This window comes from Notolepis coatsorum (assembly GCF_963971535.1).
Source record: "Notolepis coatsorum genome assembly, chromosome: 7".
Classification (NCBI taxonomy): Eukaryota; Metazoa; Chordata; class Actinopteri; order Aulopiformes; family Paralepididae; genus Notolepis; species Notolepis coatsorum.
In genome coordinates, this window is record NC_140171.1 from 161266572 (window position 1) to 161410750 (window position 144179).

Below are 144179 nucleotides of genomic sequence, written 5' to 3' on the forward strand. Positions count from 1 at the left end.
ATGTAATAGAAGAAAAGCTAAACTTGGACAACTCACAAGCAAAAGAAATGTGTTACAAGCACTTATGGTCGATTACAATAATGTGGAATTGGTTAAACAAGAATACAATGAATTTAATTCTAAAACAAATTACTTCAAATCACTTCACAAATCAGTACAGCAGCTGTTATCAGAAGAGGAAGCGTCAGAAGAACAAGATCAGTGGTACATGCCGAAGTTCAAAATCATATGTGAATTTCATGATAAGGTTATAGAATGGATAAATAATGCCCCTGCAGCTATGGCACAAAAGCCACCAGAAGTGACACCAGCAGTGACACCAGCACAAAGTGTGAAATCATTTGGTAATAATTCAGTTGGCATGAAATCCACTTCAAGCACCGCAGCATTAAGACAGGTAGAGGCCGAAAGAGCCGATCTAGCCACACGTTCTGCTTATCTCAAACAAAGACAAGCATTTGAATTTCAGGAGGCACAGCTCAAAGCAAGAAAGGAAGCATTTGAATTGGAAGTGGAAATTGCAGCTGCTGATGCCAGGTTAAAAGTTCTGGATGTTACTAAACATGTAGACACCAGGCTTGATGTTAACCCCTTAATCCACATCAATGAATATTTTGACTCAATGCAATCCTTACCAGTGGACAGCCATAAGGTTAATTATAGATTGGATGATGAAGAGGAAGATGATGACTATGAAGAGAATAATGATGATGATGATGATGATGATGATGATGATGATGATGATGATGATGATGAAAATTATGAATTTGAAGGAGCAGCTTCCCATCCACCACTGAGACGAAGGTCTCAACATGCCCCTAGTGGCCAATTACAGCAGCCACAGAAACAAATGGCTCAGCAGCCTACAAGGTCACGAATGCCTGTTGCTCACCAACAACCCCAACAGCCTAACCCAAACTTTGGCTTACAAGATGGTGCTCAGGTTAATGTTCAACCAGGCGGAGCCATGATGGACATTTTGAGAAAACAAAATGAAATCACAGAAATGTTAATTCAAGAACATAGGTTCTCACTCTTGCCTTCTAGAGAGATTCCTGTTTTTAAAGGTGATCCATTAAGTTATGTCTCTTTCATTAGTACATTTGAACATTGTATAGAAAGCAAGACAAGTAACAACAGAGATCGACTGCTCTTTCTTGAACAGTTTACAGATGGAGAACCAAAGGCAATTGTGAGAAGCTGCCTTCACATGGATTCCCAAAAAGGCTATGTGAAAGCAAAGCGGCTGCTACGCAAACATTTTGGAAATGAGGTTCTCATTGCTGCTGCCTATCAGGAACAAATTCTGAATTGGGATGCAATCCGATCAGAAGATGGTAAAGCCTTACACAAATACTCACTCTTCTTGAGAACATGCTGCAATGCTATGAGCAATAATGAAATTCTGCAAGACATGAACAATCCTACACACTTGAAATCTGTCTTATCAAAACTGCCATTCAAGCACAGAGAGAGGTGGAGGACAGTAGCATATGGTTACTATGAGCGTACACATAGAAGAGCTAAGTTCCCACAACTTGTAAATTTCATAGAAAGGCAAGCAAACATTGCCATTGATCCCCTCTTTGGAAAAATACAAGACACAAAACCGAAAGACAAGAGGACAATCCCTCCTCCCCGAAACAGTATTTTGAAATCTGTAGCAGTTTCATCATACACTAAAGGCAATTATAAGAGCAGTTTTGCGACAGTAACAGAATCCTCAGAACCAAAGTCACAGTCGAGCACAAGCAGCTCTGCAGCCGTGCAACAGAAAACATGTTTCTTTTGCAAAGAAAACCACAGCACAGACCTGTGCAAGACATTGGATAAGAAAATACACAAAGACAAAGTTGAGTTCTTTAAAGTAAATGGTTTATGTTTTGGTTGTGTGACTCAGGGTCACATGAGTAAGGACTGTGAAAGACGTGTGACTTGTAAAATATGTACAAAGAAGCATCCTACTGTGTTGCACATTGAATTTAAAAAAGATACAAGTCAAACTAGTCCAAGCACCGATAGCATGTCAGTGGGCAGTGCATTATTCACCATGAAAAGGCCTATCCATACTGGGGCCGGTGACCAACAGAAACTGTCAATTGTTCCTGTGCAAGTCAAGTTGTCGAATTCTAACCAGGTACTTCAAACGTACGCTTTCCTTGATCCAGGAAGCACTGGAACCTTCTGTACTGAGGCTTTAAGGAAGCAACTGAATGCTAAGGCGACACCAACTCGAATCCTACTTCGTACTCTAGAACAAGAAAAGGTCATAAGTATTAACCGAATCAATGGGCTGGAAGTGTCAAGTCTTGAAGGAGATGATTTCCTAAAACTGCCACCACTCTATACTCAAACAGAAATTCCGGTAACCCAGCAGCAAATTCCCACTCAGGATGATGTGCAAGAATGGAACTACCTAAAAGAGGTTAAGTTGCCATATATTGATGCAGATATTGGACTCCTGATTAATGATGCAGCTAAGTTTATGGAACCGTGGGCAGTAATTAATAGCAAGGGTAATGGGCCCTATGCTGTAAAGACAAGACTTGGATGAGTGGTTAGTGGGCTTCTACACAAACCCACAATAAGCCATAAGCAGCCAACCCATATTTTCGGCAATCGCATATCAATAATACATTTGAATGACCTCATGATCCAAAAAAGGAAATTCAAGAAAGATGTGGAGTTTCACAAAGAGTACACTGACTTTCTTGAAAGTGTCATTCAAAAGGGACACGCTGAAGCTGTGCCACAAGAGCAGTTAAATCTAGAGGAAAGAAGGACTCACCATGGAGTACGCCACCCAAAGAAACGCAGACTGCGTGTAATCATGGCAAAGGCAAGAGACGCCCCCTTGAAACGGGTTACAATACCCAGAATGGAACTTACTGCTGCAGTACTAGCAGTGAAAGTGAACAGGAATGTGGATGAAGATACATTCAGAACCCAAGTGAACACCAAGATCAACCCTGCAGACCATGTGTCCCGAGGTCTTACAGCTGATGCATTTTTAAAGTGTGAAAACTGGAAGAAGGGACCGGACTTCCTACAAGAAAAGGAAGAAACATGGCCTAACTTACCTGCTGATCTCACCCCCATACCAGCCGACGATCCGGAAGTCAAAAGAGAGAAGGTTACAGTCAATACCATTCAGATGATGGATCAAGATCCTACTAGCACTCTCATACACCACTACTCAAGTTTCTACAAATTGAAAAGAGCTGTAGCATGGATGCTGTATTTGAGAACTCACCTTTTGCAGTTGAGTAAAAAAAGGAAAGATCTGATGCAAATTCAAGAACCAGACGCAGACAAACAAAGACAGACAATTGAAGTGGAGATGAAAAAATTTAAAAACACTGTAAAGGCACACAACCTCTCTCTGGATGAACTGGACATTTCAGAGATAGCCGTTGTAAAATTCTGTCTCAACCAAGGATTTCAAGAGGAAATCAAAACATTGCAGAAAGGAAGTTTGAACGTGCAGAAACACAGTTCAACCTACAAGCTTGATCCCAAACTTGAAAACGAAGCCATAAGAGTGGGTGGGAGATTAAACAGAGCAGCCATGCCAGAAGATGCAAAGCACCCTGCTATCCTCCCAAAAGACCATGTGTATGCAAAGTGCCATTGGAAACAAGTACAATACCTGTCAGATCTATTTTGGACTAGATGGATAAAAGAATACCTACCTCTTATGAATGTACGTCAAAAATGGAACCGCATCCGCAGGAACTTTGAAAAGGAAGACATTGTGATCATAGCTGACACAAATGCACCAAGAGGATCCTGGATGTTGGCTAGAGTCCTGGAAACAATGCCAGACTCAAGAGGACTTGTGAGAAGTGTGCGTCTTCAGACAAAAACCAGTGTACTTGAAAGGCCCATCAGCAAGATTTGCCTGCTGGTGCCAAACTCAAATTAGGTACTGAAGATTCAAACAGGCCTATACACCATGCCTGTTTCCCACCTCACAAGTATTTATTTTGTTTTGAACATTTTGTATGACTCCAGCAGTTTTTTGATTTTGTATTGTTATTAGAGCCTGCCCATAACAATAGGGGCCGGTTATGTAGGAGCCATTTCATTTGATTTAATAGTTTTTGACTAAATAGCGCCGCCACTGGTCGCCTCGAAAAATGGCACCATGGTCCTCTTAATTATGGCCCAGCTGTGTGTAAGCGCACACGCCAGACGAGAAACAGATTTTCAACCGCTCGCTTGCTACACACACACACAGCGCAGATTGAATGAATGAAAGACTGAAAGAAAGACTTTGTTTAGAATCATTTTGAGTTTATTTGAAACCCTTTTGCTGTGCCTGTTTGTTTTGAAACCCTTTTAGTACAAGTCTGGAGCCTGTTTTGTTTCATTGTTTTCCCCGTTATTATTTGGAACTTTTACACAACTCCTTCCATAAAACTCAACCGGTTCGAACCCATCAGATGCAACTATCAACAAACATCAAACAGTGAGTAACAAAACAGCCCAAGTCAATGTGGTGTGAGCGCGTTGAAGACGTATCCTGGCTTAGATAGGCAAATTGAGCCTACAAAGGATCTTATCTTCATCAGATACTTTCGGGAGGCCAACTTCATCATGATGGTCAGTGGACTTGAGCAGCTCATTCTTCTTTACTTTGCACTTGATCATACACACTATGCCAGATGGACATCAGTGTTTCTTCAGGATCTCAAAGAGCTCAAATGGAGACACCCAGAGTTGTTCAAGGAATTTCTATCAGGCTCTTTCGCAGTAAACACCAGAGGTAACCAATTTTCGAAGATTGTATGTGATCAAAAGCAGGAGCATAATATAAAGGTCATCAAGTCTGACACTGGATATGTCGATATGATCAATCGGGAAGATCAGGAATTTTTCAGGAAACTCGAATTTGCCCTACCCGAAATCCAGTGCTACCTAGCTGAGGTCGAAGGTCAAGATCTAGCACACGGACACAAAGAAATGCTGGACTCCTTCAAGGAAACATTTTCAAGCCACACTCTCAAGGTGTATCAGGGGATCCTTACCAACCCCTTCAACCAAGCTCAGTTCATGAGGTTGAACTCATCCATTCCCTTCTCAGATGTGGTAACTAAAGATGCCAGCCTTGTTTTTACAGTTGGCAAAACACAGCATGACCAGTTTGTGCAGGAGCGATTTGTATATGCTCAGAAGGATGTTAGTGCAAAAATGTCCCAAAATGCCCTGAAACTCCCAAGTTCAGGTGCAAAAGTCCAGCTTGCTAGCCCTGCAATCAAGCCACCTAAAGGAACCTTTGCAAAGCTGAAGGAGGCCTGCAGATCAAGAGAAGAAGAGACAAGGAGGCTCTTTGGTGGTGAATTCACAGGTAAATCTAGTTGATATAATTTCAAAGTTATTCAATGTTTTAGACGCAGGCAACTTTCATCTTACCAGATTCTCGATACAGTGACGTTCAATTATTCATTTTATAAGTGAATTGATTTGACAGTGCTAATTTAGTTTTGGTAAAACTATTCATTTCAATCACAGGTTTACCAGAAGCCCTGTCAAGAAAGGATGGAGACATTTATCACAGCCAAAAGTCTCAAATCCTGAAGGACATCGGAGTACAAGTTCAATCTATTCTACAGCCTCAGAGGGACTTGTGATAGATCTATCTGTGCAAGTACGAATCCTGGCGAAGTCTCTCACCAAAGGCATGACATTCCGGGACTTTGTCTTCAAGGTGTTGAACAGCGTTGCCAAGATTGGTCATGAGAAGGGAGCAAATCGTATTGACATTGTGGCTGACCTCTACCAGACTATGAACATTAAGACTGCGACTAGGAATAATCGGGGGTCAGCAGGTAGTTCACAGATGGCCTTCAGCGAGAATGACACCGTGCCGGAATCTAAGCAATTCTTTGAAGGTTTTCTGTCTAATCAAGACAACAAGGTATCCCTGAATTTAATGTTTGCCAGGATTGCTAAGGAACATGCATGGAACTGGAGCAAGGAGTTCAGCATCACCTACGGCAGGAAGATCCTTGCAAACGTTGGCGAAAATGTTGAGATCCAGCTTTATGACCGCATAGAGATGCTTGAGGAGGCTAACAACTGCATCATTTGCCATGAGATGGACATGCTAAACAAGGGGATCAAGTCAGTTACGGTTAGAACAGTCGACTCCGATGTAGTTGTCATCCTACTAGGGTTCACTACAAAGTTCCTGTCAGTATGTTGTGATTTGCAACTTTGTCGACTTTGCTGTTCCGGACAAATGCCAGTTCTACTCAATCACAAGCACACAAGAAGCTTGGTGGAGATGTGGCTGATGCCATGCCTGTGTTCCATTATTTCAGTGGCTGTGATTCTGTGAGCGCCTTGTTTGGCCACTCAAAGAATGCTCAATTCAAAGCCTGGATGAACCACAGTAAGTTGACAGAGCTCACTGCTGCATTGAGAGGACTAAGTTGCTGCCCTAGTATTGAGACTGTTAGGAACAGCATGGAAGTTATTGAACCCTGGGTAATGAGCTGGTACAACAAGGCTGGACTGTACGACTGTGCAAGTATAGATGAACAGATTCCAGCTGTTCAAGCAGTCAGTTAAAGATGAGCTGCGAGACCTGCCCCCAAGACAGGATGCACTTCTACAGCATCTGTTGAGAGATACAGTCCAGGCAGGATGGCTGTGGGGGAACAGCCTTCTACAACTCCCTTGTCCCCCGGTTGTTGAATGGGGATGGACTACCGATGGGGAGAAACTCTTCGTCAAGTGGAGCACAGTTTCCGCAGGAGACACATTGTCTCAGGTAACAGGGGTGTGTAGCTGCAGATCTAATAAATGCACCTCATGTTCTTGTGCTGGCAGGGGGATGAAATGTCTCATTTATTGCAAGTGCCTCAGCAAGTGTTTGAATCCTGTGTGATGGGATGTGTGATGTGTTCAAATAAACGGCTGGGTGGTGCAGCGGACATTGCGCTCGTCACCAACGCAAGAGACACCGGGTTCGACTCCGGCTGTCGGCGTTGCCTCCGGCTTGGGCCAGCCGTCATACTAACTCAATTGGCAGAGTTAGCGGGTGGAAGTCGATGGGTGGTAATCTGGACATTGTGGACAGCGACTACTACAGGTCGGTTGGGGACGCCTGCACAGCAGAGACAGGAAATGGCGGGGTAGTGTGAGCCTCCCACACGTTACACCTCGCCAATGAGAGTCCGCGCTGGCAGGTGAAAAGATGTGACAGGCTGCCTCCTCGTGTATCGGAGGGGACACGTGATGCAAGGCTTCTATCCTCCCTACAACCGGCCAGTGGGGGGCATATGCGAGCAACGTTCAAGACAGGGGAGGGAAGAATTGGCACAGTGGAATTGGGATGGAAAATAGAAAAATAGGAGAAAAAGTGGATACAAAAAATAAATAAAATTTGGACTTCAAGTGGTTTGGTTTGTTTCTTGGGTGGTTGTTGGGGTCCTCATCTTATAACAAAGCCTCAACCTAAACACTAGTATGCCCCATGAGTAGATTTAGAACTTTGGCCCAAACTAACTGCATGGCCTTCATGAGCAGATTTGGCTGAAGTGGCTTGGGCGCTGATCAATTCAGAGATAAAAAAAAGGTTTTTCATGAATATCTCAAAAAGTTAAGGTTTTAGGGCTTATGTTTGTTCATAACACTAATATAAATGTGGTGTTTCCGCAACTTCTGAGCCCAAAATCAACTCTCTGCGACCTCCAGGAGCTTTTTTTTCTTTATTGGACCCTAAATAATGTTAATCATGATTTGCAGCCTTGACCCCTATTTGCCCCAAACTGACCAGACTATACAGAAACTGCAGCTCAAAGTGCTTCAGAACAGAAAAAAGACAGGCATAAAATGAGCACATAAAGTGCAGACATATATAAAATCACAGTATTTTACATTAGGATCTAACATCCCAACAGGCCACCTTGTTTATGGTTTAATTCAGTTTTAAATAGACAATAATAAAAAGAGTAAGATAAAATAGACAGAGTAAAATAGTGCAGTGCAATAAAATTGTAGAATAGAATAGATTAAAAATATATATAATTTACAGTGCAATAAAATAGTTCAGCATTACTGTTCAACAGTTCAAAGTCGTCTTTACCTTTTATGTTTGGTATCCACAGTTTAAAACTTGACAAGTTTAAGTTTCAAGTTTCTTTAATAGTTGTCATACAGAAGTACAGAATACTTTTATACAAAATGCTTCTTACTCTTACGCTCCAGAGACTGTGCAAGACAAGATAAGTATGAAATAAAATAACATAGTATAGCATGTAAATTAGAAGTAAAGAAATGAGGTCACAGTGTTCAGTATAGACATATGTACAATGTTCGATGCAGAATAGATGTAAATGAGTTACCATATAATATACAATACTATGCAGTGTACTAATATACAATACTATATAGTGCAAGGCAGAAATGGGATATAAGACAGTCTTGCCTCCTGTTTTATACCCACCTTGACCCTTGAATATCTAGCCTGTCTGCTGGCCACTTTTTCATGTTTGTGTTCCTGGCCCTCTTAGAAGACGAAGACCATTTGGCTGCTACATGGCTCGGGTTGACTTGCTCCAGCCTTCCTGATACGGATCAAGTCTTCAGCAGTGGAGGCTGCTGCTGTTCTTAATACCATTCTGGGCTGAAAATCCACACTCTCACTGAGCGGAGGAGATCGGCATCACAAGCAGTATTTCAGCCAAGTGCAGGAAGTTCTGACATAAAAGTAACTAGGAGTAAAACTCAATTAATTTATTCTGTAGAGTACACATGACTTTGTAAATTCTGAAGAATATTAAATGTTTCCCACAAACCTCTGAGCGATATGGCTCCTTGGTGAGCAGTGTCTGCCTCAGCCCTAGGTATGACTTGTCTGTGAAAGTGGTCCTGATGAGGGTCTTCAGCTGCTGCTATTCCTGAAGGACCTGCTCCGACTGGCATCCACCACTAGATGTCAATAGAGATACAGGGTGATTGATTGAAAACTTTATTAACAGATTGCAGAATGGGTACAATACAGTACAGCTCAATACACACAATTGTTAAGCTACAGCTTCAAGAGAAGCGTCAGGAAGTGGCTCATGGACAGAATAGAAGAATAGCCCCCTATAGTTTGAATGGGTTTCCAATCAGTTTTTAGTTATTGTGGGGTATACAATTTTAGCAATAGGTTAGTCTTTTAATGTTTTAAATGTATGAGTTTTGTGTTATTGTCAGTTTTTAGTTATTGTGGGGTATACAATTTTAGCGTTAGGTTAGTCTTATAATGTTTTAAATGTATGAGTGTTGTGTTATTGTCGTGTTTTTTTGTTGTGGCCTAACAGCCCTGGGACCATGACGGAAATAAGGGTTTTACTCTTTCTCATGTTATCCTTTGGATCCTTGTTGTGTGTTTTTAATCCATCAATAAAATAAAATAAAATCAAATCAAGGGGATGCAGACCAGAGAAAGACTTTCGTCTTGTTTACATCAGGGTCCCCCATTTTCAATTCATCAGGACATATATGACATACATGACATACAGATAGACAGTACTGCTACATCTATACATTTATGACATACCAGATTTGCAAATACAGTACTGTTTGTGATATAAAAAAGAGTCCAGAAAAGGGAGTATATACATTTGACGTAGAAACTGTACATTGGAGGAGGTTGGGTGGGGTTGAGTGGGGGGGGGGGTTGGGTAGGGAGGGGTTGGGGGGGGGGGGGAAACACTGTACACCTGTACAAGCAAAACTGTACATTGGGATATTGACAATCATACTAGGTAATTTACATTGGAGGGGGTTGGGGGGGGGGGGGGGACATTGTACAAACAAGCAAAACTGTACATTGGAATATTGACAACCATACTAGGTAAATTACTGTACATTGGAGGGGGTTGGGTTATGACATTTACAGGGGCCAGTTTCGAATTGCAGTCTCCCGTAGGTGTTCCTTGAGAGTGGTTTTGAAAGTGGGTAGTGATTCACATTCCTTTACAGCTTTGGGTAGGGCGTTCCACATTGATGTGGCATAATTGCGAAACGTGTTTAGTCCCTTGTTTGAGCCGAATCTGGGTTTAACATGATTTGTGGAGCTCCCTCTGGTGTTGTGATCGTGGTATTCACTAACCTTTGGGAAGTATTTTGACATGTACATGGGTACCTTGGTCGTGTAGTGTATCTTGTAGACCAGGCCCATTGCAAGTTGCTGTACTCTGTCGTCTACTCTAAGCCATCCTAGGTTGTTAAAGTGGGCAGGGGTGAGGTGGGTTCTAGGAGTAAGGTCAAGCAGTAGTCTGACCAGTTTGTTTTGAGATGTTTGTAATTTTGTTTTTAGCGCCTTTGAGGTGCTTTGGTACCATAAGGTGCAAGCATAGTCGTAGTACCCTTGAATGAGTCCTCCTGCCAGAGTCTTCAGGGTATTCTTGTTTACCAGAGAGGATATCCGGTACAAGAAACAAGTTCGTTGGTTGACTTTTTTTTATTACATTGGATGCCATTTTGTCACAGGAGAGATTAGCTTCTAGGATGGAACCCAGGTAGGTAATTTCTTCTTTCCTTGTGACAATATTGTCACCCACTGTAACTGAGAAGCCGTCGGTCTTGCTGAGTTTGTTATTTGAACCGAAGAGAATGGACTCTGTTTTGCCCATGTGTAATGATAGTTTGTTATCAGCGAGCCATATGCAGATTCTGCCTAGTTTCGAGCTGAGGGTTTTTTCAACCTGTAACTTGTTCTTGTCAGAGACCAGCAGGGCTGAGTCGTCCGCAAACAGGAACAAGTTGCAGTCACAAGCTGACGACATGTCATTTGCATAAATTAGGAACAGTAGCGGTCCTAGTATGCTTCCTTGTGGAACACCACAGCTCACTGTGAGGGGGGGGGGGGATAGTGTACCGTTTACCTCCACCATCTGTTCCCTCCCCTCAAGAGAGAGATTAGGGGAGATAATAAAGTATGGGAACATTTAGACGTAAGAAATGTGTGAAACTTAAAAGATTGAACATGTTACAGATTCATAAAAATTAGTGCTGTCAATAGATTAAAAAAAATTAACTAATTAATCTCACAATTTTCTGTAATTAATCTACATTAGAAATTGCATTTTTCATGACCGAAGCTTGTAACAGATATTTACTTGAGTAAAATCATGCAAATAATGTAGAATCAACACAAATAAAGTATATTTAGATTCAAATACTATTTTAATAGCTTTCTTTGAATACAGTGTCTCTCCTGTGAAATACAAATGTTCAACAAAACCATCAACATTGACTCAGCTTTAACACTTTCAGTGCCGGCCGTGTTTTCCTTTTTACCCTGTTGAATGCCACCATCCACGGCCAATGTTAACGTTAATATCGCCTAATCTATGTTTTAAATTATGGCTATGTGTCTAATCTGCTTATCAAAGACAAATTTTCCAGTCTACATTGGCAAGGCAGATTGTATTTTTATCGCTTCATTTCCGTTTGATAGCATTTTGAAAATCACCCGTTTTCCGGGGAAAAACAACCCATGCCTATGATAATCGCCTTTTACTCGAATATTCCAGAACGTTGTCATTTGTCTGCCTATTAATGAATCGTTTTCAAATAAACGCTAGATGATCGATAGTATGTGTGCGCACGCACGTTCTTGCCGTGCGCTGATAATCGCTGCTCTTATTTCCTCATGGCTTTTACAGTCAAAACAGCCATATCACATATCACATAAACGCTTATATATCCGTGAAAACGAGTCTGATTATCCTAACACTGATAACATAGATTCCTTACCTGAGGTCAGATGGTATCCAAATGGTTTATTCCAATTTCCGATCGCCATTCTAAAAAAATCGATAAATGTATTGATCCATCGTGTGTACAGTATAACCCATGATCGCTGCGGCTCAGAGGCTCCAGAATGAACTCTGGTAGACCCCGGCTGCATCAGTGAGAAGTAAAATGTGGAGTCAGAAATCCGTTCTCCCATTCACTTTCATTGAGTCCATTCCAAAAGGGTGATTTACCATCTGGGAGACGATAGGGGGCGCTTTTTTCACATCTGAGCGCCGGCGGTCCCTGGATCTCCAACGGTAGGCTCGCGTGATGCAATATGATTTCAGATCGCTAATAAAAAAAATAAAAAAAAAACACACGAGAATACTCGGGCGTGGCATTCAACGGTCGGGGCGTAAACCCGAGAAAAGCTGTGAGTGGCATACAAAGTGTTAAAGACCTCTTTCTTATATCTGCAGCCTAACAGAAGAAAAAAAAGGCCTATGTTAAAATGCAGATTGGCTTAGAGGACGATAATATCTTGTATGAACTACCAGTAATATAAATCATAATAACAACAAAAATGTGTTCCATCTTCATGTCAGATGATTTTCAAAAAGGTGCATGAGTCAATGCAAAAAAAGAACAAGCAAAGATACTGCTGAAAGTTCAGAACGTTGAACATTTTTCACTCCATAGATTAATCTAGATAAAGAAAATGTAACGCTTAATAATTTTAATTAATCTCCAAAGTTAAAGCATTAACTTTCACAGCCCTAATTAAAATACATAACATCTAATCTTGGTCATACCTCTATACTAAAATGAGAATTTTCAATATTGCCCTATCACTTTCCGAGAAGTTCTCAAAATGTTGGAGAAGAGACTGAACCTCTGCCCTGCCGTAGTCCAGTAGTGCAGCCTGACTCTCTGGCCATGCGTCATGGTTGACTATTCTGAAGCTGTCGACTACACCTTCCCCTGACTGACTCATCAAGCAGCTGAAGCGTGATCTCATCTCTTCTACTGCAACAGCTGCTGCCACATGCAGATCACTGAAACACCATCAGTCAAGGGAACACATGCAGATCACTGAAACACCATCAGTCAAGGAAACACATGCAGATCACTGAAACACCATCAGTCAAGGAAACACATGCAGATCACTGAAACACCATCAGTCAAGGGAACACATGCAGATCACTGAAACACCATCAGTCAAGGAAACACATGCAGATCACTGAAACACCATCAGTCAAGGAAACACATGCAGATCACTGAAACACCATCAGTCAAGGAAACACATGCAGATCACTGAAACACCATCAGTCAAGGAAACACATGCAGATCACTGAAACACCATCAGTCAAGGGAACACATGCAGATCACTGAAACACCATCAGTCAAGGAAACACATGCAGATCACTGAAACACCATCAGTCAAGGGAACACATACAGATCACTGAAACACCATCAGTCAAGGAAACACATGCAGATCACTGAAACACCATCAGTCAAGGAAACACATGCAGATCACTGAAACACCATCAGTCAAGGAAACACATGCAGATCACTGAAACACCATCAGTCAATGGAACACATGCAGATCACTGAAACACCATCAGTCAAGGAAACACATGCAGATCACTGAAACACCATCAGTCAAGGAAACACATGCAGATCACTGAAACACCATCAGTCAAGGGAACACATGCAGATCACTGAAACACCATCAGTCAAGGGAACATGTAAATGTAGCTATGGCCAACTGCCACACACCGGAGTTACATGCTCACTGAACATGCATTTACTGTTTTTCAGGATGGGGTGTTTAATAACAAATACGCCTTGAGATGATTATATCAGGCTTTTCTTATTTATTTATTTATTTATAGACTCATCTCTAACGACCTGCATTATAGACTGATCTCTAACGACCTGCATTATAGACTGATCTCTAACGACCTGCATTATAGACTCATCTCTAACGACCTGCATTATAGATGGTTTCACTGGGATGCTGTTGCTAGGGAACAGTTATTGCATTAGTGTAACTGAGGGGTTACAAAACCCTGACTGTATTAAAGATTGTGATAGATTAAACCACTGCTAGTTATGTACTTTAATTACTGGCCAGACAGTACATCAAATATAGATGGTGAACACCCACAAGAACACGGCATTGACACAGAAATACTATTGGAGGGTAATTTATTATTATTAGGCAACGTTAGGTTACAGAATGAGAATTAGGGTCGCGCTTGTATGGCGAAGAATATACGTAAAGTCAGTCAAGAGCATAAGTCACTAAGAATAGCAGGAATCCTACGATGGGTCTAAGCTGACGCCACCTGTTGTATAGTAGCAATTATATAGGGCAACACCGGTACCAACTGGAGACAATGGGTTCCCTCCGGGGTGTAAGGCCTGGAGGGTAGAGGAATGTTCGGGTACTCCGTCTGATTCAATGGGGAATAAAGAGACTCCAGGTACAGGAGTCGGTGCTTGTACTCCCTTGATCAGCAGCAAAAGCAATAGTTGTAATCCAAGATGCTCGACAGCATTGACGACAGCTAGCCAGCCCCGTCCACGAAGCAGGCCCGAGTGGTAATCCTCACGAGGTTAAATCCCAAACGATAGTGGAAATCAACGGTGCTCTTCTCCGGTAGTCACGTCCCAAATCAATATAATCCAACCAGGAATGGTTCTGCAATCGCCGGCGCCGATTCTCCTGTGTACATGTCCAACGGTTCTCGCCTAGGACTCCTCGGGTGTGGCCACACAGCCTGGATAAGTGCACTAGCTAAAGACACAACGAACCGATGGGTAATGCTACACACGGAAGAACTGTGGCCGCACGATATACAATAAATGATCGACTATTGACTTCACATTAGATTAAGTCGAACTCAACGTTACTTCATTAAACTCTGACACTTTAACATTCTATTCGCACGCGGTTCTCAATGCTCTATTTAGACGCAAGGTTGCTCACTTCACTGCACGTTGACTCGTGGTGAAGGTGGGTAAGGTTTAGGTAAGGTACTGCTGTTTACACCTGCGCCGTATTTATACTTAAGTGAATATCTAGTCCCAACCTCAGTCCTTGTCTCGTATTACTACGCTGACTCTGGGCATGTTCTGACATGCCTGCAGTTGTCTTTGAACTTGCCGTTGGGGGCTTGCGCGTTGGCACCTGGGGGCGCTGTCCAATAGGAGAGCGAATATTACTCTGGTCTGTACGCAGGTAAAGGGATATTCCGTGTATATATATAAATAATATACAAAGTATATCAAACGATACATATATATATTCAGTTTAATCTGGCCCTTCACAACAGCCGCCTCCTAATTAGTCCGCACCTAATTAGTTAAAAGGAAGACAGATTAATAGTCCACTCAACTGCTCAATGTCTGTTGTGGGGAGTAGGGCAATCTACACAGTCAGTGGGTCATGATCGTCATCAGGGGAGTCAGGGAGCCTCGGCAATTCTATCAGCCTCGCCACGGGTCGGGTGTAGGTCCGTCCCTGGACAATAACTTCTGCCGCTCTGACCTTTCCGTCGGCACCAGTGATCACTTTGCTTACGCGGCCGGCCGGCCACATAGCTCGGGGTAGTGACTGGTCTATGATGGCCCACTTGTAAGTTGTCTCTATCTTTTACCCATTTCTGGCGGGTTTGGAGAGACGGTAGGTAGTGGAGGAGGAAACTGTTCCAAAACTTGTCAGCCAATACTTGACTGTACCTCCACATTCTTCGGCCGTTCGCTTCTTCGGGTCTGTACACCGTCTGTGGAAGCGCGGGGTCCAGCCGCCCCATCAAGAGTGTGTTGGGGTGACTGGGTCGACATCTGCTACATCACTTGAGACGTAACCGAGGGCTTTGAGTTCAATACTCCCTCGATCTCCGTGAGGACTGTCGCGAGGACTTCTTCAGCCACGGTCTGGGCCCCAAGCACGGCGTACAGAGCTGTCTTTATGGAACGTACTTCTCTTTCCCATGTTCCCCCGAAGTGAGGGGCGTTCGGGGGGTTAAACTGGAAGTCGATCTGAGAAGGAGCGAGGTGGGTCTTAAGTTCTGGACCCATGGCTTGGAAGCTCTCTCTCAGCTCTCTTTCTCCGCCTTTGAAGTTTGTCCCGTGATCAGACAACAACGTAGACGGTTTTCCTCTTCGCGCTGTGAATCTCCGGAAGGCCATGAGGAATGAGTTCGTACTCATGGTCGGAAGGAGTTCTATGTGTATTGCTCGGGTGGTCATGCACTTGAATACAATGCCCCACCTCTTCTCCGTCCCTCTTCCTTTCTTCACGTAGAGCGGGCCGAAGCAGTCCACGCCAGTGGAGTGAAAGGGCTTATCGCCGAGTCGGAAGCGACAGGGAGGCACGTCTGCCATCATGGGTATACTGGGCTGTTCTCGCCACTTGCGACAGTCTAGACAGGTCCGCTGGAAGCGTCGTACTGCTTCTCTTCCTTGCAGTATCCAATAGCGACGTCGGATCTCAGCGAAGACTCTCTCTGCCCCAGCGTGGTGCACATCCTCGTCGTATTTCTTTATGATGAGCTCAGTGACCTTGTGTCGGCTGTTGAGGACTATAGGAAACTTGACGTCATCCGTTAAGTCCGGGGCCCGTCTCAGACGACCACCCACCCTGATGAGGCCATGGGTGTCGCGCTCGGGGGCCAAGTGGAGCAGTCTGCTGTCTGACGGGACTGGCTTTGTTCCCTGCAGGCAGTCTAGCTCGTCGGGGAACGAGTCTCTTTGGGCTCGCTGTAGCAGAAGGAGTTCTGCCTCTTCGTAGTTAGCTGCGTTAATGTCGGTAGTGGGGGGAACCTCAGGGTGGTGCCACAGGAATGTCTTTAGCTGCGCACTCTCAAAGGTGAGGCAGTCGTCTATGTTAGGGTCAGTGGGGACTGGGGTGTGCGTCAACCCACAGAACATAGATTTCTTGATCTCTGCCTCCTCTTGACTAGCCTCCCGAGGGGTGGGGTTAGGCCACTCTTCTTCCGGGAGCTTGAGGAATTCAGGACCGTCACCGTAGATATTGTGACGTGTGAGGTCATCTAGGGACATCCCCCGTGTGATGACATCTGCTGGGTTCTGTTTCGTGTCCACGTACCTCCAGCACGTTGATCCTACTAGGTCTTGGATCTCTGTGATTCTGACTCCCACGAAGACCTTGTATCTACAAGAATCGGACTGGATCCATGTGAGTACGGTCATGGAGTCTGACCACAAGATTGTTCTTTGCACCGGGATGGTGAGTTCACGTTGGATTAACGTGGCGAGTTGCACGCCTACCAGAGCTGCGCAGAGCTCTAGACGCGGGATCGATTGTTGCTTGCGGGGGGCTATCCTTGAGCGAGCCAGGATGAAGGCTGTGTGTATTTCTCCTCCCTCCTCTCGGGCCCGCAAGTAAGCCACCGAGCCGTAGGCCACTTCTGAGGCGTCGCTGAAGACGTGCAGGTCCATCTGGCACGTCTCCAGCCGCACTGTGGGTGGGAAGTAGCTTCGGCGTATGTTCACATTTTGGAGCGAGTTGAGTTCTCTCTCCCACTCTCTCCAGGTGGAAGCGAGGTGGTCGGGTATGGGGTCGCCCCAGCCCTGTTCCTTGTCCCACAGCTCTCGTACAATCATTTTAGCCCGGGTGGTGTAAGGTAGGATACACCCCAGCGGGTCGTATTGCCTTGCAAGTGTTCTGTATACGCTCCTTCTGGTGGTCGGTAGAGGGGTCGACCTTCCCTGCTCCGTGGTCAGGGGTGTGTATTTGTAATGGAGCAAGTCTGTTTTGAAGCGCCAGACTAGGCCCAATGTAATTTCCTGTGCTTCACCTGGGATGGTCGCCATCCAGGTCTCGCTGCTTGCTGCCTTTGTCTCTGGGGAGAGGCTGCGAAGTACTTGAGGGTCACTGCTGGCCCACTGCCGGAGATCAAAGCCGCCTTTGATCAGTGAGGCGCGGAGCTTGAGTAGGAGGGCTTCGGCTTCTTCTGGCGTCGAGACGCTTTGCAGACAGTTGTCCACGTAGAAACTCCTCTCTACACTTTGTCTGACCTCCTCGTCAGCTTCAGGGTCTTCTGTCACATGTTTTTGCAGTGCGAACGTAGCACAGCATGGGCTGCATGTGGTTCCGAAGGGGAGGACCTCCCATTGGTAGATGGATGGTTGCTCATCTTTGATCCTCTCTCTCCATAGGAACCGCAGCAAGGGCTTGTCCTCCTCCACTAGTCGCACCTGCAGGAACATCCCTTTGATGTCGCCGCTGATGGCCACCTTGTCTTGGCGGAAACGTAGTAGTACGCCGAGTAGAGAGGGGCCGAGTGTTGGGCCGGGCAAGAGTTCTTTATTCAGATTCTGTAGTCCGATCTGGTAGCTGCAGTTGAATACAATGCGATCCTTGCCGTTGTGGTGGACCTTGTGGTGGGGCACATACCATGATTAGATCGTCTGGTCGGCCTCTTGAATGTAAATTTTCTTTATGTGTCCCGCTGTGATCAGCTTGTCGATCTCAGCGCGGTACACAGTGGCTTGAGTGGGGTCTTTGGCTAGACGCCGCTCGGTGTTCAGTAGATATCGCTCTGTCGCTTCTTTTGAGGCGTGGAGGGTGGGCATACCCTCTCGCCTCAAGAGTGGAGTTGCGTATCTCATCACTCCATTGACCTCGACTCTCTTTGTCCTCTGCTCGAGGATGGTTATGGCATAAGTGTCTTCCTTTGAGCGAACAAGTTTCTTTTCATTCTTAAAGGGCATCGCGTCTAATGTCCATAGCCTCTCGACGTGCTGTAAGAGGGTGGTGTCTTCTTCGTTTATCCTTGAGTGGAGGCAGCGAGTGGCTGTTGGTCGGTTGGAGGACCCGGAGAGGGGGCCTTGTAGTGTCCAACCCAGGCGGGTCTCGACCGCTGCTGGACAGCCTCTGGGCCCGATGTGGACCCGGTCCGTTGGGACGATGAGGTGTGCGTGGTCGGATCCTATGAGCAGGGTCGGGGTGGCATCGTCGATGAGCGGTATAGGTAGTTGACGTAGGTGCACGTATTTTTCCATCAGCTTTGGGATGGGGTAGGTGTACTGTGACAGGCCTATGTCGTGGCTGGTGAAGGCGTTAGTAATGCTATACTGCTTCTCGGGCTGCCCGACCGCTGCTATTGTGAAGGAGACATTTTCACCCTTTATGGTCTTCAGGTCTCTTCTAATGGTACGGATTGTCATTGTTTCTTCGCTCCCCCGCAGACCCAGCCGGGCTGCGGCGGATGCGAGGAGGAGAGTCTTTTCTGACCCATCGTCTAGGACGGCGTAAGTGTCCATGACCTTGTCCTCGTAGCTTAATATCACTCGGACCACCTTCAAGAGCACTCGGGAGCTCCCGCTCTTCGCAGGGTCTATGTACATGACGTTCACTCTCGAGCTGCTTGGGGGTACGGGTTTCTTCTTGTTGCTGTCGTGTAGGACCTCCAAGTGGGCGCCGTCGCACTTGCTGCATTTCTTCTTTAAACGGCACTCAGCTGCCATATGGCTGCGCGCGCAGCGGAAGCAGCGGCGGTTGGCTTTGATCCACTGACTCACCTCGTCAGCGGTCAGCTTCTTGAAAGTGTCACATTGAGACAGCCAATGTTCCTTTTCACAGTACTGGCATACAATCTTCCACTTCCCCTTGGTCGGGGGGGTGCTGTGGTTCTTGTGCTGCGGCACTGACTCGGCCTGGTGCATAACGGTCACTGACCGGCGGTTATCGTTGGACCTCCGAGGTCCATCTCTTGGGCTAGATCCACTCCACACGAATGTGTCCAGTCGTAGGCTGCTAACTTCCCTTGCGAGGAAAGCGGCCAGGTCTAGGAGGGATGGCTCGGGGCCGTCGGGATCACGGTGGTCTCTCTGCCGCCGAAAACGCTCTTGGCGGGCTGGAGGGAGCTTCTCCAGTATTCGCTCCACATTAGAATTTGCATACAGTTCATATCTCCCCTTCTCCTTTTGGGACCCCAGCATCCCTACTAGGGATTGTACCTTGATAGAGAGGTCATCCAGTGCTCTATTGTCTTTGGCTGGGGGGAGGCGGTCGATATCCCGTATTTCTTGGATCACGTAATCCCATATGCGTCCATAACGCTGGTCGAGGGCCACTAGAGCCGCGGAGTATGGGGTGCTTGAGTTGGAATATCCCAGCGCTATGTTATGCGCTCTGGGCACCTTGAGATGCTTGAGGAGGATGGCATATTTGTACGACTCGTCCGGGACGTCGGACATCATAGTCTCCAAACACATGCGTAATTCCGTGTACTGTGCCGTGTACTGTGCTGTCCTCGCGCGTAAAGTCTGGGAACGTCGGTGTGCCAAGGTACGATGCCATGGATGGCTGGCACATTGGTGAGCGTAGGGGAAGAGGCCTCCTGGGCGAGTCTCCCCGTACGTGTGGTCGTGGGTTAGTACTTGGTGGGTACCAGAGGCCGGGTCCCCAGGTGCTGTTCCTCGGTGCTGACTGTACGTCAAACTCACCCGTGAGTTGAGTCGGGGGTTTGTAGTGCAGTGACTCAGGGCTGAAGTCGGGGCTGTACTGGGCCTCCTGGTCCAGAGTACGTTGCTGCTGGTGGGCTTGACATTCCTCCTCTTCCTCTTCCTCTTCTAGGTCCTGGAGTCTTCTAGTCAGTCTCTCGGCGACGTAGGCCGGTTCTTCCCGTTGGCTGGGTCTCGTATGGACCGGTCGGGGAGGGGGGTCGGAGACGTAGACAGGTTCCTCCTGTTGGCCGGGTCCCGGGTCGCTTTGTCGGGTAGGGGAAGGTGCCCTAGACCCTTGTCGTGATGATCTCCGGGAGCTCCGTGCGGAGAGAGGGGGTGTCGCCCTGGCAATCAATTGTTCTATCATCTGCGCCTGCAGCCGGTCGCGCTCTGCTCCGGGGTCTATCCCGGTGATGCTGTCTGGAGGTATAGTCATGTCATGTCCCACCTGGTCCCCCCCGTGAGCTGAGTCAGTTTCGTTTGAACCCACTGGGGTCTCTACTGGCAGGGTCGCCAAGTCGATAGGATTGGACATGCTTAGACTATCCGCTTTATCCGTATTTAACGTCTGTTTAGATAAGCTAGGGGGTAGAACGAAAGCGAATTCCTCCAGATATGGAGGTGGCTGACGTTTGCGCTGCGGGCGTTCTAGCTTAGGAGAGCCGCTTGGGGAGTGTTCACCGCTGGCCATGGTTAATATTAATATTATATTAAATATTACACTGATACCCTCCGGCTCAAAGGACCAATTGTAACTGAAGGGTTACAAAACCCTGACTGTATTAAAGATTGTGATAGATTAAACCACTGCTAGTTATGTACTTTAATTACTGGCCAGACAGTACATCAAATATAGATGGTGAACACCCACAAGAACACGGCATTGACACAGAAATACTATTGGAGGGTAATTTATTATTATTAGGCAACGTTAGGTTACAGAATGAGAATTAGGGTCGCGCTTGTATGGCGAAGAATATACGGAAAGTCAGTCAAGAGCATAAGTCACTAAGAATAGCAGGAATCCTACGATGGGTCTAAGCTGACGCCACCTGTTGTATAGTAGCAATTATATAGGGCAACACCGGTACCAACTGGAGACAATGGGTTCCCTCCGGGGTGTAAGGCCTGGAGGGTAGAGGAATGTTCGGGTACTCCGTCTGATTCAATGGGGAATAAAGAGACTCCAGGTACAGGAGTCGGTGATGGTACTCCCTTGATCAGCAGCAAAAGCAATAGTTGTAATCCAAGATGCTCGACAGCATTGACGACAGCTAGCCAGCCCCGTCCACGAAGCAGGCCCGAGTGGTAATCCTCACGAGGTTAAATCCCAAACGATAGTGGAAATCAACGGTGCTCTTCTCCGGTAGTCACGTCCCAAATCAATATAATCCAACCAGGAATGGTTCTGCAATCGCCGGCGCCGATTCTCCTGTGTACATGTCCAACGGTTCTCGCCTAGGACTCCTCGGGTGTGGGCGACGTATTTAGGCCACACAGCCTGGATAAGTGCACTAGCTAAAGACACGATGAACCGATGGGTAATGCTACACACGGAAGAACTGTGGCCGCACGATATACAATAAATGATCGACTATTGACTTCACATTAGATTAAGTCGAACTCAACGTTACTTCATTAAACTCTGACACTTTAACATTCTATTCGCACGCGGTTCTCAATGCTCTATTTAGACGCAAGGTTGCTCACTTCACTGCACGTTGACTCGTGGTGAAGGTGGGTAAGGTTTAGGTAAGGTACTGCTGTTTACACCTGCGCCGTATTTATACTTAAGTGAATATCTAGTCCCAACCTCAGTCCTTGTCTCGTATTACTACGCTGACTCTGGGCATGTTCTGACATGCCTGCAGTTGTCTTTGAACTTGCCGTTGGGGGCTTGCGCGTTGGCGCCTGGGGGCGCTGTCCAATAGGAGAGCGAATATTACTCTGGTCTGTACGCAGGTAAAGGGATATTCCGTGTATATATATAAATAATATACAAAGTATATCAAACGATACATATATATATATTCAGTTTAATCTGGCCCTTCACAACAATTAGCAAACCCACAAATAAAAGTGGGTCTTTTTAGAACGCTATTGTTGTCACTTGTCATTTTGTCATGTAAACATGCATGTAATTAATAACATTAATTATGGTTCCATTCCATCTAGCTGTGCCTGTGCCTTGCTATGGTGTTGCTGCCTCACTGATCCAGTCAGGCTTCAGGGGGGGCTGTAGGGGCGGGGCCTTGCTGTCTCACTGATCCAGTCAGGCTTCAGGGGGGGCTGTAGGGGCGGGGCCTTGCTGTCTCACTGATCCAGTCAGGCTTCAGGGGGGCTGTATGGGCGGGGCCTTGCTGTCTCACTGATCCAGTCAGGCTTCAGGGGGGGCTGTAGGGGCGGGGCCTTGCTGTCTCACTGATCCAGTCAGGCTTCAGGGGGGGGCTGTAGGGGCGGGGCCTTGCTGCCTCACTGATCCAGTCAGGCTTCAGGGGGGGGCTGTAGGGGCGGGGCTCCCCGGGCAGAGGCAGCAGGCTCCGCCCCCGAGATATTCCCCGGCGGGCCCTGCTGCCTCGCGCCATATTAGCTATAAAGCATTGTAGCCTATAATATGAGTTGTGCTGCTATTGCTATTGTTGTGCTGTGAAGAGTCTCCTCTCTCTCTCTCTCTCTCTCTCTCTCTCTCTCTCTCTCTCTCTCGAAACGCAGTGCGCGCTTACTTGCGTTGCGCGTAATGAAAGTCTTTCTCTCTCTCTCTCCCTCGCTCTCTCTCTCTTTTCCTCTCTCCCTCTCTCTCTCTCCCTCCCTTTCTCTCTATCCCTCTCTCCCTCCCTCTCTCTCGAAACGCAGTGTGCCTTACTTGCGTCACGTGTAATGACAGTCTCTCTCTCTGTCTCAAGTAGCCAAACTTAACTTGAGACAGAGAGACTACACTATAAAAACGTTGTGTGTGTGTGTGTGGTTTTTGGCTGGTGAAAATGCTGAGTGGCTAGTGATTTTGGAAAACCACTAGCCACAGTGGCTGGTGAGCTAAAAAGTTAATGTCAAGCCCTGCTTACCAGTGACAAAAAGGATGAGGGCAATGAAGCAAGTGCACTCAAGAATGCCATAAGCAAATTTCCCTTTCTATTTTTGGTCAACATGCAGACCAAGATTTTGGAAAGCATAAATGCTGGTTCACAGTTACTGCAAGCAAAAGACGCTTCAGTCTTAGTCTAAAATGTGTCATTTTATTAGACTATGTTTTTGTTGTTCTTGTGGTGTGTTGGACTTTATGTCATGTTATATCATTATCTGATATATATATTTCGTTTCTATACCCTTTGTAGAAACAACATCTTAAATATTACACCTTTTCTTTGGTTACTTTTCTTTCAAATAAAAAAACTAAATTGTAATCTTACTGACTGAGGTCAAAAAACAGTTTGCTCCTGCAGAGACAAAAGATCCACACACCTGAGTCATAGGGGCGGAGTCGGACATTAATATGTTACCCTGCTGCAAGTAAACATTATTATTCTAAGACATTTCTTTTTAACCACTTTTTCTCCTTGTTTTTCTATTTTTTCTCCCATCCCAATTTTGCGTTTCCAATTCTCCCCTCCCCTGTCTTGAACGTTGCTAGACTATGCCACCCACTGGTCGGCTGTAGCGAGGATAGAAGCCTTGCATCACGTGTTCCCTCCGGTACACGAGGAGGCAGCCTGTCGCATCTTTTCACCAGACAGCGCCAGACTCTCAGTGGCGAGGTGTAACGCATGGGAGGCTCACACTACCCCCGCTACGTCCTGTATTTTGCTGTGCAGGCATCGCCAAACCGACCTGTAGGGGTCGCTGTCCACAACGTCCAAATCCCCACCGATTGACTTCCACCCGCTACCTCTGCCAATTGAGATAGTATGACGACTGGCCCAAGCCGCAGGCAATGCCGACTCCGGGATTCGATACCGGAGTCTCTCGCATTGGTGACGAGCGCAATCTCCGCTACGCCACCCAGCCGCCCCATGTTTACTCATTTTGATGTATTCAGGTAAGTCATTCCACAACTTCACTCCACAAACAGATATGCACATGCTTTTCAGCGTAGTGTGTACCATTGGTTGTTTAAGATTCCCTCTCCCTCTTAAGTTATATTCTCCTTCCCTGTCTCTGAACCATCTTTGAATGTTGCCTGGGATTAATTTAGATTTGTATACAATGAGAGCTGTTTTGAAATCAACTAGGTCCATACATTTCAATGTTTGTAGCTTTATAAATAAGTTATTTGTGTGTTCATAATAACCAACATTGTTGACTATTCTTATTGCTTTTTTTTTTTTTGCATGGTGCATATTGGCTGTAGAGTGCTTTTGTAGGTATTACCCCACACCTCTGCATAGTACTTCATATATGGAAGGAAGAGTGTACAGTACAGTGTATATGTTACAGGTACCAGGATATGGCACCTGATAGCAGAGATATGTTCAACCTATGAAACAGGTTGTAGTTAGTCATCTGACAAAGGAAGGTGCAGACACGATGTTACTGATTCTGGGTCCTCCCGGTTGTGATTTCAACAACGTTTATTTATTCCACAGAATAATCAATCAATCAATTATCATCATTGTATCATCATTGTATCATCATTCAGTTCAATTAGTTACATTACTTTAATACATTCAATTATAATCCCATTCTTGTTATTAGGGATGTCCGATATTATCGGCCGACCGATATTATCGGCCGATATCGGCAGTAAAATGTGATATCGGAAAATATCGGTATCGGTTTAAAAACAAAGAAAAACAATAACAATATTTGTTATATATATATCCAGTGAAATTATTAGTTACCTGCAATTATTCAGTTTTTTGGACGGGGAAACCCTGCATATATCGGTATCGGTTGATATTGGTATCGGAAATTAAGAGTTGGACAATATCGGAATATCGGTATCGGTAAAAAAGCCAATATCGAGCATCCCTACTTGTTATTAATTCAAAAGCATATTCATCATTGCAACACACATTCTACCCTTTTAGGATACCCTGGTTCACTTCAATAGCATTTTCCTTTTAAATGTAGTTATCCAGTATTATATACTGTACATTGTAATTACTTATGTCTTTATACATATTTGGCGTCTTAAGTATAAGCACGTGAGAAGAGAAACATTCTCCTGTTAACCTCTGTCTAGGCATGTCTAGGCATGTTGGAAGAGACCATCGTATGTCTTCTTTTAAACAACACTGTCATTCTCATTGTCTGTCAAACAATTCCTTAAATCACCAATAACTGTTACCTTTATCATCAGTCATTTATCATCAGTCATATCCACTATTCTCTAGTGTACAGAAATACCTCAACACCTCAGTGTTACTCATATTTGTGTTCCAGCTCAAGTTCTATTGAAACTCAAATGTGCAATGAAAGTGCATTTATATATATATATGTATCTGGCCGTTCTCAACCCTACTAGGAATTTGCTAAACCGTGACCATGGTATAACTCAAGGGAATAGATTTATATTTACATTTAACGGAGAGCGCAATAGTGATAGAGAGAGAGAGAGAGAGAGAGAGAGAGAGAGAGAGAGAGAGAGAGAGAGAGAGAGAGAGAGAGAGAGAGAGAGAGAGAGAGAGAGAGCACGTGGTACCGCTCCAGTGCTTAGCCACCTCCCAGGTAGTGTAAGCTAAAGTAATTTCCCTCTAACCGTCTTATACACAATATACACATTTACTACACAGCAATTCAACCCAAACAGTATTCAACAATTCAACCCAAACATAAACCTTTATAATCCCCTTGGAGATACTTAACTCTGACACGTTAGTGATTAAATGGACAATTGTATTTCAACACTCTATTTAAATGTACCACGAGACATGGCGCCATCAATAGACGGTCTGCTTCTCAACCACATTACCTGTCGTCTTAAACTTCTTAAACTTGACTCAAACATCGACAATAGTTACTTCATTTGGACCCTCGACATTGCATGTATCCTTGTTAACCTTTATGTGTGTTTTGTAGTATATTACCCACCTATGAAACAGGTTGTAGTTAGTCATTTGACAAAGGAAGGTGCAGACACGATGTTACTGATTCTGGGTCCTCCCGGTTGTAAGACTGAGGTCGCCTCGTGCGTCCCTAAACACAAGGTACGGTTCCCTGGAAGGCGAAGCCACTAAACACCAGTCCTATACTGCCACCTATTGACCAAATTATGTTAATGTCTCCCATTACATATAACTGACTGTTCTACCTTGTTTCTGATGGAGGTAATCCTGTACCAATATGTTCACACTGTTTTGACACATAATCTAAAGATATTAACGTGATACCACTTCTAGTGGGCATCACATATACAGTGTTTTTTGGTTTAGAATGTGTCTTATCTTACATAAAACACCAACACTCTGTGCCAATTTTGTCCTGACATATTTGACTTGAGGTTTCCAGTTGAATGTCAAGCTTTATTGGGTTTAAAGGGCCCGGTCATGTGGCCCCGCCCCCCGGCCCGGGTCTGATATGTTCCGCTACTGGATACAGTTCTCACCTAAATGGAATGGAACCCTAATTAATAACATTAACTCATTGACTGCCAGGGATTAGCCCTATTCTGTAGGGTAGTAGCTACCGCCACCGCTGTAAACGATGGGAGTCGCTCACCTTGTTTGCAGGGCTATAACTATATAAATATTATAGCTATGGATGCAATACTATGGCCCATTTGACATCGAGTATCTATCGTTTAAGATGTGAAAAAGGAATATCTTTTCCATCCATACATTCCCGTTTTATACCGTGGTCATCGTGGTGAATATAAGTATAGTTTTAGAGCGGTCTGGGGTAATTCCTGGGAGGCTAGTAATAGGCCGCGACGCATATTATACTTAATCCATTGGCATTTCGTCCCAAAACACGCTACAATTAAAAATTTAAATGCATATGATCGGTATATTATGTTCCATCATGAATGCATGAAAGGGGGGGGGGGGGTCGTTTCTGATTAATTGATTGTCAATAACGGCATTCGTTAGTACACCAGCCCAACTCTAGACTTTTAACCCTTTCACTGCCACACGACAGCAGGTTAACCCTTTACTATCACACAACCGACGGCAATGCTCCATCATTAGCATCATTAGCTCTGCATCGCTGCTGGCGGGACAAAACCTCGTAACTCCAAAAACCCAACTTTTCAGCAAATGAAAAAAACAAACACAGATTTGAGGGCGAATATAGTTACGAGGTTTAGACAGATGATTGGTTTAATGCTTTCCCATTGTGTGTAGACTTTGTAAAACCACACACACATGGAGGATGATCTACTGAGTTACAAGGTTTTGTCCCGCGGAGCTAATGATGCTAATGATGGAGCATCGCCGTCGGTTGTGTGATAGTAAAGGGCTAACCTTCTGTATTGTCACAGTGAAGGGGTTAACCGGCTGTCGTGTGGCAGTGAAAGGGTTAAGACCCAAGGAGTCGAGTCTTCTGGGGTCAAGTCTCCACCTATAGCAAGAGCCTAGAAAGTACAGCCCCCCACCCCACAAAGATTTCCATATCTATTTTCTTTGTTGTTGGTGTCAAGCAGCTCTTTTCCTTGTATCTTTTTAGTGGCATTTGCCTTTGTGAGATGATGATCAACAAGATGCTGCCCATTGTTCTGCTGTGTTTTCTCCAAGCCGGATTCTACCTGCAGACTCAAAGACTGAGTGGTTCATACTTAAGGTGTAGAAAGTATGCAAACATCTATGAATCAATGCACAATTTTCAGATGATTAAACCCTGCCAGATGAAATGTGTGTGTGTGTGTGGGGGGGGGGGGTCCTCAGCTCAGAGATGACACAAGGTTTTTAAATCGGGAATCATCTTTTCTTTCAAACAACTAAACAAATCTGTTGTTTTACTAATAGAAGAAAAAGTCACATGTTGTTAAGCCACACCACAAGCTGCTGTTTCACTCAGTTGTTGCTATTGCCCTGTTCAACTAAGCCAATGGTTGTAAAATGTATATATTAATAATCCACTATTCTTTTGTATTTTACTAGAGACTTAATGACATCATACATTCACATTTAAATAATAACATTTAGGGGTGAATCTCGGATAACTATGTTTATGTATACAAATAATATTTTCCTATTAAGAATTACATTTAATTCTAAATGTGATTACAATATAGATTAGTAAAATAAATAAATTACTGTCAATTACAAAAATATTGTAGGTTATTCCAAAAAGCATGAACTAATTCATATTCATGAACAATATGTATAACAGATTCCACATCTTTTCCACAAAAGTACATTTATCTTCCAAATATATGATTTTTTGTTACAATTTGGATATATTCTATGTAGTATTTTATCTAGTATTTCATGTAGTGTACATCTTTGAATTTATTAGGGAAAACATGTATTTGGTAATAACTGATTTTCTCCATTTTATGTCAATAATCCAATCATTCCAAAAGAACTTCCCTCTGGAAGATATCCTAAATTTATTACATGGCGTTTTCACATTCGCCGAAATGCTTGCTTGTGATTGGTCAATAGCGCGCGTCAGAGGTCCGATATTACACAATAATGACCGCTGTGGGACAATAATGACCGCTGTGCGCAGCTGTTCGCAATCAAGCCCACAATAATGACCGCTGTGCGCAGCTGTTCGCAATCAAGCCCACTGACATCAGTGCTGCCGGGGAAGCTGCCGGCGATGACAGGGGGCGGAGCGACGAGCGGAGCCAGAACCAGTGTTGCGATCGATGTAAAATTAATTAGGTATATTGTTAGTAAGTTAGCCATGTAATAAGCGGGATAATGTATAGCTATACTCGATCATTGTCGCAAAATAATTGACCTTCACTGACGTTTAAAACACCTCGCCGAGGCGGCTTGGTATTTTAAACTCTGTGTCGGCAGGGACGCAGGAAGGGGGGGTGCGGGGGGGGGCTGCAGCACCCCCTCTCAATTATTGCAAAAAAAATATATATATATATATATATATATATAATTTTATTTTTATTTTTTTTATGGCAGTATTTATATATTTGTATATACTGTAACTGTATAACTGTAACACTGTATAAAGTTTATCCTGCTCAAAGCACATCACCATTTTAATATTGTGTGTATTGAGCCGTACTGTATTGTAGCCATTCTCCAATCTGTTAAATAAAGTTTTCATTCATTCATTACACTACTGTAATATTGTATGTACACAATCATACGTGTAAAACCGAGTAGATTTTCGAGTGATGACAGACTGTCACAGACTGATTGAATGACAGGTGAAACAACTAATTGTATTCACCTCCCGTCTCCCGCCCTTCCCACGCGCCACGAACCACTGAGCTACTGTGATACAGTGCTTGCGCAGTCAGTCGATTTGAGCTAGTAGTCAGACTTTGCTAGCACAGAATGTCTCACTCGCAGAAAAGAAAAATATCAGATTTATTTTCGAAACGTCCCGCCGGTCCCAGTGACAGTCCCACTAAATCTGATAAACGTCAGAGAGAGACAGAGACGACAGGTTCAGCCTCAGCATCAGGTATTGAAGAGTTAACTGAGTCTGTTCCCCTATACCCCCCCTCGGGCGCCAGGGGCTTCCACTGAGGGGTGATGCAAATAGGGATGGGGTGTTATGGCAGCTCATGATGGAAAGAGTGCGCACCGAGTCTGATCCCGAGTTGAAGAATTGGCTCCAAAAGAGAGACAACTGGATGTCCAACAACATCCAAAACGAAATCTTACAGCTGCTTGCCCATGATATTCAGCGACAAATTAGAGGCAAAGCATCCAAAAGCCCAATCTTTGGCTTGAGCACTGACGGAACCACTGATGTCACTCACTGGAAAAGAACAATTCTCGTGTAATATAGAGTTCGCCGATGACAACTTGGAAGCTCAGAACTTCTTTTGGGGTTTTTACAATGCCCGGCCCAGACACAACAGCCGAGACGCTGTTTTTGTGTATAAAATACTTTTACGCCTCAACCTGCCCATGGAGAGGCTGATAGGATACTGTTTTGACGGGGCCAGCAACATGTCTGGGGGGTACAGGCTAGACCAGGGGTTCCCAAACTTTTCAGGCCGCGACCCAAAAAAAACGGTGTCAGAGAGCCTCCACTATTATAGGAGGTAAAAAAAAATATTTTAAATGGAAATGTATGGTTGAAACATGCAAACGTTCAAACGCACACACACTAATAAGCATTGGAGGCTTTTAACCAGGGCCGGACTGGGGAAATCATTCAGGCCAGGAAATATAGCCCCAGTCAGGCCACTTTTTAAGCAAGGGGTCTGGGGGTCCCCCACCAGGATTTTTTTTGTTACAAAGACTTAATTTCCTGCATTCTGGTGCAGGCATTTTTTTATTTGTACTCTTTAAATGCCAGTGTTTGTGATGGCATCACAACTTATTGTTAAAAAACAGGCTAGCATATGTATGATTAGCAACAACACAGATTTTTATGGATTTTCAGTTTTTTGTAATTGATAAATACAATATTTTATTCAACTTCAGCCCTGATCATAACACCACATATTCATTTTATAATTCTAACCCTTTAAATGCCAGTGTGTGTGATGGCATATATTTGCAATATATCAAATGCAAAGTAAATTTTTCTGGGGGGGATTATTACAAGTTAGCTAGTGATCTCCTGGTTGTTCCATCAGATTATGATGACCTTGATGATGGCCAACTAGAGGACTTAGAATTGCAGGATTGCAATGCTCTGAATGCAACAGATTTTGTGTTGACAAAGTTTGCAACAAAGAAAACCAATGCAATGTATGTAGGGCAGGTCCAAAGCCGCATTGTGGATGCTGATGAAACCACATTTGAAGTGAAGTTTATGCGACGTGAGAAACCAAAGTCATTCACGTTCATTTTCCCAAATATCGAAGACATATCAGAAGTTTTGTTTGAAGATGTTGTAGCAAAGCTGCCCAACCCCATTCAACATGGTGGCACAGCACGTGTTGCACGCCATATGATATTTTCAGTCAATTTCTCCTTGTATTCAAATATGCTGCACTAGGTATTGTAAAACAATTCAGCATCTGCAACTGAGGGTTTTCAATATTGAATAATATGTTGAAGCAATGTTGTGTGTTTAGTTTGCGATGCATTTTATTCATTATAACCATGAAAATAATACAATGTTAGGTGTTGCCGTGATTATCTTGTTTACAGATAGGAATGTAGCCAGGAGGGGTCCTTTGTACATCAGTAAACCTGGACAGACTTGTGAAGTCAGAGACCATGATGTATCATTCACATTCATTTTCCCAAATGTACAGGATGTGTCAGATGCGTGTGCGAAAGTTCCCAGCACTACGCTGGGTTTTACATAGGCTACTAGTATAGCAAAACATTTCATATTGTTTCAGTATTTTCAACTGTTGGTCTGGTTGATATGTCTATTGTTGACATGTCTTATTTGTACATGAAAGTTTTGCTTCATTCACACAATAAAGATGCTGTTTGTGAAAAAATTATGTATAATATCTGGACTGATTCACAGTGCCCCCAGGTAGCGATCCACTGTACCCCGTTACTGGGGCACAGTGGATCAAATATATTTTTACATTCAACCCCATCTCAGCATCTCATATTTGGCAGTTGGCAGGATATGATAGACATGTTTTATAGAGAACATATTCTGCTATCAATTCCACAATAGACCAGAACCATGCTGTCATCAAGCCAGGGAAAATGCTGAAATATAAGATTTCTGATCCACTGTGCCCCGGTCTCCCGTCGAGGGCCTGTTTACGGACACTTTGGTTAACCTTAATTTACAGGGGGAAAATAAAATAAAAATGTATTTCAAAACTGTAGATAACTTTTGAAATAGCACCAAAATAACATTCTAGAGTTAAAATTGTGAATTTTAAGGTATTTCAAAAAGTGACCGGTAAAGGGTTAACACAACATTATGCATACTTTTGACAATAAATAAAATAAGAATTTGTTCTTACTTGCTTGCCTGGGTAAATAAAGGTTAAATAAATGTAAAAAAAAAAAAAATTAATACCGATCATTTCCGATATTACATATTAATGCCAATATCGGCCGATAATATCGGACATCCCTCTCTATCCCTCCTCATCATAACTATATGGCTGAACACAGCTCTTCTGCTCAACGTTGACACCCTGACCCTCCAGATGTGTTCTGCACATTTACCACTAGAGGGCAGAATGTCCCCATGTATCACCTGAACGTCACTCCTTACAGCAGTGTTTCTCAAAGTGGGGGGCGCGCCCCCCAGGGGGGGTGCAGAGGCATGACAGGGGGGGGGGCTTGAGATTTATATTAAATTTTTTTTTTTTTTTTTTTTTTTTTTTATTATTACAGAAAATTATCACTAAAGAGCTATCTGTTGCAGCTGCACTGTTCTCCATGAAAATACCATATTTGTATAAGTTTGACCATTTCTCAAAATCTGAAAATCATTATTTAATAAAACACAGAAAAGGATCACCAAGTTACTCTGGATAAAAAATTACTTTACAGACAACATTGAGACAAAGCTTCCTGACACACTCCATCCAAACTCTTGGAAGAACTCATTGAAATCTCATCTGATACCACCTGGAGAGCTAGTTTCAGAGTGTGGTGCTGAGTACCAAGTATCTCATGATGCAGCAGTTAAGGTGTTGATACAATTCAGCACCACATATCTGTGTGAAGCTGGCTTTTCATCCATGACAGCTCTGAAAACAAAATATAGGGCCAAGTTGAGCCTTGAGGATGACATGCGTGTTGCCTTGTCAAAGACTGACAGCAATAAAGACTGTTTGCTTATTTCCTATGTTCGCTTTGTAAATTCCCAGTCACTGAGTGAAGATCTGCTGTTTTGCAAATATGTCAAAAACAGAGCGACAGCTGATGAGCTCTTCAAAATTATTGACAGTTACCTGACAGAACATGGACTGAAATTGGAGAACCGTGTGGGCTTTTGCTCTGACGGTGCGCAGGCCATGGCAGGGAAAAGGAGGGGGCTACAGGCGCTCATCAAGGGGGTCTTGCCAAACGTGCAATGGACGCACTGTAAATTCACAGAGAGGCGCCAGCGTCAAGACAGCTTAGCCCTGAGCTGAATGAGGTTTTGACAGAAGTTATAAACGTGGTACATTTCATCAAAACCCGACCCCTGAAAGCGCGCCTGTTCTCTGCGCTGTGTGAGGAGATGGGAGCTGACCATTCTGCAGTGCTGTTTCACAGCGAGGCAAGGTGGCTCTCGTGAGGGAAGGTGTTGTCAATTAGAAAGGTCACGATATTGGTGTTATTTCAATAAATTTAAACATGGCCCATTTCATGACTATTTTGTTGGGGCGAGGGGGGGGGGGGGGGGAATATTTTGGGGGCCTGACAGAAAAAGTTTGAGAAGCACTGCCTTACAGTGATACAGGTATAAAGACACTATTGTAATAGAGCAATAGGCTGCTCTAGGGACGTGTTGGCACAGGGTGAATGAAAGTGATGGTGAGCAGAGAAGAGTCACGGTCAGATGACTGGTCAGGGTTGAAGACAGGAGAGAGTTCCACTTTAAACTCTGTGGGTTTTATTCATCAGGAAATGGTGGGGAAATGTGTGTGTGTGTGTGTGTGTGTGCTGCAACAGACAGAAATATCAATTGGATACAACTCATAATCTCAGTCTCAAATGCAAATAATAGTTATATAATAATAGGCAAATTAGATACTTTAAATATCTCTTACCAAATAAAATAAGTATATCTCTTACCAAATAAAATAAGTATAAGTCTTTATTTGTCATCAGATGAACACAAACACACACATGCGATGGGCGACCCACAGGAACACACATACACTGAGTCGCTGATGAAATGTTCTCTGCATCTCCCATCTCATCGTCCTTCCCCCCCAAGGGCAGCCGGGAGCAGAAGGGGGCTGCAGCGAGCGCCGCGCCCGGGGACCAACCCAAGTGCTCCTGTCCGTCTTCGTCAGGGACACGACAGCGTTAGCATGTTTATCTTATTGGGTAAGCCTTGCAAGCAGGGGTGCAGTCGTAATATCAGAAGTGCCTGTACGCTGTTTAAATGACACCACGTGCATCCGTGTGCACATACATGTTCCCTCGCGTGCGCACAGAACAGATGATTATTATGCATAAATAGTAGGAAACATGTTTGTATAGGAAATTACTATTTTTAGTTTAGTTTTTGTAAATATTGCCTTGAAATAGAGAAGCTGAGGATGTAGCCTTCAATATATAAAGAAATTATATTGTCAACAGATATGGTTGAAAAACAAACAATGTTTTAAATGTAATTGTAGATACAATATTGTAGTTACAATTTCTTTAATTGAATTAACTTAAACTAGAAAAGTAAATACAAACTAAATTAACAATGTAACTTACAGTTTACAGAAGGACAGTTTCCTTCTGAAGCACAACTTAAGAAATGTCTCATCCTTCCAGTCGGGACCATTTGTCACATAGTGAGAGCTCCACAGCTCAAGCAACCCCCACCAATTGGTACAGGGCTTGTATTTTGGTTTTGCTCTTCTCGTTCTTTGTTATGCTATTGCTATGCTATTGTTATGCAAAGACTAGGTGATAGCCGAGTACCGGTACTTGGTGCATGGCGCGACTGTCGAGTCGAGTCGAGTGAAAGTTGTGAACGCATTTTTGTGTGCACATCCGTGCGCGTACTTCTGCTCAGAAAAGTGCTGGGACGGCGAGGTACCGCGTGGCACCACCACTGCACCACTGCTTGCGAGCCCGGGGAGAACATGCAAACTCCACACAGAAAGGCCCGGGAGATACCCCACCTGGGTAACTGGCAACCTGGTCCCCAAGCGGGATTCAAACCCACGACCTTCTAGCTCTGAGGCGACAGTGTTAACCACTATACCACCGTTTGTTTTATGTATGATATTGTGAGGAAGGGGCAGGACTAGATAAGTAATTGCTTCCTTCTGCTCCTTCTCGAACTCATTTGTTTATCATTTAATGAAGAATGGAAGATTTCATTAAAACATTTTTTTATTTTGTTTATCTATTTTATTGTGTTTTTATATGGTTGATTGTTCGAGATAAAATAAACTCAACTAAATTCTCTGGGGCTCATACAGAACCAAGCATTTCACTGTAATATACATACTTTATACGTGACAAATACAAGCAAACTTGAAACTTGAACTTGAAACTACTGGGTAATAGTGCTAATCAGTAAGTCATACTGGCCAGCTGTGTAACTACAACTAGCGAGAGTAGTGAGAGAAAATGGTGGTTTTTTCAATGTATATTTGGTTTATAGAATAGATATAAAGAGACGCTTTAAGAGGGTAATATCATTATCATCACGGGATGATATTGACGGTGGAGAAGAAGCGGTTTCACAGGCACAGGCCGCGTTTAGGAGGGTGTTTGTTTTGAATTCCGATCGAAGACACAACAAGATAACGTGGACACAGAGGCAGCGCGATGGAGGTTTTGACAGAGAGAAACGTTTTGAAATGTGTGAAAGGTTATTAGCAGTTGTCATGAGCGTCGCATGACAACCAGGAGAGGGGCGGGGGGCCGTCGTTGCTACGACGAAGATCTATAAGTCGAACGGTGTTTCCGGGTGTAAGGCAGACCAAAGAAACGAATCCCACAGGAGGGAAGAGACCAAGATACTCTCTCCTCTCATCACAGAGAGGAGGGGGGGGGGGGGGGAAAGAATGCCACATCATCATTAGCTTCGGCTAAGGCGAGGAGGGTTAGGCTGACGACCAGGGCTGACCACTATCGGACTGAATAGCAAAAGGACAATAGACTGAACACACCGAAAGATCATTAGAATAGACTCTTCAAGGACAATATAATCTGTTAACATCTGAGCTGAGGTTTCTGTTTATAGCAATAAACAACGCTTTTCCTCATAAGGTATTACGCTGTGTCGGAGTGTCGAATTTTTTTTTTTTTGTATTTTATTTTTTTATAATTTTTTAAACAAACACATAAACAAACATGACAACACACGATTAGATATACAAGCATTGTAAAACAGTGTACATCAGTTAACTCATCGTTTGGATAAATGTCTTATACAAGATATACCCCTAATACCTGCTATCTATTCCCCTACACACATATGCTCCTGCTCACACCCCCCGCCCTGGACCCCCCCATGGATAATCCATCCATTATCCTTCGCTCCTAACCAAACACTACCATTAAATGCTAGCTTTTATTCTCTCCACCACTTCTAACCACATTGTCAATTTGGATTCATTGAGACCCAAAATTCTTGCTGTAGATATTTCTAGATAAATCACATCGAGATATGTAAGAATCCAGACCTTTCGGCACATTTATTCCGGTTGAAACCATGGTGATGCTATCAGTTTTTTAGCCACTGTAATACCAGATAAAACCAATCTCTTTTGTTGTATAGGTACTGCATATTCAAAAACATCATTCAGCAGTAATATAGAGGGGTGTACAGGTATATTCAGAATTAAGAGATTTGATAATTGCTGGGTCACTTCTTCCCAGAATATCTTAACTGGTGGGCAGTCCCAATACATGTGCATAAATGTCCCCTCGTCCCCATTTGTACATAAGGAGCATTTGGAGTCTTGTTTAAGACCCATTCTGTTCAGTCTTATAGGAGTCAAGTATGTCCTATGAATATAGTTAAGATTGATTTGTTGATGGTCCGGGTTCCTTGATGCAAGGCGAACATTTGCCCAGGCTTCTTGCCAATCAAAATCTTTTTCTAGGTCTGGTATATCCCTCCTCCAAACAGAGTCTAGGTGGAGGGTTTCATACGAAGTCGTTAGTAATTTATGATAAAAATCTGATACAAAACCTCTCGATGTCTCTCTTTCATAGAAAGATTTGTGGTATCTGTGGTGTGCAATTGGTATCTTTAATGGAACACCGTGAGTCTTCAAACATAACAATAATTGTGCGTAAAAAAGATATGTGGAACCCGTGAGATTAAACTTTTTTTCTATTTCATCATAGCTACAAATACCCTGTTTGTTGAAAACATCTCCTAATGTATGTATGTCTTGCTTTTCCCATCTAGGGAATCTTATAGGTCGTTTTCTAATCAGGAGTGCATTGTTATTGAATAAGGGAGTATGATTATGCCATTTATGTGGATTAGAATATTTTTTTTGTGTTTCACGCCATATCCGGATCGCATGTGTAATTATGGGGCCAAATTTCAGTTCGCATTGCTTAATTGATATTTTGGTGTATACTATGTCCTGCAGTCTCTGTGGTGCTACTATATTTACTTCTAAATTTCTCCAGGATACTGATGCTTGGGGTTCAAACCAGGTTGTCAGTGGTCTTAAAGTGTACGCCTTAAAATAGTGGAAAAAATTTGGGATTGCCATCCCTCCGTCGGCTTTGTTTCACTGTGCGGTGGATCTTTTTATACGTGGTGGTTTGTTATTCCAAAAAATTTATATGCGGAAGAGTGTCATTTTTTCCAGTAACCATCTGGAGGGGGTAACGGAAGCATTGAGCTGATGAAGTTGATTCTAGGTAAGACATCCATCTTAACTATTGAAACCCGTGCCTGTACTGAGTTTTTAAGTTTTGACCACCTGTCAAGGTCGCATTTGATTTTATTTTGGATTTCTATGTAATTGTGTTTCACCGTTTGGGAGTGTCGAATTCTTACGGAGGTGGAGAATTATTATGGTTTGCGGATAGTACTAACGGGGAGAGATAAGGATCTTATCAGCCAGTATAGGAGACGTCAGGACCATTAAAAGTACACAACGCAGAGGAATCGGATGGAGAGAGGATAACACAAGAAGACGTGATACTGGCCAGTTTGATCAGGATCTAACAGTTGGTTGCCGATGACAGCCGGATTTGCAAGAGATAAAAACAACGGAAAAAGACTTTTTCAATAATGGGCTCACAGTGAACAACAGTCATCGTGTGTGGGAGAATCATGATCGAGCAAGGCCGGCCAGCCCTGGGAGAGAGCGGCGAGTCGAGCGGTCAGGAGGCGAACCAGCGCTGTAGGAGAAACAACGCTCCGGAGAAAGATGTGAGTTCATTGTGCACACACGGTTGTTTTGATCTTTTAACGCCAAATAAAAACAAACAGATAGTGCATCCGTAAATAAGTAGCGACAGAGAATGCCAGCTATAATAGTGTGTTTTGGGACAGAGCAGAGCGGCACAGTTTTTGTTTTGAAAATCGAAGGTGTTATCTGAAAGGGAACCAAAACAGTCATACAGTAGATGACGAAAGAAAGCAAAATAGGGCAGAAGGAGCCATAATGAGAGAGATGAGGAGAGGGGGGATGCTGAACCAGACTGAAATTTGTTATGACAAGACTGTCGCCTGAGACGGCCTACCTTAAACTGGTCGCTGTGGTCTCAAGACGGCCGGAATTTGTCGTGGCGGGAGGAAAGTCGAAATCGGGGGTTTACCTTAAACTGTGTATTATGTCCGATAAGCAAGAGTTTAGTCCGGGAGAAGCGTCCCCTGATATGGATAGGAGAGAGAAAAACAGCAGTGTTTTTAGGCCTTGGAAGGAAGGGCAGCGGCCGTTTGTTTGAGAGAGTAGCCATTTGAGCGAGACAAGATGGCCGCAAGGAGCCACGAGGAGGATGGGCGAGATAAGATGAGAGGAATGTCAACAAAATTGAGCAGACAAAATGGCCGCAGAGCCACGAGGAGATTAGAACCAGGAAGTGACACGTCAGCTATAATCCTCTAGACTGAGTTTGGCCGCCATCTAGGGGGGCCAGTGGGATAATACAGGCAAATGGAGGAGGAGTAGGTCGCCACCTAGTGGCGGAGGGGGGGGGGGGGTAGTGCTGGGGAGTTTCCATTACCCATAGGGGAATATTTAGAGTTTAATTTAATTAAAAAACCTGTTCCACTCGACAGGGTCGGTACCGACCCCTTTTGACCTTATTAAATTATTATTATATTTTTATGAAGATGGAAAAAAAATTGTGATTTTAAAATCAACCGTTTTCAAGTATTATTATCACTACTATGTCACAAATACATGTAGAATGTAAAACGTTAGGTTGGCAATAGTTTAGCAATAGGTTAAAAGTGAGTTTATATCATTTTAAGTTTTTTATGTGAAATCGTTTTTTTGACCCGGAACCGGATATGGAAATGTTGAACCATCGGAATTGGAATCTTTTTGCGGCCATATTGAAGAGGACCTCGCTAGCTATCTGTCAGCGTTGGAATTTCTCCAATCTACACTTCCTGTGGTCCCCTATGGTGGTTCAAAGTTCAGCGTTCTGAATGAATCATATCAATAATTGTTATGATTCGCGATAATAAGCTACAAAAGGTAAAGTTTTTGACAAATATTGAAACGCAGTCAGTTTCTCCACACTATTGTTAACATGTAAGAAGAATTAGATCTGAAATTAGTTTCAATATGGTTACACTGTGGGGGAAATAAAATATTACAGTCGATTACAGTAAATATCAGTATCTGTTATTATGCAAGCCTGGTGATACTATATCCAAATTGAACTCGGCCATTTGAAAGATACTATATGTATATATATATAAATGTGCGTATTGGCTATAATAAGGTAATGTATAAGCATATATTCTATATTCTATAATAATATTTCAAATTGCATTGGTCCGGATGGGAGAATTCAGTACTGTATATACAGAACCTTCAATTTGATCATCTTCCCTTTATTAATTTCCTTAGATCTTTTGTACACATGATCTCAAGAGGGTACTGAATGAGCTCAGTGGCAGTTTTTTAAGTTTGGTCATTATTATCATGGTTTTATTCACTGTCAAAGATGAAAAGAAAAATCATAATTCATATTTTCCTTTGTTTCATCACAATTTAAGCAAGCCTAGTAATAGACACAATATTTCTGACACTGAGAATACATTCATTGAGGTCCATAGATGTTCCTAGATACCAAGAATATGCAAATAGCCCTTGTAGAAGTGGAGCAATATTCCATTTACCTAGGTATACATTTTATGCAGATTTTCACCTGGGGTGGAACAGGTTAAGGAGTTTAATTGCGGAGGGGGGGGGGGGGGTAGTGCTGGGGAGTCTCCATTACCCATATGGGAATAATTAGAGTTTAATTTAATTAAGGAGTTTAATTTTTTCAAATTACCAACTGCTTGTGTGTATACACAGTGGTGTATGTGAGAACTTTGTAAAGGAACTAAAAGTGTAGAATAGAGCAACGGACCGCTCCAGAGCAACGGACTGCTCCGTGTAGAATAGAGCAACGGACCGCTCCAGGGCGACGGTAGACAGCCCCATGTGGTATAGAGAGACGGGACAGCTCCAGGGCGACGGTAGACAGCCCTGTGTGGTATAGAGCGACGGGACAGCTCCAGGGCGACGGAAACAGCCCCGTGTAGTATAGAGCGACGGGACAGCTCCAGGGCGACGGAAACATCCCCGTAGGGTATAGAGCAACGTACAGCTCCAGGGCGACGGAAACAGCCCTGTAGGGTATAGAGCAACGTATAGCTCCAGGGCGACGGAGACAGCCCCGTTTAGGGTAGAGCAACGGACAGCTCTGTTGTATGTTAGATAATAGTACGAGTACGTGTATGTGAGTTAGGGGCAGGGAACCAACCTGCTCTGTTGTATGTTAGAGCGATGCTCTGTTGGATGTTATTATCATAATAATAATATCAATATACGGGTTAATTAAATAGTTTAATTATTGAATGGGTTAAATAAGAATTGCACAGAGAGATGAGATGCAGTTAATTAAATAGGTTTAATTATGAAATAAGAGGGGGTTTGATCTCCAGTCGCAACTTCTCATACCTGATAGATAGGCAAGGTCTTCAGAAGACACGGTCACCAGACAGAACTGGCGCGTGCTGGGGGCCACTCGTGGGACGAAGAGTTAGGGCGACGGAAGTGGGAATCGGTTAGCTGTAGGTGTCACGCCGGAAGACAACAAACAGGGAACAGCCCTATAGGACAGATATGGGTGTTGAGAAGGTGGGAGACTAATAGAGAACAAATAGCGCCATGGGCTGTAGGACACTCACACCGTCCAACAGTCTGAAAGGGCGTGGCCATGGCAGGGGCTTGCAGAGGAAAAATATATAGAGAACTGGAGATAACTCCATGGAACGAGCTGCAGGCCCAAAGCCACGGTAGACTAATAGAAAACACAGGGTCGAGTGTACAGAAAAACTGCCGGCGTGGTGTTTCTGCTTTCAGAGTCTGGAGAGGGCCGACGGCGGTGGAGATGAGCCTCAACCAAGATGACCAACGGGGCGGAGACGGCCAACGGGGCGGAGACGGCCGACGGGGCGGAGTCCAGCGGTCGCAGTCGGTGTTGCCCAGGGGAGAACGAGGCGGACATCGGAGGAGGCTTTCCTGCGGAGACGGTGTTTCGAGGCGTTTTGAAACAACAGAGCACGGGCGGTGAATCATGGACAAAACAGGGACTTCCTTTCAGAGTCAATCAGGAGATTGAGAGACGAGACAACAGAGAGAAGTCCTGTGTTCATTGATTAGGAGTATGAGATATAAATGGAGGATTCATATATAAGATATATGTATAGAAGGATATATATAGAAGGTAGATAAGAGGGAAAACAGTAAAACAACAGGATATAATTATTGGGAGCAGACAGGGGGGGCCCCAATTGTTATGAGTCGTTGGATGTTGTTGGTTTTGGTGGTCTGTTTTCGGTTCCCTTTGTGCACGAAGGGGGGCGCAAACGGACATCAGCCAGCAAGATCACTGGGTTGACCGCGGGCCGTCTTCATTTCTTGTGCACAAGAGATGAGGTTGGTTTGCTTCAACCACAGTCTATTTTTGGCATAATTAATTAAAAAACCAAATAATGATTTATGATTCTGAAGGGGTGATAAGAATCAAGGGGGGATTGAGAGAAAATGGTGGTTTTTTCAATGTATATTTGGTTTATAGAATAGATATAAAGAGACGCTTTAAGAGGGTAATATCATTATCATCACGGGATGATATTGACGGTGGAGAAGAAGCGGTTTCACAGGCACAGGCCGCGTTTAGGAGGGTGTTTGTTTTGAATTCCGATCGAAGACACAACAAGATAACGTGGACACAGAGGCAGCGCGATGGAGGTTTTGACAGAGAGAAACGTTTTGAAATGTGTGAAAGGTTATTAGCAGTTGTCATGAGCGTCGCATGACAACCAGGAGAGGGGCGGGGGGCCGTCGTTGCTACGACGAAGATCTATAAGTCGAACGGTGTTTCCGGGTGTAAGGCAGACCAAAGAAACAAATCCCACAGGAGGGAAGAGACCAAGATACTCTCTCCTCTCATCACAGAGAGGAGGGGGGGGGGGTGGGAAAGAATGCCACATCATCATTAGCTTCGGCTAACGCGAGGAGGGTTAGGCTGACGACCAGGCCTGACCACTATCGGACTGAATAGCAAAAGGACAATAGACTGAACACACCAAAAGATCATTAGAATAGACTCTTCAAAGATAATATAATCTGTTAACATCTGAGCTGAGGTTTCTGTTTATAGCAATAAACAACGCTTTTCCTCATAAGGTATTACGCTGTGTCGGAGTGTCGAATTCTTACGGAGGTGGAGAATTATTATGGTTTGCGGATAGTACTAACGGGGAGAGATAAGGATCTTATCAGCCAGTATAGGAGACGTCAGGACCATTAAAAGTACACAACGCAGAGGAATCGGATGGAGAGAGGATAACACAAGAAGACGTGATACTGGCCAGTTTGATCAGGATCTAACAGTAGGTAAGGGATATGTACAGATATATAATATCTACTGTGGCTTTGGGGCAACACAACACAGACACTGTATTTAAAGGGCAAACACCATGTTTATTGTCCATAGGGGAGAGAGAAGAATTGAGGGCAAATTAGACAAATTATAAATAAAATGAAGGGGAATATCTACTGCTTTCTACAACTAGCCTACACTGTAATCATAACTATTATTAATTCAGAAATAAGGTTAGAGATAGAAGTAGCCCTGGCACTGTTAATTAGATAGTTAAAATCAACTCTTTGAGATAGAGAAGATGGACTTGGAGGTTGGAAGTGTGGTGTTATTATAGTTTAGACCATCTATGTGGGCCGGGTCTATTGGTATGACGAACAGGAAGTAAGGTGAGTGCCCGGCCAATAAGAATGGGGCTGGGGACTATGTATAGGAGGGGAGTTCAAGGTAACGGGAGAGTTAACTTACGTGATTGCGATGGTAAATAAATGACCAGATCAGTTCACAGTTGTGGTCTCACGTTATTCCAAGAATACGCGACATGGTGTCAGAAGTGCTGTGAAACAGATCAAACGGTCTACCTCGGAGGTGGAATGAAGAGGCTTCATGGGTGACAAGGAGGAGAAAGAGCAGCCAGGTAGAAGCGGAGGTAGCATCATGGCTAACGTACCTGCGGCTACTTTCAACATCCAACCGCCTGAGCCCTTTGATTTCTCCAAGCCGCTCGAGTGGACTAAATGGATCAGGAGATTCAAGAGGTTCCGTCAGGCAAGCAATTTAACTGCAAGCTCAGAAGAAAATCAGGTAAACACGTTGATTTACTGTATGGGAGATGAAGCTGATGATGTTTTGAGAGGCTTGAATCTCAGTGCTACAGACCAGCTGGAATACGGTAAAGTGCGAGATGGCTTTCAGTCTTTCTTTGTTGTGAAAAAGAACATTGTGTATGAACGTGCACGTTTTAACATGCGCAAGCAGGAAGCAAACGAGACTATGGATGCATTTATTACTTCACTATATGGATTAGCAGAGCACTGCAATTATGGGACGTTGCATGATGAGCTAATTAGGGACAGGATCGTAGTGGGACTGGCTAACACACATCTCTCAGAACGCATGCAGATGGAGAAAAATCTAGACCTAGAAAAAGCCATTAACATGGCTAGACAATCAGAAGAGATTAAAAAACAGCAACACACACTGAGGAGCGATGCCGGTTGTGTAAGACTCATGGATAGTGTTAGCTCTATGGACAGAGTGTTTAAAGGCAGGCAGCAGTATGACAAGCCTAGTTTCACCAAAAATAAGAGTTATGGAGCACACAGCAGCCAGAGTAAAAATCAAAACAGCTCACAGTGTTACAAATGTGGGGGCGGACCCCATCCTAAACACGAGTGCCCTGCAAATGAGGTCAGGTGCCATTCCTGTGGGAAAATGGGTCACTACCAGCGTGTGTGCCGTGCTGGTAAGGCTGTGCATGGTATTGAGGAAGAAGAGAAAAGGGGCTATTTTCTTGGCTCTGTGACATCTGAGCAAGAGGCATGGACTGCTGAGATAGGCATAATGGGGAAAAGCATTGTTTTCAAATTGGACACCGGAGCGGATGTTACGGCTGTGTCACAGACAATGTTTAACAGTATATTTTCCCATGCACAGCAGCCTCTTCTCCAGAGAGCAGAGAGACCCTTATTGGGTCCAGGACGGGTTCCGTTGGATGTGTCGGGTTTCGCCAGACTGCAGCTGAGAAAGGGAGCCAAACATACCACGGAGAAAGTCTATGTGGTCAAAAATCTGAGTACGCCATTGCTCGGGTTGCCAGCCATAGTAGCCCTGGGCCTGCTCATCCGTGTCAACAGTGTGGACAAGGGGACCCTCAAGACGAGCTACCCAAAGCTATGCAGTGGGCTGGGTATGGTACGTAGATCATATCACATTAAGCTTACAACTATGTGAGAATGCTGTTCATCGACTACAGCTCAGCATTCAATACCATAGTCCCCTCCAAACTCATAGCCAAGCTCAGGGACCTGTGACCTATGACCTCTGCCAGTGGGTCTTGGACTTCCTGACGGGCAGACCCCAGGTGGTAAGAGCCGGCAACTGCACCTCCTCATCCATCATGCTCAACATAGGGGCCCCCCAGGGCTGTGTTCTGAGCCCCCTCCTCTACTCCCTGTACACACATGACTGCGTAGCACAGCGGAACACAGTAGTGGTGGGCCTGATCTCTGCCAACGACGAAAGGGCCTACCTGGAAGAGGTAGAGAACCTGTCACAGTGGTGTCAGGAGAACTGCCTCTCCCTGAACGTCAGCAAAACAAAAGAGATGATTGTGGACTTCAGGAGGTCGGCGGTCAAGGACTACAGCCCCCTCAGCATCGACGGGGCACCGGTTGAGAGAGTGAACAGTTTCAAGTACCTCGGAGCCCACATATCCGAGGACTTGACATGGACCACACACATTGACAGTGTTGTGAAGAAGGCACGACAACGCCTCTACTTCCTCAGGCGCCTAAGGAAGTTCCAAGTCAGTCAGAAGATCCTTAGGAACTTCTACTCATGTACAATAGAGAGCATCCTGACCGGCAACATCACCTCCTGGTTTGGGAATAGCACTGCACAAGACCGTAGCAGACTACAAAGAGACTCAGAAGAAGCTTCTATCCCCAGGCCATCAGGCTGCTAAACGAACAATAATCACTATGCAACAACCATCAAATGCACACAGCACACACACCCACACGCACACACTCACTCAAACAAACAACACACTGCAGCACCCACTCTCCACACTTTAGATCACACAAACACACTTACACTTTATATTTATTGATAAAGGATTTGCACTACAACTCGTACACCTACTGTGAATTGTACCTAAATTGCACCTCGTCCCATTTCTCCATTTCTGCCTTGCACTATATAGTATTGTATATTAGTACACTGCACAGTATTGTATATTGTATGGTAACTACGTCTATTCTGCATCGAACATTGTACATATGTCTAAACTGAACACTGTGACCTCATTTTTTTACTTCTAATTTTACTATGTTATTGTATTTCATACTTATCTTGTCTTGCACAGTCTCTGGAGCGCAACAGTAAGAAGCATTTTGTATAAAAGTATTCTGTACTTCTGTATGACAACTATTAAAGAAACTTGAAACTTGAAACTTGAAACCCAATGCTGTGCCGATTTCCTTGAAAACCCCCAGGAGAATTCCACTGCCGTTGGTGGGGAAGGTCAAGGAAGAGCTCCAACGCATGGAAAGGCTGGGTGTTATCAGCCGCGTGAAGGAGCCGACCGCCTGGTGCGCCGGCATGGTGGTCGTACCCAAGAAAGAGACAGAGAAGGTGCGTTTATGTGTGGACTTGACAGGCTTGAATGAGTATGTGTGCCGTGAAAAGTACATTTTACCGTCAGTAGAGCAGAATCTCGGGACACTTGCGGGAGCGAAGATATTCAGCAAATTGGATGCCAACATGGGGTTCTGGCAGATTCCACTCACGAAGGAATCAGCCAAGTACACCACGTTCATTACACCCTTTGGCCGATTCCACTTTAACCGTCTTCCATTTGGAATCGCCTCAGCACCTGAACACTTCCAGTGCATGATGGCGGAGGTCATAGAGGGGCTAGAAGGGGTGGTCTGCCACATTGATGATCTATTAGTGTGGGGGCGGGACCAGGAAGAGCATGATGCTCGACTCCATGCTGTGCTACAAAGAGTGGAAAAAGCTGGTGTAGCGTGATCGAATCTGCGTTGTGTCTGGTGTGAGGTGGACGTAGACACGGACAACGGTACTCAGTTGATGGTGTTTATTTCCTGTTAATGAACCACAAACAGCATACACACAACATGGCGTTATCGACCATCGTCACCGTGGTTTAGTCCACCTGTGCTCTCGTACTCAGCCAGCACAAAGAGAGCGCGCGCGCACATTTTAAAACAGCGCGCCGTCTACAGTTACAACCATTAATGATATGTAGCTCAGTACAAGTCAGCTTCAACAAAAACATATGAAACAATATGAAATGAAAGGCAGTGTGTAAACATTAATTAAACCAAAATACAAAAACAACGGTTCATACCTGTTAATGAACCACAAACAGCATACACACAACATGGCGTTATCGACCATCGTCACCATGGTTTAGTCCACCTGGTATTGCCAAACAGAATACTGAGTTAGTACACGAACGTACTATGGCTGTTTTACACAGGGCGAATTAATGTCATTACACAACAGGGTATTTCAGTACCAAAACCAAACATAAATCAGTTTTACAAGTTATACAAAGCAATTAAATCCAATATTAGGTAAACGAAAGCGCGTACCTGTGCTCTCGTACTCAGCCAGCACAAAGAGAGCGAGCACCTCCGCCAGCGTGTCTCTCGTCAACAAACCGGCCAAACCATTTTGTACATTAGTTGAACGTATTTCCAATACAACAAATATTCAATGGAAAGATATCCTATCCTTCTCTAAACCCATTATAAAAGACCCAAAAGGGATTTCGTTTGGAGAATTGGTAACTCAATGTGAGGAAATTAATATAAACTAGTAACCAAGGCACCCCTCCAAAACTCTAGAGTGGGCTCGGTCCACTTTGTTCCTTCAAAGTAAGAGTGTTTCCATTTTGACCTACTTATTTAAGATAAAAGATACCAGTTTCTGTCCATGATTCTAGCATAACAACTTCACTCTGCTACATACTCCCCTACTGACTTATGCCAGATCATGGACAGTGTTCCCTTCAATCAACTCAACAGCGTAAGTATAAACCAAAGAAACAGAAAAAAAATAAAAAAAATAACAATGAATCAACGCGTCACATGTAACCCGGTGTATTCCCTTAATTCCAAACCTAGAAAATAGGTTGACCAGCTCAAAAGCTATCCGATAAAGGATCAGGAAAAATAAAGGGTAGCGAACCCCTCATCTAACCACAGGCAAAAAAACATGCCATGTACATATTTATACCATGGAATACACCAAAATTACCAAATCATGTCTAGTGCAATAGACAACCGTAACTACCAGTATGACTCAAAGAAAACCAAACAGCAAAATCAATGAAAGAAAAGAAAAAAAAAATTAATAACAAAAAGAATTACTCAAAAGAAAACAAAAAAAATTTTGTCATCTTTTAGGATGACAGCAGAGCCCTGACTCTTTGTACAGCCATCGTCTGAATAAGCCTGTTAACTGGCCTGATGAGCCTCCCCAGCCTAGTATAAACCCCTTGAGGTACCTCAACTACACTCGGTGTGACATCGACAATGGCCGATTCAGGTTCACTCACTGGTACAAATAAGGATGCACTACAAGGGGCCTCCTCCGAAGCCATCATGTCTCCAGTAAATGATTCCACAGTTGTCGTGTCTGACGACTGATCACTATCCTGATAAACAATTACAGAGTACGACTCCTCTGATTCAACATCTGCATCTGGTCCCTCCATCCAAAAGTGGCGTGGTTTCTTCAGTTTACACTCCTGCTCCTCACCATTATGTGTCTCAAGTGTAATTCTATGATGTTGATCACTAGTCATGCTCCCCACCTGCTCCTCTGCTGGCTCTGATACACCCATCCCTGTCATGGTATCTACTATCCCCTCCACACTGGACTCAGGAAGATGAGCAACCCACCGGGCAGTCCTCAGCTCATCCTCAACAGAATCATCTGTCATTTCCTCACTCGGAACAGTGCCAGGAATAGACACCTCAATCTCTGGCTCATCCCATGACGGCAGAGGCAGGAAATTGACGGGCATAATCAAGTTCCTATGAACAGTCTTAATCCTCCCTGTGACAGGATGACGGATACTGTATATATTCAGCCCACTGTTTTTACACACTACAGTATAGACGGCACTCTCCCAGCGGTCAGCTAGCTTTTTCTTGCCTCGCTCCCCCTTATTTGCCAGTAAGACCCGATCCCCCTTCTCTACCGCATGTCCCTTTAACTGTCTGTTATACACCTCAGCTTGCCTGGTCTGTTGCTTCTCAGCATGCTTTTGAGCAAGTGCCATTGCCTCCCTCAAATCCTTTCCCAGTGACTGGACATACTTATCCATATCCACCGTATCTCCATCCAAAAGGACACTCTGAAACATGACATCGACAGGTAATCTTGGAGTGCGACCAAACATCAAAAAGAAGGGTGGGACCCCCGTGGTCTCATACACTGTGCAATTATAAGCAAACGTCAAAGTGTTCAACATCTGAGGCCATTTCACCTTGGAACGAGGTGGCAAAGCACGGATCATACTACCTAAAGTGCGGTTTAGACGTTCTACTTGTCCATTTCCCATAGGATGGTATGGCGTGGTATGGGATTTTTCAACCCCTGCCATCTGAAGCATTTCTGCTATGAGTGCACTCTCAAAATTAGCTCCTCTGTCGCTATGAATGCAGGCTGCAAAACCATAAACAGAAAAAAAGTTATTCCAGAGCACTCTGGCCACCGTCTTTGCAGTTTGATTGGGACACGGATAAGCACACGCTAGTTTGGTAAAATGGTCAGTTATAACAAGCACATCAATGGACTTATTATTGGCATCCTCAGCCGACCAAAAGTCAATACACACCAACTCCAGTGGTGCAGTGGTGACTATAGATACCAGCGGAGCCCTAGCCTCCGGCTCAGGTGCTTTGCTCAGTACACACCTCTTACAATGACTCACATATTCTTTGACATCCTTTTCCATGGAGTCCCAATAGAAACGTTGTCTAGTGAGCCACAATGTGCGCTGCTGGCCCTGGTGCCCAGCCTCATCATGTACCCCTTTCAGCACCTGTCCTCTCAGAGCGCTCGGTACAACATATTGAAAGACCTTCTTCTTACTCACAACGTGTTTTGAAACACGGTACAACACTCCCAATTTTGTTGTGAGTTTTCCCCACTGTCTCAAGGTGCGGTTTGTTTCTTTCGACTCATGAACTCTCTCTCTTCGAGATGGGCGGCAGCCTCTATCTACAAAGAATTTGACTCTACCAGTGACAGGGTCCTGGCACTGTTTGTCGTACAATTCCTCATGAGTGAGGACAGGCAATGGGCTCTGTCCCATGGACACCAACCTTTCTAGCTGCTGCACATGAGAGACTGCTCTCATAGCTGTGCCATCCTCCCAACAGCGATGTGTGTGGAGTACAGCAGATACCTCTTCACGAGATATGCTCCCACTGTCACTACCCACCTCACCACTGGCCTTAAGGGAACTCGGAGTGGACAATCCTAGGCCCTTCCTCCTCACCTCTGGTTCCTCACAGGTAAGACGGAACATGTTCTGCACGTCATCCACCTCCAAACCTCTAGCCTCCCTCAACAAGACATCATACGAGGTCCTTGTCAGCCTGTGCATCACCCTAGGCTTAGCAAACGGCTCCCTGCTCAGTGCATCAGCTACTGTATTTTTAGGCCCAGGGATGTACTGAATGTCAAAATCAAAAGGTGCCAGCTTAGCCACCCATCTCTGCTCGCATGCATCGAGTTTTGGCTTTGTGAGGATGTACTTAAGTGGATTATTATCTGTCCACACTGTAAATTTATGTCCTCGCAGCCAATGGCTAAACTTGTCGTGTATAGCCCATTTCATGGCGAGAAACTCAAGCCTATGAGCGGGATATTTAGACTGAGCATGATTCAAAGATTTACTAGCAAAAGCTATGGGCCTGGCTGTGCTACACCCTTCCTGCACTTGTGAAAGCACAGCTCCCAGTCCGCTAGTGGATGCATCTACAGACAATAAAAATGGCTGAGAAAAGTCCGGGTGAGCCAACAGAGTTTGTCCCACCAATGCGGCTTTTAACGCCTCAAAGGCCTCCCTACACTCCACAGTCCAGTCTGCTGCACTAAGCCTACGAAGGGGGGCAGCTCTCTTGCTTTTTACTTTGCCTCTCCGTGGCTTTTTCACACCCGTGGTCAATTGAAACAGTGGTCTTGCAACTACAGAGCAGTTCTCAATGTAATGTTGATAATACACCATCATTCCTAAAAATGACCGGATCTTATTGGCAGACGGGGTGACCCCATCCGACTCCATAATATCGCTCTCCGTCACACCCACTATCGCCTGCACCTTATCGGGGTCCGTGGCTATCCCTTCCCGAGAAACAATGTGTCCCAAAAACTTCAGTGACTTTCTCAGAAACTGACACTTAGATGGAGACAACTTCAGGTTGTGTTCTCGTAAACGCTGAAATACCATCTCCAGCCTCTGCAAGCTCTCTTCTTCCGACTTGCCAAAGACCAGAAGATCATCTAAGTAACAGAGAAGACTCAGCGAGTTCTGATCACCAAAGATTGTGAGCATCATTCTCATGAACGTAGCTGGACTGTTACACAGCCCCTGGGGCATACGGTTATATTCATGTAAACCGAGAGGAGAGGAAAACGCAGTGTATTTCTTATCATCCTCATGCAGTGGGACATTGTAATACCCGGATGTCAAATCCATGGAACTGAAAAAGGCATTGCCTCCCAGTGCTGCTAGTACATCTGCTTGATGAGGTAATGGATGTGCATCTTTCACAGTACGAGCGTTTAACCACCTGAAATCTGTGCACAGTCTCAATTCCCCATTCTTTTTCCAACAAAGGACAAGGGGGGATGCATACTCGCTACTCGACTTCCTAATTATCTCCCTGTCCTCCATCTCGTTCAGAGTCTCTCTCAACTTTTGGTAATGGGCGGGGGAGAGCCTCCGGTAGGGTAACCGAAAGGGCCGATCGTCAGTCAGTCGGATACGGTGACAGAAGCCACCAGCCTCACCACAATCCAACCGGTGTCTAGAAAACACATCTTCATAGTTCTCAATCAGATCAGTCAGTCTATCTTTCCAGACTGGTGAGACCTGACAGTCATCAACTGACAGGTTCTGGAGCCCTAGACTAGCCAGTCTATCGTTCCCCCTAGCTACATTGTTGCTATCACAACTCCTAGCTGTCAGACTGCCGTGAGAGCTGCCACTACTCACTCTACCGGCATTCTGGTGGACTGACGTGTCCGTATCATTGTCAAAATCTTCCAATGCAATGCATGGATATACGTCAGCCACTTTTGCATTTCTTCTCAAGGTGATAGCCTTGTTAGTCGGATTTATAATCTTGACAGGAAGCCACCCATCCCCCCAGAGAGGTGTAACTACCCTGCCAACTAGTATGTTACGGTGCACACAACGAGAGGCGCTGGGCTCAACGATAACAGTACTTCCCATAGACAGTTTTGTCTTGGGTGGGAGACGACCCCACACTACATGCTCACTCATCGGTTCAAGTGTTACGGCCTGTTTCAACTTGACTGTTCCCACTTTGTCAGGAATTTCCTCCCCCCTCCATCTCTCAAGATTGGCCATGAACCTGATAAACTGACTGTTTTCGTCCTGACATGGTGACTCAGCTTTTCCCAGTATGCGCCAGTAGGCCCCCGTGGATTTGAACTGCCTAATTAAGGGCTTCATCACATTGGTGCCTATAATGAGCTCATCTACCTGACCCTCCACTATCAATACTGGTACTAGGTATTCAAAACCGTAAAGCTTAAGTTTCAGCTCACATGTTCCCACCGGGCTAGTTTGTTTCCCACCACACCCCACAAGAACAACATTGGTAGTCGATATTAGATCACCCGTCACTACTCCTGCCTCCCTCAGCCGAGGAACCACATCAGCGCGCAGAGAAGTAGCCATGGATCCACTATCTAACATCCCCTGTAACTCAACCTTGTCTCCTGTCAATACGGTGGTGAAAAATAAACTGTCACTCTGGGATGTTCTGGTCACATTCTGCATAATTACTGTCTTGTCTTTGGGTGCTGCTTCACAAACAGACGTATATACAGACTGGATATCACCATTGCAATTGGAGGAAAAACCATAGGGGCCCACATTGTCCTCCTTTGAACGAGGGCCGGCTAGTTTTCCTGGGGAGGACCAGCCTGTCTCTGACCAGGGGGCTGTCTAGGAGTGGTCTGCCCACAATAGATACCAATATGCCCTGGACTCAGACACTTGAAACACAGCCTGTGCGTCCTGCAATGTGTCCTAGTATCGTGCTCCGAACTGCCACAAACCTGACATTCTTGAGAAGGTCTGGGGAACTGCCTATGGGGGCCATTTTGTACGTAAGGACCATTTTGTACAGACTGAGTGTTGTTGCCTAACGCCATTTCTAACACTCTCGGAACCCTATCCATTGTGTTATTCTCAGCTACAGGCGTCAGCTTCTCTAGCTCTGGACTACTGACAGCCACAGGTGACGCGCTTTGTTCGTGATTAACAACCACCCTCTCCTGTGATGACTCAATGGCGACCACTTGTTGTGTCAACCGACCTCGACTCGCTCTATGTTCTCTCAAATATTCATCCAAATGTCCCTGCACCTCACCTGCTGTCCACTCACGAGATGGCTTACTTTTGAACACTAATGACAACTCCTTATCGGGGCAGTTACGGATGAACATGAGAACTAGATGCTTGCTCAGGCTAGTCTGAGATTCCCCCTTACTAAGAAGACACTGCTCTGTGGCTTCTGCTGCTTTGTTAAGCCTAATCCAATAGTCAAGAGGATTCTCGCTTGCATATGCTTTGACTGCATAAAAGTCAGCTAATGGAAGATCTGAGTGAATAATATCACCAAAATGTTGTCTCAAAATGCTAAAAATAACACCCACCTCACTGACAGTTGAGTTGCTACGCAGCCATACTTTGGTAACGTCCCGGGCCCTCCCCATTAGCTTGTTCATAACCTCCTCAACTTGTTCAGTTCCAGTACAGTTATTTTTCTTTCTGAGATACGTCCTCATGAGTTCCTCCCACTCAAAAACAGAACACTTATCTGTGCTGTCCCCTCTAAAATAGGGTGGGGCATTTGCATCTGAACGTAACACGAGATTCATTTTGGATGCATCAATCACAGTATTCCCACATTGGTCAGGTTGGAACGTCTGTTGGGGATTTTGAGAAGCTAATACAGGTGAAATCCCTGTGATTGTGTTCTGCATTAACGTCATCCTAATAGCTTCCCCTATTTCTGACCCAATGGATCTTATCAAATTGGCCATTGGGGGATGTTTCAACACTAGTGTTGTTAATTTCACCAGGTGAGGGAACAACCGGGGTGAAAAGTAACGATTGGGCATTTTTCTCTAAGTGACCCTCTACACTCCTCCTTTCAGGACTAGAGGAACCTGAGCCACCTTGACTCCCCGGAGTAGACTGCATAACCGGTGTGTAATCGAGAACCCCTCTCCCTCTCCCCACAGTCACGTTCCTTGTAGGAGTGTTTCCTTCATTCAAAGTCATTTTCAATATCAAATGGTACTTTCACCGTTTTACTCTTCAGCGTGTTTTAGGTAACACACTCGAAATCAATAAACTTGATTAGAGACTATCTTTTTCAAAGGATTCAGTGCTCTCCAGCCTCCTCAGGAACAGACCTCAGGAACAGGCGGCGAATGCAGCGTCCCCGTGACCAGGTCGCGCCAGCAGCATCCACGCGTCTAGGCCGCACATGAAGCCTCCACGTCTCTCCAGCTACACCGGTGGTCGGCCTCTGCTGACCAGTTGATCCGGCTTGTCTCGGCACCAGTTGTAGCGTGATCGAATCTGCGTTGTGTCTGGTGTGAGGTGGACGTAGACACGGACAACGGTACTCAGTTGATGGTGTTTATTTCCTGTTAATGAACCACAAACAGCATACACACAACATGGCGTTATCGACCATCGTCACCGTGGTTTAGTCCACCTGTGCTCTCGTACTCAGCCAGCACAAAGAGAGCGCGCGCGCGCACATTTTAAAACAGCGCGCCGTCTACAGTTACAACCATTAATGATATGTAGCTCAGTACAAGTCAGCTTCAACAAAAACATATGAAACAATATGAAATGAAAGGCAGTGTGTAAACATTAATTAAACCAAAATACAAAAACAACGGTTCATACCTGTTAATGAACCACAAACAGCATACACACAACATGGCGTTATCGACCATCGTCACCGTGGTTTAGTCCACCTGGTATTGCCAAACAGAATACTGAGTTAGTACACGAACGTACTATGGCTGTTTTACACAGGGCGAATTAATGTCATTACACAACAGGGTATTTCAGTACCAAAACCAAACATAAATCAGTTTTACAAGTTATACAAAGCAATTAAATCCAATATTAGGTAAACGAAAGCGCGTACCTGTGCTCTCGTACTCAGCCAGCACAAAGAGAGCGAGCACCTCCGCCAGCGTGTCTCTCGTCAACAAACCGGCCAAACCATTTTGTACATTAGTTGAACGTATTTCCAATACAACAAATATTCAATGGAAAGATATCCTATCCTTCTCTAAACCCATTATAAAAGACCCAAAAGGGATTTCGTTTGGAGAATTGGTAACTCAATGTGAGGAAATTAATATAAACTAGTAACCAAGGCACCCCTCCAAAACTCTAGAGTGGGCTCGGTCCACTTTGTTCCTTCAAAGTAAGAGTGTTTCCATTTTGACCTACTTATTTAAGATAAAAGATACCAGTTTCTGTCCATGATTCTAGCATAACAACTTCACTCTGCTACACTGGCCTCACCCTGAATGTGGACAAATGTGAGTTCTCCAAGAGTGAAATGCTTTTCCTGGGTCACATCATCACATCGGAGGGCATCCGCCCTGACCCGAGGAAGACAGAGGCCATCACAGAGTTGGCGGAGCCTACGAACGTTACTGAATTGAGGAGTTTTCTCGGCATGGTCAATCAGCTGGGAAAGTTCATCCCTCAGCTGGCCGAGACTGATAAGCCGCTTCGTGACCTCCTCTCAAAGAGAAATTGTTGGGTCTGGGACGTGGACCAGGCTATGGCGTTTGAAGCGCTGAAGAAGGCACTGTGTTCTGCTCCTGTGCTGGCTATGTATGACCCGAACAGAGACACTAAAGTGTCAGCTGATGCATCATCATATGGATTGGGAGGCGTTCTTCTCCAGAGAGAGGAGGAGGGATGGAAGCCTGTGGCGTATGCATCACGCTCGCTCAATCCAACTGAGCAGCGTTACGCGCAGGTAGAGAAGGAGGCGCTAGCCCTCACATGGGCCTGTGAAAGGTTCCGGGATTACCTCATAGGGAAACATTTCTGCCTGGAGACCGACCACAAACCCCTACTCAGTCTACTTGGAGCCCAAGCACTGGATCTGCTGCCGCCAAGAATCCAGCGCTTCAGAATGAGGCTCATGCGCTACTCATACTCCATTGTGCATGTACCAGGAAAGTCACTTTGGACAGCAGACATGCTGTCGCGTGCACCTGTGGAGTCACGTATGTCTGCAGGAGATAAAGAGCTGATGGAGAGCACCAACATATACGTGGACTTTGTTCTCGAGAGTCTACCTGTCAGTGCCTCATACATGGAAAACCTGAAAGAACAGCTGAAAGCTGACAGTGTTTGCTCACATATTATAACACTGTGCACAGAAGGATGGCCAGCGCATGTAAAAGAGGAACCGCTGTTGAAAAACTACTGGCCAGAGCGAGATACACTCACAGTGGAAAATGGATTACTGTTGAAAGGAGCACGGCTTGTAATACCAGCAACAATGCAAAATGATGTGCTTGCCAAAATTCATGAGGGACACCAAGGCGTGGTGAAATGTAAAGCGCGCACGCATCAGTCCGTGTGGTGGCCAGGACTCTGGCAGCAGATAAATAACATGGTACTCAACTGCAGGACATGTATACAAGAGCGCCATAACCACAGAGAGCCACTCATGGTGTCTGAACGCCCTGAAAGACCATGGCAGAAGTTGGGGGCAGATCTGTTTGTCTTGGGAAGCAAGACATACCTGCTCGTTGTCGACTACTTCTCCAGGTATGTTGAGATTGCACTATTATCTCACACCAGGTCCACCGACATCATCGTTCACCTCAGCTCAATCTTCGCCCGCCATGGCATTCCAGAGGTCCTGATGTCAGATAATGGGCCACAGTTTTCTGGACAGGCCTTCGCGTCCTTTGCAGCTACATATGGATTCAGGCATGTCACCAGCAGCCCGAGGTTTCCTCAAAGTAATGGCGAAGCGGAACGCGCAGTCCAGACAGTAAAAAATCTGCTGAAAAAGGCTGGAGATCCTTATCTGGCTCTACTCGCCTACAGAGCCACACCTCTCCAGAGTGGTTACAGCCCGGCTCAACTTCTCATGGACCGACGTCTCCGCACCACTGTGCCGACCATTCCCTCCCAGCTGGTTCCTGCGCTGCCGGACTGCAGTGCGTTCGCTCGGAAGGAGGAGAAGAGAGGCGTGGCGGATGCTGAAACTTACAACAAACGTCACCGTGCCAAAGCTCTCAGTGACTTGTCACCAGGAGAACAAGTATGGGTCACTGACGCTGAAGAGTCTGGGACAGTGCTCCAGAAGCACTCCACTCCAATGTCATACTTGGTGGATCTACCTCAGGGGGTGGTGAGACGCAACCGCCTGCACCTGATACCTCTTCAGACATCTGAGCAGGACAGAGGTTCCCCACTACAGCACCAAACGCCAGAGCCAACTCTTGAGCAGGCTGAGCCAACTCCTGAGCAGGCTCCCATGTCACCGGGTGTGGTACCCCAAGCCGCACCTAAAGGGACTCTCACTCTCAAAACCCGGTCTGGGAGAACTGTAGTGAAACCTAATAGGCTTGACCTGTGAACTGGGGGGGGGGGAGGGGATCTGAAATTGTTTAAAAAAAAGAAAAGAAAAAAAAGGGCACAAATGTATAAGACAAATTAAATGTTATGTAAATATGGTATGTAGAATGTAAATGGTATAGTCTAGTATAAGGCACTATGAATAATAATGTTTGTGTTAACAGGGTTAAACAGGGACAGACCTTTCTACACAAGAGGCAGAATAATCCTCTAAGGTTTGATGAGACAAAGGCAGTCTACCCTTTTGTTCTCGAGAAAGGGGAGATGTGGTGTTATCATAGTTTTTTAGACCATCTATGTGGGCCGGGTCTATTGGTATGACGAACAGGAAGTAAGGTGAGTGCCCGGCCAATAGGAATGGGGCTGGGGACTATGTATAGGAGGGGAGTTCAAGGTAACGGGAGAGTTAACTTACGTGATTGCGATGGTAAATAAATGACCAGATCAGTTCACAGTTGTGGTCTCACGTTATTCCAAGAATACGCGACAGGAAGATTACCATTGCCTCTCTGTTTTGCGACACATATGTCGTAAATCAACAAGAGGAGCGGGTTACGGCTTGAACGGAGCGAGTGACGTCATCATCTAAGATGGCCGCGCGTCGCTGTTAAAACCAGCAGCTAACGTTTCTACAGCCAGACTGTTTACATTGAGGAGCTTTTAACTCGCGTCTCTGCTACAAAACCCTGATCAAAGGACCAGTGTTATCGGTCACCGTCAACTCCTCCGTGCAAACATGACTGACTTTGAACCCGATTGTGAACCAGATCAAGTGTGTTGTTGTCTTTGTTGTGAGTCGGAGCAGAGACATTAAACGAGTCTCTTGCTAACGTCGCTGTGGCAGAACTGTACTGGATCAAAACGTAAGTACAGTTATATTCACATTGTTTTCCTCTTATCGCTCCTTCCTTGCAGCAGCAGCAGCAGAAGGGAACCTTTGACACAGAACAACATAGTTCTCTAGGATGGCTGACAGTAGACGACAGAGTACAGCTACTTGCAGCAGCCTGGACCCTGTTCCTCGTTAGCCGGATAATGTTCAGCAGCTTGACTTAAGTCAGACATTTCCGTTCCCCGACGTTGTATTTTCTAAATCGCTATGGCACCAGATCAGACAGTTTGAACCTGCTCCAGAGCAGGTTTAGTTCAGTTACCTCCATAACACCCTCGCAAAGAAATGCAGCTCGAAATGCACCTCGCCCTACCCAAAGAAATGCAGCTCGAAATGCACCTCGCCCTACCCAAAGCTGTAAAGGAATGTGAATCACTACCCACTTCGACAACCTAGGATGGCTTAGAGTAGACGACAGAGTACAACAACTTGCAATGGGCCTGGTCTACAAGATACACTACACGACCAAGGTACCCATGTACATGTCAAAATACTTCCCAAAGGTCAGTGAATACCACGATCACAACACCAGAGGGAGCTCCACAAATCATGTTAAACCCAGATTCGGCTCAAATAAGGGACTAAACACGTTTCGCAATTATGCCACATCAATGTGGAACGCCCTACCCAAAGCTGTAAAGGAATGTGGATCACTACCCACTTTCAAAACCTCTCTCAAGGGACACCTACGGGAGACTGCAATTCAACACTGGCCCCTGTAAATATCCTAACCCAACCCCCTCCAATGTACAGTCATTTACCTAGTATGGTTTTGTCAATAGTTCAATGTACAATTGTGTTGTTTGTACAGTGTCTCCTCCCCCCCCCCCTCAATGTACAGTGTTACTTGTTTATACAGTGTGCCCCCCGCCCCCCCCCCCCCCCAACCACCTCCAATGTAAATTACCCAGTATGGTTGTCAATATCCCAATGTACCCAACCCCCCCCACCCAACCTCCTCCAATGTACAGTTTCTACGTCAAATGTATATACTCCCTTTTCTTGACTCCTTCTGTATCACAAACAGTACTGTATTTGCAAATCTGGTATGTCATAAATGTATAGATGTAGCAGTACTGACTATCTGTATGTCATGTATGTCATATATGTCTATATGAATTGAAAATGGGGGACCCTGATGGAAACAAGACAAACGTCTTTCTCAGGTCTGCATCCCCTTAACAATTGTATGTATTGAGCCGTACTGTATTGTACCCATTCTGCAATCTGTTAAATAAAGTTTTCATTCATTCATTCATTCATTCCTGAAATAATTCTCACAGTCTAGATCCCATTATTATACCATTCTGAATTATGTGCACACACGTTAACATAACACCTCCCTTTCTACAAGCCATGGGTAGACTGCCATTGATTCCTCAGACCTTAGACAAGGATTATTCTGCCTCTATATCTAAAAGGTCTGTTCCTATCTGAACTGATCTAAACACTTTCTTTTAGAGATGTTCCGATACCATTTTTTCCTTCCCGATCCGATTCCGATACCTAAGCTTTGGTTATCGGCCGATACTGATCCGATACCAGTGCATACATTAAAAAATATATATATGTTATATAAATTATAGTTTTTTAGTAATAACTATAAAGTAATGGTATTTATTCAACAACAGGTGATTGTATAGATTAGTATTAGTATAAGTAATTGAAAACTATCTCAATGAGTTCACCCACGGAAAGGTTGTTGGCACATTAGTTCCACACGGACAGCAACTTGCAATGGGCCTGGTCTACAAGATACACTACACGACCAAGGTACCCATGTACATGTCAAAATACATACGCGAGCAGAAGGGTCTTCTCTGACCCGTCATCAAGGACGGCGTAAGTGTCCATGACTTTATTCTGGTAGCTCAATGTCACACGGACTACCTTTAAGAGCACTCTGGCTCCGCTGCTGCTGGCGGGGTCGATGTACATGACGCTTGCTTTGCTGCTGGATGGTGCGGGTGGAGGCCGCCGTCTGTTACTGTCGTGGAGTATGTCCAGATGGGCTCCATCGCACCGACTGCACTTTTTCTTTAAGCGGCATTCGGCTGCCATGTGTGATCGCGCACAGCGAAAACAGCGTCTGTTGGACTTTATCCATTGACTCGCTTCCTCCGCATTCATCTTGGGGAATGAGTCACATTGTGACAGCCAGTGTTCTTTCTCACAGTAGGGGCACACTATCTTCCACTTCTCCTTTCTTGAGGGGGTACTGTGGCTCCTACTGCTTGGCACTGACTCCGATTGGTGCATGACAGTCACCGATCTTCTTCCATCATTTAGTCTCCTGGTTCCTTCTCTGGAGCCAGGGGTGCTCCGTCCGAATGTATCTAGCCGTAAGCTGCTGACTTCTCTCGCCAGGAAGTCGGCTAGATCGAGGAGGTTCGGTTCGGGGCCATTAGGGTCTCGGTGGTCTCTCTGCCGCCTAAAGCGCTCCTGTCGGGCGGGCGGTAGCTTCTCCAAGATCCTCTCTACATTTGAGTTGGCGTATAGTTCATGCCTACCCTTTTCCCTCTGCGCTCCCAGCATCCCTACTAGAGACTGCACTCTGATGGACAGGTCGTCCAGTGCTAGATTGTCTGTTGCTGGGGGTAGGCGGTCGATGTGCCTGATCTCCTGGATCACGTAATCCCATATACGTCCATATCTCTGGTCCAACGCTACCAGCGCTGCGGTGTATGGGGTCGTGGAAGTGGCGTAGGCGAGCGCTATGTTGTGCGCGCGGGGTACCTTTAAATGCTTCAGTAGTATCGCGTATTTATGGCGTTCATCAATGACATCCACCAACATTGTCTCCAGACACATGCGGAGCTCCGTATACTGGGCCCGGTTCTCCTGGGTGAAGTCTGGTACCATAGGTGTGCCAATGTATGACGCGGATTGTTGATACATCGGCGAGCGTTGGGGGAGAGGCCTCCTAGGCGAGTCTCCTCCTGCTCCTTGGCGTGGGCTGGTACCGGCTGTGTACCAGGGCCCGCTGGTCCAGGTGCTGTTCTTCGGTGCGGGTCGTGCGTCGTGCTCACCCGTGAATAGCGTCGGGGGGTCTGTAGCGCAGCTCCGCGGGGGTATAGCCTGGGCTGTACTGGACCTCCTGGTCCGGTAGAGTACTGTGTTGTCGTCGGGCGTGGTTCTCCTCCTCTTCCTCTTCGTCTTCCGTTAGGTCATCCAGGGCTTGTAGTCTCTGATTTAGCCTCTCCGCAGTGTATGCTGCTCCTTCCCGGTGGCTGGGTCTCGCTTGGACCGGTTGGGGAAGGGGGTCTGCGGGGGGTATAAACCTCGTCTGTTGGTCAAGTTCAGGGTCGCTTACTCGGCTAGGGGATGCCGCCCTGGAGTGATGTCTAGACGAGTTCCTGGAGCCTCTGGTGGAGGGAGGGGGTGTTGTCCTTCTGATCAGCTGTTCTATTAGTTGCGCTTGTGCTCTGTCGCGCTCGGCTTCGCGCTTGGTGAGATCCGATTCTCTCTGGGCACCGGTGGCGGCGCGCTGGGCGTCGGCCCGGTCTCTTGCCATATTCTCTTCCATCTGAATGCGTCTTATTTCCAGGCGTATGTGCTCTTCTTCGCTCCGTTGCTGTATCTGCAATCGATCGCGTTCACCCTGGAGTCTATTGCGTTCAGTAGAGGCTTTCAGGCTGACGAGGAATGCCTGCTGTAGTGTCCTCTCTGCCTCGCTGGGAGAAGACGGTTGTATAGGGGAGCCGTCCCTTGGGGTACTCCGTGCGGAGTCTTGGAGCTCTATCTCCACGGTGCTCTCCTCATCTTCTTCCGTGCCGAGTTCTCTCTCGGTAGTGTTGTCTTCCTCCCGGGACTCGTCGGGGACTACTTCTTCGGTATTGGCGGGGTGTAAAGTCATGTCTGGTTCCCCCTGGTCCCCACCGTGAGCTGGGTCAGTTACGTTAGAACCCATAGGGGCCTCTATGGTCGGGGTAGCCTGGTCGTTAGGGTTAGACATAATTTTACTTTCTAGTTTTACCGCGTTTACTGTTGGTAGAAGACTAGGTTGTTGACTGACAGCGTAAGCCTCTAGGTACTGAGGGAGCTGTCGTTTGCGCCGCGGGCGTTGTTGGTTAGGAGGATCGTTTCGTGGAGTGTTCATCATAGGCCATTTTAATATTAATAACACTATATTAATATTACACTGATTACCCTCCGGCTCGAAGGACCAATTGTAACTGAGGGGTACAATTCCCTGACTGTATGGTTAGATATGATACTTACTACCACTACCTCTTGTACTTTAGACTCTGGCCACCCAGTACTAGGTATAAATAATTATGATAAACACTCCCACCTGATGAAACGGATCCAACACAAATGTACCAAGTCGAAAGTCTGCGTTTAATAATAATACATAGCAAAAGGTATGTACAACGATCACTTAATTACATTTATGATTTGAAATAGTATGCACTTTTATGGCAAATGAGTATTCGTAGGTAGATCAATATCGAATGTCCAATCTCTGATTGCGCAGGAAGCAAATATACAACCTGGAATATTTAGGGAACAATAGCAATGATACTTGAATGATTATATAGCTGGATACACTAGGGGAAGGTTCCGACTGCTTGTAGGACAGCTGGAGGGGGGGGGGGTAGAGTCTGGCTGTATCCCGTCTGGCCGAGGGTATCCTGGGAGAGCCCACAGTCGTGCGACCCGGTGCCCAGCGATCCTCGAGCCACAGATGAAAGCAGTTGGACTCTCTGTGGCCGGCGTCCTCCGGTCCACGATGGAGAGACGTGAGGCGACCTCGTCGTGTAGAGCGTCTTCTCACCTGTCGTCCTCTCCGGGGGGGGTATTTCCAACACACCGCAGTGTTGGCCTTTATCCATAGAATAATCAAAGTACTCAAAGCATAATCCAAGCCGGGGAAGGCTAGCCGTCGTCGGTAGAATAATCCAATATACAGGTCCACTCGCTCTTTGGCCTGGAGCTCCTCGGGTGCAGCTTCACGTGGGGTCAACCACCCTGGATAAGCGTCCAGCTGATGCCCGAAACGATGGGGGTGCTGATTACTATAGAACTCTTACCGCACGAGGCACTACATATGAATAGACTATTATTAGCTTAATAGAATACGTCCAACTCGACGATATAGTGCCAAATATGACTATTCAAATATTAATATACACGATGTCTCAATGCCGATACTGGGCCGAATTGGCCTTACTGCCCACACGTGGTTCGCGGGGAGGCTTTTGCGTCTGTCACTCTGTTGGAGGGTAAGGAACTGGACTAAAAGAAAGCTCTACTTTAATAGCGCAGTATATATACGCACTATGAACAAATAGTACCATTAGTGGTGCGGTAGACATATTCCTACGCGGAACTAGGACTTGTCCATACATGTTGAGCGGTACGATTGAACCTGGTCTGAGGGGTATGGCGACCTGGCACCAAGGTCTCGTCCAATGGTAGAATGGAGACTATTATGGGATGTTCAGTAGACTAGAAGGGATATTCAATGCATATTGTACAAGGAATATACAAGGGATATCAGGGGATATACAAATACAATTAAATATATATATATAAATAAATATATATATTCGGTTTAATCTGATCCTTCAGAACAGTATCGGAGCGCAGAATTAGAGGGTACTCGCCGATACCAGCATTTTAGGCAGTATCGGCGGCATTTCCGATACTGGTATCGGTATCGGAACAACTCTACTTTCTTTAACGCCATACATAAACCATAAGCTATATTAAACATTGAATGATTGAAAATTGTATTAACAGATTGCAGAATTGATGTAAATGTTTTATCTGTATTTTATTGTGATGTTCTTTTTTATGTTGAAACTTTCTGCTGCCTTGCTTGGCCAGATCGCTCTTGAAAAAGAGATTTTAATCTCAATGATGCTTATCTGGTTAAATAAAGGATTTGATTGATTGAGAATGGGTACAATACAGTACAGCTCAATACACACAATTGGTTGGGTAGGCGGGTTGGGGGGGGCGGGGGATTGTACATTGAAGGGGGTTGGGTTTGGACATTTACAGGGGCCAGTTTCGAATTGCAGTCTCCCGTAGGTGCTCTTTGAGAGTGGTTTTGAAAGTGGGTAGTGATTCACATTCCTTTACAGCTGTGGGTAGGGCGTTTGACATTGATGTGGCATAATTGCGAATTGTGTTTAGTCCCTTGTTTGAGCCGAATCTGGGTTTGACATGATTTGTGGAGCTACCTCTGGTGTCGTGGTATTCACTGACCTTTGGGAAGTATTTTGACATGTACATGGGTACCTAAGTGCTGTAGTGTATCTTGTAGACCAGGGCCAGGCCCATTGCAAGTTGCTGTACTCTGTCGTCTATTCTAAGCCATCCTAGGTCGTCAAAGTTGGCAGGGGTGAGGTGGGTTCTAGGAGTAAGGTCAAGCAGTAGTCTGACCAGTTTGTTTTGGGATGTTTGTAATTTTGTTTTTAGCGCCTTTGAGGTGCTTTGGTACCTTGAAGTGCAAGCATAGTTGTAGTACCCTTGAATGAGTGCTCCTGTCAGAGTCTTCAGGGTATTCTTGTTTACCAGAGAGGAGATCTGGTACAAGAATCTAGTTCTTTGGTTGACTTTTTTTTATTACATTGGATGCCATTTTGTCACAGGAAAGATTTGCCTCTAGGATGGAACCCAGGTATGTAATTTCATCTTTCCTTGTGACAATATTGTCACCCACTGTAACTGCGAAGCAGTCGGTCTTGCTGAGTTTGTTATTTTAACCGAAGAGAATGGACTCTGTTTTCCCCAGGTGGTGTAATGCTAGTTTGTTATCAGCGAGCCAGATTCTGCCGAGTTCTGAGCTGAGGGGTTTTTTCAACCTGTAACTTGTTCTTGTCCGAGACCAGCAGGGCTGAGTCGTCCGCGAACAGGAACAAGTTGCAGTCACAAGCTGACGACATGTCATTTGCATGAATTAGGAACAGTAACGGTCCTTGTATGCTTCCTTGTGGATTAATAAAGTTTTCAATCAATTCAATCAAAACCCTATGCTACCTGGCCATGCCCCCCACTAAATGTATTGACAGAAGATTATGACAGAGGAGGTGCCGGATCCGATCAAATAGGTGCCGGTCTCAATCTGGCAGATCCTGGCACAAATTAAGTCCTGCATTCATGTAATCAGCTTTGAATAAAAGCTTGTCAACTAATTGGCCTACAGTTCTCGTTCTTTTCCCCTCCATACTGTAATGAATGAATGAATGAAAACTTTATTTAACAGATTGCAGAATGGGTACAATACAGTACGGCTCAATACACATACACACAATTGTTAAGGGGATGCAGACCTGAGAAAGACGTTTGTCTTGTTTCCATCAGGGTCCCCCATTTTCAATTCATATAGACATTTATGACATACACGACAACATACATGACATTTATGGCATAGGGACATATAGGTATTTAGTACTGATACATTTGTGACATAAACGGTATTCAAATATACAGTACTGTTACCCCTAGATCCTGACAGAGTATATACATATGATGGGGAGGGGACTGTACATTAGGAGGGGGTGGGTGGGCGGGAGAGAAATATACATACGGCGGGGAGGGAATATATACATGCGGTGGGGAGGAGACTGTCTATTAGGAGGTGGTGGGGGTTTTGGGCATTTACGGTGGCCAGTTTAGAATTGCAGCCTCCCGTAGGTGCTCTTTAAGAGCGGTTTTGAATGTGGGTAGGGATTCACATTCTTTTACAGCTTTGGGTAGGGCGTTCCACATTGATGTGGCATAATTGCGAAACGTATTTAGACCCTTGTTTGAGCCGAATCTGGGTTTAACATGATTTGTTGAGCTTCCTCTGGTGTAGTGGTTGTGGTATTCACTGACCTTTGGGAAGTATTTTGACATGTACATGGGTAGGGATGGGTACCTTTCACATTTGAACCGATAAACCGATACCGGTACCTGTGAATCGATACCGGTACCCAACGGTACCTTTTTTCGGTACTTTAGTCTCAAGAAATTTAATTTACCTACCTCAGCCGTAAAAAAAAAATCCAAACTTCAAATAACTACAATTTCGACAGTTTTCGGCTTGTCATTGCTCCGACTGCTTTGTTGTTGAATCAAGTCAAATCCTAGGTAAGCATATATTGTGCGTGTGAACGTTGACATGAAAAGAAAAAAGTTAAAAAAAAAAAAACGTTTTTTTTAAACATTTACATTTTTTTTTCGGTTTCTCACTTGATTCGATACTCGGTAGTACCGACGTGTTTCGGTTCGGTACCTCAAAAGTACCGAATTCGGTACCCATCCCTATACATGGGTACCTTAGTCGTATAGTGTATCTTGTAGACCAGGCCCATTGCAAGTAGCTGTACTCTGTCGTCTACTCTAAGCCATCCTAGGTTGTCAAAGTGGGCAGGGGTGAGGTGGGTTCTGGGGGTAAGGTCAAGTAGTAGTCTGACTAGTTTGTTTTGTGATGTTTGTAATTTTGTTTTAAGCGCCTTTGAGGTGCTTTGGTACCATGAGGTGCACGCATAGTCGTGTGTGATGTGATTGGTGGAGAGAAGTCTCTATATATGTCCTGGCTGACCAGTCAGTTCCAGACTTGGATCTACAGTATGGGCTCTCTGTGACCATCTGCATTTATCCTTGTAGCAAAACTCCAGTTCCAGTAGAAGACGTCCAAGATCACACCTACTAGAATGAAGGAGGAATCAGACCAACAGGACCTCTGTAAGTCAGAACAAGACTTCCTACTGAAGAGACTTTAGTTTACTCTCGACCCAGAAGTAAATAAAGACTAGTATGTTGAGGTGTGTTTCCCTCTGTCCCAGATCCACCCAGAGACCTACTGATTATTAAAGAAGAAGATCAGGACGCGCTAGAGCCACCCAAGGAGACTTCCTTTGAGATGAAGGAGGAGCCCACAGACCACCAGGAGATCAGTATGTTGTTTCTTTCTCTTATCTTGATTTAGTCTTCTCCTTCCTCTGTTCCAGCATGTTTGTATGTCTCGGTCTTTGTCTCCATTGCTTTCTCTCCTCTCATTCTTTAATTTGATCAAACTCTTGTTCACATTCAGCCTAACTCTTTGGAGCACTTTATTCTGGTATCTCTTTTATAAATGGAACACCTTTGTCCTGGTTCCCTGCTGGATTGAATAGCAACCAGGAGAACTAAGCTGATAGAAGGGATCCCAACTGTGATGTATTAAGCCTTAGCTAAAGGGGTCAGTGGTCTTGTTTAACTTAAATAAATGTAATGGAGGAAAAGGATGTTTGATTTGAAATAAAGTTCAGTATATAAATGTAATAATTTGTAAAATAATACTGTACAGTGTTTCCCCTGAAAAAATATTCAACAGCGGTGCTGTGCTGCGCGCACTCTGCTGGAATCCATATTTGTGCGTGCGCACGTGCCGCCGCAATCCATATTAGCGCACGCTGCCGGAGAAATAACTTAAAACGACCTTAGAATTGTTCGAGGTTATATATTCGTACTGGCGAATCGCGTCTCGCTCTTTCGCCATATTGAGATATACCTCATCTCCAGTACCTACTGTACTTCATTAACGAAAACAAAGCACCCATGCACTTGACCAGGCCCCGCCCCAGTGTCCCCCTATAAGGCACCAGGCATGGTCACAATCGCCCTTCCTCTTTTTTTGTTTTCCATCATGGACGTGCTTTGCATCCCATGAACTAGCTGTTATGAAATGCAGAGAGAAATTGAACAATGTTGGGTTTTCGCCGGAGATTTTCCAGCCCCTGGAATCTTCTCGGCATGTTCCAACGGCACGTCGGGTCTGTCCTGGGGTTTCCTCGTCTTCTGACAGCGGATCGAGGGACGTTGCGCGATGTTTAGCTATCGGGCTAACTCGCGCTCAGGTAGGCCCTGTGCCATCAGGCATTAATGTTGGCGTTAGTGATACTGCTTGTCGTCCTGTGAGACAACCGAGTTGTGTATTGGCGCAAGGGGCAGGATATCTGGGTAAATGTGACTCTGAGTTGGATGTTTTCCCGGCTATCCTGGAGCGCGCTGCTAATGCTGTAATGCTGGGTCACTGTTCCGTTGTTCCCCGCTGTGGGATGTCACCGCTTTTCCCTCCTCTTAACCGGTTCATTGATGAAGGTCAGTCGGTAGCTAATGTGGGGGGTTTTGCTGAGACTTATTTACCCTTTTTACTAGAGTTGTTCCGATACCGATACCGGTATCGGAAATGCCGCCGATACTGCCTAAAATGCTAGTATCGGTATCGGCGAGTACACGTAAATTCTAGCCTCCGATCCCATGATGTAATTTATCTCCTGCCGAGTCCTGCGGAGAGTGAGGATTATAAAATGAACATGTTTTAAAGTGTGATGCTGTGTCATTTTAACAGCAGATACACTTTCTTAAATTCCATTGTCCCCGACAGTGCGGTGTGACGGGGAGCTCGGACGGGAATCGGGATGTGTTTGGCTGGTGTTATGATAGCATTAGCTGGAAAGATGGCTAGTTGGAACAACATCCGCTTTTAACGTTACATCAAATCAGATGATCGCCTGTCCTTTCTCCAGGACCTAACACTGTCCGTGACCGTCTATCAACAATAATGCACCCACGGTGAATTGTATTTAAGTTAAGTAGCTACGGACTAGCGCAGGCGCACGGGTCTCTGTGGCAGTTCCCTGTGCTGGGCCAGCCGCTGATGGTTTGGCTGGTGAGAGGGTGAGTCTGGAGAGGATGGACCCTTCTGTGGTCGACACCATCCCGAACGCGCATGCTCCCTCCACTATCGCGGTTTACGCAGGTAGGTGGCGTATTTTCCAAGAGTGGTGTAGAGTGGGGGCCTTGGACCCTGTGTCCTGCCCCCTGGACGCTGTCCTTTCCTTTCTTCAGTCTATTTTGGATAAACTGTCGGCTTCGACGGTGAGGGTATATGCCGCGGCTATATCCTCTTGTCATGAGGGGTTTGAGGGGATTGCGTTGTTCAGCCACCCTCTTGTGAAGCGTTTCCTGCTTGGCACTCGTTCTCTGTCTCCGAGTTGGGACCTCCAACTGGTCCTCGGCCGGTTGTCCGAGGCCCCGTTTGAGCCTCTTGAGCAGGCGTCTTTGGAACAGCTGTCTTTCAAGACTGCATTCCTGCTGGCCATCACCTCCGCTAAGCGCGTGGGTGAGCTTTGTGCTCTCTCTGTGCGGCCTGAGTGCTTGTCTATTTGTGTCAATAGCGGTGTGACTCTGAGGCCTAATCCAGTCTTCGTGCCAAAAAATATCCGGAGCTCTTTTCGCTCCAGGGATATTGTGGTTCAGGCGTTTCATCCGCCTCCTCACGCTGGTGAGTTAGAGGCGAGCCTTCACCTGTCGTGTCCAGTCCGGGCTTTGGGGGTTTACCTCAGCCGGACTCAGGACCTCAGGGCTACCGATCAGCTCTTTGTTTGTTACGGTGGCTCTCGCGCTGGTAAGGCACTGTCAAAACAGCGCCTGTCACATTGGTTGTGCGAGGGCATTGCCCTTTGCTACACGTTGGCTGGGCTGGCCCCCCCTGGGGGTGTCAGGGCGCACTCCACTCGTGGGGTGGCGGCCTCTGCCCGCCTTGTTAGGGGGGGCCTCGGTGGAGGACATATGTGCTGCGGCCTCCTGGTCCTCCCCGGGTCCCTTCGTTAGGTTTTACCTCATGGACATGACTGGGGGTTCTGTCTCCCAGGCGGTTCTGAGGTCTGGGACCTCCCCTGCGTCCCGCTCTTCGGTGGGTTAGCAGGGGTATGTGGGTGTGTGCCACAAGGTGATGTGTCACACGTGGTCCCGCCTGTGCTGTGCGTTTTTAGGGGTCTCTAGTTCCCTCTTTTTCGCACTTGAGTTGACTGCCGCCCCCTCTTCACTAGGAAGGGGGGGTGACGGGACTCCCCTCCCCCCTGGTGGTAGGGCTTGCGGGTCCTCAGGGGGTACATTTGTCGGGCCACACGTCTGCTCTGTCCCATATCTCAATATGGCGAAAGAGCGAGACGCGATTCGCCAGTACGAATATATAACGATTATAAAGTTATATGAGTACTGGCTGAGCGTCTCGCTCTTAGTGCGCCCTGAGGTCCCTTGGGGGGGGGGGGGGTTTCTTGATGGAAAACTTTTTTCCGAGGAAGGGCGAGTGTGACCATGCCTGGTGCCTTATAGGGGGACACTGGGGCGGGGCCTGGTCAAGTGCATGGGTGCTTTGTTTTCGTTAATGAAGTACAGTAGGTACTGGAGATGAGGTATATCTAAATATGGCGAAAGAGCGAGACGCTCAGCCAGTACTCATATAACTAGGTTATATACATAACCTATCGTTATTGATGTCATGTGCGTGTGAATTTGCTAGGATGTTTTTGGTGTGTCCGTTTGGTGTGCTCTGAAGGCCCAGGTAGCTGCATATACATATTTGTACACTACAAAAAAAGAAATCTTATCAAGTGAAAAGATCTTGTATTTGGTACAATAAGTCCAATATTGAGTAGAATTATCTTGAATTATAATAATAATAATAATAATGGATTGGATTTATATAGCGCTCTTCTCTGACTGACTGTTGCTCTGACTCAGAGCGCTTCACAGAGTCCATTATTCGTTCATACACAGTCATACCGGTGGTGGTAAGCTACAATTGCAGCCAGAGCTGCCCTGAGGCAGACTCACGGAAGCGTGGCGAATAATCAACGCCTACGGCCCCTCCGACCACCACCAACATTCATTCACATGCATACACATTCATACGAGGCAAGTAGGTTAAGTGTCTTGCCCAAGGACACAACGGCAATGGGATGGACATGGGCTTGAGCGGGATTCGAACCACCAACCCTTCAATCATTGGACGCCCCGCTCTACCCCTGAGCCACGCCGCCCCAGATAATTTTGCTTATTTTCTTCTTGATTTTGGTCACTTTAATCTTGTTTTAAGAAAATGTTAATCTTGTTTTCTTAGAACAAGATTAAATTGACAAATAAAAAAAAAAAGCTAAATTATCTGCCAGTGGGATAAGATAATTCTACTCAATATAGACTTATTGTACCAAATACAAGATATGTTCACTTGATAAGATAATTTATTTTGCAGTGTAGTTGTAATCAAAGTAAATGTCAAGATTAATGACCAACACTATTTGTATTGAACATAGATATAGATGATTTAATAGATAATATAAATACTAACATACTAACTGTCTAACATACACAAATCATAACACTACAACAGCACTTTACACCTAAGAAGTCTCAGTGGCATAGGCTACATTCTGCCTTAGAGCATTTCATTTTCCTGGGCTTTTGAAAGAAAAGCTCCAGGGCTCTTTGGTGGGGAATTCACTGGTAGGGGTCCATTGATGCTGAGACGCATACAAGCGGCCAGATGGTCTCCCTGCAGCCTGTTCTTCAGGTCAGTCTTTTACATTAAGCACCCCCCACAGCCCAAATGAAATGATAAAAAAAAAAAATATATATATATATATATATATATATATATTATAGTCTAGTTCATAGCAGCGGCGGCCCTAATTCAGCAGCGGCGCAGCTGCTGAAACACTGCTGTAAATACTGGAGTATTTCCTTAGTTGCTGTCTCCCTCTGCCCCAGATCTACCTCCAACTTCCTATCAATCATGAAAGAAGAGGCTCAGGACTCAATTACATCCTGTATTAGATTTTGTATAAAGATTAAAAAAAAATAAGATTTTTTTTAATGGACACCACAGCTACATTGGACCAGTCACAGTGGACAGACCAGATGTGTTGTTTTGCGTGTTTATAGCACGAGTGCTAGTTTTCAACACTAGTCCATTGAGGCTTTTCTAAAAGATAGAATAAAATTAACAGTAAAATACAGAATTAAAATCACAAATCAGAACAAATAGTTACCAGAGCAAGAGTCCATGATCAAAATAACAAAACCAGTCCGCGTCTACATATGTGAGCACTGCTACTTTGATTTCAGCCATACCTTGAGTCCTCTGCTGAAGACATTGACATTGGACTCCAGTTTTAAGCCAGTAGGCAGAAGAAATCCGCTTAATCGGAATAATACTTTTTCATGCCACTGTAATACTTTTTCATGCCACTGTAAATACTTTTTCATGCAACTGTAAATACTTTTTCTGTCTCCCTCTGTTCCAGATCCACCCAGTGACCTACTGATGATTAAAATAGAGGAGGTTCAGGACACGCTAGACCCACCCACGGATATGTCCACTGGGCTGAAGGAGGAGCCCACAGACCCCCAGGAGACCAGTATGTTACTTTTATTTTTCTTGTCATCTTCCTATGTTTCTTTTTCTTAGACATCTTTTTAAGTCTCTAGATGTGAGGTTAAGAATTTACCTATGTGAATTCTTAAAACTGAATATGAACATTTTTATTCTGTCACCTATTGATTAACACTTTCCATGCCACGGGTCCGGTGCCCCGGAACCCCGTTGCATGCCACCACCCACTTCAATGACAGAGCTCTCATATTTGCGAATGCATAAACTATATCTTAAATTATGGCTATGTGTATAATATGGCCGTCGTTTATCAATGACTTGTTTGCAGTCAACATTGTCGAAACTGATTGTTTTTTAATCGGTTCATTTCCGTTTGATATTATTTTGAAAAACGCTTGTTTTATGAAATTTCCAGAAAATGTCTGAAGATTCTGTGATAATCGCCCTTTACTGGAATATACTGGAATACACAAAAAACTTTGTCATTTTTCGTCCTATTTATGAATCGGTTTCAAATAAACGCTAGATTATCGATAGTATATGTACTTATTCACGCTATAGAAGCGGGCTGAAAAATCGATTATCCATTTCCTGATCAGCACACACACACACACTCACACATAGGGCCCACGTTGATATATCTGTGAAAAAAGCTCTGATTATCCCAAGACTGGTAAAATAGATTCCTTACCTCAGATCAGATTAGAAAGATTATTCCAATTCCTGATCGCCATTCCAAATATCGATCGCGTTTATTGATCCAACGCTGGGTACTGGAAACACACATTATCCGCTGGTCTGGTGGTCGGCAATGACTTCGATCGTCTCGGGTTACTTGTCTGACAAGTAAAATGTGGAAGCAGGACTTTTTTTTCTCCGTGCCTTTAATTCAATCCAATCCAAAGGGGTGCAGTACCATCCGGAGAGATGATAGGGGGCGGTATTTTCCCAATGGAGCTCAGAGAGCGTTCCAGTGGTAACGTGAGGCTAGATTGATGAAATATGAATGGAAATCGCTAAAAAAAAAAGAATTATCAAAAACGAGATCTCTCGTCTCTCTGGCGCTCAACGGTTGGCATGAACTAATGAGAAATCTCGTCGTTGGCACTCAAAGTGTTAAAGGTCCGCGCTGGTCTGTCTATAATGAAATGAGAGGACAGCTCTGCGCTAAAGCAAGTCTCATCTCAGCCGCAACGTGACAACATATACTTGATGTTCGCGATATAGTAATTTACTACATCTCATGTAGAACAAGCCGCGATACATCGAGTATACTCAATATATCGCCCAGCCCTACTATACACAACATATATTCTATCTATTATTGCATGAATATTGCAACTTGTGTAAGGTAGTGTCATAACAAAGCCAATAAAGTAATGTCTTCACGCCCGATTTATTTTCTGGCCTGTGGTATTATGAGGTCGGGTTTAGCAGCTAGTAGCTGGTATACTATGCTATGCTAATGGTAGCCTATAGATGCTATTGCTAATGGTAGCCTATGCTAGCCCATTGTATTGGCACAGCAGAAGGGAAGCTACACTGACCTCCGTAACAGTGGCTGAAAGTAAGTGCACCTTTGTCTATAACAACAAATCTATTTGTTGTTGTAAATCTTAAATCTAAAATGTTGTTTCACTCAGTGACACTGTGGGCGTGTCTCTGCTAATTGAGCTATCACCAGTCAGAGGCAAGTCTTTGTGTTTAAAAGCAGCTCTTTCAGGGTAGAGAATTCAGTTTGTATTGACACAGCAGAAGCCAATACTTTGGTTGAACAACATTGAATCCTACTGCATGCTACCCGTTTGACAGCCTAAAACTTAAACATTTAAACTTCCTACCTAGAAATGCTACCTATATAGGAAGCTTCCTTGCATTTGACACACAGGGATTGAAGGGTATGAACTACAATTACCTAGGCAAAGGGGACATGAATCAATAATGTATAAACATGAATAAAATATTAAAAGTTCTGTAAATTATTATGAAGCAATCTTATAAACATAAACAACCAATGTAATTGGCATAATGTTGTTTGTGCCACAGCAAAAAGCACTGACAACATTGCATTAATATTAGAGTTTAACATTCTCAACATAAACTAACCAGCCCATATTTCTTGGGTTTCAAAGTTTTGATAATCCAGCCAGATCACGCAAACAAGTCGGCCATTTGCTGAGCTACAATTAACAATTTAACAAACAAATGAGTTAAGTCACAGGGCCGTTTCTTGCCATATGCGGACTATGTGGTTTCATAGGGCCCCCGAAGCCACCAGGGGGCCCCCTAAACTGAATTGTTTTATATACATTTAAAATTAAAATCACTCACGCGTTGAGTGAAAGCACCTATATGCAATTTTTTAAGAATGATAATATATATATATATTTTATACTGTATATATACTGTAGGGATGTAACAAATCATCAGCTTAAAAAATTAACCGATAGGCTACTGCTTATGACCGCAAGTTTTATTTTCTTTATATATATATAAAAAAAAATATTAAACCACTGTAAATACTTAAACCATGGCATTAAAATGTCTTAATCTGAATTTACTAATACCTGTAGACACCCTGATTCAACTGATGATTAAGAAAGAAGAGGCTCAGGACACGCTAGACCCACCCAAGGATACTTCCTTTGAGATGAAGGAGGAGCCCACAGACCACCAGCATATCAGTATGTTACCTTTCTATCTCTTATCTTGATTCAGTCTTCTCCTTCCTCTGCTCTATCATATTTGTATGTCTTTGTCTCCATAGCTTTGTCTCTCATTCTTTCATTTCATCAAACTCTAGTCACATGGTGCACTTTATTTTGCTGTCTGCCTCTGCCCCAGATCTACCCTCTCAAATTCCTATCTGCTACCAAGAAACATGTCTAACGTGCCAGCAGTGTTAATTTTGGCAACTAAAATTATGACGAAAGATGTTCGTCAAAGTTTTTTTTTTCATGACAACAACGAGACGTGACATCACGTTATTGAAGACCATGTGACGCTAACGTGACTAAATAGTTAATTAAATAACGTTGACCACAACTGAGGACACAAAAATGTAATTTACAAAAAAACCAGGACGAAATTTCTCTTCATGTATGTTGATATTTAGGCGAGTCAATATATGGTTTAACCCCAAAAAAATGTATACAAAAGGTTTTTCAATGGATTCTGGTAGTATTGGGCGTGCTAAATAACATACTAAAAGTCGACCAAAATCGACCCCTCCGAAAGCCGTCATTTCCAAGATGGCGTCCCAGATGGCGCCGGGGCGATTAAAATGGCTATATCTCAAATTAAGAAAATGGTGCAAAGGATTTCTCAACTGATTCTGGTACCTCTGGGCATGCTCACTAACATACTAAAAATCTAGGAAAATACACCTTCCAGAAAGGCTTCATTTTCAAGATGGCGTCCAAAATTGCGGCTGGCCAAGCTTAAAATGGCTATATATATGTCAATATAAAAATTATATAAATGATTTTGTCATTTGATTCTGGTACCCCAAGTACCCCTAGACATACTTAGGAACATACTAAAGTTTTAGGGAAATACACCTTCCGAAGAGGCTTAATTTTCAAAATGGTGTCCAAAATGACGACTGGGAGCTTAGAATGCCTGTATCTCAAATGGGAAAACATTTCTAAAGGATTTATAAACTGATTCTGGCACCTCTATACATTAATAACGAGCAACATATCTAGCTAAATATATCTGCTAGGAATGCATCATTTGCATCATCAAAATGGCTGCCTGTAGCTTATTTTGGCTAAAATTAAAATTGGTTATTATATTCAACCTAGAAAGCTGGCTTTGGTGTTGAACACAAAATAAATGACCCACTTATTGTGGTCTTTAGGCCTACTCATCATCATCTTCAGGATCCTCTGGGAGAAACTTGTTATGTGGATTGTCACATTCATGAAGTTGACATGGTCCACAGACAGTAGTACAAGGTAGTCCATATTTTCTGCATGAGCAGCAAAGTGTCTTGCAGGCAGTGGTACAGTTACAATGAATGACCTTCAAGAGACTGTCTGGAGCAGCATTCATTGTTGACATGAGTGGGACAAATCTATTGTCCTGCAGTTTCCAGCCCCAGTCTAGAGCATCTATACCATCATCTGTTCCCATCCTGACCATGACCTGGTAGTATGCTCTACGACAGTGGAATTTGGTAGCAGATTCAGTTGGTGGTAGACGTTTCAAGTTTCAAGTTTCTTTAATAGTTGTCATACAGAAGTACAGAATACTTTCATACAAAATGCTTCTTACTGTTACGCTCCAGAGACTGTGCTAGACAAGATAGTATCAAATAACATAGTATAGCATGTAATTTAGAAGAAGAAAATGAGGTCACAGTGTTCGGTATAGACATATGTACAATGTTCTGAGTTACCATATAATAATATACAATACTATGCAGTGTACTAATGTACAGTACTATATAGTGCAAAGCAGAAATGGGATGAGGTACAATTTAGGTACAATTTACAGTAAGGTGTACGAGTTGTAGTGCAATCCTTCATCAATAAATATAAAGTGTGGGGAGTGGGTGCTACAGTGTGTTTGTTTAAAGTGGGTGTGTGCTATAAAGTGTGTGGAGTGGGTGCTACAGTGTGTTTGTTTAAAGTGAGTGTGTGCGTGTGGATGTGTGTGCTATGTGCGTTTGGTGGTTGTTGTTGTGTAGTGTTCATTGTTCGTTTAGCAGCCTGATGGCCTGGGGATAGAAGCTTCTTCTGAGTCTTTCTGTGCTCGCCTTGAGACTCCGGTATCGCTTGCCTGACCGCAGCAGTTCAAAGAGGCAGTTGTTCGGGTGACTGGAGTCTTTAATGATTCTCTTAGCCTTGCCCTTGCAACGCTTGTTGTAAATGTTTAGGCGTTCAGGCGTTACCGTTGATGAAGCTGAGACAACCTTCTTGCTGAAAATGTTATATCTCATTTTTGCAAGCGAATCTGTGCACTTTCCACCAAAAAAGACAGCCATTGCTTGGCACCCAAGGTCATCGATCACATCTGTTCTGAAGGATCAGATTAAACCGAATATATATATTTATTTATATATATATATTTAATTGTATTTGTATATCCCCTGATATCCCTTGTATATTCCTTGTACAATATGCATTGAATATCCCTTCTAGTCTACTGAACATCCCATAATAGTCTCCATTCTACCATTGGACGAGACCTTGGTGCCAGGTCGCCATACCCCTCAGACCAGGTTCAATCGTACCGCTCAACATGTATGGACAAGTCCTAGTTCCGCGTAGGAATATGTCTACCGCACCACTAATGGTACTATTTGTTCATAGTGCGTATATATACTGCGCTATTAAAGTAGAGCTTTCTTTTAGTCCAGTTCCTTACCCTCCAACAGAGTGACAGACGCAAAAGCCTCCCCGCGAACCACGTGTGGGCAGTAAGGCCAATTCGGCCCAGTATCGGCATTGAGACATCGTGTATATTAATATTTGAATAGTCATATTTGGCACTATATCGTCGAGTTGGACGTATTCTATTAAGCTAATAATTAGGGGTGGGACAATACATCGATCCAGATCGATATATCGATCTATTATCAATAATCAAATAGGATCGACGCAACGTAAAAAGATCGATTCATATTGCGATACTCTTATTTTGAAAATCCCCGCGAGTCATATCCGCCGGCGCCCAGTATTGTGAAACTCCGTGTACACATTACAGCAGTGTTTGCGTCTGCTGTAAAGCACTACAGAGCGTCTATTTTGCGAGCAGATATAAGTCTGTGCAGTTTTTTCCCCGCAACGGGTCAAATGCATATAACAGGCGTTGCATCGTCGCCATTCCTTTATGCCAACGTCGCGTTAAATATCTAAATGAACGTCGCGTTGGCTGCTTAAAAGCTAAGCAGCTAACCGTGAGAGAGAACAGGAGAGTGAAGAGGGGACTTGGAAGGAGGAGGGGTGGGGGCTGTGGGGGACTGTGTGTGTGTGTGTGTGTCTGTGTGTGTCTGTGTGTGTCTGTGTGTGTGTTAAAGCTCAATATATAAAAACAAAAGTGAACAGGAGGTCTATTTGTATTAAAAACAATAGATTGTTTTTCATTTAAATGTCTGGAAGAGCTCAAAAATAAATACATCAATTGATATTTCCGTAGCCTTTTTTTAGTTGATCTAAATGTGACTGATTGTGTTAAATGGGCACATAATATCGCCTCATATCGATCGCAGGCACCTGAATTGAATCGTATCGTATCGTATCGTGGCAGACTTTGTGATATCGGCAAATATCGTATTGTTGTCCAAAGAATCGATATCGTATCGTATCGTGATGAAACTGATGATTCCCACCCCTACTAATAATAGTCTATTCATATGTAGTGCCTCGTGCGGTAAGAGTTCTATAGTAATCAGCACCCCCATCGTTTCGGGCATCAGCTGGACGCTTATCCAGGGTGGTTGACCCCACGCGAAGCTGCACCCGAGGAGCTCCAGGCCAAAGAGCGAGTGGACCTGTATATTGGATTATTCTACCGACGACGGCTAGCCTTCCCCGGCTTGGATTATGCTTTGAGTACTTTGATTATTCTATGGATAAAGGCCAACACTGCGGTGTGTTGGAAATACCCCCCCCGGAGAGGACGACAGGTGAGAAGACGCTCTACACGACGAGGTCGCCTCACGTCTCTCCATCGTGGACCGGAGGACGCCGGCCACAGAGAGTCCAACTGCTTTCATCTGTGGATCGAGGATCGCTGGGCACCGGGTCGCACGACTGTGGGCTCTCCCAGGATACCCTCGGCCAGACGGGATACAGCCAGACTCTACCCCCCCCCCCCTCCAGCTGTCCTACAAGCAGTCGGAACCTTCCCCTAGTGTATCCAGCTATATAATCATTCAAGTATCATTGCTATTGTTCCCTAAATATTCCAGGTTGTATATTTGCTTCCTGCGCAATCAGAGATTGGACATTCGATATTGATCTACCTACGAATACTCATTTGCCATAAAAGTGCATACTATTTCAAATCATAAATGTAATTAAGTGATCGTTGTACATACCTTTTGCTATGTATTATTATTAAACGCAGACTTTCGACTTGGTACATTTGTGTTGGATCCGTTTCATCAGGTGGGAGTGTTTATCATAATTATTTATACCTAGTACTGGGTGGCCAGAGTCTAAAGTACAAGAGGTAGTGGTAGTAAGTATCATATCTAACAATACAGTCAGGGAATTGTACCCCTCAGTTACAACATCTGTTGTCTGGTTTGGTACAGTGAATGCATTGGCACAAGCCTGAAGGACAGGATCCCCTTTTACAAGTTTTTGGAATGATGTCAACTCCGAAGATCCGGGAAGTTGTGTCACAGCCAGTCACAGCATGGATGAACAGCAACTGAGAACACACATCCTGTCCGAGTACTTCTTTCAAATGGTTTATGGCGTACACTTTAAAACTGCCATCAGCTTTCGACTTGTCTGATCTGAAATAAAGGCCCTTGCTATCTCTCTGTGCATAGTAAAGAAGTAAGACGAGGAGATCAGTATCTTCTCCAATCAGCGTCGTGGTGTGAAGAAGAGATGATCCCACTGCGGCCCTTACTATGTCTACATCAGCATCTCCAAGTGAATTGACCACAGTGCAATCCCGTTCTTTCAGTTCATCACTTATCATGTGGATCAGTTTCTGTTTATTCAGATCTCTTGACAGGAACTCCTCCTTCTTACCTGAGAACTCTGTCTCAGCAGTGAAGTTGACAATGGGATGAATATTGTTTCCTCTTCTTTGATGTGTGTTGTCTTTAATGGATGGCCCATCCTCATAGCCATCAAACACAATGGTTGTAGCTGAGCCATAATGTTAGATGGTGAAGTCTGCATATGACTGTGCAATTTTACCATAGCTTTGTCCGTGCTTCCATTGTATTCGGTGAAGGAGTGAACCACCATCAAGAACATAATGCTCCGTTTCTGGTACAGAATCTAGGATTGCATCACTTGCATGATCACAGATTGCGTGCGCTAGTTGTGGTTTATCAGCTTTGCGGAAGACGTTTCCGGCTTCAAAGAGGGCAGGAGGGAAAGGACTGAGTTCGTAACGCATAACCTCCTCCAATGACAGCTCTCCAGTTTGGGAGACAATAAGGAAACGTTGAAAAAGAAGTGCAGAATCAATGATTCGATCAGGAGCAACCTTGATAGACGATTTTTGTCCAAGGGTTATGGCTTTATCCTTTCTACTAAATGAAAATGTGAATGCCGGCTGTCCGATCATTTTGTGCATGATGTTGCGTCCAACAGAGTCATAATCATGCACGTTCACTCCATCCTCAGCAACAACACCTGTAACAACATTCCTTAAAGAAGAGTCTGGAGAGAAAGGTGAACATAGCAAGTTTTGAAGTGATCTTCTCCAGGTCAGCAGCATCCCTTTTCATCCTTGCCTCTGTTGAATCCTTGTGCTGTTCTGATGTTGTGTATGTCTGGTTTGAGAACTCCTGCATTGCGGTGTTATACTCTGATGTTATGCCCTTTGACATTGTCCAAAGGGATCTCTGATTGTCGGTCATTCCACTTCCATGTGTCATCCCTCCTGTAGTCTTCAATGACCTCATCAATGTTGTTTCGATTACAAGATCTGAGCTGAGGCCTGCCCATGATTGGCTGCTGCGACGGATAACATGAAAACCCTTTTCAAATTGTCTGAAGACATCTGGGTGGTTGATGTGAAGCTGACTCATCTCTTGGACATAAAAGTGTGCCGATTTCAAGTAATTGTAATGCCCAGCCGCAGCGAATATCGGCATGCATTCAGAAACAGCGCGTAGGTGCAAAAGCCAGGAACCTGTGCGATCTGCTGTTATCAGTGACCTAGCAACTTCTAACATGTGTTGGTAATTTAGCCACAACTGACTAGTTTTGGATCTAGCACACAGTTCCATCTTCCTTTTTTCCCAGCTCTTCATTTATTGTAATGAGGGTCTCTGATGTGAACACTGTTTCCAATGGCATTTCACCCTTAACTATTGAGGTATACATTGCTTCAGACTGTTCAACCATTGCTGCAAATTCATGACTATCATCTACCATTTCTGATATCATACGGTTAAGACATTTGTCAACCAGAAGATGGCCACGGAATGCTCTCTGAACTGATTTGCCTGTCATCATATGGGCTACTGAGTTCTCCCCATAGACTACCCCTAGAATGTCCTTAAGTCCTGTACCGTCCATCAGTGTACCAATTGCTCCTAGCAAATTCATAAATGTGTGAAATCCTCCTAGGAGCAGGACAAAGGACTTGAGGTGACTGCACTGTGGTGAATCTAGGATTATCTCTGCTGCTTTCCAATATAGGGGTTGGTCAAATGTAACTACTGGGGCAAGGTGGTGTTTGGATGCCAGACCACAAATGAACTCCAGTGTTGACAGAATGCATGTTTTGTCTCCGGAGTACATGTCTATCATTGGTAAGTATCTCACTGAAGACTGCCCTTGATGTTCATCTCCCTTATGAATAATGTGCATCATCCCCTGCCAACCAGGTGCAGGCTGTTTGAAATTGAACGATAACTCCCAAAGCAGATCAACCATCTTGTTACATTCTGCAAGTCTTGGAAGTTCTTTAAATGTGGTGTCTCTGCAAAAGTGTTTGGCAAAGTGATAATCTATTATCACAACTTTTGACCTCTGCACAAGATTCAGTTCATTAATTCTGAACCTCGGAATCCTTTGGTCTGTCTTCTGTCCTGGTGTCAAGGCAGCTATCATGCCCATCCCATGAAATGTCCCTTTCCCATCAATTGTTAGAATATTATGATCTACATTGTCTGCAGCAAATAAGACGGTCGTGTTCAACACATCAATATCCTTATCAAGCATGTTTGGTGCAGTACAATTTGCAGCATTCATTTCAAACCTCTGCAGTTCAGAATAGGAAGAGCAGAATCCCATCTTATTCAGCATATCTACAATGAACCGAGACCGGTTTAAGTGGTGCATTTGCACTGCTAGGCCAATTTGCAAAGGGGCAAGGACAGCTCGTGGTCGGACTGCCTGTATGATTGCATGGCCAATACTAGCAATTTTCTGCTCTGTCTCTTTACCGACAAACAAAGCTTTTAACACAATGTGGAGTGATTGTGGAATATAATCAAGGGCATTCTGTAGTTTTAGTGTCTCTGTAGTCGGGTACTCATTAACAGGTGGAACATTAGTCATTATGTCACTTTTTATGAGTTTTGCAGCTGTTTCAAGTAAGTGTCTCTTCTCAGACTCTTCATCACTGTTTTGTGTTGTTATAGTAGGATCTGAGTGTCTGATGTTTTCTCTCTTATTGTAACAATACAATCCAAGCCATCTCCTTCTGCAATAAATATGCTATTTGCATATCGTTGCATCAGCAATGTTTTTAGGTATTGATTACTATATGGGATGGAATCGGCCTTAGACAAATACTCTTGCATTTTACACCTAAGTGCAGAAACGGTCAGCTGTCCATCATCATTCGTTTCAAAGTAAGCACACATTTTTGAGAAGGCTTGTTCTTGGTCCTCATTCTTTGGCCTTCCAGACTTTCTCCGCTTTGGATTACAATCAGGCTGAAATTCCATGGGAACATCACGGTCACACCGGAAATGTGTGCTACAAGCATTATGATACACACAGTCTGCAGCATGTAGATCACTATTATAGTATTCAATTCTACCTTTGACTTTGAATGACCACTCATCATTTCGTTTATCACAGCTTTGCAATATAGACTTTGCAAAGTTGTCTGGCTTTTTTTACGTAACTGTAGTCGGCACGTCCTTCATGAACATTTGTGCCGCAGAAAAGGCAATCAGTTTGGCTATTGAATAGAGCTTCAGACTGCCTAGTACTAGTCCTTTTATTAGTGGTACTTGATTCACCGCTCTGTTTCCTCTGTAAATGTAAATCAATATCTCGGCTATGTATGTACATTTTGCGGCATTCTGAATGTACTTTCATGCCAGCAGTCACATGAACAGTGTCACCTCTTTTAACACTAGCTTTATTGATCCCATCAGCACCTTTCTGACGAATCTCAACAAAATCACTTCCATCTTCCAATTTACAAATGGGACAGATCTGGGCACTGAATTCACTCATCACTTTAGAAATCAGATAATGGTCAAAAAGAAGGCTTCAACTATGCTAGCTTGAGAGCTGAGAGTGCAAACACCTCTGTCAAAGACTAGAATGAAACTGGGGCTTAAATAACACTGCCAGGTCAGACACGCCCAGACATGCCCAAACACAGGACCAGTTTGGACGCCATCTTGAAAATGATGCCTTTCTGGAAGGTGTATTTTCCTAGACTTTTAGTATGTTCACAAGCATGTCTAGAGGTACCAGAATCAAGTGAAAAATCATAGTTATATATTTTTTTCTATTGAGATATATAGCCATTTTAAGCTTGGTCTGCCGCCATTTTGGACGCCATCTTGAAAATTAAGCCTTTCTGGAAGGTGTATTTTCCTAGATTTTTAGTATGTTAGTGAACATGCCCAGAGGTACCAGAATCAGTTGAGAAATCCTTTGCACCATATTCTCAATTTGAGATATAGCCATTTTAATATCTCCACCGCCATCTGGGACGCCATCTTGGAAATGGCGGCTTTCGGGGGGGGTCGATTTTGGTCGACTTTTAGTATGTTATTTAGCACGCCCAATACTATCGGAATCCATCGAAAAACCTTTTGTATCAATTTTTTTTGGGTTAAGTGCTTTTTTTTCATAGATTGACTCGCCTAATTGTTGACTAAAACAAGACGAGACAAAATAATTATAACTTTTCTTAAAGGCCATCGTCCCGACAGAGCAGTGTGACGGCTGACGGGGAGCTCTGTGTTATTAACATTAGTTGAAGAGCTATCTGAAAAGCTAGTTTTAGCTTAACGTTACCTTGGCTGAAGTTGGGACTATTCATAATCCAGCTGCAGACCTGCAAGCAAAGTACAGCAAGTTGGCAAAGCAGTATTCCAAGGTAAATCACTTTTTCACCAGTAACGTTACATTGTTTGTCTTTCCATCTAGCTTGCGTTAACTAGTGGCTAACCTAGCTCACGCTAACGTGGTTAACTGATCGACCTCTCACACACATGCACGCAATTAATGACATAATGCGGACAGCCATACCGGTGACAATGTTTAGCTTTTAGTGCCAAATGATAAGAGTCTGAGGCGGAGTCTCAAAAGAGAATGTTGAATATTTATTTTGCATTAAAAATCACAACATAGACGGCCGGTCGGGTGGCGTAGCAGAGAATGCGCTCGTCACCAATGCAAGAGGCTGCGGTCTCGAGAGTCAGCATTGCCTGGGGCTTGGGCCGATCGTCATACTAACTCGTTTGGCTGGGTTAGGGGGAGGGAATTCGTGGGTGGTAATCTGGCGTTGTGGACAGCAACACCTACAGGTCAGGTCTGGGCGCCTGCTCAGCGAAAGGCAGGAAGTGGTGAAGGCAGCGTGACCTCCCACGCGTTACACTTCACCAATGAGAGTCCTCGCTGCCAGGTGAAAAGAGAGCCACTGGCTGTCTCCGCATGTGTCGGAGGAAGCATGCGGTAGACTTCAGGGTTCCCTTGTACCGACCAGTAGGGGGAACATGCGCACAACGACCAGGGAGGGGAGGGGGGGAATTGGCATAACTACTAAATTGGGGGGAAAAGCACAGAAAAAAATCAGACGGAGAAAAAAAGAGGATTAAAAAAAAAAATAATAATAATCACAACATAGACGTTACTACTAGCTAACTGAACGAGAGCAGCCTGGATAGGAAGTGTAACAACGTGTAACATCCGTGCGGAACCAATGTGCCAACAACCTTTCCGTGGGTGAACTCATTGAGCATAGTTGTCAATTAATGATACTAATACTAATCTATACAATCACCTGTTGTTGAATAAATACCATTACTTTCTAGTTAAAACAAAAAAAACAGTATATATAAAACAGTAGCTGTAAAAAAGATTTTTTTTTTTTTTTTTTATATATAATTTATATAATATTATTATTTTTTTTTTTTTTAATGTATGCACTGGTATCGGATCAGTATAACCAGACCTAGACCACCTCTAACTCTAACCCCTAACCAGACCTAGACCACCTCTAACTCTAACTGAAGCCGTCTTCCACACAGAAGCGTGGGATCTGCACCGACACCGTGGTCTCCGTCATGGCGTCCAGCCCGCCGGTCAGCTTCCTCTGATCCATGCCCAGCTCGATCTGAGCATCACAGAGACAGAAATACCCGGCACGGATGGGCACAAGTAATGTTTTCCCAGATTGAGTACTCGCATGAATTATGAATAGGGGGTTAAAGGGGTTAACAGTCTGTAGTCAAGTCAAGAGTTTTATTTGTCACGGCATACAAGTATACAATGAAATGCGGAGGGTCTTGCCCGCAACGATGTGCATAATACAGTAGTAATATATAATAAGAATCCAATAGAACGACATTGTGCAATAAAACAAGTAATCAAAGTAGGGTATATCGGTATATGTACATGAGTTATTTACAGAGCAAGGTAGGACATGCTAGGTCCTGTGGTAGTGCAAACACTGTTAGCTACGGATGAGGCACTTGGTCTTTATGTACACTGCTATACAATGTTATATTTTACAATCTCAAGTTATACTATTCTTAAAGTGACCTTTCCTTTTGTAAAGTGACCATAAGTGTGAGCGTGTGCAGCATGAGTGTGTGTGTGCTCATGTTAAAGTGGCTGCTAGTGTGTGAGCGTGTACAGTGTGTGTGTTGTGTGTGTCCTCATGTGTGCTTGTGTGTGGAGAGTTCAGTGTTCAAGGCTCTGATTGCCTGGGAGAAGAAGCTGAGCCGAAGTCTCTCTGTCCTAGTTGCTGGTATTCGCAGGCGTTTGCCTGATCGCAGCAGCATGAACAGACTGTTGTTGGGGTGGTGAGGGTCTTTCATTATTCTACAGGCTCTGGATTTGCACCTCTTGCAGCATGAATATTGTTTGGGATTCGGCATGCACGCATTCGTTATTAAAAGTGAAACACGGATTCGAAGTCTCCCCTCGGTGTCGCGAGCAGGGGTGGTAGCGGCGCGCCCGCCGGTTACCCCCCCGACCCTTTCTTCTTATTATTATAACGTTACTACTTATGATTACAAAGGCATTCGATTTGTGGCATTAACGTTAGTATAGTTACACGTTCGTATTTACCAAACTATAGCAAGGCAAGCGTTACTCAATTAATATCTAAGTTCCTTTCTTTGCTCAGAGCGTGCCGAGTTGTACCCATTCTGCGGTCTGTTAATAAAGTTTTCAATCAGACAAGTGTATAGAACGAAGGGCTTTTATTATAACATTTCGTTGCAGTAAAATCATTATGCCTCGTTCCCTGAGGAGCGACGGCGTCGGTAATCCACTCCGGTCTCCGGTGGGAGCTAACGTACTATTAGCCGTGTTGTGATGGCTGAGATTCAGGAAGTAAAAGCACTGCAAGATGCTCCAAGCATGTGTGACGCGTATCTCTTCTGACCAATCAGTGGTCTGCAGTGTTTCATGTGACTTTTCTGGTACCCAATAGGGTCGCTTGGAATCTCGACAGAGAAGTAGGGTATATCTGCAGAGCCGCAAGCCCAACGAGAGCGTAATAATAATAATAATATAATAAAAAACAGCTGTGATGCCGGTATTCAGCCCAACGCTGCGGTGGGCATGATGTAACAGCGATACCGCGGTAATACCGATACCGCGGCAGCTCTACCTGTGGTACGCTCGGCTGAGTGCACCACTCTCTTTAGTTGTTCAGCCACCCTCTTGTGAAGCGTTTCCTGCTTGGCACTCGTTCTCTGTCTCCGAGTTGGGACCTCCAACTGGTCCTCGGCCGGTTGTCCGAGTCCCCGTTTGAGCCTCTTGAGCAGGCGTCTTTGGAACAGCTGTCTTTCAAGACTGCATTCCTGCTGGCCATCACCTCCGCTAAGCGCGTGGGTGAGCTTTGTGCTCTCTCTGTGCGGCCTGAGTGCTTGTCTATTTGTGTCAATAGCGGTGCGACTCTGAGGCCTAATCCAGTCTTCGTGCCAAAAAATATCCGGAGCTCTTTTCGCTCCAGGGATATTGTGGTTCAGGCATTTCATCCGCCTCCTCACGCTGGTGAGTTCGAGGCGAGCCTTCACCTGTCGTGTCCAGTCCGGGCTTTGGGGGTTTACCTCAGCCGGACTCAGGACCTCAGGGCTACCGATCAGCTCTTTGTTTGTTACGGTGGCTCTCGCGCTGGTAAGGCACTGTCAAAACAGCGCCTGTCACATTGGTTGTGCGAGGGCATTGCCCTTTGCTCCACGTTGGCTGGGCTGGCCCCCCCTGGGGGTGTCAGGGCGCACTCCACTCGTGGGGTGGCGGCCTCTGCCCGCCTTGTTAGGGGGGGCCTCGGTGGAGGACATATGTGCTGCGGCCTCCTGGTCCTCCCCGGGTCCCTTCGTTAGGTTTTACCTCATGGACATGACTGGGGGTTCTGTCTCCCAGGCGGTTCTGAGGTCTGGGACCTCCCCTGCGTCCCGCCCTTCGGTGGGTTAGCAGGGGTGTGTGGGTGTGTGCCACGAGGTGATGTGTCACACGTGGTCCCGCCTGTGCTGTGCGTTTTTAGGGGTCTCTAGTTCCCTCTTTTTCGCACTTTGGTGGAGTTGACTGCCGCCCCCTCTTCACTAGGAAGGGGGGGTGACGGGACTCCCCTCCCCCCTGGTGGTAGGGCTTGCGGGTCCTCAGGGGGTACATTTGTCGGGCCACACGTCTGCTCTGTCCCATATCTCAATATGGCGAAAGAGCGAGACGCGATTCGCCAGTACGAATATATAACGATTATAAAGTTATATGAGTACTGGCTGAGCGTCTCGCTCTTAGTGCGCCCTGTGGTCCCTTGGGGGGGTTTTCTTGATGGAAAACTTTTTTCCGAGGAAGGGCGAGTGTGACCATGCCTGGTGCCTTATAGGGGGACACTGGGGCGGGGCCTGGTCAAGTGCATGGGTGCTTTGTTTTCGTTAATGAAGTACAGTAGGTACTGGAGATGAGGTATATCTAAATATGGCGAAAGAGCGAGACGCTCAGCCAGTACTCATATAACTAGGTTATATACATAACCTATCGTTATTGATGTCATGTGCGTGTGAATTTGCTAGGATGTTTTTGGTGTGTCCGTTTGGTGTGCTCTGAAGGCCCAGGTAGCTGCATATACATATTTGTACACTACAAAAAAAGAAATCTTATCAAGTGAAAAGATCTTGTATTTGGTACAATAAGTCCAATATTGAGTAGAATTATCTTGAATTATCTTATTCCACCGATAATTTTGCTTATTTTCTTCTTGATTTTGGTCACTTTAATCTTGTTTTAAGAAAATGTTAATCTTGTTTTCTTAAAACAAGATTAAATTGACAAATCAGAAAAAAAGCTAAATTATCTGCCAGTGGGATAAGATAATTCTACTCAATATAGACTTATTGTACCAAATACAAGATATGTTCACTTGATAAGATAATTTATTTTGCAGTGTAGTTGTAATCAAAGTAAATGTCAAGATTAATGACATGCCTCAACACTATTTGTATTGAACATAGATATAGATGATTTAATAGATAATATAAATACTAACATACTAACTGTCTAACATACACAAATCATAACACTACAACAGCACTTTACACCTAAGAAGTCTCAGTGGCATAGGCTACATTCTGCCTTAGAGCATTTCATTTTCCTGGGCTTTTGAAAGAAAAGCTCCAGGGCTCTTTGGTGGGGAATTCACTGGTAGGGGGTCCATTGATGCTGAGACGCATACAAGCGGCCAGATGGTCTCCCTGCAGCCTGTTCCTCAGGTCAGTCTTTTACATTAAGCACCCCCCACAGCCCAAATGAAATGATAAAAAAAAATATATATATATATATATATATATATATATATATATATATATATATATATATATTATAGTCTAGTTCATAGCAGCAGCGGCCCTAATTCAGCAGCGGCGCAGCTGCTGAAACACTGCTGTAAATACTGGAGTATTTTCTTAGTTGCTGTCTCCCTCTGCCCCAGATCTACCTCCAACTTCCTATCAATCATGAAAGAAGAGGCTCAGGACTCAATTACATCCTGTATTAGATTTTGTATAAAGATTAAAAAAAATAAGATTTTTTTTAATGGACACCACAGCTACATTGGACCAGTCACAGTGGACAGACCAGATGTGTTGTTTTGCGTGTTTATAGCACGAGTGCTAGTTTTCAACACTAGTCCATTGAGGCTTTTCTAAAAGATAGAATAAAATTAACAGTAAAATACAGAATTAAAATCACAAATCAGAACAAATAGTTACCAGAGCAAGAGTCCATGATCAAAATAACAAAACCAGTCCGCGTCTACATATGTGAGCACTGCTGCTTTGATTTCAGCCATACCTTGAGTCCTCTGCTGAAGACATTGACATTGGACTCCAGTTTTAAGCCAGTAGGCAGAAGAAATCCGCTTAATCGGAATAATACTTTTTCATGCCACTGTAAATACTTTTTCATGCCACTGTAAATACTTTTTCATGCAACTGTAAATACTTTTTCTGTCCCTCTCTGTTCCAGATCCACCCAGTGACCTACTGATGATTAAAATAGAGGTTCAGGACACGCTAGACCCACCCACGGATATGTCCACTGGGCTGAAGGAGGAGCCCACAGACCACCAGGAGACCAGTATGTTACTTTTATTTTTCTTGTCATCTTCCTATGTTTCTTTTTCTTAGACATCTTTTTAAGTCTCTAGATGTGAGGTTAAGAATTTACCTGTGAATTCTTAAAACTGAATATGAACATTTTTATTCTGTCACCTATTGATTAACACTTTCCATGCCACAGGTCCGGTGCCCCGGAACCCCGTTGCATGCCACCACCCACTTCAATGACAGAGCTCTCATATTTGCGAATGCATAAACTATATCTTAAATTATGGCTATGTGTATAATATGGCCGTCGCTTATCAATGACTTGTTTGCAGTCAACATTGTCGAAATGGATTGTTTTTTAATCGGTTCATTTCCGTTTGATATTATTTTGAAAAACGCTTGTTTTATGAAATTTCCAGAAAATGTCTGAAGATTCTGTGATAATCGCCCTTTACTGGAATACACTGGAATACACAAAAAACGTTGTCATTTTTCGGCCTATTTATGAATCGGTTTCAAATAAACGCTAGATTATCGATAGTATATGTACTTATTCACGCTATAGAAGCGGGCTGAAAATCGATTATCCATTTCCTGATCAGCACACACGCACACACACACACTCACACATAGGGCCCACGTTGATATATCTGTGAAAAAAGCTCTGATTATCCCAAGACTGGTCAAATAGATTCCTTACCTCAGATCAGATTAGAAAGATTATTCCAATTCCTGATCGCCATTCCAAATATCGATCGCGTTTATTGATCCAACGCTGGGTACTGGAAACACACATTATCCGCTGGTCTGGTGGTCGGCAATGACTTCGATCGTCTCGGGTTACTTGTCTGACAAGTAAAATGTGGAAGCAGGACTTTTTTTTCTCCGTGCCTTTAATTAAATCCAATCCAAAGGGGTGCAGTACCATCCGGAGAGATGATAGGGGGCGGTATTTTCCCAATGGAGCTCAGAGAGCGTTCCAGTGGTAACGTGAGGCTAGATTGATGAAATATGAATGGAAATCGCTAAAAAAAAAAAATTATCAAAAACGAGATCTTTCGTCTCTCTGGCGCTCAACGGTTGGCATGAACTAATGAGAAATCTCGACGTTGGCACTCAAAGTGTTAAAGGTCCACGCTGGTCTGTCTATAATGAAATGAGAGGACAGCTCTGCGCTAAAGCAAGTCTCATCTCAGCCGCAACGTGACAACATATACTTTATGTTCGCGATATAGTAATTTACTACATCTCATGTAGAACAAGCCGCGATACATCGAGTATACTCAATATATCGCCCAGCCCTACTATACACAACATATATTATGTCTATTATTGCATGAATATTGCAACTTGTGTAAGGTAGTGTCATAACAAAGCCAATAAAGTAATGTCTTCACGCCCGATTTATTTTCTGGCCTGTGGTATTATGAGGTCGGGTTTAGCAGTTAGTAGCTGGTATACTATGCTATGCTAATGGTAGCCTATAGATGCTATTGCTAATGGTAGCCTATGCTAGCCCATTGTATTGGCACAGCAGAAGGGAAGCTACACTGACCTCCGTAACAGTGGCTGAAAGTCAGTGCACCTTTGTCTATAACAACAAATCTATTTGTTGTTGTAAATCTTAAATCTAAAATTCTGTTTAGTTTCACTCAGTGACACTGTGGGCGTGTCTCTGCTAATTGAGCTATCACCAGTCAGAGGCAAGTCTTTGTGTTTAAAAGCAGCTCTTTCTGTGTAGAGAATTCAGTTTGTATTGACACAGCAGAAGCCAATACTTTGGTTGAACAACATTGAATCCTACTGCATGCTACCCGTTTGACAGCCTAAAACTTAAACATTTAAACTTCCTACCTAGAAATGCTACCTATATAGGAAGCTTACTTGCATTTGACACACAGGGATTGAAGGGTATGAACTACAATTACCTAGGCAAAGGGGACATGAATCAATAATGTATAAACATGAATAAAATATTAAAAGTTCTGTAAATTATTATGAAGCAATCTTATAAACATAAACAACCAATGTAATTGGCATAATGTTGTTTGTGCCACAGCAAAAAGCACTGACAACATTGCATTAATATTAGAGTTTAACATTCTCAACATAAACTAACCAGCCCATATTTCTTGGGTTTCAAAGTTTTGATAATCCAGCCAGATCACACAAACAAGTCGGCCATTTGCTGAGCTACAATTAACAATTTAACAAACAAATGAGTTAAGTCACAGGGCCGTTTCTTGCCATATGCGGACTATGTGGTTTCATAGGGCCCCCGAAGCCACCAGGGGGCCCCCTAAACTGAATTGTTTTATATACATTTAAAATTAAAATCACTCACGCGTTGAGTGAAAGCACCTATATGCAATTTTTTAAGAATGATAATATATATATATATTTTATACTGTATATATACTGTAGGGATGTAACAAATCATCAGCTTAAAAAATTAACCGATAGGCTACTGCTTATGACCGCAAGTTTTATTTTCTTTATATATAAAGAAAAATATTAAACCACTGTAAATACTTAAACCATGGCATTAAAATGTCTTAATCTGAATTTACTAATACCTGTAGACACCCTGATTCAACTGATGATTAAGAAAGAAGAGGCTCAGGACACGCTAGACCCACCCAAGGATACTTCCTTTGAGATGAAGGAGGAGCCCACAGACCACCAGCATATCAGTATGTTACCTTTCTATCTCTTATCTTGATTCTGTCTTCTCCTTCCTCTGCTCTATCATATTTGTATGTCTTTGTCTCCATAGCTTTGTCTCTCATTCTTTCATTTCATCAAACTCTAGTCACATGTAGCCTAACTATTTGGTGCACTTTATTTTGCTGTCTGCCTCTGCCCCAGATCTACCCTCTCAAATTCCTATCTGCTACCAAGAAACATGTCTAACGTGCCAGCAGTGTTAATTTTGGCAACTAAAATTATGACGAAAGATGTTCATCAATGTTTTTTTTTTCATGACAACAACGAGACGTGACATCACGTTATTGAAGACCATGTGACGCTAACGTGACTAAATAGTTAATTAAATAACGTTGACCACAACTGAGGATACAAAAATGTAATTTACAAAAACCAGGACGAAATTTCTCTTCATGTATGTTGATATTGTTGACTAAAACAAGACGAGACAAAATAATTATAACTTTTCTTAAAGGCCATCGTCCCGACAGAGCAGTGTGACGGCTGACGGGGAGCTCTGTGTTATTAACATTAGCTGAAGAGCTATCTGAAAAGCTAGTTTTAGCTTAACGTTACCTTGGCTGAAGTTGGGACTATTCATAATTCAGCTGCAGACCTGCAAGCAAAGTACACAAAGTTGGCAAAGCAGTATTCCAAGGTAAATCACTTTTTCACCAGTAACGTTACATTGTTTGTCTTTCCATCTAGCTTGCGTTAACTAGTGGCTAACCTAGCTCACGCTAACGTGGTTAACTGATCGACCTCTCACACACATGCACGCAATTAATGACATAATGCGGACAGCCATACCGGTGACAATGTTTAGCTTTTAGTGCCAAATGATAAGAGTCTGAGGCGGAGTCTCAAAAGAGAATGTTGAATATTTATTTTGCATTAAAAATCACAACATAGACGGCCGGTCGGGTGGCGTAGCAGAGAATGCGCTATGTTGTCCGTCACCAATGCAAGAGGCTGCGGTCTCGAGAGTCAGCATTGCCTGGGGCTTGGGCCGATCGTCATACTAACTCGTTTGGCTGGGTTAGGGGGAGGGAATTCGTGGGTGGTAATCTGGCGTTGTGGACAGCAACACCTACAGGTCAGGTCTGGGCGCCTGCTCAGCGAAAGGCAGGAAGTGGTGAAGGCAGCGTGACCTCCCACGCGTTACACTTCACCAATGAGAGTCCTCGCTGCCAGGTGAAAAGAGAGCCACTGGCTGTCTCCGCATGTGTCGGAGGAAGCATGCGGTAGACTTCAGGGTTCCCTTGTACCGACCAGTAGGGGGAACATGCGCACAACAACCAGGGAGGGGAGGGGGGGAATTGGCATAACTACTAAATTGGGGGGAAAAGCACAGAAAAAAATCAGGCGGAGAAAAAAAGAGGATTAAAAAAAAAAAAATAATAATCACAACATAGACGTTACTACTAGCTAACTGAACAGGAGCAGCCTGGATAGGAAGTGTAACAACGTGTAACATCCGTGCGGAACCAATGTGCCAACAACCTTTCCGTGGGTGAACTCATTGAGCATAGTTGTCAATTAATGATACTAATACTAATCTATACAATCACCTGTTGTTGAATAAATACCATTACTTTCTAGTTAAAACAAAAAACAGTATATAAAACAGTAGCTGTAAAAAAGTTTTTTTTTTTTTTATATAATTTATATAATATTATTATTATTTTTTTTTTAATGTATGCACTGGTATCGGATCAGTATAACCAGATCTAGACCACCTCTAACTCTAACCCCTAACCAGACCTAGACCACCTCTAACTCTAACCCCTAACCAGACCTAGACCACCTCTAACTCTAACCCCTAACCAGACCTAGACCACCTCTAACTGAAGCCGCCTTCCACACGGAAGCGTGGGATCTGCACCGACACCGTGGTCTCCGTCATGGCGTCCAGCCAGCCGGTCAGCTTCCTCTGATCCATGCCCAGCTCGATCTGAGCATCACAGAGACAGAAATACCCGGCACGGATGGGCACGAGTAATGTTTTCCCAGATTGAGTACTCGCATGAATTATGAATAGGGGGTTAAAGGGGTTAACAGTCTGTAGTCAAGTCAAGTCAAGAGTTTTATTTGTCACGGCATACAAGTATACAATGAAATGCGGAGGGTCTTGCCCGCAACGATGTGCATAATACAGTAGTAATATATAATAAGAATCCAATAGAACGACATTGTGCAATAAAACAAGTAAACAAAGTAGGGCATATCGGTATATGTACATGAGTTATTTACAGAGCAAGGTAGGACATGCTAGGTCCTGTGGTAGTGCAAACACTGTTAGCTACGGATGAGGCACTGGGTCTTTATGTACACTGCTATATAATGCTATATTATACAATCTCAAGTTATACTATACTATTCTTAAAGTGACCTTTCCTTTTGTAAAGTGACCATAAGTGTGAGCGTGTGCAGCATGAGTGTGTGTGTGCTCAAGTTAAAGTGGCTGCTAGTGTGTGAGCGTGTACAGTGTGTGTGTTGTGTGTGTCCTCATGTGTGCTTGTGTGTGGAGAGTTCAGTGTTCAAGGCTCTGATTGCCTGGGAGAAGAAGCTGAGCCGAAGTCTCTCTGTCCTAGTTGCTGGTATTCGCAGGCGTTTGCCTGATCGCAGCAGCATGAACAGGCTGTTGTTGGGGTGGTGAGGGTCTTTCATTATTCTACAGGCTCTGTATTTGCACCTCTTGTTGTATAGGACCTGCATGGGTGGTAGTGCAATACCTGTGTGGTACACTCGGCTGAGCGCACCACTCTCTTTATGGCCTTCTTGTCCTGTGCCGTGCTGTTTCCATACCAGGCAGTGATGTTTCCAGTCAAGATGCTCTCTACAGCTCCGGAGTAGAAGGACTGGAGTATCTTCCCAGATACTCTGAACTTCCTTAACTGTCTCAGGTGGTAGAGGCGCTGCTTCGCCTTTTTTACGACTGAGTCTATGTGTGTTGTCCATGTCAGATCCTCCGAGATGTGGACCCCCAGGTACTTGAAGCTGCTCACCCTGTCCACGGTAGCCCTGTTTATCCTCAGTGGTGTGTGTGTGTCTCCTGCTGTCTCCTCCTAAAATCCACCATCAGCTCCTTGGTTTTACCAATGTTCAGGAGCAGGCTGTTGTCCTGGCACCAGCGTTCCAGTACCTCAACCTCCTCCCGGTAGGCCTTCTCGTCTTTGTCCGAGATCAGCCCCACCACCACTGTGTCATCCGCAAACTTCACTATGGAGTTGGAGCTGAACTTGGCCACACAGTCATGTGTGTATAGTGAGTACAGCTCAGAACACAGCCCTGGGGGGACCCGATGCTCAGGGTGATGGTGTTGGAGGTCTGACCCCCCACCCTGACCGCCTGGGGCCTTTCACTCAGAAAGTCCAGTATCCAGGTGCTCAGAGCGGAGCTCAGACCCAGCTCGATCAGCTTGTCCACCAGTCTGGTGGGGACTATGGTGTTGAACGCTGAGCTGTAGTCAATGAACAACAGTCTCACATAGCCCCCCTTCTGGCGGTCTAGGTGAGAGAGGGTGCTGTGCAGTACTTGGGAGACCGCATCATCAGTGGACCTGTTTGGCCTGTATGCAAATTGCATAGGGTCCATATCACTGGGGAGGGAGGCACAAATGTGATCCCTGACCAGCCTCTCAAAACATTTCATGGCCACAGAGGTGAGTGCCACCGGTCTGTAGTCATTGAGACCTGTTGGGGAGGGTTTCTTTGGTACCGGGATAATGGTAGACATCTTGAAGCAGGCAGGGACCACTGACTCCGCCAGCGATCGATTAAATATGGTGGTGAACACAGGGGCTAGCTGGTTAGCACAGGACTTAAGCAGGGCTGTACGTTAACTTTTTTTGCACATAGCACTGGTGCTACAGAGGTTGATAGTTTTGTAGCACAGGCCAATATCTTGTAGCACAAGTATAAAACGTGTTATATTTGTAACAGTCACAAATGTGCCTATTGTATTTGTGTTATTTAGTTGCAGTGCCATGTTTGGCTGTCATTTTCATGCTGACAAGTTGACGTCACACAGCCAGACACGTTACGTGTAAGGAATTATGGGATTTGGTGTTGGGTGTATGGACTCTACTAGGGGTGGGAATCACCAGTTTCATCACGATACGATATTGATTCTTTGGACAACGATACGATATTTGCCGATATCTGCCACGATACGATACAATGCCTGCAATCGATATGAGATGATATCATGAGACCATTTAACACAATCAGTAACATTTAGATCAACTCAAAAGGTAACAAATATAATTTGGAAAAAAAAATTTAGCTCTTCCAGACATTTAAATGAAAAACTATTTATTGTTTTTAATACAAATAGACCTCCTGTTCACTATAAAGTGCCACGTTTTGATATATTGAGCTTTAAACTTTAAGTAATTTTTTTTGGAACACGCAACCTAAAACCCCTTCCTCTCCCAAACCGTTCCTGCAATTGTTTTATGTTGCATGATTATCATGCATACATTTATTATGTATTGTATTTTTTATGTTTAAATATCAACATTATCTGTCCACCCTCAGTACATTTACTATCAATATAATATACTCGTCTGACTTCATATCTTTTCAAACGCACACACACACACACATACAGAAGGGAGAATGCCCCCCCCCCACTCCTTCCCAGTCCCCACTCTGCTGTTCTGTCGCTCTGAACAGGGTTTTAGCTTGTTGTTAGCTTATGCTAACGCAACGTTAATTCCGGTCTTAAACACGATGTGGTCATAAAGGAATGGCGAGGATTGCAAAGCATGTTATATGCATGTTGACCCGTTGGGTCGCGAAATAAGCCCGCGACAGGATTTTCAAAATAAGAGTATCGATATGAACCGAATGCCTATCGCACCAGTGCTACTGAAAAAATCCATTCATCGCACAGACCGATGTTGCTGTAGCACGTGCGATATATATCTCTCACTGTACAGCCCTGACTTAAGTATGCGTCCTGTTATTCCATCTGGACCAGCAGCCTTTCTGGTGTTCACCTGCATAAATGCTTTTCTCACACTGTGTTCCGTCAATGAGAGAGTGTCCCCGCACCCCCGCGGATGCCCCCCCCCCTCCACAACAGCCGGCGTGCCAGTGACGTCACTAGCCGGTGAGCTAGCGGCGCCACTGTTTGCCCCAAACCGCGCGTAGAAGGAATTGAGTTTGTCCGCGAGAGAGGCGTCATCGCTCCCCATTGAGGGGGCGCTAACTTTGTAGTCAGTTATCGTCCTCAGTAGTAGTGTGGTAGTGAAAGCAAGGCAAGAAGAGATAATGTGTTGTAGTGGAAAATGCGTATGACGGGGAGAGGTAGGAAAGGGTTAATATCGGATGAGGGGTAAGGAATGTGTGTTTTGGGATAAGTTCAAACTTCCAAGGCCTGTTGGTTTGCCCGGGGAAGGTAAACAGCCTCCAGGGGACGACAGGGTGGTCAGATAAGGGGTCGACAGGACCTCGATGATTCCGGGAAAGGGAGATGAGTAGAAACATCATCATATCTGTCATGTCGGGGCAGGGCTGGGGAAGGTATTATCTCTGGGCACGTAGAGTTGGGGCGGGCAGAGTGATTATTTTTCGTTGTGGTATGCCGACTGGTAATCCATAGACTACCTTTCTTCAACATCTTCTGTTAAACTTCTTCTATAAATTACAAACACCTGTTAAAATTGGAAACAACGTCTCCTGCTGTGTCAATACAACCAAGCCACTACAGTGTCTTATTAAGTTATTTCTCCATTCACAGATCTTCCTGTGTATCACTTGTGCCGCAGACTCAGATTCCCCTAGGTTAAAAAATAAATACGCAATTTAAATCAGAATATGTTCCATGTTGACTATTTCTGACAAGTTTTTTTCCATGAACTAAAAATAGACAAATGTCATCCGTTTTTGTTGACTAAATCTAGACTAAAACAAAAAAGACAAAATTGAGACAACCTGACAAGACTAAAATGCTCAGACATTTAGTTGACTAAAACTGACCAAACTAAAAATAAATGAAGATTACTAAATATGATAAACGAAAAAGGAGCACTTGACTAAGACTAAAACTAAAATGAAAATAGCTGCCAAAATTAACACTGCGTGCCAGAAATCAAAGCAAAGTGACTTGATTTGCTGCATTTCTCACACGTTAAAATGTATTATATTGCTGCTAATCTTTTTGTCTAATGACGGTCAAAATTATGGTCCCTGTCTATACTGTGGAGACAGAAATAGAATCGAACCAGGAACCTTCTGATTACCAGAGGACCGTTCTACCTCCCGAGCCCCTGAGCGCTTGCTGTTTCCCTTCGCGTTGTGCATGCGCCACCATCTGGGGTCAATAGGAAGGAGGATGTAATTACAGAGGAAATCAGAAAGTGGCCAAATACTTTTCCATGCTACTGTAAGTACTTAGTTGCTGTCTCCCTCTGCTCCAGATCCACTCAGCGACCTACTGATGATTAAGAAAGAAGAGGCTCAGGACACACTAGACCCAACCATGGATATTTCCACTGGGCTGAAGGAGGAGCCCACAGACCTTCAGGATATCAGTATGTTACTTTTTTTATTGTCTTTATTTTCTCTTGTTGTCTTTCCTCTGTTGCAGCACAGTTGTCTGTCTCTGTCTATGTGTCCATAGCTTTCCCTCTCATTCTTTCCATAAAGCCCCAATCTGTGATAAAGTGAGGTATTTTAACATACATTCTTGAAGAGTCTGATAAGATGGAAAATAAAATAATAAATGTGTTTCATTACTCTTTATAAAGGGAATAGCTAGGGCGGCTACGTGGCATAGTGGGCAAGGCACTCGCCACAAAATCTGGAGACGCTGGGCTCGCCTGTTCGAGCCCAGCGCTCCACATTTGCTTTCAGTTTAGCTGGTCGTCCGTACTAATACACATTGGCCGTATTAGGGGGTGGGAAACTGATGGGTGGGGATCGGGCGTTGTGGACAGCGACTCCTACAGGTCGGTTGGTGCGCCTGCGCAGTGGAATCAGGAAGTGTCGGGGGCAGCGTGAGCCTCCCACGCGTTACTCCTCACCACTGAGAGATCGAGCTGCGCAGGTGAAAAGATGCGACTGCTGTTACCTCAAGTACCGGAGGGGACTTGTGCTATTTATGACTTAGTCCACATTGCAGCCGGCTTGTGGGAGGCAAGAAACAGCGTTCGTGACAGGGGAGGGTTGAATTGGATGATACGAAATTGGGATGGGAGAAAAATATAGAAAATGGGAGAAAAAGTAAAAAAAAAAAAAAAAAAAAATGGAATAGCTTTGACTGTCTTGCACTAGCCGGTAGACCCTCCTGTATATGGCTGGTCCCTGGTCAAAGTTGGGAATAAATCCATAGGGAAATCTTTTGGTCCAGAGATTGAAGACTCTGCAACATAGATACAATATTCTTAGGTCTCTAGATGTGAGTTTATGAATTTACCCCTGTGGATGGTGTGGATTCAGTGTTTCCCCTGAAAGAAAATTCAACAGCGGTGCTGTGCTGCGCACATGCTGCCGGAATCCATATTAGTGCACGCTGCCAGAGAAATAACTTAAAACTACCTTAGAATTGTTCGAGGTTATTCATGTTCATGGAGTCATGTGCGTCTGAATGGATGTGTTTGGTGTGTCCGCTGACACTAGGAGTGCTCTGGAGGCCCAGGTAGCTGCATATTTGTACACTGCAAAAAATGAAATCGTAACAAGTGAAAATATCTTGTATTTGGTACAATAAGTCCAATATTTAGTAGAATTATCTTGAATTATCTTCTTCCACTGGCAGATAATTTAGCTTTTTTTCCTCCTTGATTTTGGTCAATTTAATCTTGTTTTAAGAAAATGTTAATATTTTTTTCATAAAACAAGATTACATTGACCAAAATCAGAAAGAAAGCTAAATTATCTGCCAGTGGGATAAGATAATTCAAGATAATTCTACACCCTGAAGAAGGCCATGTAGGCCGAAACATGTTGGACTTTTAAAAGATTTTTCTAAATAATGTAAGCTACTTATTAAAGGCCCACGGAGGACGCCATATCCCATGTGCTGCACACAGCAGCATCACACCTGGACAAGAGGCAGGGGAACTATGTGAGAATGCTGTTCATCGACTACAGCTCGGCATTCAATACCATAGTCCCCTCCATACTCATAGCCAAGCTCAGGGACCTGGGCTTGAACTATGACCTGTGCCAGTGGGTCCTGGACTTCCTGACTGGCAGACCCCAGGTGGTGAGAGCAGGCAACTGCACCTCCTCATCCATCACCCTCAACATAGGGGCCCCCCAGGGCTGTGTTCTGAGTCCCCTCCTCTACTCCCTGTACACACACGACTGTGTGGCTCAGCGGAGTAGCAATACAATCGTCAAATTTGCTGACGACACAGTGGTGGTGGGCCTGATCTCTGCCAACGACGAGAGGGCCTACCTGGAAGAGGTCAAGGTCCTGGCGGGATGGTGCCAGGAAAACAGCCTCTCCCTGAACGTCAGCAAAACAAAGGAGATGATTGTGGACTTCAGGAGGTCGGGGGTCAAGGACTACAGCCCCCTCAGCATCGACGGGGCACCGGTTGAGAGAGTCAACAGCTTTAAGTACCTCGGAGCCTACATATCCGAGGACTTGACATGGACCACACACATTAACAGTGTTGTGAAGAAGGCACGACAACGCCTCTACTTCCTCAGGCGCCTAAGGAAGTTCCAAGTCAGCCAGAAGATCCTTAAGAACTTCTACTCATGTACAATAGAGAGCATCTTGACCGGCAACATCACCTCCTGGTTTGGGAATAGCACTGCACAAGACCGAAGCAGACTACAAAGAGTGACACGTTCAGCCGAACGCACAATTGGAGGGGGGCTCCCCACCCTCCAGAACATTTACTACAAGCGTTGCAAGGGCAAGGCTAAGAGAATCATTAAAGACTCCAGTCACCCGAACAACTGCCTCTTTGAACTGCTGCGGTCAGGCAAGTGATACAGGAGTCTCAAGGCGAGCACAGAAAGACTCAGAAGAAGCTTCTATCCCCAGGCCATCAGGCTGCTAAACGAACAATGAATGAACACTACACAACAACAACCACCAAACGCACATAGCACACACATCCACACGCACACACTCACTTTAAACAAACACACTGTAGCACCCACTCCACACACTTATAGCACACACCCACTTTAAACAAACACACTGTAGCACCCACTCCCCACACTTTATATTTATGGATGAAGGATTGCACTACAACTCGTACACCTTACTGTAAATTGTACCTAAAATTGTACCTCATCCCATTTCTGCTTTGCACTAGATAGTACTGTACATTAGTACACTGCATAGTATTGTGTATTGTATATTATATGGTAACTCAGAACATTGTACATATGTCTATACCGAACACTGTGACCTCATTTTCTTCTTCTAAATTCATGCTATATTATGTTATTATGTTATTTGATACTATCTTGTCTAGCACAGTCTCTGGAGCGTAACAGTAAGAAGCATTTTGTATGAAAGTATTCTGTACTTCTGTATGACAACTATTAAAGAACTTGAACTTGAACTTGAACTTGAACTTTTAAAAACTGTAGAGCTGCCTTGGATCTCAACCTTTCTTATATAAGCGAATCCTACCCCGGATTTAATCCAAAGAGCACCTACCTGAAACAAAATAAGAACGCTGAAGCCCTCTCCATATCCTTTGTTCTGTTCTAATTCTACTCAATATTGGACTTATTGTACCAAATACAAGATATTTTCACTTGATAAGATTACATTTTTTTGCTGTGTAGTTGTAATCCGGGTACATTTCAAGATTAATGACATGCCTCAACACTTAAGAAAATGTATTTGTATTGAACATAGATGATTTAATAGATAATATAAATAGAAAACATAGATACATAGAACATACTAACTGTCTAACATACACAAATCATAACACTACAACAGCACTTTACACCTAAGAAGTCTCAGTGGCATAGGCTACATTCTGCCTTAGAGCATTTCATTTTCCTGGGCTTTTGAAAGAAAAGCTCCAGGGCTCTTTGGTGGGGAATTCACTGGTAGGCGGCCCATTGATGCTGAGATGCATACAAGCGGCCAGATGGTCTCCCTGCAGCCTGTTCCTCAGGTCAGTTTTCACCTGTAAACACTAGGGATGTCCGATATTATCGGCCTACCGATATTATCCGCCGATATCGGCATTAATATGTGATATCGGAAAATATCGGTATCGGTTTAAAAAAATTATAATATATATATATCTTTTTTTGCATTTCTATAACCTTTATTTACCCAGGCAAGCAAGAAGGAACAAATTCAGATTTTATTTATTGTCAAAAGTATGCATAATGTTGTGTTAATTCCACAACAAGAGATATGTAATGTTAATTACCTGAAATTATTCCATTTTTGGGGGGGGGGAAACCCTGCATATATCGGTATCGGTTGATATCGGTATCGGAAATTAACAGTTGGACAATATCGGTATATCGGTATCGGTAAAAAAGCCAATATCGAGCATCCCTAGTAAATACAGAATTAATCACCAGACAATAATGCGGTGAGATTTGTGGCAAGTCAAATAACAAATCTGATTACAAATTACTAGGGCTGACCACGACAAGTCGAATAGTCGACTAATCAATCGAAAGGAGCCGTAGTCGACTGCCAACCTCTTAGTCTAATGCGCAATATATATAAAAAGAAATGTCACTCTTTCCAAAAGCAAAGAGGCCTATAAGCGTGGCTAACGCTAATGGCGCGCATACCAGCGAGACTAACTGCCTAAGAAAACGGGCACAGAGGCACTGAAAGAGGATTTCACCTGAACACACTAGACAAATTGGGTCAATAGGAAGGAGGATGTAATTACAGAGGAAATCAGAAAGTGGCCAAATACTTTACCATGCTACTGTAAGTACTTAGTTAGAGATTTGGTGCACTTTATTTTGCTGTCTGCCTCTGCCCCAGATCTACCCTCTCAAATTCCTATCTGCTACCAAGAAACATGTCTAACGTGCCAGAAATCAAAGTAAAGTGACTTGATTTGCTGCATTTCTCACACGTTAAAATGTATTATATTGCTGCTAATCTTTTTGTCTAATGACGGTCAAAATGATGGTCCCTGTCTATACTGTGGAGACAGAAATAGAATCAAACCAGGAACCTTCTGATTACTAGATGACCGTTCTACCTCCAGAGCCCCTGAGCGCTTGCAAATATCGATCGCGTTTATTGATCCAACGCTGGGTGGTCGAAACACAGATTCCACGCTGTTCTGATGGTCCACAATGAATCCGATCGGCTCGAGTTACATGCCTGAGGAGTAAAATGTGGAAGCAGGATTTCTTTTTTTTCATGCGTTTCATTCAATCCAATCCAAAGGGGTGCAGTACCACACGGAGAGACAATAGGGGGCAGTATTTTCCCAATGGAGCTCGGAGAGAGTTCCAGTGGTAAACGGGAGGCTAGATTGATGAAATATGAATGGAAATCGCTAATAAAAAATAAAAAATTAAAAACGAGATCTCTAGTCGGCTGGCACTCAACGGTTGGCATGAACTAACGAGAATCTCGTTGTTGGCACTGAAAGTGTTAAGGCTGTAGGGTAGACGTCTGCAGGGGCCTGACATTTCTGCCCCAGCCCGGCCCAAGCCTGTAGAATTCAGGCCCGGCCCTACCCTAGCCCGAAAAGTTAAGCAATTATTCTGCCCTAGCCCGACTTAAGCCAGAGGCCAATATTACGATGTGATGACAGACATCGCACGCACACACACACACATACACACACACACACACACACACACACACACACACACACACACACACACACACACACACACACACACACACACACACACACACAAATGCTACATTACGACAAAAAATGCACAATGAAAAGAATGGCCTCCACCGTTGATGGCTTCAGCTGTTCTCCTCTCCTCCAGCGTTCTTCCTGCGCTGCTGAAATATCGCTCACTCCAGCTGCTGCTTGCGGGTATACTCAACACATAGCACGTGAGTCTAGCTAGCAAAGGCAGCTTCTCCATCTCCGACATGCACGCTCTCCGCGGTCTAGCTTGTTGCTTTGATGGAAACACTACGTGACGGCCTGATTGTGTGTGCGTGCATGACTCGCGTGTGTAAAATTAAGCGAGACAAATAAAAGGAGCCTGAGCCCTACCAGAACCCCATCTATGCATAAATAAATCGGCCCGGCCCTAATCTGTAAAGGAATGTGAATCACTACCCACTTTCAAAACCACTCTCAAAGAACACCTATGGGAGACTGCAATTCGAAACTGGCCCCTGTAAATGTCCTAACCCAACCCCCTCCAATGTACAGTAAATGACCTAACCCAAGAATACACAAGACCCTCTTCTTAGAACCAAGTATGGTTTCGTCGATATTCCAATGTACAGTCACCCCCACCCGCCTACCCAACCCAATTCCAATGTACAGTTTTGCTTGTACAGTTGTACAGTTCCCACCCCCCCCCCACCCCACCTACCCAACCTCCTCCAATGTAGAGTTTCTACGTCAAATGTATATACTCTCTTTTTAGACTCACAAACGGTACTGTATTTGCAAATCTGGTATTTCAGAAATGTATAGATGTAGCAGTACTGTCTATCTGTATGTCATGTATGTCATATATGTTATGATGAATTGAAAATGGGGGACCCTGATGTAAACAAGACGAAAGTATTTTTCTGGTCTGCATCATTTTAGCAGTTGTTTGTATTGAGCCCTACTGTATTGTACCCATTCTGCAATCTGTTAATAAAGTTTTCAATCTAGTCTATGTGCGTGCAGGAGTCCTGAGACGGTGAGACATGTTTTCTTAGAGTGCAGCAAACACAGTCTTGGAAGGGAAGCGTTCTATAGAACTTTGTCCAATGTGGGAGTTAGGTCCTTTTCTTTCTCTTCTTTCTTTGGCCTGAGTGAGATTCACCAACTGATCACTGAAGCAGTTCTGAAATTCTTGCACGACACAGACTTCTATAGGAGAATATAAAGTGCTGCTTATAAATATAAATGGGGGACCCTGATGTAAACAAAACGAAAGTATTTTTCTGGTCTGCATCCCCTTAACAATTGTTTGTATTGAGCCGTACTGTATTGTACCCATCATGCAATCTGTTAATAACATTTTCAATCAATCAATCATGTTTAGAAAACTGAACATGAGTTATTTCTGTAAATCCGTCCAGCGGAGGGCAGTAATGCGCCATACTGCCGGACATTTTAAAGAGGAAGAAGAGGTTTCTGCAGTGAGTGTGGTCCTGTTGCTGTTGCTGCTGCAGTCCTCTGTCCTGATCGTGTCTCTAGTGTGACTGACAGCTGAGCCCCGTCCTCCTGGTGATGGAGGCTCGTCAGCTAGTGACTCATGACATGTGTTTTCTAGCTGGATGTAGAGAGTGTTTGAGGGGAGTTCTCCTCTTACTGTGTTCTTAGAAGCGTCCACAGCTGCTTCTTGCTCCTGGGGCTTGATGTTAGCTAGTTAGCAGAGCCAGTCATTAGCTCTCTCTCTAGTCTGGTTTCCACTGCTCCTGTTTCTCAGGGGATGCTGTTTGTTTTCGCTCTTGCTCCACGTTCATTGCAATAGTTACTATTATGTGTATATTTCGGTAGTTTTCCCCTCTGTATCTGGGGCTAGTGTTCCCTTACTGTACATTGGAGGGGGTTGGGTTGGGACATTTACAGGGGCCAGTTTAGAATGGCAGTCTCCCGTAGGTGCTCTTTGAGAGCGGTTTTGAAAAGTGGGTAGTGATTCACATTCCTTTACAGCTGTGGGTAGAGCGTTCCGCATGGATGTGGCATAATTGCGAAACGTGTTTAGTCCCTTGTTTGAGCCGAATCTGGGTTTAACATGATTTGTGGAGCTGCCTCTGGTGTTGTGGTCGTGGTATTCACTGACCTTTGGGAAGTATTTTGACATGTACATGGGTATGTACTGTAGTGTATCTTGTAGACCAGGCCCATTGCAAGTTGCTGTACTCTTTAGCCAACCAGCTGCGTCTCCCTGGCCAAAAAAAATTATAATAAATGTTACCTTTTTTATCTCTTATTTTGGAGATCGGTGTCATACTGTGACACTGAAATGAAAAAATATTTCATCAACTAAAATATTACGTCACACCCCGCGCCTCTCCCTGCCGTCTGCAAGTGGCTAATCTTGAGTTTCCGACCCCCAGTAAGCTAACCATGGATAAATCCAAAAAAAGGAAAGTCTGAGGAAAATAGAGGGTTTAATTCAGTGTGGACAGATTCATTTGCTTTCACAACTAACGATGCAGGCTTACCTGTATGCCTGATATGTGGTGAGAAATTTGCAAACAACAAAAGAAAATATTTTTATTTTATAGATTTTCCACAAATAAGGGAAGGACTCAAATAGAGCTGCATAGTTCAGGGTTTTATTTCAAAGTAGGTCTACACATGGTAGTCTTTTTTCAAAGTAGACTACTTTTTATTTTATAAATGTTCCACAAATAAGGGAAAGACTCAAATATACCTGCATAGTTCAGGGTTTTATTTCAAAGTAGGTCTACAAATGCCAGTGTTTTTCTCCTTCTGTGTTTTATTTCAAAGTAGGTCTACACATTAGGGATGCACCGAATATTCTGCCACCCAAAATTATCGGCCGAAAATTGTTAGAAAAAGACACTTTCGGCTTTCGGCCGAAAGGGTTTTAGCACCGAAAATATATCGCAGAATGTCAAAGAACTGGGTTACGTTCGTAACCTGCCTAAAGTGTTGTTGTGATGATGTAATCAAAACGCGGCTTCAGTCATTACATGCGCAACGTGAGCTCTTCAGTCCTGCGTTCTGAAGCCTGTGATAACTCCTCTTGGGACTCGCGCTGTTTCTATGTAAACTCCGCGAGCAACTTGTCCAATAAATGCGTCTTTAACATGCTTTATATCCTCGCCATTACTATATGCCTGTCGCGGTTAAAAACCTTTTTAACTAACGTTAGCGTTAAGCTAGCTAACAAGCTTCCATTCCTCACCCTCACCAGTCTCTCTTAACCCTTTGAGTGCCAACAACGAGATTTCTCGTTAGTTCATGCCAACCGTCAAGTGCCAGAGAGACGATAGATCTCATTTTTTATCAATCTAGCCTCACGTTACCAGTGGGGATCTGTCTGAACTCGAACAGGGAAAATACCGCCCCCTATCATCTCTCTGGATGGTACTGCACCCCTTTGGATTGGATTGAATGAAACGCATGGAGAAAAAAAGTCCTGCTTCCACATTTTACTTGTCAGACAAGTAACCGGAGACGATCCAATCGCTCACCACTAGAGCAGCGGAAAATGTGTGTTTCCAGTACCCAGCGTTGGATCAATAAACGTGATCGATATTTGGAATGGCGATCAGGAATTGGAATAATCTTTTTGGAAAACATCTGATCTGAGGTAAGGAATCTATTTTATCAGTCTTGGGATAATCAGAGCTATTTTCACCTATATATCAGCGTGTGCCATATGTGTGTGTGCGATCAGGAAATACGATAATCGATTTTTCAGCCCGCTTCTATAGCGTGCATAAGTACACATATACTATCGATAATCTAGCATTTATTTGAAAACAATTCATAAATAGGCCAAAAAATTACTGTGTTTTGTGTATTCCAGTGTATTCCAGTAAAGGGTGATTATCACAGAATCTTCTGAAATTTTCTGAAACTTTCAAAAAACGAGCGTTTTTCAAAATGGTATAAAGCGGAAATGAACAGATTTAAAAAATTTAAAAAAATAATAATTCGTTTCGACAATGTTGACTGCAAACAAGTCATTGATAAGCGACGGCCATATTAGACACATTTTATAGCCATAAGTTAAGATATAGTTTATGCGTTTGCAAATATGAGAGCTCTGTCATTGAAGTGGGGGGTGGCAGCTGTGGTAATACTTCAGTTGGTTCATTATAAAAGATACAACCCTGAAAAACAAAAGCACTTAAATGTTAAATAAAAGGACCACAGTAAGGCAGGAGGAACATATTTTTTGCACTATAATGGTAACATTTGTATTTAAAAAAGTGCCCCTAAAAAGGATTCTGTGCCCCTAGTGAAAAAGCTTAACGTACAGCCCTGCATACGTTGATCTTTGCGATCAATGTGAAATCATTGTAGGATCGAAGTAGGATTGATGTCATATAGTCCTTACCTTTGCTAGGAGTTATTCCAAAATGAATATTCCAATTGTCTGATCTTGCAGTATTGATGTCCATCGGGTCCCTGACATGAAATGGCACAAAATATGCATCAAGTGTGCTGGATGCGTTCCAAGTTGCTCGAATGAAGCGTTTCATTTGCCGGGGTCCAAATTATCTGCCCAGACCATATAAAATGTAACACACAGTGTGAAATAAGGTTTCAAAGGGTAGGCGATAGGCTTGGGCGGTATGACGGTATTACGGTATACCAGGGTATTTCGAAGTCCCGTCGGTATGATTTTCAATACCGTGATGTCACAGACTGTGCGTCAAATCACAGATGCGTTGCTTGTAGTACACCGCACGTGCCAGCAGAGGGCAGTGCAGTCTGTCTTTCCCTCTCTCAGTCAGAGCTCACACGTGTGTGCCTGTGGGTCTTTCATCTCTCATGTGTGTGTTAATCTGCACGACAAATAAAGACTTATTCTTCTATAGAATGCGGTTATGGACCGGTGGCCGTCCGTTTATTAAGGTCGAATGGACCATGGGTCCACTTCCAGACATTGGATGATTGTGGATTTGGGTATCGGAGTGTTTTTCTAACGTTTTGAAAGTACGGATTTGTGCGTGAATGTGGACCCGGGAACACGTTGTTTGGGTAAGTAAGTTATGTTATGGTTAAGCGTATGGAAGATGAACGTACGAGTTATGAATGCCGGGAGTGTATGTTTGGTAAACCGTTCCAGTTCGACTGTGTGTGTGCATATTGGCTTTGGTGATTCACTACAGGGGTTTAACGGCTTAAGTTGGGTTTTGATGATCAGTTAATCAATGCAGATTAAATTTTGTGCGTCTTTATGTGTAGTTGTGTACTACTGTCGTGAGTTTGTAAGTCACATTGGTCTAATTTCAGCCTCCGTTATACGTTATTTGTTCCGTAGGACTCGTTTCATATCTGTGTGTCTCGAATGTGCGCGCTGTGCAATTTGTTTTACGTTGGTAATACGGGTCGCTATTACGTCGTCATTGACCTTCTCTAAGCTCGCTGTCGAGTCAATGCAACACAACAAGGAGACGGCAGCCAAAGTGATGTATAAGAAATATTTAATAAAATAATTACCATGGATGAAAATGAGGAAAACTAAAGTAACCACAAACAAGGACACAAACTACACAGACAGAATCAGCACCAGACACAGGGGAAGACGGAACACTTATTATGAGGGAATGACGAGACGAGACACACCTGGGTTGATTACAAATGGATACACCTGGAAGGGGAAACACTAAGGACCACAAAACCAGGACAGGGAACTACAACTAGACATAACACATCACACTGGGAACGCCTGATCAAGGCACACACAGACCCCACACATAACAAGGACATAATAAGGAATTTAGGTTTGAGGTTGAAGAAAGTGCACTTTTAGGTTGAAAGAACGGCCCTAATGTCAACCTGTTTCAATATAAGCGCCTTCTATCACTGAGATACCACAGCACAGTTATGCTGTGGATGTAAATTAACGTGTTCTTGGTTATTTAGAAACAATGCAAGATAACAAGACCTTTCATTATAACATCTTGCAACTATGGTTATGACTAAGATATCAAGTATTTACTCCCGGAAAATCTTTATGTATGGTGATAACGAGTATATTGTTAACTTAGCTCCAATGATAACACATAGGTCTGTGAGAGTGTATAGAATATTAAAAAGGTATACTCGTTATTGGCGGTCAAGCGATGCCGGCCAATAACGAGTATACTCGTGATTGGCGCAGAAAGTGTTAAGGTGAGTTAATAAATTCACTCTGAAAATCTGCTCCACTCTGATAAACTGACTCTTTGGTCAGAGTGTCCAGTGTGCACAACTCGAGTGTGTTTGCTCTGACACACTGAAAGCCAATTTACCTTAAAACAAGTTTTGTTTAGCTAACGCCATTATGCATCGGAGCTGTGGTATCGCTGTGATCAACATGGCTAACAAGTAGGGCTGGAACGGTTCACAAAATACACGGTTCGGTTCATGTCACGGTTTTGTGGTGAAGGTTTTCGGTTCGGTTCGATATACATTGTTTTTTGTTTATTTTTTATTTAACACTCAAAATGTAAACATGCTTCTCATTAATTTGCAAAAAAAAAGTTTACAGCAGTTTGCCTTAAATAATGTTTGGCACACAAAGACCGAACTGACTGAAAAATATAGGCTACATTAGTCAAAGTATTAACTTAGTGCAAACAAACAATAATTGTTGGTTCTTAACACAATGGTGGCCAAGCACAGAGATCTCCGTGTTTCGATTCCACCCGTTGTGGACAGAGGCACGGATATCTCCGTGGCAAGTTGTTTTTGCTTTTATTCCATTTTAATAACCTATTCAAGGTCGCTGAGCGGCACTGCAGATTTTCCCTACTCTTTGAATTCGAAAGTGCAATACCGGCCAGATCCTCTTAGGGGCGCTATCGCGATAATGCAGTGTGCCCTGTGGCAGAACGTGGACTATTTCTTTTTACTTTCAATGGAGTTTTATGTTAGCTTGATTCTGGATCTGCAGCCTGTAGCTTGGATTATGTTTTGCATCGCAGATTTCACTATGCAATAAGGGGATTTATCATCAGCCAATGGACATATCGATCTACCAGATGGCGATCGATAACGGGGAAATGCTCGGGGGGATCCCACCGGCCCACGGTAAGATCTTTTTCACGTAAAGTACATTCCGATCCATCCATCCATCCGATGTGGCTAGACGAACACTGTTATTGGTAATCAATAATAAGAAACCCCCCCCCCCCCTTTCATGCATACATGCTTGAGGATCGTGCCGATCATATGCAGTTTGAGTTATTTCTGTAGCATATGTATAACGGAAATGCCATTGGATATAACGTTAGCAGCTATTAGCCCATTATCTAGCCTTCCAGAAAATATACTAGACCAAATCCTGTATAACGCTTATATTCACAGCGCTATAAAATGAGAACGTATTGATGATTATTTTTTTCTTTAAGCCATTTTGAAGGGACGGTTTATGGACTCGATTGACAATGAGAATGGACAGATAGCAATACTATAAAGTATAGATTTAGCTCTACAAACAGCCCCACGTCTGTTTACATTTCCTGGTCCTCTTGATATTAATTAGACTCATCCCAGTGGCTGCGATTGTGTTAATGGGAATATTAGTTTTCCGCTTGAAATTAGTGCAGTACTTGAAATACAATGAAAGGAATATGGCTGGATTTCTTATCAAAAGGAAAAGTGTCACTGTGTTATTTAAAATAAATAAACAAACAAACAAATTAGAAGGCCATCAATATAGAATGCAGCATAAAGCAAACTAACACACAACACTGTAGGTCTACTGTTTCAAAACAACACTACTCTGTTCATTCTATTTTTAAAATACGTACATTGTCTGTCTACATTTATTTAGACTAACATTATTTAACATTATTTAAATATTGAGTGCAACACAGTAATTGTGAAACGGTGGTGGATTAACGTAATTCACACACGGAACTGTCTATGGGTCCGCACGGACATTTAGCGTGTGGTACCTTCGTTCTCGACTCTACCTACAGTGGAAGTCTAATCGAGTTGATACCATGCAGTGGGAAAGCGGCAATAGTCCCGGTTGGAGTTAGTAAACACAATGTTAGCCTTCTTGGATGTTGAATAAACGTCATTGTCTCTCGACACCCCGCCTCAGACTACCATTTTATCCTCTGCTAGCTACGGTAACATTTCATTGATGTCTGATAATGATTTCACTGGCTGTATTGGAGCTGGCGGGCTACCAACGTGCGTTGTACTTGTAGCGTCACAAACCGTGCTAACGTAATGGCAAGATGTAGGCCTATGTAATGTTAATGCCAAATGTTTTTAAAGTCGTAATGAAAATTGAATTTATATTGCGCTTGCCATTTCCACAGACTTTCTATGAACTGACAGCACCTGCTGCTGCAGCCAGCAGCGGACGCTTCACCTCTCTGTGCCAAATGAAGAAAACGTTCTTTTTTGCATCCTCTGAACCGAACAATACACACACGCCCCGAACCGTGGAGGTTGTGCCCAACGGTGTACGGTTCGAATGCATACCGTTCCACCCCTACTAACAAGCAAATCTTTCTATTTTAAGGAATGTTCTGTAGGATATGTCTGCAACATAAGAAGCCAGCTACTAGGGGTAGCTGTTAGTGTGAAATAACAAGAGGGGAGACTAGAGTCTCCATCAACTGTGTGTCTGTATTGCAACCAATAGCATGGGCATCATATAGGTTACATCATGGTCCCTGCTGGGACGTACCAACTGAACACACCACTGTGGAGGGTTATATACAAATCCTAGGTTGATTTGATTTTGTATGCATTTTAAGGCTCAAGGAGCTGATTGACTGTCTAGTGCAGGGCTATTCAACTGGCGGCCCGCGGGCCAGATCCGGCCCGCGGGATGATTCTGACCGGCCCGCCAAAGATTACATGATAATTAAAAAAAATTAAAAAAATACTATTTTTTTTTTACTTTTTTTTTTCGTGTCAACGTTAACACGCACAATTGAGCCAAACGTCACTCAATTAATGACATATTTCATTGATAAATTGAGGGAAAACTTTGCAAGTCGATTTGATGAATTTGACATGTCCAGAGAATTGATGCATTTTGTGAGCAACCCATTTGCCAATGTAGCTGCTATTTCCACAAAAGGACAAGAGTTCCTTGCATCACTTCACATTGATGAAGGTCTCCTGCAACTTGAAATAATTGACATGCAAGCATCATCTGCTCTGAAGCAGGCACTTGAGAATGAATCCACCACAACATTTTGGATAAAGTGTATTCATGTCAAGACATTCCCCAAAATAAAAACGCTGGCAATATCTGTGCTAACAATGTTTGGCTCAACATACACCTGTGAATCCAGTTTCTCTCACATGACTGCCATTAAAACAAGCAACGTGCCTCCTTGACAAATGAGCATTTGCATCACTGTTTGCGGGTAGCCCTCACTTCCTATGAACCCTCTTTCTCTGCCATTGCCCAGTCAAAGAAGTGCAATCTCTCTCATTAGATGTGTGTATGTAGGCTAGGCCTGTCTGCCCCCCACCCCCCTGATGTTTGAGAGTTAAGAGTGGACAATAAGTGCTAATAAGATGCTGTGATTTGCTGTTGTTGCACAGACATGAAGCACTTTTTCATAAGCTCAGCTGCACTATAAATGTGTTTTTTTGTTCAAGTGTCAATGTTAGAATGTTCAGATGCACATCATGCACTTGTTTGTTTTTTATTTTATTTTTATATTGAAATGTTGAGGAGGAGATGTTGCAGTTGTTGCACAGTCATAAATGAAGCACTTTTTGCAGGAGATGTTGCAGATGTGGCACATAAATGAAGCACTTTTTTTGAAAAGTATACTACTTTTGCAATGTAGTTAAATAAAAGTTGTGAAAATGTGGTTGCGTGTTGTGTCAAGTGTACATATATTCATAGCACGGGGAGGCGCCGTGGCAGTCCGGCCCCTGGCCCCTTGGGTTTCTGACAATGTGGCCCCCTGAACAATTTAGTTGAATAGCCCTGGTCTAGTGCCTACCTCAAAGACTTTTCTCTTATTTTGCAAATTTTTTGTAAATATTTTATTGAAATTGAAGTTTTATCTGGTGATTATTTGAGTGATTGTTTCATATTTAGGTTATATAGGATGCCAAGTCTACATCATTTTGGTTGTTTATAGCACAATAACATCTGATTTAATGTGATGGAAGAAGTGAAATGATAATTTTGAGTAAATATTTAATTTACCACAGCCGCATAAGATGCTGGAAAAGCTTGAAAAGGCACCTTGAAAATGCTTGAAAAGTGCTTCAATTTTGCTTTGGAAAAGGTGTAAGAACCCTGCAAATTGCATGTGTCCGGATGGCAGAATTCAGTACTGTATCTACAAAACCTTCTGTTTAATCATCTTCCCTTTATTAATTTGCTTAGATTTGTTGTACACGTGATCTCAAGAAGGTGCTGAACGAGTTCGGTGACAGTGTTTCATGTCTGGTCATTTTTAGCATGGTGTTATTGTGAAAAATCATCATTTATATTCTCGTTTCATCACAATTTACTCAAGCCTAGTAACAGACACAATATTTCTGACACTGGGAATACATTCCCTGATATCCATAGATGTCCCTAGATTCCAAGAACATGTAAATTGACCTTGTAGAAGTGAGCAATCTACATACCACAGCACCCCCATCACAATGGGATTGCAGCTCTGGCCAAAAACTTTGCATGTCACATCTCCAGCACCGTGGCCTGACATAACACCTCCTCTGTGTTGGATGTTCAGCTGGACCAACACACTCCCTCCCTCCCCTGTAACTAATATTGTGTCTACTCATAGTCCCAACCCTTATGTCACTATTATTCCTGTTCAAATCACTACCAGATCCCCGGTTGATCATTTAGGTCATACTGGCTGCTACCCAATGCTACATGGTATTACGGTTATTGCGAACTCTCTCGACAGCTCTTCCTCCTTCCCCATCTCAGCCATCGTGAATCACATGACACGTAGTCCACGGGAGTCTGGTGACAGGTCCCACCGGGTCGTGGCTGCCTCTCACCTGCACCCACAAAACATCCACTTCCTTCGTCCCTTGCCACGGGCTATCAACACTCATTTTGCACTTTTCAACGCCCGATCCAATTGCAATAAGTCCATCCTGCTCAACGATCTTGGTAAATCTAAAAATCTGGATCTATTGTTTCTCACAGAGACCTGGCAGCAGGATATGGATTTTCCTCCATTCATTGAACTATGCCAGAATGACAGAAACTTCATTAGCTCCCCCAGACTCACTGGTCGTGGTGGCGGCCTGGGAACAGTATTTAAGGCCAAGTACATCTGTCGTGAGATTAACGTGGGAACGTTTTCATCATTTGAGGTTCAATTTGTTAAATTGGCACGAAAAAACGCTGTCTATTGTGCAGTGGTTTATCGCCCCCCCCCGGACATAATAGCCTATTTCTATCTGAGTTCTCAGAGTTTCTCTCCACTGTTTATAGGCATGAACAAATCATTATAATGGGTGATTTTAACATGCATATTGATGACCTATCGGACTCATTTGCTGCTGCGTTTTTAAACATGACAGAATCTTTTAATTTTACGCAACATGTCACAGAGCCTACGCACAACAAAGGCCATATATTGGATCTGGTTTTTACTCTGGGAATAAATATTAATAATTGTTATTTAGAAGATCTGGCAATATCCGACCATAAGTGTGTGATATTTGACATTCCTCTGACTATTGAATCCATTCCTAAGCGTGTTTTGCGTAGACGCACTATCAACAACCAGACAGTGGATACATTCTCACATATATTTCTAGGGTCCGATTTGTCCAATATATTAGCACCTGCCTTGGATTGTGACACTCTGGTACAACATTTTGTACACTTGTGCAATAACATTTTAAATGATGTTGCTCCTTTTAAAACATGGAAAGCACCCAAGGAAAACCCCACTCCATGGATCAATGAGGATATACGTGTTTTTAAAAGACTTTGTAGAAGAACGGAGAGACTATGGCATGCAACCAATTTAACTGTCCATTACCAACATTTGAAAGACATGCTTGCCAAATATAATTCAATGGTCATAGATGCTAGAGCAAACTATTTCTCCAACCTAATAAGGGGTAAATGCAGCCCCAGAGTCCTATTTGAAACCATAAACAGAATTGTAACACCTGCTTCTCCATCCACTTCTGCTCTCACTCAGGATGATTGCAATTCATTTCTGTAATTTTTTGTGGACAAAATCTCAATTATTAGAGCACATTTTTCTCCTTTGCCACTCCATGCAGTGTTTCCACCCAAACCTACAATATTGGACCAGTTTTCTGCTCTGTCATTGAAAGAGCTCACCACAATTATTAACAAAATGTCCTCTTCTACATGCACCCTTGATGTAATTCCCACCACTTTTCTTAAGAACTCACTACCTACTATTGGTCCTTCTCTTCTAGCCATAATAAACAGTTCTCTATCCTCAGGCTGTGTTCCAGGCCACTTCAAAAAAGCTATAGTCGAACCTTTGTTAAAAAAGCCAAATCTTGACCCTTCATCACCTCAAAACTACAGGCCTATATCTAAACTCCCCTTCATTTCTAAAGTCACTGAAAAGGCTGTAGCAATACAGTTTCTTGAGACTCTGGAGGAACATAATATTCTAGACAAATTTCAATCCTGTTTCCGTCAGCGGCACAGCACAGAAACAGCTCTCCTATGAATTACAAATGATATTCTAATAAATGCTGATCATGGTCAATACACTGTCCTTCTACTACTTGATCTGACAGCTGCATTTGATACTGTAGACCACAACGCACTTCTTCACAGGCTTGAGCACTTAAAGTCACTAACCCGTTCTTGTTTTTTCCAACTAAGAAATGTTGCAAAATTACGCCCCAATATCCCATATCACTGTCTTGAACAGGTTATCCATGTTTTTATTTCTTCACGAATTGACTACTGTAATTCTCTGTTCACTTGCCTTGACAAAGCAGCTCTGGCTAAACCAGATTGTTAACCAGAACCAAACGCAGAGAACACATTACCCCTGTATTAGCCACACTACATTGGCTACTTGTAAAATACAGCATTGATTTTAAAATTGCGCTCACCACCTACAAGGCTTTAAAGGGTGAAGCCCCAAGCTACATTGCTGAGCTTATAACCCCTTACTGCCCAAATAGGACTCTCCGCTCCTCCGACCAAGGAGAGCTCGTCGTCCCCTGGACCAAACTAAAAACCAAGGGTGACCGGGCTTCGTCGTAGCACCCAAGCTATGGAATCAGCTACCTTATGAAATCAGGTCTGCTATTAGTGTGGAGTCTTTTAAACAAGGTCTAAAAACCTTCTTATACAGTCAGGCTTTTAATTGATCATGTATGTGGTATAACATGTGTGTATATGTGATTATATTATTTTAATTAATAAAATTTTGAAGTATTCTACAATCTTGTATGTGATGTAACATGTGTGATTATTCTATTCTGATTAACCTTTTACTGCCTGTAAAGCACTTTGTGATTTTAATCTGGAAAAGCGCTATACAAATAACATTTACCTTACCTTACCCACATGACTATAATAATACATTTACTCCCTACTGTCTTACACTACCAGACATCTTACACTACCCTTCAGTGTAATGCAGCACACGTTGGGATAATGCTTGGTAGAATTAGGTATTTAGCTAACATTAGTTGTAATATTAGATGGCTAGGGGATGTCTTTTGTAGCCAGGGGAGCAGCAAGCTAACGCCAAAAGCGGACGTTGACTGTCTGACTCTGTTTACACTTCAGGGTCATGTTAGATCAGGAGGATACTAAAATGACGTCAAATTAGACAAATACACTGCCAGCAAAGCAAAGATGAAGATGCTTATTTGTCAATAAAATACTGAAAACAAAACATGCAGACAGACAAGCAGCTCTAAGGAGGCAGCGCTAGAAAGCAGTAGTTTGTTTACAAAGATGTGTAAGAGAGGAGCATACAAATGTATTTGCCCCCCCCCCCACACATACAGAATCAAAACATGCATGTAGAAAAGACGAGCAAGAGACAAATTGGGAGCAGAGAAACCTTAAACTTTGTTTACAGACTTTATGAAATTACATATTTTTGCAAAAGTAATGAATGAATGAAATAACTTTTATTTAAAATGGACACCACAGCTACATTGGGCCAGTCACAGTGGACAGACCAGATGTGTTGTTTTGTGTGTTTATAGCACAAGTGCTAGTTTTCAACACTAGTCCATTGAGGCTTTTCTAAAAGATATAATAAAATTAACAGTATAATACAGAATTAAAAATAATGATGATACATGACTGTGCAAACATTTAAAAACGAGTCTAATATTACAGAAAATTACACAATTGTCAAACATGAAAAGATTGTGCTTACTCAAAACACTGCAGTGATAACATCGCATTGGTAATATGACTACCACATTTCTAGTGTACAATTGCTATAACCATACAGCCTAACTGAAATGTTTAATCTGCTTTCAATTATGATTTTGTCTGTATGGACTTTACAGAGCCGTGTCCAGTGAAGATGTCCCAGGGAAAGAATGACCTCAGTGACGGCCCCAACAAACGTGTCAGAGCTGCTTCACCGGCTGCAGACAAGAAAGATGATCACATAGCCGGTCCTAGCCAACACCACATGCTCTCCGAGGTGGTATTATGCTTCAGTTGTTATGCTTAGGGTTAGGCTATATGAACAAAATCTCATATCATCAGATCTCCCTTAGGTTTGACTAGTGGATGAACAAAATACAGCACATATATTTCTTAGGTTTGACTAGTGGATGAACAAAATACAGCACATATATTTCTTAGGTTTGACTAGTGGATGAACAAAATAAATCACATAATCCTTAGGTTTGACTAATGGATGCAGGACTTCAGGGTTTCTAGAGACACCTACCATTGGAGTCAAGCAGAGTTGACACATCCACTCCAATGATAGAAGTGGGCACATATTGGCCATTTTGGCTACAGAGCTACATCTGAGTTCACTTGTTTGGTCCACACCAGAGTTCGAATGAGCTTCCACACCACTCAAAACCAACCGGACTATCCGAGGACTAAGGCGGACCAAAGAGCTCAGGTGTGAAAGCGACCTTAGACTGTAGGAGTTCAGGGCCCTCATTCATCAACGTGACGTAGAAAATGTTCTATTTCCATACTTAAGCACAGAATTTAGAATGTGTGCACGCACAAAAAAAACGGGATTCATCACACGTGCGTACACAGGTCCTACGCACACCTGTCATGATAAATATCACCTTGGTCCTACGCCGAGGCTCGTGCACACTTTCACGTATTTGCATACCAGAACCGCCCCGATTAATCATATACGGTAATGGAACACCCCCATGAAATGTGGAAAAGTGGACTAACCCAAGCGAACACTGAGAGACTTCACTAAGAGCGAGATTGATCACCGAGGTCCGACCAACAACTTGAACGTATAATCTTCGGTGCGCCGGGAGCCAAGGATGTTGACTGACCCAGTCCTGCTACAGAACCAGCACATTGACAGAAATAAATGACAAGAGATGACCCGACATTAAGCACTGTAATGACTGAAATTAAATCAATTTCAGCACGCCAACTCTGCGCTCTACAATGCCTATTGTGTGCGCTCGTCATGAGCCCGTGGTTCTGATCAGAGTCATTATGGCTTCAGTGGATAACCCTGATCTACATTGTGATGTTTTAGATACCCCAGTAATAACATTACAATTGAATTAAATACAATTAGGCCTGAATGAGACTCCGGCCACCGGCACATTATCAGCCAAAATGCGCGTTTATTGATGGAGCAAACTCTGAGAGATTGTTCACAGAGGCGCTGCCGAACCAAGATATAATATGATGTGTATAATATAATGTGTGTAGAGGCATATGATACAATCTATTTCGTTGTTGGTATTAGGTAGCCTATGAATTACATATAATAGCAGCCAGTCTACATTATTATGCAACAGTAACTTGCGCATATATAACACACAGCCCTGCGAAGCCTGCATACAGTAAACTAACTTGATCATTAATCTAGCTGTTGTATCTTTACGCTTATGAAAACATTAAATAATATGTATAGGCTATAGGCCGCCTATATTCTCAAATGGCTTAATGGCTATCCGAGTCCTCGATATCCTCGCGGACGGACCAGTATTTATATGATCATATTCATATCATAGTTTACTCTATCAGCCTACCAGCATGTAATACGTTCTTTGTTAGAACTCAACTCGTTATTATTTTGCGCATAGATTGCAGAAATACGGGAACGTTTTGATTTAGGCTTTGACATTGTAAAACGAAATAAGTGAAATTCTGTAATATCACCCACACGATATATGCTCTGTGTCCAGAGCATGTATGCTTTTCATTCATAAGACACATTTATTGCAAGGGTTTTGTATACACATACACTCAACAAATAACCTCTGTCTGTTCTCGTTGCGTTTTTATATCGTGGGTGTTCATATGACTTGTATTCTGCTTACAGCTTCGGGGTTCCACTTATTACGTTTAACAATGGCAAAGCCTTTTAAATATAATCAAAACGTTCCAGTATTTCTGCAATATATGCGCAAAATAATAACGAGTTGAGTTACGCAGAGCACAGTCAGTGCTTATTTCCGCGTTGTGAAAATATTCTACCACCGGCGCCACCTACGCATGGTCCGACCTGTGCTTAAATATACGCACAAAGTCAAGCACAAGTTCAAATAGATAAATCCCACACTTTGCTTAGGAATGGTCGTACGCACGGCTTAAGCACATATCTGTGCGTACGTTAGGTTGATACATGAGGGCCCAGGAATCTACTCTTTTTGGGTAGACTCTAGGGCTGTACCGAATGCTTTGAAGCTTCGAAGCTTCGATCATAATGTTGACATTCGAATTCTAAATCAACATTTGAATTTTTTATTTTTAATAAAAAAATATTTCTATCTGTTTAAACCAATTGGCTACACTAATATTATAATATTATACATAAGACGTCACCATCACTTTCATACCAACCGTGCCATTATTGGATTGTTGATGAAACTGATTAGTTATATTCATTAAAGAAAGTTGATTTAATAAAAGAAAAATACTAATTTAATCAGGCGGCTAGGTGGTGTAGTGGGCAAGGCACTCGCCACCAGTGTGGAGACGCTAGGATTCGCGTGTTCAAATCCAGCTCTCCACATTGTTTTTCAGTTTGGCTGGTCGTCCGCAGTAATACACATTGGCCGTATTACGGGGAGGGAAAACTGAAGGGTGGGGATCGAACGTTGTGAACAAGCGACTCCTACAAGTCGGTTGGTGCGCCTGCGCAGTAGAATCAGGAAGTGTCGGGGGCAGCGTGAGCCTCCCACGCGTTACTCCTCGACACTGAGAGATCGAGCTGCGCAGGTGAAAAGATGCGACTGCTGTTACCTCAAGTACCGGAGGGGACTTGTGCTATGTATGACTTAGTCCACATTGCAGCCGGCTTGTGGGAGGCAAGAAACAGCGTTCGTGACAGGGGAGGGTTGAATTGGATGATACGAAATTGGGATGGGAGAAAATATGGAAAATGGGAGAAAAAGTGGATAAAAAAAGACTAATTTAATCAGATTAATCACTTTATTAAAATTGAGGATTTAGTTTAAAAAATAATAATAATAATAATAATAATAATAATTTTTTTATAGACATTCGAAGCTTCCTTCGAATACTTCAATCGAAGCTTCGAATGTTAAAAAATTACATTCAGTACAGCCCTAGTAGACTCTTTGCTAGTTTTGACATTATTATGGTATTGAGTTCTCCAATACCAGTTACAATGTGATATGACATCTATTTGATATCAGTATCAAAATAATTTCCAAATGAACCGTTATGAATATCTGGTTGATTTCAAATAAGTGGTTAGCTGGCAAACCAGTTATCTGTCCACCCCCCCCCCCCCCCCCCCCTCCCTTATTACAATCCAAACAAAGACTATACTTTTCAATGCATTGGTTGAGCATAAGTGAATATGTTATGAACAAATTAAAGGTTTGAACTAGTGAACGATTGTCTTCCAGGGATGTATTGATATGGGTATCGGGCCATGCCAGGCTAAAACAGGGCAGCGCGATTGGGGGGGATTTCCCCAATGCTAAAATCTGACACCAAGAGAGCATGTGATTTGATTAAACTCCAAGCAGCATAATACCCTGTTTGGCCCATCTTGTACCCCAGCATGTGGGGACACTTGGCATGGCCAAACACTTGTCTGACTTGTGAGTTAAAGGGATAGTTTGTATTTTTGGACTCTTAAGTGGTATGAAATACTTGCTAGTAGTATAGTTGATGCGATGCCATTAGCTTAACTCACAGAGTACCGTGGTCTGAGTTCTGGCCTGGTTCTGAGTGAACCGGGAAGCTTCAGACAGGCAGCAAATGAAATCATGAGACAAAAAAGTGTTATTCCACACAATAACCTGCAGGCAAAAGTTGTAATCATCCACAGCAGAAAACATTTCCTATGCTTCAGAGTGACATGTGTTGAACTAGTCTCACTGTGACGTCACTAAATGCTTCAGAGTGACATGATGTGTTGAACTAGTCTCACTGTGACGTCACTAAATGCTTCACAGTGACATGATGTGTTGAACTAGTCTCAGTGTGACGTCACTAAATGCTTCAGAGTGACATGATGTGTTGAACTAGTCTCACTGTGACGTCACTAAATGCTTCAGAGTGACATGATGTGTAGTCTCAGTGTGACGTCACTAAATGCTTCAGAGTGACATGATGTGTTGAACTAGTCTCACTGTGACGTCACTAAATGCTTCAGAGTGACATGATGTGTTGACCTAGTCTCAGTGTGACGTCACTAAATGCTTCAGAGTGACATGATGTGTTGAACTAGTCTCAGTGTGACGTCACTAAATGGTTCACAGTGACATGATGTGTTGAACTAGTCTCACTGTGACGTCACTAAATGCTTCAGAGTGACATGATGTGTTGAACTAGTCTCAGTGTGACGTCACTAAATGCTTCAGAGTGACATGATGTGTTGACCTAGTCTCAGTGTGACGTCACTAAATGCTTCAGAGTGACATGATGTGTTGAACTAGTCTCACTGTGACGTCACTAAATGCTTCAGAGTGACATGATGTTAGAGCCATATGGAATCCGTGATCACGGAATCGCGGACGGAATCGCGGAATTGAGCAATAAAAATGGAATCAACTATAAATTTTTTTTTTTTTTTTTTACTTTCTTTCTTTTATGTATGTTTCTTTGTTCAACTTTGTCAGTGCTGTAAAGTTTAAACCTTTTTAAATCTTAGACAAACAAAACACTTTGCTTTCATGAAATATTGTATGTCGTCATTTGAGGCTTTATAAAAGCAGCACAATGAACACAAATCTGTCAGTGCCGAGTCCGACCTCATAACAAACAGCATTGCTTGTTGTAGTTAACAAAGAGAGGCAGAGTTGATTTTGCAAAAATATATATATATATAATTTTTTTAATTTTTATTTATTTATTTTTTCATATTCGAATCCCATGCCCATCGAACGAAGCTTCGAAGTATTTAAGACAGCCCTATTAAATGGACTGTTATATCTTATTAAATTGTGGACATTTATTCATTCCCACTTATTAGACACTATTTCTGATGGTAAAATGAGCGTACAAAGCAAAATACAGAATTCTGAAATATTAAAACGAAAAAAACCGAATTTGGAAAAAAATTTAATGGAATTTGGAAAAAAATAAAACGGATTTCATATGGCTCTACATGATGTGTTGAACTAGTCTCAGTGTGACGTCACTAAATGCTTCAGAGTGACATGATGTGTTGAACTAGTCTCAGTGTGACGTCACTAAATGCTTCAGAGTGACATGATGTGTTGAACTAGTCTCAGTGTGACGTCACTAAATGCTTCAGAGTGACATGATGTGTTGACTAGTCTCAGTGTGACGTCACTAAATGCTGGGTCTTGAAGCATAGAAAATGAGGCACGCTGTTTTCTGCTGTGGGTGATTAAAACTTCTGCCAGGTCAGAACTCCGATCACGAGACTGTGTAAACTGAGGGCACTGCATCAACTACTACTATAGTATTTCATAACACTTGATGTCCAAAACTCTGAACTATCCCTTTAAGGTGACACTCTCATCATCAAATACCAGTGACAAGACATGTCTAACATAAAAAAACAACACTCAGCCAAACCTGTCAATCTACAATTACTCTGGGGAGAGTGAACGTTGTACTTTGCAAGACTCTTATTGTTACTGTTTTTTATCTGGTATTTTTAGGCCACAGCCCCACTGATATCCAGTACAGTGGAGGAGATGGCATCTTGCAGTCACTCTCTGTTGGGACGAAAGGAACTATCTGTGAATGAAGGAGGAGGTAAGGCTCTAAATTCTGTCTTAAAAAAATAAAATAAAAAATTCACATTGAGATATTTTTTTTTTACAAGAGCGCCCTAGCCAACACAGGCAACGGCACAATTAACCCATTCTTCGCCAGGCATTGTACCCTTATACCATCCTCTGCCAGCTCTATTTGTCTATGGAGATGTTCACCTACTTTGCAGGGCTATAACTTTTTAAATTGTATTGCTAAATTGACATTACTATGGCCCATTCAACATCAATTATCTATCGTTCAGGATGTGGGAACGTTATACTTTTTCATTCACACATTCATACAAAAATACGGTCTAGAGTATGAATATGTTTTTATCGTTTTCTGCAGTATTTCATAGAACGTGAGTTATAGCCATTTATGCATATATTAGATCATCAAATGCAGTTTGATACCGATTGACGCCAGATAAAAAATGTCAATTGTACAAGGTCCTAAACGTCATGACTCATCAACTGCTGGTGACTGGAGGGGGGGGGGGTCGTTTATAATGCAATGACCGACGTTAAATGATTCATGTCGTATGGGTGATATATAGATCATAGCAGTTTGTATGGATAATAATAATCAAAAACGCTGAAACTCACCGCAGCTTCCTCGTAGCGATGGGGGATGATACTGGGGGATGATTTTGTCGAGATGGAGTCCCGGGAGCAATAGCGAGTGGCGGACGGAATAGGGGTGACACCAAGCACTTCCGGCCCCACTTCCTGTTTGGCAACTCTCTGATCGGCCACCAGGTGGCGGTATTGAAGCGCTGGAGAGTTGAGTGGAGATCTACAGCACCAGTCATGACTCTGTGGGTGAAATGTGAATACCATGACGAAAATTTGAAATATTGATCTCGATGACGTCGTAATCCGTCATTGGCAGATTAAGCATGGCGAGGAATGACGTCTTAATCAGTCAATGGCGGAGAATGGGTTAACAGGGTTGCAGATATTTCATTTCAACCTTTATTAAAAAATCTTAAGTTTCTGAAGTTTCCCTCATTTACAGAAACGACGATTGTACAAATGTAAATGGTACATAATAAAAGCAATATTCTCAGAAAATGAAACACAAAACAGTAATAATAATATCTATTAAAAAAATAAATTAAAAAATGTTCTAAAATAATTAGAAAATCTAAATAAACAAATACCAGTGTTTTTTGCGCCTTTCTGCAAGAGAAGGCCAACCCACCCTATCATACAGGACACAATGGTGAGTATCATATCTGTCACCATTAATACACCTAAGAGCTGAGTGATATGCAGAATCCAGAGGTTTAAGAGCAGATGCCGCAGCATGCCAATAAATTACATCACCATATTCAATTCAGTTCAGTTATTTATTTTTTTCGGGTTTTGGACACAAAAATCACCAAAGTTTTACCAGCTGCTATTGCATTGTGCATTGCACAAAGGGATGGGGAGAAGCACTAGGCTTGTCGGGCCCTACCCCTGAAGACTTACGTTTAATATTTATTTTTAACATTTACATACATAGTATATACATAGTACATACATACTGTATATTACACTTTACAGTACTTACATATAGTACACATTACAGTACACATTACATACATTACATTACATACAAAATACATTGCAACAGCGTATGGCCGTTGTGTGCCAGCGCTTTGTTCAATGGGGATACATGCCGGTGTTTGCAGTGCTAAAACTATATTAAATATTATAGCTATGGATCTAATAACAGTCAATTGTCAGTGAGTTTCTTCCGGTCAACATGCAAAAAACAGATAATTTTTTCATCCATATATTTCCGTTTTATACCGTGGTGAATATGAGTATAGTTTTAGAGTGATTCTGTGTAATCCCGGGAAACGACGCCAAACAACGTTTTACTGCATTTCATTATAAATCGTGCCATTTCTCGCCTCGATCAATAATCAATCTGAAATCAACGGTAGATTATCGGTATTATGTTTCATCATGCATGCAAGAAATGGTGGGGGGGGGGGGGTCATTTTTCTATGCTTCGATCGCCACCAACAGGACACGGCCCACAGACACACCCGATCGCAGGGAAAAAATTATCGGATCAACGCAAGATTGATAACATATAGTCCTTACCTTGTCTATGATGTACTGAAAAAAGAATAATCTAATTATTAGAGTGGTACCGAATGTCATTTTTTAACATTTGAAGCTTTGATTGAAGTATTCGAACGAAGCTTCGAATGTCTTCATACATTTTTCTCTGGAAAAGTTTTTTTTAATTTGAATTTTTTTTACGAAATCCTCAATTTGAATAAAGTGATTAATCTGATTAAATTAGTATTTTTATTTTATTAAATCAACTTTCTTTAATGAATATAACTCATCAGTTTCGTCAACATAAATAATCTAATAAGGGCACGGTTGGTATGAAAGTGATGGTGACGTCTTATAGTATAATATTATAATATTAGTGTAGCCTAATCTTTAACTGCAACTGTGAAGAAAACCCCCATTGGTTTAAACAGATTGAATAGACAAAAAAAATATAAATAAAAAAAAATATATATATAATTTTTTTTAAATTCGATTGTTGATTTAGAATTCGAATGTCAACATTATGATTGAAGCTTCGAAGCATTTGGTACAGCCCTACCAATTATCTGATCGCCATTCCAAATACTGATCGCGATCATGTGTCCAATGTAATCCAGCATTGAACATGAACAGGGGCGGGGACCCTCGTCGATGCCATCCCTATAAGCGCTTGTCTTGCCGGAGTATTTATACCTCGCCCGCACGCCGCAGCTCGGCCCAGAAAACTAACCACATTGTTTCAAATGGAGTGCAATAGCGGCCGCAAGGCGTTAGGCGGTGGTATTGGCCGTTTGCGATCTGAGACCCATTCCCAATGATAAGATCAGGCTGGATGGATGAATTATGAATGGATATAGCGAATAAAAGAAATAACGATGAAAACCCGACTTTTCTAGGGTTTGGCGCCCAGCGCATGGAGAGTTAACCCGGGATATCTCGGGTCTGGCCCCGAATCTGTTAAGAACTAATTCAAGATTAACAAGGGCTTCCTGAAGCTGCAATTTCTCAATGGCCAACTGAACAGAATCAGCAATACAGTACACAATTGTATCATCAGAATACAAATGGAAATTACATCCGTACAAAGAAGAAACAATATGATTGAATATGATACGATCGTAAAAAGGACAGTACCCAAAACGGAACCTTGCAGCATACCTTTAGTTATGGACAGAAATTCAGATTGGGCTTGACCCAACTTCACACATTGACGCCTAAAAGATAGATAATCCTGAAACCAGACGGAGGCATTACCATCCAAGCCAATGGTAGATTTTAGAAGCAGGTAGTGATTAACTGTATCAAAGGCTTTTGACAAATCTACAAAGAGGGCAAGCACAGTGTTTCTTCGTATCTAATGCTGAGATAATATAATTTGTAACCAGAGGGATGGCTGATGTAGTACTGTGTTTGGCTCTAAAACCAGATATAAAAACAAATAAAATAAAGAACATATTACAGAATAAAAAAATATTCATCACAAGTCATCGACATCAGGGTTCATACAGGGGCAATATAAATCTGTCAAAACATCTGCAGCCAGATGTCCCTGCCTCAAAGTCATTAAGAATAACTTTAAATGCATCCAATGAGACCACCTACCAAAGATTCAGAACATTTTGCAACCGTTTCCAAGTAGAGGGAGCAACATACTTAAACCCCCTTTTTCCCCAATTCAGTACAGGCTTTAGTGACAGATAGTAGGAATAAGTCCTGGGAGTAAAGACAATAACTTCCCATACATTTGTTAAGAATGTAGATCCAGGTATGATGGAAGCAACCAAGAATAGCCTTATAAATAAAAATATGCCAATGGTTAAGTCTATGGGTGGACAAGGCAGACCATCCGACCCCAAACATGCAAAGGGCCATGGTGAGTAAGGCGAAGCTACAATATGTTAGATCCTTGCACATTTGTGAATAATCATTGCCGTATATCATTGTTATTTGCGGTTATACTTTCTGTCATTCTGTGCAAATGTTATGCTAAGATTGATTTTAGAGTGATTTGTGGATCTTTAGGAGATCATCAAACGGAACCCCTCTCTCCGGTCTTTACCATGCAGCCCAAAAATGTGGAAAATAATTGACATAAGCCATCTTGCAATACCACTTCATAGGGTTTCATGGGGTCGGGGGTTCCAGTGGTGACATTATTTTGGGGATTTGAGGTGACAGTCGCATATTATTTGATGACTAAATGGAAACAAATTATGATAATTTGTAGCAATTATGATAATTAGATGAGTGAAGGTGAGGATCACAGTAGCTAAATTATCAGTGCGCTGCACACTATTCTCTTTGTTTTCTTGTTAAACGGTCAGTTAAACGATTAACCAATTTTTTCATAGAATATTTGAATATTAAAACCCATTAAAATGCCCATCCCATGTTTGAGCTCACTAACCTGGCTTATTCCTTTTAAATTGGCTGTGGAAAAACAATACTGCTGTCGCCAAAATGTGTGTGCATCTTTGTGATGATGTTGATGACAAAAAGGTCTATCGCAATTGAATTCCTTCAACTACTAAACATTATTATAATATTAATTAATTAATTAATGAGTAATTAACATAAATGTATCCAACCAATCCTTGGTAATCCTTGAAGTAGGCCTAACTATAGGCTATGTGTTTTGTTGTACACAGAGATGAAAGACTTCCGCTGATCCACAATGGTGCACATAATTTCTATTTCAATCTTTAATCTCGAAAGAACATTTACAATGATGTCGAGAGGTACAATACATAATACAAAAATAATATAGAAACATAAAAGTAAATCATTTAAACAATTTAAATTAATTAAAACAAATAGTCGGCTATTATAGATTTAAACTGACCAATGGATACTCAAGTGTTGAGTTTAAAGTGCTTTGCAAAAGATTCCATGTGTCGGAGGCACAGAAGCTAAAAGCAGATTTTCCTAATTCAGTGCAAACTCTGGGGACCTTAAGTGGCTTTATAGTAGAAGCAGCAGCATGTCTATAAACGGTGTCCATAATCCAAAACAGAAATAGCTTCAACAACCATCCTTCTGCTATGCATAGGAAAATAGATTTTTTTTCTGTACAAAAAGCCGACCTTCTGTCGCAGATTACTTGCAAGGTTATCTACATGGCATTTAAATGTAAATTTCTGATCAAGCCAGATGCTAAGGTATTTATATTCTCTAACTCTCAATATTAGACTCATTTTCAGTAGATATAGTATATGCAAATGTTCAACAGACTGTACCTTTAGAGAAGAGCATGAACTTTGTTTGGTTTGAGTACCAGTTTAAGATTAACAAGCGTATCCTGCAAAGTATTAAATGAGAGTTGTACATTTTTAATGGGTAGTTGTACAGAGTCAACAACACAATAGAGGATAGTGTCATCCGCATAGAGATTATTTTAATTTAATTTAATTAATTAATTTAATTTACTTCTGAATATTGGGGAGTATCGCCGTGCTTGTAGCCGCGTTTTGATTACGTCATCACAACAACACGTTAGGTTACAAACGTAACCCTGTTCTTTGCCGAAACTATAGCTATTTCCCGCCGATATGTTTTGGGGGCCGAATATTCGGTGCATCCCTACTCAATTAGTATCGACGTGGCACCTGTTAGACCCACCACGTTTGATATTCCTGAAACTTGTGAACGCTTTCTGTTAATCTGGTAAACTGTTGGTTGTATTGCGGAGCTAAATGCTAATGTGGCTAACTAACAGTAAACTTTTGTACATGCAATACAGCCCAAAAACCTTAAAAGACCCCGCTGAGAAACACACTTAACAAACGTTTGCTTATTACATCATTTTTAAAAGTTATTTAAAAAGAAAAAAAAAGTGATGATAAAGTTGTTTAATTGACGGGAGAAAAGTTGTATTGTGATGGGACCGGAAGAAGCCTACACGCTGAAGATTCAATATTCAAGAGGTTTATTTGTCACATACATACCAGGGCATACAGTGACGTAACCGGATATGCCGCCTCCACATTGTGCAAGTGGAGAATTGTCCCTGTCCGCAGTTAAACAGCAACATTTCATTCAGATTTCTAGCTTCAGATTCCACGGTCCCAGTTTGCTTATTCAGTTATGAAAACATATGAATAATTTTCAATAATAAAATGTCTCTCTGCATACATGATGTCAACTTTGCCGTCAAACTCTCGCCTTGCACAGCTTTTAAAATGTCTTTTATCATGCGTTTTCATGTTTTTCTGTGTCTGTGTGAGCTTTGAGATCTCTGGCACCTTTATTAGACATGGAAACATATGGTCAAGCGTTGCACACCGCTTCTTGTCCCGACCGGGGCGCTACATTGGGAATTCCACTGCAGTTCATCTGTAAATGTACACTTGCGCTTTGGCTTTGTGAGCAGAATAAAATCTGTCCGCTTCCTCTGATTGCGTGTGACGGACATTTTCATGAATTTAGAAAACCCCACCGGACGCCCCGGACAGGGCGTGAAAGGTGGACGTGTCCGGGCAAAAGAGGATGTTTTGGTCACCCGATTAGCAATTCTAGGTTAAATTGGTCCTGGTGGTTAATATTTTGATCAAAAGTAATTTACTGTATTTCTATGGCATTTACACTTAACACACATTATTTTACAGTGTAGGCTGATGAATGAACAATAATCCACTTGATAAAGTAAAATTGGATGAAAACGAATGACCACGGCTTGGGTCGAGTGAAAACAGACGACTGACTGAATAATTTTATTCAACAAAAACACGATGCAGGTGCAGATAACGCTCAGCGTTTGCTTAAAGCCGGGACATTTGCACAAGGTGCGCCTGATTTCTATCACAGGCCAGTTGAATTGCTCCTGGGTGAGGCAGCGGGCCGGATGAAAATGTCAGGCGGGCCGGCATAAGGATACTAGTAAAACATTAAAAAATATTAAATAGCAAATGGAATCAATTGTTGTTTTTCTGGTAAATTAATAGTTTGGATGAATCGATAACAATAATGGTTAGTTGCAGCCCTAGTGTTGGTGCCATGTACAGGAGTTCAGTCGTAGGTGAAGAGGTATTCAGTACATGGTTCTGGGTCTGTAGTAAGAAACATGAGCATCACGTTCTGTTCAACGTTGCTTCCAAATAAAAAGAGAAAATGCCTTTAATTTGTATTTAGTTTAAACTCTGGATTTTTCAAAGTACCGTAATTCCTCTAATAGTAACCTGTATTCTATTAAAATCCGGGTCTCTATTCATATCCGGGTGCGCTGTTGAGTTAAGTAATTATAAGCCGGCCTCCTAACACAAACCGGGTTACTAATATACACGTGAGCGAACCTCCTTACTTCCGTATGGAACACGGGTCGCGCGCAGCACGTAACGCAACAACGTCGGGACCAGGGGCGGAGCTTGGGGGTGGCTACCTGGGCTCAAGCCCCGGATGTATTCTGAAAAGCCCCGAATCTATTTAAAATTTTTTTTTTTTTTTTTTTTTTTTTTTTTTTATACAATTCATCATTGTTACATGAAAATATGTTTGCACCAGATTTAGAAGAAGCTAATTTCCATCTGTGGTCTATTCAGCTGCTAACTGTATTTGAGTGAGTTAAGTCTTGGTGTTATGGTAGACTCAGACCTAAGCTTTAAATCACAATCAACAAGTTGACAAAAACTTAATTCTTCCACCTTAGAAACATAGCTAAAGTACGGCCATTTATAAATCAAAAGGACGCTGAAAACCAGATCCATGCCTTTATCTCAAGCCAACTCGACTACTGTAATGCACTCCTTACCGGCCTCCCGAAAAAATACGATGATAACTATTTTATTGCAATGCACTATTGCATTATTTTATTCTATTTTACTAACTATTTTATTGCACTGCACTATTTTACTTTGTATCAGTGAATCATAGACGCCTGGCCATAAGAGCATTCGGAGCATCTCTGCTCTCCCACTATTGAACTTGGGGGAGCAAAGGTATGATCTTGCTCCACCACTTTTTGATTATATGAAAAATATGATATATCCCCCCCAATATATAAATCTAACCATAACTACGTTATGGTTAACTGAGTTTTATAGTGAAAAGAGCAGCTTTATTGGTCAAGATCGAAGGCTCTATATTGCAGGAAATTGCACGTACAGGTTCATTAAATTAAAAAAAAATCTGGCGTGGAGGGTGTCGTGCCTGACCCCCTCCAAACCACCCCTTGCCTGCCCAAAAAAAAAAAAAAAAAATATATATATATATATATATTACAAAAGAAAAAGGGGGGGGCCCATCTGGGCTAAGCCCCGGATCTCCTACAATCCTAAATCCGCCCCTGGTCGGGACCTGCCTGGTGCTGGCTAACTAACATGGCTAACGTTATGTATCTACAGTACTTGGAGCTGCTAACTGGTTAACGTTATGTATCTACAGTACTCGGAGCTGCTAACTGGCTAACGTTATGTATCTACAGTACTCGGAGCTGCTAACGTTATGTATCTACAGTACTCGGAGCTGCTAACTGGCTAACGTTATGTATCTACAGTACTCGGAGCTGCTAACTGGCTAACGTTATGTATCTACAGTACCCGGAGCTGCTAACTGGCTAACGTTATGTATCTACAGTACTCGGAGCTGCTAACTGGCTAACGTTATGTATCTACAGTACTCGGAGCTGCTAACTGGCTAACGTTATGCTACCTACAGTACTCGGAGCTGCTAACTGGCTAACGTTATGTATCTACAGTACTCGGAGCTGCTAACTGGCTAACGTTATGCTACCTACAGTACCCGGAGCTGCTAACTGGCTAACATTATGTATCTACAGTACTCGGAGCTGCTAACTGGCTAACGTTATGTATCTACAGTACTCGGAGCTGCTAACTGGCTAACGTTATGTATCTACAGTACCCGGAGCTGCTAACTGGCTAACGTTATGTATCTACAGTACTTGGAGCTGCTAACTGGCTAACGTTATGTATCTACAGTACTCAGAGCTGCTAACTGGCTAACGTTATGTATCTACAGTACCCGGAGCTGCTAACTGGCTAACGTTATGTATCTACAGTACTTGGAGCTGCTAACTGGCTAACGTTATGCTACCTACAGTACTCAGAGCTGCTAACTGGCTAACGTTATGTATCTACAGTACCCGGAGCTGCTAACTGGCTAACGTTATGCTACCTACAGTACCCGGAGCTGCTAACTGGCTAACGTTATGTATCTACAGTACTCGGAGCTGCTAACTGGCTAACGTTATGTATCTACAGTACTCGGAGCTGCTAACTGGCTAACGTTATGTATCTACAGTACTCGGAGCTGCTAAGGTAAAGTTACTTGATTTCACTTTGAAAACGTTGAAATGACCAGTGACCACCTATAATTGCACTGTTTACTATTTCATACAGTACTTGGTTTCAATAAATGAACCCAGTAAATTTCAAACTGACACAAAATTTTGATTTATTCATTATGATCTGTTTGAAAATTAGAAATATAGGCCTCTCTCTTATACATGCCTCCTCCTAATAAAAGCCTGGTACCCGCTACAGTTTAAGCAAATACAAGCCGGGGTTACTATTAGAGGAATTACGGTAGTCATGGATTATGTGGTTATTTTGTAGACAAAGGTTTCATCCAATTTACAGAAAACATACTATATCGTGATATATTTTGTTACAGTTATATGAAATTTCCCATAGCGTGATGTAATATTTTATCCATAAGGTGACACTTAAATCTGTCATAACCTGAGACTAAAGGGGCCTTAGTCCTGGACTAAATTAAACTGACCTTAACCATAGCCATGATAACCACTCCTGCTCCAGAAACGGTTGACTAACTGGTAGGGGTGGGACGGTATGCATCCGAACCGTGTACCGTACGGCACGACCCCCACGGTTCGGGGCGTCTGTGTATCGTACGGTTCAGATGACGCGCAAATAAAAAAAAATCATTTGGCATGGAGCCGGGAGAGGCGAGCACTGGCTGCAGGCAGCAGCAGCACTGCAGCCAGGTGCTAGTCAGTTTGTGTAAAAATGGCAAGCACAATATAAATCTATCTTCATTACGACTTTAAAAACATAGCCATTAACATTACATAGGCCTACACACATCTTGCCATAGCGTTAGCAGTTTGTACAACACAACGCACGTTTTAACTATGGTAGCACTAGCCCCAGCTAATACAGTCAACGAAATGTTACCGTAGCTACTAGCTAGCAGAGGAGGAAATGAGAGTCTGAGAGGCGGGGTGTTTAAAGACAATGATAGGCGTTTATTCAACATCCAAGAAGGCTAACATACAACTGTGTTTTACTAACTCCAATCGGGACTATTGCCGCTTTCATGCTGCTTGTTGATGTTATGAACTCCTCCTAAGCTGAAGGTCCCACACGCTAAAATGTCCGTGGGGACCCGGCGCCAACCCATAGATAGTTCCAACTCACCGAATTACGTAATCCACCACAGTTGCACTCAATATTTAAATAATGTTAGTCTAAATAAATGTAGACAGATAATGTACGTATTTTAAAAATAGAATGAACAGAGCAGTGTTGTTTTTAAACAGTACAGTGTGTGTGTTAGTTTGATGTATGTTGCCAGTTAATACTTTGACAAATGTAGCCTATATTTTTCAGTCAGTTCGGTCTTTGTGTGCCAAACATTATTTAAGGCTGTAAACACTGTAACACTGTAATTTTTTTTTCTTTTTATAAATGAAGCATGTTTAGATTTTTTAGTGTTAAATTTTTTTTAATACAAATTAACGTATATCGAACCGAACCGAAAACCGTGACCCCAAAACCGTGATACGAACCGAACCGTCCATTTTGTGAACCGTCCCACCCCTACTAACTGGTGCTTGAAACAAAGTGGTTTAAGTCTATAACTGTAGATGACTCTGGACTACACTGTTCTTAAACTATAAAACCAAGACACATACTAGGGCTGCACGATTAATCGTAAAAAGACCGCAATCTCGATTCATAGACCTATGCGATCTCATTACTAAATGATGGCGATTCTGATGTATTTGCATTTGCGTCAAAATGGAGATCAATTGCATTAAAAACACTCCTATTATCCTCTCTTCCTCACTCACACAGCGCTCACTGCCGCTGCCCTCCCCACAATGCCCCTCCCCCCCAGGCTACTCAGCTGAGTAAACAGCTGAGCTCACACATAACACGGCACATGTCGAACGAGCAAGACAAAACATTTTCAAGCTAAAGAAAAAAGAAAGAAATTAGTGACACTGAAGAAAATCCCGTGGTGTGAGTGCTGTATCCACTACTGTGCTTATACTGAAAAAAGGAGTTTAATTAAACCCGACGGTGATGTACAAGGAGGAGTCATACAATGCTTTGGCACCATCGCAGCAACGCAAGGTAACACGACCAACCTCTACAACCACCTCAAACGTCACCATAAAGTCGAATATGATTTAGCAATGAAGGACAACCACATCACAAAATCCCAGCCGTCAGACCACACAAGCCTCAATAACTCAAAAGTTATACAGTGCATCGTCATATCCATCAGGTCAATCAACACCGTTCAAAAGGAGGGGTTTAAGAAAATTATCAAGACGCTAGACAAGTGCTACTTAATACTTTTCAAATGTTGCATTGTCTGCTCTGTACACCCAGTGTCGAACGACAGTCGAGACAGAACTGCGTGATGATGTGATGAGGTTTTATTTGTATTATTTATTCTAAAGCTGTAACTGAACATTTTATTTCATGTTAAAACCATAATTGAACATTCTAAAGCCCTAAGCGAACATCCTATTTCACTCTGAACATTCTAAAGCCATAACTCAACATTCATTACTGATGAAGCAGTATTCATAAATTTTACATTATATTTTTTTCATGTTCAGCAGCATTTAAGTGAATCACTTTGATTAAGTGTTCTAAAATAAGAGAGGAAAAGAGACTAGTTATTTTGTATTACAAGAGACTTTTAAGTTTGTCAAGCACTTTGTTATAAGCTAAGATATAAGTTATGTTAAGTCAAGCACATTGACATTTTAGCAAGAATCGCCCAGCCCTAATACATACCATTATAAACCTCTTGCATAGAAACTAAAGCTGAATAAAATAACCAATTATCTTTCTCTCCTTCCTCTGACACTCTTCTCCATCACTATCTCCATCCAGATAGCTGTCCTGTCAGGCCTGGGAAGAAACCAAGAGGCTTGGATGGAAGAAAATGTCTCTCCTGTGGCCAGTGTGGACAGGGCTTTAGTCATCGAAGTAGTCTGAAAAGACACCAGATAATTCACACAGGAGAGAAGCCCTACTCCTGTGACCAGTGTGGACAGGGCTTTACTCTGCAACAGAATCTGAGAAAACACCAGAGAATTCACACAGGAGAGAAGCCCTACTCCTGTGACCAGTGTGGACAGGGCTTTACTCTGCAACAGAATCTGAAAAGACACCAGAGAATTCACACAGGAGAGAAGCCCTACTCCTGTGACCAGTGCGAGAAGAGCTTTAGTAAACGGTCTGGTCTGAAAAAACATCAGAGAATTCACACAGGAGAGAAGCCCTACTCATGTGACCAGTGTGGACAGGGCTTTACTCAGCAACAGAATCTGAAAAGACACCAGAGAAGTCACACAGGAGAGAAGCCCTACTCCTGTGGCCAGTGTGGACAGGGCTTTACTACGCAACAGAATCTGAAAACACATCAGAGAATTCACACAGGAGAGAAGCCCTACTCCTGTGGCCAGTGTGAGAAGAGCTTTAGGCAATGGTCTGATCTGAAAACGCATCAGAGAATTCACACAGTAGAGAAGCCCTACTCATGTGGCCAGTGTGGAAAGAGCTTTAGTCATCTGATTACTCTGAAGAAACATCAGAGAATTCACACAGGAGAGAAGCCCTATTCCTGTGACTAGTGTGGGAAGAGCTGTAGTCATCTGAGTATTCTGAAATCACACCAGAGAATTCACACAGGACTGAGAGAAGCCTCCTTCTGTGACCAGTGTGGGAAGAACTTTAGGACAAGTACACATCTTCTGATTCATCAGCAAATCCATACAGCAGAGAAGCCACATCATTGTGGTCTGTGTGAGAAGAGATTCAGTAAATTAAAATATTCGAGAAAACATGCGAAAATCCACTTGGGAGAAAAGATTCAGTGAAAAATCCACTTGGGAGAAAAGATTCAGTGAAATGTCAAGAACCTGTCAATTCATCTGCATGTTTTTATAGTAGAGAAACCTGCTGTAGCCAGTGTTGGAAGAGTTCCACTCATAATGATAATTTTTTTTTATATATATTAAGATGATCTGTCAAAAGCTTTTGATACAGTCGATCATCACCTGCTTTTAAAAAGGTTATCTAGTAGCAAGGCGCTCGCCACCAACGCAGGAGATACTGATATCGAGCCCAGCTCTCTGCGTTGCTTCCGGCTTGGCCGGCCGTCATACTAACACAACTGGCAGTGTTAGAGGGTGGGAAAGCCGGTGGGTGCGTCCTGGTCGTTGTAAACAGCGACTCCTACAGTGCGGTCGGGGCGCCTGCTCAGCGAGGAAAGGATCTAAGGGAGGTAGTGTGATCCTTCCACACATTACACTCTCTCAGTGAGAGTCCACGCTGCCAGGTAAAAAGAAGTGGTTGATTGGCTATACCCACCACTGTCCTTTATGATATATATGATACCCACCACTGTCCTTTATGATATATATGATACCCACCACTGTCCTTTATGATATATATGATACCCACCACTGTCCTTTATGATATATATGATACCCACCACTGTGTCCTTTATGATATATATGATGCCACCACTGTGTCCTTTATGATATATATGATACCCACCACTGTGTCCTTTATGATATATATGATGCCACCACTGTGTCCTTTATGATATATATGATGCCACCACTGTGTCCTTTATGATATATATGATACCCACCACTGTGTCCTTTATGATATATATGATACCCACCACTGTGTCCTTTATGATATATATGATGCCAACCACTGTGTCCTTTATGATATATATGATACCCACCACTGTGTCCTTTATGATATATATGATACCCACCACTGTGTCCTTTATTATGATATATGATACACTGTGTCCTTTATGATATATGATACCCACCACTGTGTCCTTTATGATATATATGATGCCACCACTGTGTCCTTTATGATATATATGATACCCACCACTGTGTCCTTTATGATATATATGATACCCACCACTGTGTCCTTTATTATGATACCCACCACTGTGTCCTTTATGATATATATGATACCCACCACTGTGTCCTTTATGATATATGATACCACCACTGTGTCCTTTATACCCACCATTGTGTCCTTTATGATATATATGATACCCACCACTGTGTCCTTTATGATATATATTAGGGATGTCCCGATCCGATCACGTGATCGGGATCGGCGCCGATCACGTGCTTTTCAGAGGATCGGGATCGGGAATCTTTTTTAATAAAAATCGGCAGTCAAAAAAAGATTTAAAAAAAAAAAAAAAAAATCAACAAACATGACCATGTTCACGTCTTAAACTCATACGGAGGCCTTAGTTTTGGTTTTAAATTACATATAATATATCATTAATGTATTTATTGTCACACAGAGCAGAATAATTGTCCACAACAAACACATCCCCTTTAATTTACACCGTTGCAACAAACACTTTCCCTTTAATTTTAGACGCTCACATCACAACAACACGTTGCTCCCCGAAACGTTATCCACTGACTTGAGCAGCTGCTAGAGGTTTGTAACTAAGCATTTTAAAATAGAAAGTCAAGCCAGTCCAACAGCAATTGCAATGTTTGCAAGGAGGACATTTTGCGTGGAGGAAAAACTCATGAAGCAGCAGGAGGCGGAGTTTTCAGACTAACTTTTCAGATAACGGCAATTATTTGCTGTGTGACTGAGGATTATCGTCGGCGTTTCAGACCAGAATGGAGCTAATCATTACATAAGTCGAACACTGAATGTATACTAATGTGCAAACATATATTGAAACTTTTAATATTTCTCATATGAAGCACATATGAATGTAAATAACAAGAGCCGCCACGCTCGCGCCCCGGACTATAGGCAACAGAGGGGCTTCTTGCTCCGCCAGTTTCTGACACAAATGCGTCAAAATTGATTACTAATGTGAAAGATCGGATCGGGAACGATCGGAATCGGTAGATATTTAAAATCACATGATCAGGATCGGATCGGGGGCAAAAAAAGGCGATCGGGACATCCCTAATATAATGATACACTGTGTCCTTTATGATATATATGATACCCACCACTGTGTCCTTTATGATATATGATACCCACCACTGTGTCCTTTATGATATATATGATACCCACCACTGTGTCCTTTATGAAAAGGGAACATTAATTAATACTTAAATTATATAATGGAGAATATCCACATTACCAATAATTCTTAACTTTGAAAACAACATAAAATAAATTATCAGTATCTATAATGTAGTACAAAAGAAAGCAACAGCTTAGAATCCATGAAGATTGACAATAGTCACCTCCCCTTTCCTATTTTTGGTCATTTACAAATATTTGTTTATACTAGAGCTGGGCATAGATTAAATGTTTTAATCTAGATTAATCTACCTGCAATCCTGGAATTAATCTAGATTAAAATGGCAAAAGAAAAAAAAGTGTGTCCTAACCAAATAATGACCAGAGGAGGAGATTTATCCTCTCTTCATCTGAGGAGTCACTAGCTGTTCTATCTCCTTGTTCAACAGCATGAACATGTCTCTTCTTTTTGTAATTTCCAGTGTTTCTTTTAAAACCAGATTTATCGTAATCTTCTGTGCCCTTCCTTTGATGCCATTAACACTGATATTGACAGCTCTCTCCAGTGTCAAATCACTCTCTGTCAGTAGTTTCTTCTGTGCACCTTCATTTCTTAATCCACACACAAACCTGTCTCTCAATGTGTATTTTAGTGAATCTCTAAATTCACAATGCTGCTGACTGGTTGCTCACACAGACTGCTGCAGAAGCAGGTTTCTCAACAAATTCAGTGCAAGCTCAGTGTAACAGTTCCATGAAAGAATGAATGAAAACGTTATTTAACAGATTGCAGAATGGGTACAATACAGTACGGCTCAATACATAAAATGTTTAAGGGGATGCAGACAAGAGAAAGACGTCTGTCTTGTTTACATCAGGGTCCCCCATTTTCATTTCATATTGCTCCACATTGTCATTCGTGACTGTGATGCACGGAGTGAATCCACAGTCACTTGCTCCTCAATAGGAAACCAACCTAGATTTACCATGAAGGACTGGTTCTGGCTGAACTGTTCGTTATACAAGTATCACAGACATTTCAAAGGTACTCACAGTTCCACGAGGGTTTCGGACAGAGATGCGGGATGGTGCGCATGCGCTGTGATCACCCAACGGCGGAAATAATGCCGTTTTGAGCAGTTTATACAAATTATTTAAAATGTTTATTAGCAACGCAGAGCTTTCAAACCATGTCCGAAACCCTCGTGCAACTGTGAGCACCTTTGAAACGTCTCTGTGATTCTTGTATAACGAACGGCTCGGCCAGAACCAGTCCTTCATGGTAAATCTAGGTTGGTTTCCTATTGAGGAGCAAGTGACTGTGGATTCACTCCGTGCATCACAGTCACGAAAGGGGCTACATTGTCATCAAACGGTCCAATATTTCCAATAACCCAAGCCATTTCTGTTGTAAACACTCACGATAGTCCAGTCGATCCTTCCTTTAGTGTGTAAAGTGGATTTCCTCCTCTTGTAGATGTTTCCAAGTGCCGCTCGATCAACGTGAGCTAACTCGCTAACGTTAATAATGTAAACAAAGCTCTCAACGGACTTCTTCTTTCTTGCATTGCGCAGATTCAGACGTCCTCATCGCCGAATTGTGTTATATCCTGAGGACTTCTTAACCTCACCTGTATAACAATGATTACCGGACCACTACTTTAGTTTAACACATTATTCTGACTACAGCTCCGGTAGTGCAATCACTTCCTCGTACCACAGCTGGGAACTACGGCAAGTATTTAAGGACAATACAGACCCAACGTTGAGAAAAAGATTAACGGGGTCAATTATATTATCGCGCAATACTAGTCTTGCTTTAACGCCGTTAATGGCCCAGCTCTAGTTTATACATTTCTTTACATAGAGCAATATTTCTGCTTTCCTTCATTTTATCTTCCAACCCATTCTCCACACAGTTACTCCATAGGATGATATGCACCTGCTCCTGAGATTGGTGCGAGCGTAACGTTTATCAAAGTTGCAGTTACCTCTCAAATTATATCCCTTATCCCTCTATAAATATTTTGTTTGTTACCTGGGAGTTCTTGAGTCTTTGCTCGATACATTATCTCTGCCAGTTTAAATTTGAATAAGTCCATTCGCTTTAAAAGGCATTTGAAGAGCAAGTTATTTGTGTGATCCCGAAATCTGACCTTGTGTACAATTCTCAGCTTTTTTCACACAGTAACTCACATATGGTAAGACGGTATATTTAGGTATTTCTCTTGCCATCAAAGTTGATATTTGCTACTGTAGAATAGATCATTAGCGTCGTTGGCTCAGTGCTCTGCTGTTGTGGCCCCCATCCTGTGCACTTCAGCCCCAGCCTCGTATGTTATCCGGAGTGATTGAGGTTACGGCTCTTTGAAGGGAGCCGGATATTTTGGCTCCGTCTCTTTCCAAGATCCTAAAATAACGGGTCATCGTTCGTTCTTTAGGGGATTGATTGATTGAAAACTTTATTAACAGATTGCAGAATGGGTACAATACAGTACAGCTCAATACTAACAACTGCCAAGAGGATGAAGACCAGAAAAATACTTTCGTCTTGTTTACATAAGGGTCCTCCATTTTCAATTCATCAAGACATTTATGACATACAAGACATACAACTATACAGTACTGTTTAAGAAAAAGATAATAAAAAAATATATACATTCGAAGGGGAAGAAACTGTACGCGCGGGGGGGGGGGGGTAATTGCAGCCACCCGTAGGTGAGCAGGGGTATGGTGGGTTTTAGGAGTAAGGCCAAGCAGTAGGGTAGGGTAGGTGTGACAGTAACTAAGGCTGACTGATGATGGTGATTTGTGCGTCGCCCTCCCTGCCTCAGATTTTATTAAAAAAGAATTACAAAATAATGATGTATAATAAATATAATAATCATTTAAAGTGTAAAACGTCTCTTAAAATTTAAAAACAACCACAAGTAGTTCATCACTTAAATAGGTATGTGACTGGCAAAGGACATTCATCTTGCATACAGGGCACACAAAATCCAAACCTTAACAAGAAATGTCTTCAGACAAACAAGTTTCTTTTTTTGCCCATAATGGTAAATTGCAGGGACATAACTGTATATAAGACATCAATATGTTACGCTTCAAATTAGCCGTGCAAATCTGTTTAAATTTGTCATACAATATTTTTTTATTGAGTAAAGTGTGTAAGTCAAGTCAAGAGTTTTAATTGTCACGGCATACAAGTATACAATGAAATGCGGGTGGTCTTGCCCGCAACGATGTGCAATACAGTGGTACAATATATAATAGAATCCAATATAAAAAAAAACATTGTGCAATAAACAGGTAACATGGTGTGACATCTCGGTATCTGTACATAGTTATTTACAGAGCATATAGGACATGCTAGGTAGCTTTGGTAGTGCAATACACTGTTCCTGTTATTCTAATTTAAAGTGGCCTTTCCTTTTGGCCATAAGTGTGCGGCATGAGTGTGTGCCCGCTCATGTTAAAGTGTTAAGTGGCTGCTAGTGTGTGAGCGTGCACAGCGTGTGTGTCGTGTGTGTGTTCATGTGTGCTTGTGTGTGGAGAGTTCAGTGTTCAGGGCTCTGATGGCCTGGGGGAAGAAGCTGAGCCTAAGCCGCTCTGTCCTAGTAGCTGGGGTTCGCAGGCGTCTGCCTGACCTCAGCAGCTGGAACAGGCTGTTATTGGGGTGGTGA

General features: G+C 43.2%; 1 protein-coding gene across 1 annotated transcript; it reads left to right on the forward strand.

Annotated features, from left to right (window-relative positions):
* Positions 1 to 67155: 67155 nt before the first annotated feature.
* LOC311231833 (uncharacterized protein) lies at positions 67156 to 119478 on the forward strand (the record flags this gene model as incomplete). Its single annotated transcript, XM_084318455.1, has 7 exons — positions 67156 to 67186; positions 67288 to 67398; positions 75236 to 75346; positions 90263 to 90373; positions 92925 to 93035; positions 99476 to 99589; positions 119309 to 119478. 7 exons carry the CDS (start codon positions 67156 to 67158, stop codon positions 119476 to 119478), a joined length of 759 nt encoding a protein of 252 aa, XP_084174581.1.
* Between the last annotated feature and the right edge of the window lie 24701 nt (positions 119479 to 144179).